The sequence below is a fragment of the Homalodisca vitripennis genome, chromosome X (genome assembly GCF_021130785.1).
Source record: "Homalodisca vitripennis isolate AUS2020 chromosome X, UT_GWSS_2.1, whole genome shotgun sequence".
Taxonomy (NCBI): Eukaryota; Metazoa; Arthropoda; class Insecta; order Hemiptera; family Cicadellidae; genus Homalodisca; species Homalodisca vitripennis.
Genome location: NC_060215.1, coordinates 130,018,984 through 130,163,162, shown reverse-complemented (window position 1 = coordinate 130,163,162; position 144,179 = coordinate 130,018,984).

Below are 144,179 nucleotides of genomic sequence, written 5' to 3'. Positions count from 1 at the left end.
TCTGAGATTCTATAGATATTTTAACAAGTTCCTAAATTTAACCTTCAAAGCCAAGCGGATAATTCTGGATAATTCAATAATTTGTAAATTGGAAATTTAGAGAAAATAAGTAGTTTGAAATTGATACAATTTTGAGTTTAACTGGTTGGACATTGTCTTTGTTCATATATTAAATATTAATATTATCTTAATTTGTTTGATTTTTATTTTGAGAAGAAGTATTATTTTATTATTTGTTTCATTTTATATTTGAAGAAGATTATTTTATTTTGAAGTTTAGTGAAGATTTTTATTTTGAGTTTGTGTTAAAAAAAATTAGCACTGAGAACTTGAAGGACACAATTATTGAATGATTGATTGATTGTTAATTTTAAGACTGGACTTGTGAACTTTTGGTGGGTTATAAATAAGATTTAATTGAGAATAAATTCAAAGTAAAAGAAAGATAGCTTGGCGTTGCTGTATTATTGATTTCACATTTTTATTAAAATTACAGTTAATTTTATACTGAGTTTAATTATTGAATTCCATTGGAACTTGTGCATTCTTAGAATAAAGGGTTTATTAGTTCAGAACTCAATTGATCGCTCTTATACTAAAACAAAAATAGTTGTAATTGGTTTATAGAAGATAACCCTACTATAGACACGTTACAATATATATACATATATATATATATATATATATATATATATATATATATATATATATATATATATAGTATATATACTGTGTTTCATATTATTATAGAGTATTAACAGTGTTAATACTAACTTCTTATACTGGCTTTTTGTTAAGAACAGCAAATTTTTGAAACTAACATCCTGCTTTAAAAATAAAGCTACCTGCTATAAAATCTGCATCTATAATTTAAAATATTTTTGATAAATATTATCAAGTTTTTTATGTACATACAAGTTACCCCTATATAATGTATACTGAATCATGATCACACTTAATATGTACATTTTATCGCGATGAATAGCAATGTACATATAATATATAACAGCTCAATGTTTAAATGTTGTTTTCAAGCCAAGATCAACAGTTTAGTTTCGTTAGTTTTGTAAAATCATTAAAATTTCAAAAAATTAATAAAATTAATAAAGTTTGGTTTTAATTTGTGGTTATCCCTACTTGAACTGATATATGGTCACACATATCGTCAATTAAAATGTTCGAACTGATTGTAAATATACTTTTCATTTATTTTATTTTAATTAATTACTATTCAGAGATTATATTTTATTTCCAATGCAAAACCGATCGTTTAAAATAACTTATTTAGTTTTTAATGAAGAGTTTAAAATATAATACAATTTTTAATCATTAAAAAAGATTACCTGTATATAATGTATATTATTTTTATGGCAAGGCTATATATGAATACTTTAAAATATTACTTAATTTACATGCTCCCATCTTCCCCAACGACATCTTCCAATCTGCTATACCTTAGCAAAGCACAAATAATAATAATAATCATAATAATAATAACAATTAGAAAAGAAAAATCTAAAAAAATGAATTTACAGAAATAATATCAAACAATTTATCAAAATACTCTTGAAAATTTCTTTATGTCTTTTCCCTCTACATGAAAATTATCACTTTTCATTAAAACCATTAAATAGTTCAACGTACATTACAATTTGTTTATATTAACAATTGATCGCTCTTATACTAAAGCAAAAATAGTTGTAATTGGTTTATAGAAGATAAGCCTACTATAGACACGTTACATAATTGCGCAACTCTGCTCTGTATAATTGAGCAGTTTGATGTGAAGTAGATTTGAACAGTGATTGGTATTAGTGTGAACTATTAAAGGAAGAGATTAAATTAATTGATAAATTATTTTTAATAAAAAAATGATTCTGTTAGGAATAAACTGTAATATAAAGTGACCTTTGTGAACAGTACTGAACTTTGATTAGTGAACGATGTCGCTGAAAGTGGACCTACTTAGTAAAGAAGAACTGTTGTTTGAAATTAAAGTTAGGGATGTTGATCCTAAACCGGGTTCTGTGGTAGTGGAATTAAGAAAAAGGTTAAGACAACTTATTAAATTAGAGGTAGTGCCCAATGTTGTACATCTTAAAGGAAAAATCAATTATAAGGACGAAATAGAAAACTTTAAGGAGCAATTAGATGTATTAAGTGAACGATTAGAAGAAAGCCTAGAATTAAAGAATACATTGGACATTTTAAGGTGTGAGTCTAAACTTAAACACTGGCAGATGAGATTAGACATTTTGAGTAGAGTTTTCAAACCCGAGGTCATACAGAGTAAGGTGATAGAGAAGTTACATGAAAAATTCCAGTTAGCCTTAGCTAAATTTGAAGAAGCACAAATTAATGAGGAAGATACTTCGAAAGCAATTCGAAAAATTTCTGAGAGTAATCTAGAATTAGAAGAGGAATTAGATAGTGTACCTTCTCTAGGTAGTCTAGAGGGTGAAAGGAAGCGAGTTGAAAATGAAGTTTTCATGCCTGATAGGGACTCTATTGTCTTTGGTAAATTAGCTAACCCTGTTGAGAGATATTTGAAAATTTTATAAATATATGATGGATTAAATGTAATACAATTGTTGGAATTTCTAAGGGTATTGTTGAAGATTAAAGGGGAGACACAATTGTCTGATAAGGCGACATTAGAAATTATCACGGGTAATTGCACAGGCCCCTTGTTGAACAAAATGGTAGAATATAAAAGGCTAGGATATACAGTGAGTCAAGTGCACCAAAACATAATAAGTACCTTTGTACCCTTCACTCATTTAGAGCGATTAAAATTTAAACTTGTACATAGACCTCAAAGACATAATGAAGCGTTGAGCAGTTACATTATTGACGTGAAAGAAAGTGTAAAGCTATTGCGTTTTAATATTGAAGAAAGGGACATTGTAGAAATTGTGAAAGTGGGAATCAATCCTGAGACTAGAAATAAGCTGGTATTTGTGGGAAACCCTACTAAATTTAGTGATCTAGATGAAATTTGTATAAAAATACAAAATGTCTCCTATGCAGACTATATGCGGAGGAATGACCGACCTTATCAACAATCTAGGCGTCCGGAAGTGCAGGTGCATCAAAACCAGCTTAGCGATAGGCGTGTAATTTGCTACGTGTGTAAGAGGGCAGGTCATATTGCCCGTAATTGCATAATGAATCAAACTAATTCAAGGCGTGAGGTTAATGTACAAGCTCCAAAAAACTTGTAAATAGGGAAAGTCTCTTAAAGGGCTCGGATAGATCAGAACTTTCCCAGAACAGGCACTTAAAACATCCTAAGGCAAAATTAAGCCCCCAATTAAAATCAGCCATTAACAACCATTTATTCCAACGTAAAAAAAGGAAGAGAATTTTGATTTACCTAGTGTAGATGTAGAATTTCACAAAATTTTAACAGTTAAAACACTCCTGGACAGTGGTAGCAACAGAAACATTATATGTGAGGGACTCTATAGAAGATTAGTGGAATTAAAGGTAGCTAAACCATTAGCTCCCAGTGAGCTTAAATGTGTTAGTGCACAAAATAAGAAAATGTTGATTTTAGGCAAGGTGAATGTGAAAATAAAAATTAATAAATTCAGTTGGAAGATAACATTTTTAGTTATAAAGGATTTGCTACAACAGACAATATTAGGTGCTACCTTTATGAAAGACACCGGAATGTTACTGGATTTAAAAAGAAATCAGTTTTATTTTGACCTTAAACCCAATTATTTAATTAAGTTAAATAATCATAATATAGTTAAAAATTTGAGTGCTAATATAAATTTTAACATAGGTGTGGACTCAGTGAAAGATCAAGTGAACAGTTTAGTGAAAAAATATCCGAGTGTGTTTACTGACAAAATAGGAAAAGCATTGAATTTTCAATACAAATTGAAGGTTAAAGACAGTACTCCAGTATATACACGCCCCTATCCTTTAAGCCCGATTAAATTATTAAAAATGAGAGAAATCATTAAGGATTTAGAACAACAGGGAATCATAGAGCCAAGCTTAAGCAACTATTCAAGTCCTGCATTTTTAGTTGGGAAAGAAGATGGAAAAAGTGAAAGGTTAGTCAATAATTATAAAAAATTAAACGATAAATTGGAGGGTGTAGCTTATCCACTCAGTGAATTAGATGAAATATATCCATTCCTAAAGGGGCATAAATATTTTTCTACAATCGATTTATCGTCAGCTTTCCATCAGATTGAATTACACGAAAGCAGTAGAGACGTGACTACCTTCAGTGTACCATTTGGATCTTATCGTTACAAGAGAATACCGTTTGGACTTCTAATTGGTTCGGGGGGTACTTACAGCTTATCTGAATCAAGTGCTGGGTGATTTAAAATATAACTGTACCTTGGCTTTCCTGGACGATATTATAATATATTCTAACACACTAGAAGACCATTTTAAACATATAAGGATGGTCTTAGATCGTTTACGTGATAACAACTTACGGTAAAAGCCGAAAAAGTAAAATTTCGCTTCCAAGAAATTAAATTTTTGGGACATTTAATTGGTGAAGACCAGCTGAAGATAGATCCAGATAGAACTATTGCTTTGCAGGAATGTCCGAGGCCTAAAGACAAAAAGGGTGTAGCCAGGTTTATAGGTATGGCTAGCTATTTTGCCAAATTTATACCGAAATATGCGGAGATTGCGGTCCCTTTAAATGATCTGAGGAAAAAGTCTGTCGCGTTCGTGTGGAATAGTAGGGCGGAAGAAGCGTTCCAGAAATTAAAAAAGGCTGTAAGCAATTCTCCTGTATTAGCTATTCCTGACTACAACAAGCCTTTTGTATTACATTGTGACGCCAGCGATAAAGCCTTGGGTAGTGTGTTGTTACAGAAAGACAGTGAAGGGAATTTAAAACCAGTGGCTTATTATTCCAGAAAATTCACGGAAACTGAGGAGAGGCTTAGCACGTATCAGAAAGAAACTTTAAGTGTTGTGTGCAGTTTAAATAAATTTAAGAAGTTTTTGGAAATACAAAAATTCGACTTAGCGACTGATAATTCGGCTTTAGCTTGGGTCCTATCCCACTTCAAGAAAATAAATAAACTGGGGCGATGGGCAGAAGTTATTTTATCTATGCCGTTTAATATCCAACGCATTAGAGGAGAGGACAATAAAGTAGCTGATTTTTTAAGTGGATTGTTCAATAATGGTGAGGAGGGTGATGGAGAGGTGCTACAGGAGTTAGAAAAATATGTAGAGGCTAAATCTAACAATGAACCGAGTGGTAAGAAAAACAGGGGTAAAATAAATCAACAGTTGAGTGATGTTAGTGTTATAGAAAATAATAAAATAAAATGTAACAATTTAATTAGTACTCCTTGTGCATTTAAAGACATACTGGAGCATCAAAAACAAGATGATTTTTGTAGGGAAGTGTGGAGAGACATAAAAGAAGGGCGTAACTCAGTATGTTATTTTGTTAAAAAGGGAGTTGTCATGTATAGAAATAACTTGAAGGGAGAGGAAAAAATTCTGTTACCTAAACAATTATTTGAAGCCGTATATCAATATCACCATACATTGCAGGAAGTGGGGTGTCATTCAGGAGTTAATAGGACCTTAAAAAAAATATGTGCTAATTTTTATCACCCTGAGCTACAGGAGTTCGTCAAGAAAGAAATTGGAAAGTGTGAAACCTGTCTTACTAGCAAGGCAATGTACCAACGACCCGGGATGCCACTCCACTCAAACACTTCAAGTCGAATATTTGAGAAGATCTACATCGATGGTTATGGACCACTTCCTAAGACGAAAGAGGGATATCAATATATACTGATAGCTGTAGAATATATGAGCAAATTCGCTTGGTTTCTTCCACTGCGGGAAATGACATCAGGTAATGTTTTAAGAGCCTTGGAAAATGGTATTTTTAAAAATTTCTCATTACCTGAATGCATAGAGAGTGACAACGCTACTTGTTTCACTAGTGAAGAATACAAGGGTTATTTTTATAAAAGGGGAGTGTCGCTCAAGACTATAATTCCATATTCACCTCAAGGGAATAAGAGTGAAAGATACTTAAGAAATTTAAATCAAGCTTTAGTTGGTTATTATTCTGAAAATAAAAGAGGATGGGCTAAAGATTTGGGAAAAATTCAGTTATCACTAAATTGTACATTTAATGAAAGTGTGAAATCAACCCCGTTTGAACTGTTGTTTAATTATAAACCAAATAATAGTTTAAGTTTGAGGTGGAATCTGAAGGACTTAATAGATAACGAATTACGGGGAAAGAATAAAAATAAATTAATTAATGCAGTCAGAAATTTGAAGCAGCAATGTTTGAAAAATCAGAAACTAAGTAAATATGGTAACAATGTTAGATTCAAGAAGGGTCATATTGTGTTTTATAAAGTTAATTTTCAGAGAAAGAAGTTGGATGCCATTTACGAAGGACCCTACAAAATTATTGCCGTAATATCAGATGTCAGATTTGTGGTGCAAGATCTGAGAGATGCAAATATATATAAGCGAGTTCACAGCATGAACATGAAGCTAGTAAAACAATGATGGTAAAAATGAATATAGGTGTAGAAGGTGTATGGTGTAAATTTCAGGGTAGGAGATGGACTGTGAGTGTTTAATACATGAAACTTGTACGATTAATGAGTATGTAATAATGTAAGATTTTATAAACAAACCAATTAGTTATAGATATTGCTAATGTTTTATGAAATCTACATACATGTTACCATATGAGTGAAAGTACAATGAGACATGTGTTTTACTTCACGCATACAGACACACTATATATATTTGATGAATGTGAATCCTACCCCTCCTGTTGTAATAACAAATTTGGATGGAAAAATAATCTGTATTTGTTGTGAAAATCCTAGGTTGTGGTCTATAACATGAAATGTTCCAACAACCCTGAGTAAATGTTTACACAGTGAAAGTGAGAAAATACAACATGATATTACCTCATTATAAGCACTAAACGAGGTTAAGTGGTAGAGAGGACTTTATAGTCCTAACTTCGCCTCTAATAAAGACATTTTTCATTTCATTTCATTTCATTTCACTAAATTAAGATTAAAATAATTAGTGAAAAAGGATACAGCTTATATATATAATTGTTACCTGGATTGGTTATCCATAATAACTAAACAAGTAACTAGCACTGAGTTAAATTAAAATAAAAGGAATTTAACTTGTATTAATTTGCACCACAATAATTACCAAAATTTTTAAAGAAAGAACATTATTTTGACAGCACTGCACTGCACAGTTAAAGATGAGAAGAGATGATCTTGTAGAAAGCTCCTTATGGTAAAAATTTGTGCTGTAGATTGATGAAGTTGTTGACTGACGAAATAAATGTATTTATGAAATAACTTAAACGTTTTGGGGGTATACAAAGAATTGTACTGAGTGAATAAAAAGGGACATTTGATAATTTAACCTTTACAGATATACTTTTAAAGGGCTCTAAATAAATGTTTCATATGGAACCATTGCTGAGAACGAGACAAATTCAATGCCAGGGAACGATGTCTTTGGGTGTGAGCGAGGTGAAGGAGATGGCCAAGCTGGAACCAGGAGCAGTCTGCAGAATAACCTGCTTCGGAAGCGACTGTCGATTATCAGTGGGCCTCGTAAACAAAGGACCAAGATAAGATTGTTAGCTGCTCTTGGATCAATAACCAGGACCGTTATCTACAGACTTTCCACTTCTGAATTCATCAAAACAGTTAGTCTTATAATACTTACTTTACATTTAAATAAATGAATTATGTAAAAATATGGATCTTTGTATTTGCTCTAATTAATTTCAAAATTAATCAATTGTTTATGTACTGACTAATATTTTATTGATTGTTAAACTAAAGTTGTAATAATTAAATAATTACTTCTAAAGATCTTTTAAAATTTTGATTTAATGATAATAATATAAAACATCATTGTATATTTGCATCATTTGTATATTGGATCATTGTATTTGCTTAAATTCATTTAAAATTAATCAATTGTTTATACACTGACTAATATTTTATTGATTGTTAAAGTAAATTTGTAATAATTAAATAATTAATTCTAAAGATCTTTTAAACTTTGATTTGATGATAATAAATACAAAACAGGTTATTATACTTTATGTACTTTTAATGTACAAAACAAACTTGGAGAATTAAAGTTTTAAAATTAAAAGATTTGTAACAACAAATAATAATTCAGTACTCTTATTGATGTTAAGAAGATTGTATAGATAGTTGAGATTCATTAATAATTCTTGTTTGTTTACATTTTAAACTTTGTTTGTAAACATATGTTCATCAGTTTTGGACTTAACCAAACATTAAATGTAAATATTTGATTTATATATAGCTGAATCTGTTAGGTATCAAGATTATAGTGATTCTAAAATATTGATTGTTTTGATGTAGTGTAATTAAATTAACAGAATAAATTATGGTTTTCAATTGAAGAATGTTTAGAGAAGTAACTTAATGTTTTAAACTAACTTAATTGATGATGTACTAATTTAAATATTCTGAGCTTAAATTGAATTTAACTTGATTTGATTGTAGGAAAATAGATAAACATATTGTAGCTAATTGTAGGTAAACATATTGTAGGAAGTAATTATTCTTTGATCTGCTTTGTTTAATGGATATTTAAGGTTGAACTTTGTAAGGTGAATATTGTATAAAAAAAATTTGATTTCTGGTACAAGGTAGGTGAGGTCTAAAGCCCCTTGCTAATTGATGTTAGTAGTTTGTCCTCATTATTACTAAAACCCCCTTGCTAATTTATGTTAGTAGTTTGTCCTTATTATTACTAGAAGCCTTACTTCTAGCATTGAAGGTAGGGAGGATATAGGATACTTCCTATATTATTTAACGATTTATAGGAATATTTATTTTTTTTTTTTTATTAAGAGAATTGTAAACTTATATAATAAGTGAATTGTAAGATTGTTATCCTTTGAGCAGTGCTGAATTTCTTGTCGATTCGGGTTCGAGGAATGCTAGAAGCTTCCTTTTGTATCTAGGTATTGAGCATAGGTTACAGGTCTGGGTTGGATAGGTACCATCCAGTTCAGACATTGTGTTTGCTCAAATTTGATTGGCCAATGTTAGGTTGATTAGATGGTGGGAGGGACTTCTAGATCCTTCCGGTGGCTTCAACCACATTTTTCAGGGGATTCTTTGCTGTGTGCTCAGAGAGAGAAGTACGTGTAGAAGTGATAGCCTACTCTTGCCGTATTGATTTTTCGGGAAGAAGGTTGAGTTTAAGATTAAAATTTCTTTTCAAAATTTAAAGTCTCAAGTTTAAATTAATTAATATATAATAGTCTTTTTGGTTACTTGGTGAAGTCTTCAGCAGATGTGTGAGGTACTGTGAAAGTTAGAATTTAATATGGAAATAGAAAATTACTTGATGATATTTTCCTGTTCAATTTGGTTTAATCAGGAATAGCCTACTATAAAAGAAAATTCATTTAACGTTCTGAGATTCTATAGATATTTTAACAAGTTCCTAAATTTAACATTCAAAGCCAAGCGGATAATTCTGGATAATTCAATAATTTGTAAATTGGAAATTTAGAGAAAATAAGTAGTTTGAAATTGATACAATTTTGAGTTTAACTGGTTGGACATTGTCTTTGTTCATATATTAAATATTAATATTATCTTAATTTGTTTGATTTTTATTTTGAGAAGAAGTATTATTTTATTATTTGTTTCATTTTATATTTGAAGAAGATTATTTTATTTTGAAGTTTAGTGAAGATTTTTATTTTGAGTTTGTGTTAAAAAAAATTAGCACTGAGAACTTGAAGGACACAATTATTGAATGATTGATTGATTGTTAATTTTAAGACTGGACTTGTGAACTTTTGGTGGGTTATAAATAAGATTTAATTGAGAATAAATTCAAAGTCAAAGAAAGATAGCTTGGCGTTGCTGTATTATTGATTTCACATTTTTATTAAAATTACAGTTAATTTTATACTGAGTTTAATTATTGAATTCCATTGGAACTTGTGCATTCTTAGAATAAAGGGTTTTATTAGTTCAGAACTCAATTGATCGCTCTTATACTAAAACAAAAATAGTTGTAATTGGTTTATAGAAGATTACCCTACTATAGACACGTTACAATATATATATACATATATATATATATATATATATATATATATATATATATATATATATATATATATATATATATATATATATATAGTATATAGTATATAATATACTGTGTTTCATATTATTATAGAGTATTAACAGTGTTAATACTAACTTGTTATACTGGCTTTTTGTTAAGAACAGCAAATTTTTTGAAACTAACATCCTGCTTTAAAAATAAAGCTACCTGCTATAAAATCTGCATCTATAATTTAAAATATTTTTGATAAATATTATGAAGTTTTTATGTACATACAAGTTACCCCTATATAATGTATACTGAATCATGATCACACTTAAAATGTACATTTTATCGCGATGAATAGCAATGTACATATAATATATAACAGCTCAATGTTTAAATGTTGTTTTCAAGCCAAGATCAACAGTTTAGTTTCGTTAGTTTTGTAAAATCATTAAAATTTCAAAAAATTAATAAAATTAATAAAGTTTGGTTTTAATTTATGGTTATCCCTACTTGAACTGATATATGGTCACACATATCGTCAATTAAAATAGTCGAACTGATTGTAAATATACTTTTCATTTATTTTATTTTAATTAATTACTATTCAGAGATTATATTTTATTTCCAATGCAAAACCGATCGTTTAAAATAACTTATTTAGTTTTTAATGAAGAGTTTAAAATATAATACAATTTTTAATCATTAAAAAAGATTACCTGTATATAATGTATATTATTTTTATGGCAAGGCTATATATGAATACTTTAAAATATTACTTAATTTACAAACTTCCATCTTCCCCAACGACATCTTCCAATCTGCTATACCTTAGCAAAGCACAAATAATAATAATAATCATAATAATAATAACAATTAGAAAAGAAAAATCTAAAAAAATGAATTTACAGAAATAATATCAAACAATTTATCAAAATACTCTTGAAAATTTCTTTATGTCTTTTTCCTCTACATGAAAATTATCACTTTTCATTAAAACCATTAAATAGTTCAACGTACATTACAATTTGTTTATATTAATATTAGCATTCAACATTATAATTTAAGATATACGTGAGATAAAAATGTATGGGCATAGCCATATTGAAAAAGTCAAATATAAAAAGTAACACTTCCGATACCAATTTCTCAATATATAAATAAGAAACATGCGTAAAATATTACGCTTGCTAAACTAGTTTCATATCTTCATCGCAAATATCTAGGTCTGATTGATGTCCAACAAGACACGCCAATCTTATGTGTTCATCCTCAAGTACATGCGGCTCTGTTTGGTCGATATGGTTTACTGCTATGGGCAGCATTAGTAACATTCAAGAACTTCCTCTATTCAGGATCAGACTGCCATTTGTGTTGATTACAATCCCTCCCCCTCGATTAAACCCAAGTCTCTGGTATTGAGATTAATAATATCTTGCGTCTCGGAATGATAAATTCTCCTTTATCGCTAATTTACATTTTACCTTCAATGAAAGTAGTGGTACAGCATGTAATGCAACAATCTTATATTTCGCTATCTGATACAAACCTACATTCGTTTCGTCTACCTGGTGTTCTGCTTAATATAAATATTTAATTTTATAAATGTGTAATATCCACTTTAATAGTATTTATTTTTTTATAATTTTACAATATTTTTTATAATATTTACAAAAGTTTAAACTATGTTAATGTGAGCGCAAGACGTGGAATATAGTATCAAGAGTCTCTTAACAAATTACACATACAGTAGGTCAGTAGTCATAAATAGTACATTAAACAGGAATGTCTTACAAGAACGTTAATCACACTTCTGAGTAAATATATAATCAGCTATGGAACTGAAAACAAACGATTTTAAAACTAAAACTTTAGTGATTTACATCATGATATATTACAGTTTTATTGCTATACGAAAAGTGTAATATAGAATTAACTATATGAATAGTATTTATTTAAACACATTAACCAAAATAATTTTCATATTAAGTTTCACAAACTTTTAGATAATAGCTAATGACATATTTAACGTTCGTTTTTAAATCACGGAGAAGAACAATGCAAGACTATGTGTTTGCTAAATCTGTTACGTTATCGGTAAAATATAAACTCTGTCCAATATTGGATTGTATATACGTATCATGGTAGTTATAGGAGAGCTGAAACCCTGTGAAGTATGTAAGAATGATATCGAGAACAGAGCCTCCATTTCATTTTAGTTTATCTGAATTTACAACTTTAAACATTTTTTTTTTTTTCATTACAGGCATACATTAGCATTAACTTGTTATTGTAGAATTGTATATAAATAAAGTTATTAAATTGTTGTATTATTTTGTGTTTGTGTGTTTCCTTTCCATTTAAAACATGTAAAGCAGCTACACCTGAAGCCTGTTTGTTTTAATATACAAATAGTATTGTTTATTTTCTCAGTTGATTACAAACATTACAGTGAATAGGGGTTCCTACAACGCATTTATACTCTAAAATATATGTAACGTGAGCAAAATCCAGAATCTTAAAGTTGACTCAGACTTAAAGCTATTTAAAATTGGACTTTTGAAGAAAGTCACTCTATGTCCAACTAGTCTTGGAATGTTCATGGGAAACAGCAATGGGTGATTTAAATTTTGTGGGAAAGTACTCGGAAATAATCTTTTTCTCAATGACCTTTCTATTAAGAGCCTAGTAATGAATAATGGTATGTTATTGAAACTTTTAATGCGAAAAACTCTTAACTGAAAATTCGTTAATATTGAATGAGATATGTATTTTATATTCCATTCCACAATACAACCTAATCAAATTCTTTATTTTGCCACAAAATAACAAAATCGTAAAAGTACTTTTCTAAATTCTAAAAGTTCCACACCACATCGAAACCCCAGAGAAACTTACAGTACTCTCACCCATACCACGATAATGTTTACCAATTTTACTACTTCTAGTGCCGGTTGTGAGTATACTGATTGAGCAGTCAATCGGTCGTATTCAATAAATTTTATAAAACGCACGATAATGGCACGATAAAACCCTTAGGACGCTGAAAAGCGTTTCAAGTGCGCTTTTTACGCCTTGGGCAGCGTCGAGACATTTTTAATTAGTTTTGGCAACTTTTATTCAAATCTAACTCATGCCTGTGAGGCTACATGTTCGTAAATCATAGTCCTTGTTAGTCAGTTTGTTAAAACACCTCTGTCTCTTGTTCCATACGCATGTATGTCTCGACCACTTATCATGTACATTTAGATTTGCAAAATAACGACGTATCTAAAGTGTATAGGATCGGTTGCAGTACAGTGTCAATAGTTGCAGTTTTTTAATTTTTTGCAAGATTATCTGAACTGAAATAAGCGTTTAAGCATATAGCTTGCTTTTGCTTTTCGAACTTACTATTTGCTCTAGATCCGCACAACACTACGGTGAGTTAGGGATATATGAAGCTATAATACACCACCATCAGAATCTGAGTAGGGCAGTATTTGGCTATGGATCTAAAAACCTGAATGCCTGAAGACAATTTAGGGTTAACATGATCTATGCTGACGTTCCAAGTCAATCCCCTATTCAGGGATATTGCAAGGAACTTCTAACAATCGACCTAATTTCAACAAGGAAACAAACATTAAGACGGCCGTCATTTACATCTCCCGATCGCAAAGCGAAAATCAGGATGTTTTATTTTGTCTTGGTTAGGCAAGGTGTACTTATTTGTGGCAAAAAAAGTGTTTTTTGTCCAGTAAAGTCGCTTAGCACAGAAACAATACGAGACTAAATCGATAAATATGTGTGATTCCGGCGCCGGGTGCCGGTGCGGGTAAAAGTAAAGAGACCTACTTACTGCCCGGCGCCGCGCCGCTCACCAGGGGTTCTGTTGTTCATTGTGACACCGTCTAAACTTAGATTATGTTCAACTTTATCATTGTTTAATAGTTTATTTAGTTATACATTATGGTATTAGTATTTTCATTGGAAAGATTTAATATTACTGTACTATATGAATAATACCAGGTATGAAATGTATGGAACTGAATTAACATACTTAAGTGTCAGTTTAATACTCACCTCTTCACCTAATAATTAAACTGGCTAACAGCACTTTGACACTGGATCCCCATACTAAGAACAGGCTAATAGTTAATGAATGCTATAGAGTCCATGCCTACATTTGTGACATTCTAAAAATAGTAATAAAACAAATCTACGTTTAAGGATATCCGCGAATCAAGCGCTTAAAGAAAAGGAAACTCACTAATAGATTTCTTATATATCATAAAACCATACAGCTTTTTTTCTCTCTCATAATATATTTTCAACACGCAGAACTCTTAACAACAAGTCTACCAAGGTACGGCGAAATTGGAGAGCAGGAAATTTTACCTCCTTTGTCCACGTTATGTCACTAGCTCAGAAATCTCCCAAGCCATCCATGAAGAGAATCTCTTCAGTAAAAGTTTTCATTGTTATGTATGAATTACATCACACACTTCTTCTGACTCAGTGACGCATTTATTCATATTCAGCAAACTGTGGTCACAGAAATCACCAAATCAAATGACCACTTTATCGAATACAGCTATCAATAACTTCTTAGAAACGACGTACACGTTTCTGCCTCTACACAAAACGCGGCCATCTCACACCACTTTTTACAGGAAGCCGTAATATCACACGATAACCGAGATCTAAAACCCGCAGATCTTCAGCTTTTGCTAAGAAATATCATGGATATTTTTGGATTCTTTCCTGCAGTTAGAATGCGTTCAATATGATTTTGTTTTTTAATTTCATTTACTTCTTACCCATTTTTAAGATCGTACTATAGAACCTGTATTGCTCGGGATATAATAGGATCAAAGGAAAAATTAAAATATTATAATTACTAATTAAATATATAAAATTAAAAAACGAGGAATTCAAAAGCAGTTTCATACATTTTTACAATAATTATCACAAAGACAGAAGAAATATATAAGTACGTGGCGTTGACAATAAACTAAGCCAACCCAATATAATATGATAAAAATTCTTAGAGCATTATTAAACCCAAAATAAAAAAAATATTTCAAGATGTCTATCTATGAAACTTTAAACTCATAATAAATTAATTGATGTTCATTCAAATTTGGAAGTTTACTTAATAATTTGTTTTTAAACCTCAGCTAAAACATGTTTATCGTAGTCAAACTATCCCCTGAGGAAAGTTATTAACAAGATCGTCCATATTACATTGTCCTCTCAGTCAGGCAGACGTGGAATGTGCTATGCATTAACGTTGATCATGCAACATCTCAAACCAAAACGTCTTGTAACTTTATCGGCATGTTTATATGGTTAATCAAAAGGTGTTTTAAATATATTTTGTCACCAGTCTCAAAATTGATCAAACGCTCCTTTACATTTGGTGCATTTCTGTCCGCACTTTAGATATTCATTATGATTCCAAATTTAATGCAGGACAATCCTTGCGACTTAAGCAACAATCGTTCCACTGTTATTCTTGTACTTCTTAGCAGAGTTTTTGAAAAAAAGCTTTCCCCAACCTACTTGAACAATTTCTTGGCCGCTTATCTGTCCTGAACAGTGCGGGTTTATGAAAAACAAAGCGACCATCACTGCCGTATCAGAATCTTTTCATAATGTTTTCAATAGTATGGAGTGGAATGACAAAGCGTAAGTGTTAACCTCTCAAAATCTTTACCCTGTGTGCATCGTGCGACTCTGATTCATCAGTTATGGACTAGTGGTATCAGAGGTTTGCCGTACCGTTAACACTCATCTTATCTTTAAGACGGAGACCAATACGTGGAGATTGCGAAAGTTTTGAATGTTCTTTACTCTGTTCAAGATACCCCATGGTGTCCCTCAGGAACAATACTAGGGCTAGTCCTTTTCTTATTTATTTTTACAGTGAGCATTCAATGATCCAGACTGGAAAGTTGCTACAATGATGATGGAACGACTTTCTGTATTATATTGAAACCTAAAAATTATTTGAAATGGAATCATTTAATAAAGACTTAAATTTGTGCATTTAATATTTCAAAAGTTAAGACTCAATTTCTAAATACACATACCAAAATTAACTGTAATAAATGTTTATCATCGACCTCAATAAGAGCACAGGACCCGTCCAACGGTAATGACCGATTATATTCTTTTGTTAAAAGCTAAATCCACTAATTTCTTTGGTATTTACTTTACTCGAGGATTGGTATAGAAGGTTCACATTGGCAGCGTTTGCTCAAAGGTTTTTCTATCATTTATGTAATATACTTATGTCTGATACATCCACATTTGAACCGTAAAGTAATATTTAGACATCAAAAGAAAGCTATCAAAATTATTTATAAATTGAAATCCATATAGTGTTATGCAATTGCATTGATACATTAATTTATATAGCGATGGCATTTACTGTAATGAATGTACCCGACGCACGCATGCAAATTGTTAATTGTTGGCGCAACTAAGATTGTTAGTTTAAATGTGTCAAATGCAAATAATGGTATCATACTCAAGATTGCTTTGGATAAAGGGTATAAAAAACATTACATACGAGTCGTTCTTATTAACGAATTTCATTATCCAAATAAAAAACTCCAGTTTTATATAACACTGCTTAAGTATTCACAGAATATCAAATTGTGACTTAAAAATCGCCAAAATACAGCATGATCCTTGTTAACACTTAAGCGAAGTGATTAAGATGGCTGAAAATCACTAAGAGTTTTTAAAATATACCCATATTGCAATGGGTATACCACTCATACACATAGTGAACCCTGAGTGACTTCTGCTGCAATATCGAAGTTATTGTTATTATAAGAGAATACAAGATATGAAATCAGGTATAATATTAAAGCTGGAATCATGAAACATAATAATCATCACATAAATACTAGTTAAATATATCAAACCAGGAGAATATCTTCGCCATGCTCGTAAATCTCAAAGCAGATGTAAGCCTGGCTTCAATGTAGTTTAGAAAATGTTAATCATTTGGAAATAAAAAAAATATACGAACATTGAAATGATGAAAATAGTGACTAGTAGCTATTAAATTAAATGTGCGTGTTGTATATATCACTTGTCTATACATCACAAACAGTTGTAGCCCACAAATATGTGTCTTGTGTGCCTTAACTTTGTATGGATTATCTGGATATTACGTTTTCTATTGCTCCCTCATGTGCTCTTAGCTCTTTATCAAAGTAATAAAGAAAATAACCTTTCAAATAAAAAATTTAAAATATATGAAAATTTATAGTGGCTGTTACGGTCCTTTGAAATCAGCTAAGAAATTTCATGATATTTTATATTATACTATAGCATGCCTTATATATTCAACAATATAAATAAAACTATATAGTCTAGGAACACTCTAAAGTGATACCTTCAGACCAAAGTTATGTTTACACTATCATTATTACAAACACAGTTGTACAATATTACTAATAAAAAAACTTGAATAAGTAAAGTAAAAAGACTAGTCACACAAAGCATAACTATAGTTATTAAAACTTTGGCGAGAAAATCGATAGTTTTATACTGTTTCATTTATCCATTGTTGAATTTACCTAGCTCATGAATGTATACATTTCAATCAGCTGAAAACTGAAAAGAGCTAATAAGAAAGAAGACTGTTTATGGCCTTGAATGAGGAATCATTTATATATGAATGTGTATACTGTTAATTTATTTTGTATACATTACCTTGTTGGATTTTTTTACATAAACCGAAAAAGGGAAAGTTTTAAAACAGCTCATAATATAATTCTTTAAATATATTCTTTTAATAATTTCTTTTAATCTTAGTTCACCTTTGGGAAAATTCGGAGGGAGAGTGAGTTTGCGTAGTCAAGGGGTTTAAGATGTAGGAGTTTTTGAGGACTTAATTTTTAATACAATCTTAATTATTTTATATTTTAAACAACAAAAAAGCCGATTCGCCCAGGAGAGATCTCAAGCTAGTTTGTATCTCCTAACTGAACCTAAACTGAGTACAGCATAAAACCAATGTATCACTCAAATCTGGGCAACCTTATGGATGTTCAGGAGTCTCACATTACTAACCACAGATGTCAAGATATTGGGGTAAAATGATAAATAGATAGGATTAGTTAGCTGCGGAGTATGACTGTTAGAGTTGGTGGACTTCACTTTGTGTTTAATACTGTTCCTAGACTTAGATTATATTAGATATATATTAGAATAAAAGTGTTTATAAGACTTTTACTTTACCTGCAACGATATCAAAGTTTCTGCTTAATGCAGTCTCCGAATTCAAAACCTGGCATTCATCATAGGTTCTTTTCTTTACCTCAGGCCTCTCACAGACCAAAATAATATGTTTAGCAGCCTCTTTTGGTTGATTATATAGTCTACACCCATATGTTCAGTAATAATAATAATAGCCTTCGTCTTAAGGCCTTACATCCATCAGCTCGCTCATGAACTGGATGTTAGTGCCTCTAATGAGTTTCTTGCCGCTCTTATTGCCTCTTCTTGCTTGCTCTTCCCGCTACTTTTTATTTTCTTCATATATAGATTTTTTAAATATTTAATAGAATTAAATTCAATTTTAGTATGAAAGATGCTTAAGTTTTATTGTCAGTACATTCCATTAGTAATTTTGGGTAGAAATCCAGATGTTTTGTAACATCATAGTGAATAAGAAATATCGTACAATTTCGAATCAATTTATTTAAATAAAAAAATTCTTGATGGTAGATGATTGGTCTAAATTCTATTAAAAATTGATCTGATTAATAGATTGACTTGTAAAAAGTACTTATCTTACAACAAATAAATATAATTGTTAAGGACTGATAATGGGATAGTACATTTTAAAATTCAGCTATCATTGACAAAATACAAATATATAAAACGCATTTACTTTTATCGGGGGTACTTTCTAATGAAACTAGTTTAAACAAACATCTGTATATTAGAAATTCCAAAATTTAATGTTTTATAGGTATCTGTTTTTTATAATAAATCACATGTATTGCAACTTAATAATATATTTCAAACAAACAGTTATGATTTTTGATTAAACGAGATACCTTTATCCGCCAGGTAACATTGACCGTATTTATCCGGGAAGATACAATGTCACTTTAAAGTTCTTTTATACGTGACATCGAGTTCATGACTACGAAAGTATTAGGGCCTCTAATCCCTAATACTGTCTCACACAACAGACCATACAGATGGTAGATGTGAGAATCATAATTTATAGGGAAGAAGTGAAGTAGGCTATTAAAAAGGGGTTAGCTATCCATTTAATTGACTTTCAGTAAATGGTAAAGTTAAGTTAAGTTTAAGTTAATGGTCCAGATAAGAAATATTGTTATTTTATCGTAAATATTTCAATTCTATCTAATGAAATATCCAATGTCTCAATATTTATTTATAATTAATTTACGTAATACATTCAATAATTCTCAGACATTATTTTATTACAATACAACTAGGTGCTGTCAGTCTCAAATTACCTAAAAGAATATCAAACAGTAAAACGTGAATTATGCTTAATAACTTGGGTAAAACCAACCGTACACATTCAAACTTGTAAGAAAACAATACAATCAACTTGCGCCACGAAGTGAGTAGATTGGGTTATACAAATTGTTATCAGTGGGAGGGGCAACAAACGGTATTTCGTGTAACTGCATCGTCGCAAGTAGCAGTTAAATTAATTCTAGTTTTTCTTTCCTGGAACACTGAATAAAACATTTAGCCTTTATTGACAGTATTGTACCGTAATTTGGTTGCATTTTAATGTGTGTGCCGAGCTTATGGAAACTTTCACTAAGAATGCCTACTCAGGATTTCTTAGGCTAAGAACTTTCTATGTAATTTATGAGGATATATTTATGTGACTTAACTTTCATTTTATTTTAAAAATACACCAAATAATAAAAAATTTGTATTAGAACTAGTATTAACAAATATTTAACAAAGAAATAGTTAGCACGTAATCCCTTATATATCATTAAATTAAACCTATAACTTAAAAATTTTATTAAGACATTATATTTATAACTTAATAAATTTTTATATTTTCAGAATATCCTGTAATTGTAGCAATTTAAAAAACACATATATTGAAACTGGACGGGTAAAAGTGTAACATACATCTTAGGCTATTTAGTTCTACTAATACAGTTTGCTAGGTTAATTGCGGTTTATATTTCCAAAAAAGTGTTAGACTGACATTGATTAGTTTTTTTTATAAATAAGAAATATTCAATAAATCAAAGAGTTGTCTATTGCTCAAAGATAAATGTAAAAAATCTTTGTAGAATATAGATTTACAATGGCATTTCGATATGAATATAACATAGTATACTTATTTTTGACGAAAGCTACTTGTTTACAAAATAATTAATTATTTTTTTATAAATAGCACGTATGTATATTTACTAATAGTTTCCGGAAGATGTAAAAATAGGATGATATCAACTGTTCACTAGGACACCTATCCCATGTTTCTACAAGATAATCTCATTTAATTATTAATTATTGTCATCCTTGGCTTAATGCCACGTAAGAACTTAACTATATATTTAAGTTTAAATTATAAAATTTGGCTAACCTGAATTCTAAACTATGCAGTTTCTGAAGATGAAACTATAGACGGACAGATCTAAACCCACCTGATCTACACCGTTGTTCAATATTTTATCCAGACCGCATTCGGTCCCCCTTATCAGTCAAATTGATCTGCCGGTATTGAACAGTCAGGTAGCCATATCAGCAATTGATGCTCACGGTACTAAACTGGTGGTCAGCCAACACACACAGTTCAGTGACTATAACTTCAGTTTCAACACAAATCCATTACCCATGTCAATGAATCTGATATTGTCAGTGTTTTCGTTCGACAGAGAACGTACGGATAGAATGCATGGTTTTTTATGTGCTCCATAAACTGAAAAGGAAAAAAAAGTATTGCAACAGTTTGTATTCTGACTACAACAGTAAATGAATAATATACATTTTTTAGATATGTAGCCTCGAAAAGTGTTTCATAAATATGTATATAATTATAAACATTTTAACACTTATTAGTGTAAGATAGTTAATGTACCTCTGTGAGAAACTCACACACCGGGAAGAATTCTCTCTTGCGTAGCACAAATCAGGACATGCAGCTTTAGTTGTCCTAGTGAGGAATTTAAACATTATCCAAAGGTTCTCATACTTGGATAGTTAATGTACCTCTGTGAGAAACTCACACATCGGTAAGAATATTCTCTCTTGCGTAGCACAAATCAGGACATGCAGCTTTAGTTGTCCTAGTGAGGAATTTAAACATTATCCAAGACTCTCATACTTGGATAGTTAATGTACCTCTGTGAGAAACTCACACATCGGTAAGAATATTCTCTCTTGCGTAGCGCAAATCAGGACATGCAGCTTTAGTTGTCCTAGTGAGGAATTTAAACATTATCCAAGACTCTCATACTTGGATAGTTAATGTACCTCTGTGAGAAACTCACACATAGGTAAGAATATTCTCTCTTGCGTAGCACAAATCAGGACATGCAGCTTTAGTTGTTCTAGTGAGGAATTTAAACATTATCCAAGACTCTCATATTAGGATAGTTAAGGTACCTCCGCAAGTGACTCACACACCTAGAAGAATTATCTCTTGCGTAGCACAAATCATGACATGCAGTTACCCAAAGTTACCCAAGTTACCCAAAGTAAGGCCAGAATTTGGCAAGAGGAATTTCTCTTACTTCCAGCCAAAATTGTTCAGCACTCCCGGTCAGCTGAAAGCATTTGCTGCGGTTGAAAACCAGAACAAGATCTTTAACACTAAAGCAGTTGTATAAAGGTTTGGACTATAATTATGTTATTATGTTTACTTTGTGTATTAAAGATTTTAGAAGTTATATTTCAGTTTCTGTTTGTTAAATTCAAGTTTCATAATTTTATTTATTTATTTTATAATTTCTCGGGATCGTTAATATTTAAGGATAAGTAAGATGTGATTTTTTTCTGACATTGATGTATTAAAAAGTTATTTTAATAATTAGAAGCTAAATCTATTATTCCTATAACTGAATCGCACGTCTTAATACAAAAGTTTTTTACACAAAATCAATGTATTTAGTCGCATTCCTGACACAATCTCAACCCCTGTAACCCGTATAATACACTGATCTATCTCATTTGTAAAAGCCACATATAAATAGCGCAGCAAAAATCTTGAGCAACGTGGGAAGCCAACCCAAGAGCTTAGCGCAAATCTGCTTTGTCTCTAGCATACTCCACTGATGGTTATTGCAATCTTTCCTGTCTAGTTAAATAGTGCTCACATCACGTAGTACAAGAGATTAATGTTGAACCGCATGAGAACCGCATGTGTTATGAGAACAATTAGTGGTTCTCTAAAGCTAACCCTACTACCGTGGCTTCCTAAACTGTATAATATAACTCCTCTTTAAACTAAGACTTTAATTGTTATAACTGCATGGGATTCCGCAGAGAGAGAGAGAGTAAAAGAATTAGGATGTCTGGATGCCATTATTCAAATAAACCCATGTACATTTAAATATAATTCCTCCTATATCTTATCACAGCCTTAACTTAATTCAGAAGCAGAACCTTTCAATTCAAATGAACCCGTTCCTTTAGCAGTAATAGTTACAGGTAGAAAAAATGTTAAATGTATACAATATTTTCTGGATCGATAATTGAAAAATATGTAAACGATGTTAATTTAAAAGTATAAGTTAGAAAAAATCCTGATGATGAATACTATCTTGGACAGGTTTTAAATATGAATATTAGATTTATTATTCCAACGACAAAGTTATAGTCTTTAATACTAAAGTTAAGCATATGACATAGCTAATTTTTATATATTGCATTTTAAACCTTTAGGTGAAACATGTAATCTTTTGCAGAAATTGTCTCTCCAAGTTCTTGGGTGGCTAGAAGGTAAGGTAAAACCTGAGTCCAATTACAAAGTGATAATCGCCGAAATCCCGACCCATATCTCCGTGAAATTGTGAAGACTACAATGAATGACGGTCCACGTAGATCCTCCAACTAGGACGTGCCCGTATCGGAATTTTGTTGGTTGAGGTCTGTTTGATTATTAAGACCTTTTTTATGTACAGGTTAGTTATTTTTGTGATATCGATACTAAAAATGGAAAACACTATCAGCCTCTGTATCGTAGGTAGCTCTATCAGATGGCGGATCAGTTTGTACTATCAATGGAAGCGATATCGATAATAGTTGGTTAGTTCCATGAAATCTCGTTCAACATCGCACAGTTTCTGCTCGTATTGCAATTCTGTTAAATCAATACAATACATTTGCAATAGAACGTGTTAGGTCAGGCAGCGTTCCTCGCAGAATAGTTAGACAATTTTAATTGTGTGATATAATAAAAATTATAAATTATTACATACAACTGAAGTTTTATACTTTTCTATAACAAAGTGATATATATTATATCATGGGAAATACTGTCAAATTATCAAATTCTTTCCTTCACTAGTTCAAGGAAATCACTGCTGTCAACCGACCAAAATTTAAAAAAGAAACAGAAAATAGTTTATGAGGTATTCAATCATCACACATCACATCACACAGTATAAGCACATGTGTCGGTACTCATGGAGAGCATTAAATATAATCGTAACTCCTGGTGGCACAAGCAAAACCTTCCTCATCAATATGTTGCTGCCTTTAGGCGGAATAGAAGCAAAAGGAACATAGCTATTGCCGTTATATTCTCAAGCAATGCGGAATCGATGAAGAATGCACTTTGATCGATAAACAAAATATAGCTCAATTTGCTTTCAATTTACATCTCAGTTTGAAAATGTCCGAGACACTCTATGTAACACAGCTAAGCAGACTAATTTGGCTTATGTACAGCTTTAAGAAACGAAGTAACATTGGGATGAATACACTATGACTCACAAGAGAAGAGAAGTTTTGAGGCTCTTGACGGATTATAAAGGGTGAAAACCGTCTTAAAAATGGAGTTACGTTGCTTTAGCCTGGTTATTTTAGATGCTGCCACTTGTACCACGAGGAATATGTTCCGAATAACTGTTCCTGGATGGAAAATTGTGCTATACTACTGGGCTGGGATAATTCTGCCACTGTTTCACGGGAGAAAATGTATTATTATTTTTCTAATTGTGACATTCAAACAAAATTGTTTCGTGTCATGTGTTAATTTTAAACTGTCTCAAACGTTTACCATAGCTTACATTCAACTCATAAGACCCCTTCAAGTCTTTATTAGTTGGTGAACTGTATACATCATTATTCATGGTATAGTTCACGTCATGTTCCATTGACAATTTCAGTATTCTCAGCAAATAATAGAAAAAAAGGGGAACGATTAATATCTTTTGATAGTAGATGTCACAAAAAATCACTCAGCTACCTGCGTTGAATATTTCCTGTTGGAGAAGCTTCCAACTGATCTCAAGATGTCGAATCAATGGGTAGTATAGGTAAGGCCGAGGATGCTGTTCTTAATCTTGAATAAGGACTCTGTGGTAATCTCGAATACACGTGATGTAATTTAAATTAAGCTGCAAAAGCTTAGTCATTAAATGATAAAAAACCATGTATAATAACGTTTCTGCAACAAGCTATACTTCAATGACAACATACAAGCTTTAAAAGAAACATGTTATTTGTTACAAACATCTTATATTTATGGATATCAGGTGTACCTAAAAGAAACGGGTTTTAAATTTCGCACCTTAAACGTAGACATTCGTGAAAGACAAATATATTTTTGGTTTCATCTTACTGAGAAATATTGAATTGCAAGAACGGCAAAGTATTTCAAAGTTATTCTTAAGAATATCACTTTTCTATCACATACATACATTACTCAAATAAGCAAACTTCGTAATCATTACATGTATAGGTTTGAAGAAATATGAACAGATAATGGGATATATTTCCGCAAAATCTTGACTTTAAGAGTGCTTAATATTAAAATCGAACTTGAAATTATGGGCATGGTTTTAAACTTGAGATTTGAGGTACAAAAAAATAGTAACATTTAATTGAACATCGCAGGTTTTATCAACGTTTAGACAGTTCTACACCGATGTAGATTTTCTTGCCAATCCTATGCAACAGGCGAAGCCGCAACTAATATACTTCGTAATATGAAACATTTATTGTGGGAGTATTATTTTATATATTTACGTAAGTTATAACTATACACTGTTCATGTTCACTGATCCAGTGGAATTCGTTCAGTACCGAAACAATACGATACTAAATCGATAAATATGTGTGATTCCGGTGCTGGGTTCCAGTGTGGGTAAATGTAAAGAGACCTACTTACTACCTGGCGCCGTGCCGCTCACCCGGGGTTGATTGGGAAACTGTCAAAACTTAGATTATGTTCAACCTTATTATTGTTTATTAATTAGATTTTTTATAAATTATGGTATTAGTCTTATCATTTCATAGATTTAACATTACTTTATTGCATGAGTAATACCAGCTATCGAATTTATGGGGCTGAATTAACATACTATAGTGCGTGTGTACCACTCACCCTTTCATCATTTCAATTCTCCTACTGGCAAATAGCACTTTCACACAGGATCCCCATACTAAGAGCCAATGTATGTCATAGAGTCCAGGGATAAACATCATTTTACACTTTACATAACTTTCCAAAATAGTAATAGAAAAATCTAAGGATGACTTTTAAGGATGTCCGCGAATCACCGATCAAATGCTTAAAAAAGAGGACCATGCTAGGAGATTTATCATACTAAAGGTATATTTATAAACATTTACACCTTTTTTTCTCTCTCATAATATATTTTCAACACACAGAACTATTAAGAAAAAAACACGTCTAACAAACTACGACGAAATTGAAACTCAGGAACTTTTTGCTCATTTGGCCCATCTTATCTCCCTAGCTCAGGAATCTCTTAAGCCATCAATGAAGAGAATCTCTTTAGTACAAGCATGCAAGTTTACCTAATAATTTTTTTCAACCTCAGCTAAACCATATTTTATCGTGGTCAGATTATTCCCTGATGTAGGATGTTAACAAGGTCGTCCATGTTCCATCGTCCTCTGAGTAAGACAGACGGTGCTATATATCAACGTTGATCATGCAACATCTCTTACCAAAATGCCTTATAAACATATCGGCATGACTATGTGGTTAATCAAAAGGTGTTTTAAACATATCTTGATTCTTGTCACAATATTGATATAACTCACGTTTGCACATAGTGTATTTCCGTCCGAACTGTAGATATCCATTGTGATTACAGATTAAAAAAAGGAAAATCCTTGGATCTTAAGCAACTATCGTCTAATTTTTAGTCCCTTTCTTATTTATTTGTACAGGTTGCTTTCATTTATCCAGGACTGGAAAGGTTCTGCAGTTATGATGAAACTACTTTCTGTATTATGTAGAAACCTAAAAATTATTTGAAATGGAATCATTTATCGACTTAAATTTGTGTCTTATAACATACCATAATTAACCTCAATAATTGTTTATCTTCGATCAGAACAAGAGCACAGGAACCGTCCAGCAGTAACGATACAATACTTTCATGAAAGTAGCCGAATCCGCTATTTTTTGGGGATTTACTTAGCTCGAGGACTGGCATGGAAAGTTAAAATTCACAGTGTATCGTCTGCTCAAAGGATCCTTCTAGCATTTATGTAATAAATAGCACACTTTAGTCTGATATATCAAAATTTTAAACGTAAAAGAATATTTAGACCTCAAAATAAAGCTGTCAAAATAATTGAGAAATAGAATTTTAGTGTTACGTGTAAGATGGCTTCTAGAATCTTGAATCTCATATTGTGTATGTCACTGATTTGGATCACCTGGCATATGAGTCAACTGCATAGACAATTTCCTTTACTAAACATAGAACGATAGCATTTAACTCTTGCCATCACAATTTGTTGAGAAACTGATAAACATAAGAATGGTTCTAGTAAATTTAAAACTCTATTAAAACACATCTTTAGTGTCACCGGACTTTAACTTCCTTGTATAATTGTTGATGGGTCGCTGGGATATAACTTTTTAAAGTTGTTGAAAATTATACATAACTTCCATGTAATGTTATACAGTTTTTTAGTTATATTACTTATATAGCAATGATAGTAATGAATGTACCCGACGCATTCATGCAATGTTTTTAATGGTTATTAACGCAACTAAGATTATTATTTTAAATTTGTCAATTGCAGTTAATGGTATCATAGTCAAGATGGCTTTTGATAAAGAGTCTGAAAACATCACATACGAATCGTTCTTATAATGAATTGTGTGATTTACTTCAGAAGACTATAGTTTTATACAACACTGCTTACGTGTTTACAGAAGATCAATATTGACTTGAAATATCACCAAAAATTTCCATAATCTTTATTTCTGCTGAAACCCTTTGGCTGCCAGCGGCCGATATTTTCGGCCGGGTAAGACTTTAACCGAAGTGATTAGGTTGGCTGGAAACCACTAAGAGTACTTCACACATTCCCATGTTCCCATGGGTATACCCCTCATACACATAGTAAACGCTGAGTGGCCTCTGCTCAGTATCGAGTATAGCACCTTATATTACTGTTATTTGAAAAGAATGAAAGAATTAAAATAAGGTAAAAGATGAAAGCTGGAATCATGAAACATAATAATCATCACATGGACAGTAGTACAATATATCAAGCCAAGAGAATATATCAGACATGGGTGTAGATATGAAGAGTAGTTTTACCATGGCTTCGATATAGATTATAAAATGTAAATAATTTGCAAATAAAAAATTATATGATCCTTGAAACGAAGAAAATAGTAACCAATAGTCATTAAATTAAATTTCCATACAACTTATATACATCACAAGCAGTTGTAGCCCACAAATATGTGTCTTGTGTGCCTTAACTTTGTATGGATTATCGGGATATTACATTTTGTATTGCTCCCTCGGGTGCACTTCAACTGACTTCTCCCACCAAAGTAATAAGGAAAATATCCTTTCAAATACGAAATTGAAAATATTTGAATATTTAAAGTGCCACATACGACGCTTTAAAATCAGCTAAGAAATGTTACGATATGTTATTTTATACTATAAATTGCCAGATGTATTTAACTATTTAAAATTTAATAATATGAGCCCAGGAACTACTCAAAAGTGAAGTCAGCCCACAGTTATATTTACATTATCATTATTACAAACACAGTTGTACACTTTTACTAATAAAGAAAATTAAATATGTAAGGTTAAAAAGACTAGCAATACAACGTAGGACTAGTCCTAGTGGTAGAGAGGACTTTTTAGTCCTAACTTCGCCTCCAATAAAGGACATTTTTCATTTCATTTCATTTAATACAACACAACTAAAATAATTAATTATAACCTTTTATGTATGCTTTGATGAATTTCCCTAGCTTGTGAATGTATATATTTCAATCAACTGAAAAGTGCTAATAAAAAGAAGACTGTTTTATAGCCTTGAATGAGGAATTCTTTTTATAAAAATGTATATAGTGATAATTTGTTTTGTTTTACAATACTTTGTTGGAAAATTATGTATATAAATAAAAAAATCTAAAATTTTTAATCAGCTTATAATATAATTCTTTCAATATGGTCCTATAATAACTTCCTTTAAAAATAGTTCACCTTTGGGAAAATTTGAAGTGAGAGTGAGTTTGTGTGTTCAAAGTGTTTAAGTTTAGGAGTTTTAGAGGACAAATATTTAATGCCATATTATTTTCTTTACAATTTGTAACAAGTAAGCCAATTCAACCAGGAGAGATCACTAGCTAGTTTATATCTCCTAACTGAACCTAAACTGAGTGTAGCAAAACCTATGTATCACTTATATATCGGCAACCCAGTGGATGTCCAGGGGTAGCACATTACTAACCACAGATAGATAAATAGATAGGATTATTTATCTGCGGAGTATGACTGTTATATTGGCTGGAGCTCGCATAGTGTTAAATACTGCTGCTAGCCTTAGATTAGATTAGTTTATACTAGAATACAAGATGGTTTGTAATACTCTTAATTTCCAAAGAACCAACCTAAGCTTATTATGTACATTTACATGCAACAAGATCCAAAGTTTCTGCCTTATGTAATTCAAAATTCAAAACCTGGCATTCATCATATGTTTTTTTCTTTACCTCAGGCCTCTCACAGACCAAAGCGATATGTTTAGCAGCCTCTTTTAGTTTATTATACAGTTTACACCTATGTGTTCAGTAATAATAGAAAATGGCCTTCGTGAGAAGGCCTTATATCCATCAGCTCGCTCATTTTTTTTAAAGGAGAAGCCGATTCTCCTTTTATGTCTTATTCTGCCCGTCCTCACGGGCCATCGGCCTGTGCGAGGATCTTATCAAACAGAATAAGGGGGAGAGTGGATACAGTACAAGATCGATGGTACTGATAAAAAGTGCAACGATCATAGACAGGATTCGAACCTGCGCTATCTCTAACTCAGACTCAATGGCCAACGTCTTAGACCACTCGGCCATCGGCACTCCTGAACTAGACGTTAGTGCCGCTAATGAGTTTCTTGCCAAATGAATTTCCACAGTAACTCTGCTAGCTCATGTCTGAACTATTTCCTGATAGCTTGGTACGCAGTGGCTTATACTACATGACGGTGCAGATCCAAGATAGTGCTTCTTTCAATATTTTCCTGAGCGTTCATCAGCGAGTTCACTACTCCTTAAACCGGCATGTTCCGTAATCCAGCTAATCTGTACTGAATTACGATAAGCTGAACGAATAAAGTTTTAAAAGATTCCCTTATCACCCTTCTAGTAATCACTGTAAAGTAAGTGCGGCCCTAAGAGCGACCTGTCTCTTAGATAGTATTACTATCCGTTTATCGACACAATTCTTTGTAAATTTCAATATATTCTTTAATCTTCATCTTTAAAACCTTCTGGCCTTCAATCACTTATATGTTAAGAAAACAAAGACTACCAGCCATATTAGTAAGATGTGGGGTAATTAAATATCAATATTATGTATCTTTATTTAAGAGCTTAATATCAACATACATAAAATATAGTAGGAAAATTATGGATTGTGGGTTTGAATCAATTGCTCTCATTAAATTGGAAACAATAACTACATTCATTGTTAAAGGAACAATTAATACGACATAAACGTACCTCAAAATATTTATCCAATCATTTATAGTCAATTGTCTTAAAAAGAAATTTGTGAAACTATTAACTGAAATTATCTTTATAACCTCGCACAGAACAATAAGTTCTAAACACAACTATTATCAATCTAACAACAATCAAGACGGCTAAATATATATTGTATTGCATTATCCGTTAACTCGTGTGTCGTTGACTTTCCTTTAATTTATTATTTATATTATTAGGTTCTAAAATATTTTAGCAACTCAAGCAAATGAATTATATCTTCTGAAAAGGGGCAAACTGTGCTGGACATGTAAATATGCTTGTGCAAGAAATGAATGCCTTTGGCAATTGTAAGTAAATATAACGTTTGACAAATATAATTTCCACCTGTAATTATAAATCCATGTCAATGATTTAGTTGCATATATATATATAACACGTACTTGTACAACGTGAAGGTCACAATAATATACGTTACGCACAGCTCCCTCTCCCGGTACAAAACGGTCTGTAACAGTTGCCACGCATCTCCTACAGCCAACCATAAGATGCTTATATTATACTTTTTTACATTATAATCAATTAGCTTAAAACTTACGGGTCTAACAGTTCAGAGAGCCAAAATATTTAAAGTGATTTCCTAAGAAGTAATATGAGTTTGTATAAAAATTGTAAGGTGTTTTGTTAAGTACCTTTTTATCATTTTGTACCGTTTTACTGGCACATGAGGTGTTAGCTTTGAAATTTAAAATAAACTTTTGTGAAGGTTTTAAAAAAATAAAAGTAAATCTTCTGAAATAAATAAAGTTCAAACTAAAATAAAACTTCTTCTTAAAAATAATAACTGGAATTAAAATTAAAATAAAAACTTCTTGATGACTTTTCAATTCAGACTTGTAATATATTTTTCACTTCCAAAATGTACAAAGTTCTTACAGCTTGTCTTTTATTGAATTTTCAAAATTCAAACATTCACGCTCTAATCTGATTTGGCAATTCTTCAATTTAATTTATCTTCAAAATTCAATTTTTAATTTGTTATTAATTTTCTTTGCCTTACTTTAAAAATTATTCTTCAGTGTTAGAGATTTTAAAATCAAACAATTCTTCAGTAGCATCTGTAACAACCACAAAACTCTTTTAGTATTTTTACATAAAATGTTATATTGTGACGTCGGGGCCCATGTTCCCGCCGTCTGGAAGTACTGGAGGGGGAGGTCAGCAAAGTGAGCGCCCGAGGCGGTGTGTACGTGAGAGGACTCCGGTGCGAGCGGACGTCCGAGCTCCTTGAGGGCCGACCTAGTGTAGGGCTTAGCCTAGTGATGGTCGTGACGCGTGGTGTCCGTGGGTTCGGGAGTGTTGTCGTTTAAATAAAGTTGCTGTAATCTGTGCTGCGTTTGATTCCTGAGGACACCCCCTTCGCCCCAGCTGAGCAGGAGGCGTGACAAATTGGTGGAGGCAGCCAGGTATCCTGAGGTGATCCAGAACCAAAGACGGATTAACGATCCCAAGTTAGTAATATAATATTTAATAGTAATAAAATATAATAGTGAATATTTCTTATTAAAATTCGGATTGTTTTTTTAAGTAAATTGATTAAGTTGAAAAAAAAATGTAGATTGAAAGAACAAGAGAGTAAGTTAGTTTTTGATCCAAATAATTGTAGTTACCTTTTGAAAGCAAAGTGTAATTTGGAGTAAATAATTTTATTTGTTTTCTCGTAGCTTGTAAGCCGAACATAATTTTGTAGTTGTAAGAGTAGCCTACTTAGCAGCCACAGTGCGTCGAACCAAGGTACCGGTGGGGGAGGCAACCTACCCGTGATGTAAACAAAGCTGTTTCTTTTTATTGGTGAATAGAATAATTTTGAGAAATAGTTTGTGTTGTTCTAAAGTGGTTAAAAAAAAAAAAAATAAAAAAAAATAAAGAGAGCTTGTCCATGGGTAGGCCAGGTCAAACCCAATTGGTACGACGACTGTCGCGGCATTGATATGTTGTGGTGTTTTGAATAACCCTTGTGTTCAGGGGAATATGTATATTTAAATTGTTGATTTTATTTGGATTGTGATTGTGATTTTGATTTTGTTTTGATTTAATTTTGTTCTGATTTGGTTTTTATTTAAATCTTAATTCGTGATAGGGTGGAGCAATCGTATGTCGTCCCCAAACATCAAGTTTAGTGTAAAAACAAGAAGTCAGTCAAGGCTGACATCAGTTATTGAGGTTCCCGAAGACCCAGGACAACCCCAAAGACATCTTGAGGAAGTAAGAACCGTAGCTGAAGTCGATTTAATTCCCCTACCTGGTAATGGTCCTGACGGTGAAGAGGAAGTAGAAGCTATGGCTGAAGCCAGGGGGCCTGTTATTACTCCAGGTAAGTTCAGGGGCGGAAATGGAGGACAACGTGGAGGAGTATCTAGCCCAATTTGGAAGAGTGGCAAAGGCCAATGGCTGGAACGAGGATAAGATGTTGGTTATTCTCCCCTGTTACCTGGAAGGGGCCGCTCTGAAATGGTACGAAAACCTAGAGCAATCTTTAGGAGCCAATATCACCTGGGAGCGGGTAAAGAATGGAATGAAGGATACGTTTTAAGCAATCGCTTGGGATGAACAGATGGAGTTCCGACTGCGGATGAGGATGCAAGGGGAGGAGGAGCCCGTAGAATCGTATGTACAAGATGTGTTAAATTTATGTTCAAAATTGGACCCCGGAATGAACGAGAGAACTAAGATCAAACATGTTTTAAGAGGATTAAGGCCATCTCTATTGGAGAAAGTGATGGTGATGACCAATGATACTCTAGAAAGCCTACTGGCTAACGTAAGGAAGATCCAGACCGCACGTTTCATGGCTGGACAGCGGGTAGTCTACTGGCGGAAGTCTCATCAAAGGCGACAACTACAGGGAACGCCAGTCAGCCATCCAAGACGGAAAGAACACAGGAGCTAGAAAGCAAACTAGAAAACTTAACATCTGAATTTGCCAAGTTAAGCATGCGTCTTCTAGAACAGCAGGAGAAGAATCGAGATACACGAGGCCGCATGACTGAGAACAATAAGCAACAGCCAAGGGTTCCGTTCGAAGTTCCGAGGGAAAGAAGAGCACAAGATGGTGAACAGTATGGAAGGTGGAACCGAGGGAGAGCAAGAGGAGCCTACTCCACCTCGAATCGTGGAAGAACTAGTGACGGTCGAGTGATATGCTACCAGTGCAATAGACCCGGTCATTATGCTGTTGCCTGTCGCTCAGGAAATCAGGGAAACAACAGAGGGAACCACTAAATCAGGGAGCGAGTGGTTCCGCTAGAATGAGCTCCCAACAACAGAGGATGGGCGTCTTGTGCCAAGAACATGAGCGCCGAGAATGGCATGACACATGGAGGAGATACAACCGTAATCCACGCCATGAGTATCGCCGTGGGAATTTTACCAACGCTATACCCAAGGAATTCCCTCGTCCCGAGGCCAGTACTGTTAGGACCGTGGGATTATTGGAAATAAAAGGAAAATTAAATCAGAAGACAATGCCAATAATATTAGATACTGGGGCCTGTGTGAGTTGTGTTGATGAGAATCTGGTAGCCAACGTGAGAGACAGGATTAAAGCAGTACAAGGAATGAATGTTAAGACAGCCACCGATGAGCCGGTACAGATTTTGGGTAGAATAGAAATTATCTTAGAAATCAGCCACTGTGTGATATTGTTCCCAGTGTTTGTGGCCAAAGGAGTGGGTGACTGTTGTATCCTGGGTAACGATTTCCACCTGAAGTTTGGTACAACAATAGATTTCTCGAGGAGAAGAGCCCAATTTATAATCGCCAACGGAAGAAAAATCTCAGTAGATTTCCTCAGCGCGGAAAAAGACGCCAAGTATTTGCGTCCACCTCCAGACCCCTCGTGGTTGAAGCACATACAGTTTGAAGAAAGACAAACAGATACAGGCGAGAGTAATATGTGATGATTCTACTGAACTCCCTCCAAGAAGTCAGAGACTCCTGAAAATTAAGTACGAAGGTTTGTTGCCCACTTTAGGAGTTACGGAACCAAAGGAAGGAATATTTAGAGAAAAATCTGTTCTAGTGCCCTACGGATTGACTCACGCCGAGCCACCTAACCAAGTATTGGTGATGAATCTGGCAGATGATAAAAGGTGCCTACAAAGAGGCGAAGTGTTAGCGGAGGTATATGAAATCTGTGAACTGCGAGAAAAACCGACCAGCGAAGTCGAGGGAGCAAGACAAGAAAAGAGCGAGCTTGAGGAGGCGAACATAGATATTAATCCGCAATTATCCCCAGAGAAAATAAAAGCCCTACTTAAACTGCTGACAGAGTTTAGAGACCGCTTTGCCTGGAAGAAATCTCAAATAGGACGAACAAACGTGTGTGAACTGGCAATTCCACTCACTGACGATACCCCAGTGCATCAACCTCCCTATAGGGTGTCGCATCGTGAGCGAGAGATTATCAGGGAGCAGGTGGATGAAATGCTAACGAAAGGAGTCATCCGGAAAAGTAACAGCGCTTACGCATCCCCAGTTGTACTCGTAAAGAAGAAGAACGACACATGGAGGTTCTGTGTAGATTACCTTAAATTGAACCTATGTACCCAAGATCTAGCGTATCCCTTACCATTAATTGGAGATATATTGACATACTTGAACGGATGTCAATGGTTCTGCAACCCTCGACATGAACTCTGGTTATTGGCAAATACCAATTAAGGAGGAGGATAAGCACAAAACTGCTTTTATAATGGCAGACGGCCTTTGGGAGTGGGAATGTACCCCCTTTGGACTCAAGACTAGCCCAGCGGTTGTTCCAGAGATGTATGGACCAGGTACTAGCAGGGTTGAAATGGGGGAGCTGTCTGGTTTACCTTGATGACGTATTGGTCATGGCACCAGCATATGATGACATGCTGAGCAGATTAAGGCAGGTCTGGGAAAGGCTTAGATCAGCCTCTATGACTCTTAATCCAACCAAATGTTCGTTCGGGTATAGCGAATTCAAGATCTTAGGACATACGGTAAACGCCCAAGGTATAAGTCCCAACCCTGACAAGATACAAGTAGTAAAAGACTTTGAGGCTCCAAGACGACTAAGAGCTCTGCGATCCTTTATTGGTATGTGTAATCATTACAGATCTTTTGTGCCGAATTTCTCTAAGGTAGTTGGTCCTTTAGTCCATCTTACCAGGAAGGATGTAAGATTCCATTGGGGTCCTGAACAGGAGGCAGCCTTTGTAGATCTGAAGGAGCGCCTGACATCAGCTCCAATTCTGAGACATTTTGACCCAAAGTTGCCCATTGAGTTGCACACTGATGCGAGTGACCAAGGAGTAGGCGCAGCCCTTATGCAAAAGGATGGAGAGACAGTGCTTCCAGTAGCGTATGGTTCACGAAGGTTATCGGACGCCGAGAAGAAATACACTACAACTGAGAAAGAGTGCATCGCTGTGGTCTGGGCGGCGCAACATTTTAGGAAGTTCTTGTGGGGCCGAAAGTTTACTATAGTGGTGGACCACCACGCGCTTTGTTGGTTAGACAAGAACAGAGACCTATCGGGCAGACTGGGCCGTTGGCCTCTCAAACTTATGGAATTTGGACTACAAGATTAAACACAAGCAAGGGAGATTGCACGTGGTACCAGACTGTCTACCAAGGAATCACGGAGGGGTAGACGATCCGGAGGATCAGGACAAGACCAATGATATCCCAATGTTAGCAATTAACCTGAAAGATCTCACCAGTCTACAGAGAGAAGATCCCGATTGCAAGAGGATAATAGAAGCAGTTCAAGACCCCGACGGAGCAGCTAGCGCAGATCGATGGTTGGCTAAGAGCTTTATGGTTGAAGACGGGTTACTATATAAGAAGAATGTCGCACATGTAGGTCACAAGAAGTTACTAGTGATCCCAAAAAGTATCAGAGATGAGGTGTTATTTGAATGTCATGACAGTCCGTTATCTGGCGGCCATCTGGGGTTCAGTAAAACATTCTTCAAGATAAAAAGCAGATACTACTGGCCAAATATGGTTAAGGAAGTTGAACGATACGTAAAAACGTGCCCGGACTGCCAGAGTCGCAAGACACCCAAACGAGCAGCCGCAGGGCTCTTACAACCTATTCCCGTGGGACAGCCATTAGATACCATAGGAGTGGACTTCTTGGGACCGTTTCCGAGGTCAGCGAAAGGGAATGTGTATATAATAGTAGCAGTACACTACGCCACAAAGTGGGCAGAGGCCGAGGCAACGAGAACCACGACTGCTGAAACAACAGCGAAGTTCCTAGTAAACAGGATAATCTGTAAGTTCGGATGCCCAAAGAAGATATTGTCAGATAGGGGGACGAATTTCACATCCTCCTTGGTGAAAGAATTGTTAAAAGGATTGGGAACAGTATTTACAACTGCCTACCACCCCATGTGTAATGGATTGACAGAACATTTTAACGGTACTTTGGCCCAAATGCTGTCGAATTATGTCAGCACTAACCAGAGAGACTGGGATTTGTATGTAAGCCTTACTTGCTTTAGCTATAACACATCTGTACAAGATACAACTCGACACAACACCCTTTTTCCTTATGTATGGTCGAGAAGCACGACTCCCCATAGACGTGTCCCTACGCCAACATGCGTCAGAGGACCCACAAGTCGAGGAAGTGCTGGAGAGAGTTCAGAAGTGCCGTGAAGACGTACAGAAGATAGTCAGCGGTACACAGAAGAAGCAGAAACAGAGGTTTGATAGGACCCATTGACATGTGGAATTTGAACCAGGGGAACAAGTAATGGTGTGGACTCCCATCCGCAAGAAGGGTAGATCGACTAAGCTGCTACACAGATGGTATGGACCATACCAGGTCGAGGCTAAGCTATCGGACGTGAACTACGTGATACTAGTCACCAAAGGAAAGAAGCCTCCGTTCCAGGACACAATTCACGTTAGTCGGCTGAAGCGGTACTACTCTAGGACACTGTGAGAGGGTTATGGTAAACAAAACAAAATGGACAAAAAGTAGTTGTAAATAATATTTAGTAAAAGGTAGATTAATAATTATTAATGTAGGACCATGTTCAATTCTTGGACTTTCCAATTTATTGTGAATTGTAGTGAGTGGTAGTAAAACCTTAACATTAGTACACGAAATGAGGAACTCATGAAGGTGTGCTTCACGACAATCAATAGCCGGTGAATGAACTATGAACGTGCCGTCAGCAAGATCAAAGTTCGAACGGAAGGGGGGAGTGTGAAGACCTTGCTGAGGACAATTCGTTCGGTTAGTGTCAGTGTCGCGTGGACATAAGTGAACTGAAGACAACCTGAGTCCCATAATCGTGGTTCATTATATATATTCATATACGTTTATTCTCAGAACTGATTTAATAATTTTCAAATAATTGCTATTTATCGTACAGTGTTTAACATTTTATTTCTTGTTTAATTGTGTTACTTGTGTGTGTACCTAAGTCCTGACAGAGACAGGAACGAGGTGAGCGGCTATGGAATACCAGATAGCGGTGATGTATCTAGTTACGTGTAAGTGTATTTTGTGTGCAGTCGCAGTTACCGGGATGCACAGCGACACCCGGGTGCCGATATCTGTAACTACAGGGGTGTACTGGAAAGAGATACCCGAGATGGTGATGTACGAGTCATCAGTTCCTCTAGTGTATCAATGTGTGTTGCCAGAGATCGATATGGCTCATTTGTCACTGCCACAGAATAATGGTTTTTTGTAACAGAGTATTAAATGATCCCCAATGTATGTTGTTCGCATGGATTCTTCAGGCCAATAAAAGAATAGGACAGCAAGTGAAATGGCTGAACTCGAGCCTCAGTGGGAAATCCGATGTATATGTAAAGTCTAATAGTATATCTGCTAGAGTCCAGAGGAGTTTAAGTGTGATAGGAGATTTCGCCCATTGGTGCTGTGGAGTAACGACTAAACGACAGTTAAAACCTTTATTCACTAATCAATATTTAATGTCAAAATTTGAAAATAGCTTAAGTGAGCAAGTAACTGAAGCCTTTTCAGAAATAGAGAATGTCAATTTAGGTATGAAGAATTACAGTGCAGAAGTAGAGAGGACCTTCGCACGTGTCGTGGATGTTGGCGTTAACATAACCAAGTTAATCGATCGATTTCAGAAGCAAGATTCACAAACGAACAGAGAAATGATCACAAGAGTTTTAGTTTGTTACAGGTTAGCGCGCACCATACAGTACGTCAGTTACAATTGTTACAACTTGTTACACGCCTAGAGATATTGAGTCAATGTCGAGAGGGGAAGATCCCGAATTCTATAATAACTGTAGATAAGCTAAGAGAGGATTTAACAAAATTGACAGTTGCATTAAAAGCGGACAGCTATGACCTAGCGATACCAGTGGAGGAAGTGTCTAAATACCTTAAGTTAGAAATAGCTGATTGTGTAATTTCTGGTAACTCAATCTTAATAAATTTTGCAGATTCCAATCAAGAAAATTACGTCCCAATGGAGATTGTATACCCCTTTAATAATACCTTTCGCGTGGAATAACCAGACTTGTACCATTAAGCAGGAAACATCATTTTTTGGTTAACACTGAATACAGTATGGTAGTGATACAGGGAGCAGCCTTGCAGCACTGTCAGCCGAATATTAATCCACTATGCTATGTCCCTAGATACGCCGGTGATGCTGTGGGTGCGACCATACAAGAGCTGAGCTCACTATGTGTATTTTCATGTGTGTCAGGTGACGTGCCACTTATCACCCAGATAGACGACTTCACCTATGTACTAACCCATATTGTTGAGCATTTAGAGTTTGTGTGCAGATACACTTCGAACACTACAGTTAAGAAAACAGAGCGTAAGAGCCTGGGTGCACTACACGTGAGAGTGCCGTGTGATTGTAGCTTAGTCGCTGACTCCCACATTTTGGTTTCAGAAAGCTATCCGTGTAGGCAGGAAGCGGATAAGTTAGCTGTGGCACACATACTTCCAGCTTCGTGGTCAAAATTAAAAACTTTGAAAATCACCTCTAAAATTAATCATGTTTCCAGCACTTTCGAGACACTAGACGAATGCTTAGACAACGAATGGCCTAGTCAGCTGCCGCACTGGAATTTATCTTTTTCAGAACATAGAAGGTTAGAGAGCCCGACGCTTAAGGTTTTGTCAGTGGAGAGGGACATGTATACATCACTGTCAGCCGTGCTGCACTCCATTTATTTTTGTTTACTAACCATAATTGTTGTGAGAAATCCCCATCTAGTAGGCTTAGGTATAGGAGCATTTGTGAGAGCAGAAAATAAAATATTCTCCCCGAATCAGGAACAATTTATTGTGGATTTATTTTGTGGCATTATAATAATATTGGTTCTGATTGGTTGTCGGTACGTCGTGGGATTATGGGTAAACTGGAGATCCAAGGTATCGAGACGAAAAGGCGACGACATAGCAATGACCGCCAAACGTGACGTCAGAGACGATGGCTTGCCAAAGAACTTACCTATTACGGAGGTCGATGGAAAGGAGCTGAGAATCACTCTTGAATGGTGGGACCAAGTTCGTGATCAGGTATAAAGGATACCAGGTAATCGTTGTAACCATAGGTAAAACTTCGAGGTAAACTGTATAACTGTGAACGTTATAGTGTATGATTAATAAAATGTATAAAATATATTATTTCAGGAGATTATTGTTATCATGAATTCGTAAACATGTAAGTTCAGTGTGTAAATGAAAATGTGGGGAGTGTGAAAGTTTGAATGAAAAAAAACCGAGTGGCCACTCAGAGTGAATGTGAGTGAACATGAGTATTAACTAATATAAGAGTTTATATTCCAAAACTGTTTATTATGATTGACTAGGTGAAATACATGTTCTGTTTTCAGCGGTACGTATACATACGCCAATATCAGCGTGGAATGGTTTAGAAGTTGATTTTGACTAATAATAATTAAATTGTAAACTCATAATTATTCTGTAAATACAGGGGACCCTTGAATTAGTTTTAGAATTCCTAGATTAGGTTAAGACTTTATGTTTAAGAGGATTGGTACGTCGCAATGACATAATAATTTGTTAGTAAAATATAATTGCGTATTGTATTATAACACTGATGTAAAACATTTAATAATAATTTATGTTGTTCTTCCAGTTGTCATTAACGTAATTATGAATTAAGCGTGGACAAGTTAGTTTCTAAGATTGTAACACCGTATACGAAACCAAATGTTGTATATGGTTAGGCTAACCAATGTTAAGAACTAAGTAATTACTTTTGTAATTTGTTTGTAATTTGGGGAATAAAAATAATCAAGTATTAACTTGTCAGTGCATACAAAGTAAGTTATAAGTTGTTCGGGTATAGTTAGCTATTAACATATTCTTGTGTGGTATTGAGGTAGTTATGTTAAAAGGTAGTTAGATGTATGTAAAGAATAAAATTTAAGAGATAAGAGCTTCGTTGAAAAAACGAAGTCATTTCATGCTAAGTCTTAGAGCACCGGTGGGAAGTCCAGTAGCTCAGAGCCAGGCCGGTGACCCGAGAGGTCAGGTGACCAGAGAGGCCGGACGGCTACTGCTGACCACAGCTACTTTTGTCACGTGGACACTGCCGCTGTGCACAACTTCAGTTACAAAACTTTGTACCACCTCTTGCACTGTAAAATATCTGTATCCTGTAGTACATGGTTACGCTTATAATGTCCTACTATAGTTTGTTTCACTTGTCTATGTTAATGAGTAGGAAGATGTCAAATATCTAGAATAGCCTTGTCGTGGACTTATAATTACAATTATTTAGTTTGGGTCCCTATAATAATATCCACTTTGTAAGGTTATTATCTATAACAAAAAAAGTGTTTTTGCAATAGTAAGTTATAGTATGGGTAGATAATAAAAATTAATGTACTAGTTAGTAATTTGGTAAATAGTTGTAATAATATTATCATGTTCTAATATTATCATGTTTGAATTGGAATATCGTCATTGTACTAGATCATAAGAAAGGGCAATATAGAGGATTAATATATTTTGTTTTGTATGACTCGCACAGAACAGCTGAATGGTTCCGGAATGTGTCATGAACTCATTTATTCATATACAATTATAATTTCTCGCTTCAAGTAATTATAAAGACATGTAAAGTTGATTAATGTATTTTTAATATAAAATGTCGAATATACCTACACGTAAGGATAGATGTATAATATAAGGGAATGGACACCACCGCAGGTATTTAAGAGTAAGTTTCTATGAACTAATGTTTCTGTCAAATAAATGCGATTACACCAATAGCAAACATTGCTAATTAGAGTAGGTAGATAGGCTCTCGTAGGACAACATGTTTTTGTAGAAGGCAAACCTTTGTGAGGAACGATTCATTGCCTGTTGCTGGAATAACATTAAAATTAATAAACTTTCCCTGGAAATGTATTTGTGAAGCGGTACCGATGGGAGCGAACGACTGAGGCTCGTGATCGGGCCGTCCCAACGCCAGAGACTTTATGTGTGATCGAGCCGTCCCAACTTCAGAGACTTTATGTGTGATCGGGCCGTCCCAACTTCAGAGACTTTATGTGTGATCGGGCCGTCCCAACGCCAGAGACTTTATGTGTGATCGAGCCGTCCCAACGCCAGAGACTTTATGTGCCAGTGTAAATGACTGTCCCTGAGAAGTGGCTGCCGCAGTGTCGTTGTTCCCCATGTGTTTCCTCCACATCTAAAGACAACTATTGACTGTTGGAGAACCCCGACCGCTAGCCACACTGTTAGCGATACGCGGCGAAACGTGAGGGTAGACGCCATGGTAACTTGTGCACGTGACCCAGCCGCCCAGCTGAACACAACCAAGGGACCAGCTGCCAGGGCCTGGAAGAATGAAGAAGACGAACTCATAGAGGGCATCCACCCCAACAACCACCCTTAATTTGGCTGGGGGTGTGTGACGTCGGGGCCCATGTTCCCGCCGTCTGGAAGTACTGGAGGGGGAGGACAGCAAGGTGAGCGCCCGAGGCGATGTGTACGTGAGAGGACTCCGGCGCGAGCGGACGTCCGAGCTCCCTGAGGGCCGACCTAGTGTAAGGCTTAGCCTAGTGATGGTCGTGACGCGTGGTGTCCATGGGTTCGGGAGTGTTGTCGTTTAAATAAACTTGCTGTAATCTGAGCTGCGTTTGATTCCTGAGGACACCCCCTTCGCCCCAGCTGAGCAGGAGGCGTGACAATATACATGTGCTCACTGCACCAACAAGTTTTATATTGCACAGATCAAAAGGACAAGTTCCTAAAACTCCCATTAAATTTAATTTTTACAACATTTCTTTCCCCAAAATTATTACAAAATAACTAAGAATGAATATTGAATGGACTTCAGTTAAAAAGTTCACTTACCCGCAGGTTCGATGACAATTAGCAAAAAGATTTACTCTAAGCACTTTTAACTCTACTCGTTACAATCAGTTCCGATGAACTGAGACGGGAAGTACGGTACGTCTACCTCACCCCACCTCTCGATTTCGTTATCAAACACTGCCATCTGCGATGCGCGCCTCGCCGATAGCAGCCTCTTTTGTACAGCCCAGTCCTTATCATTCATCTGGGCCTACTCCTTCCACCGGTAATCCAGTTACCCCAGAATTATTATTTAATACAATCGGTACAATATCTATTCAATGCTTCCATTATCTGTGAGTTCAAAAATCTGTAACAAAAGGTTGCTGTAGATTACTGCTCAATCTTAGAGATAAAAAACGACTTTTAAAACAACTTTAAAAGGTACTTTTTTGGATTAGCTACAAAACAGATTGCAGATAATGTAGCTTTCTGAGTGGCCTCATCCCTTTCACAGCCAGCTTTTATGACTATTCAATTTCTAAAATCACAGATTTAAATTATGATAATTTTGCTAGCACAATATGGATACAGTTATAGTATACGTTAAACCTTACATATTGTACTAGATATTATCTCTATTGCTAGTTACTATTGTACTGAATCAACCTGAATGACACAAGAATATACATTCTGTGAAATATTTGTTTTACAACAACAGAAGTCCTACAATTCGAGAACTACTGTCTGTCTTATGTGCCTACAATCGTTGTTAGTAACAACTTTTCTGATGTAAATGCCTCTCACTGTGGTGTAGTGCTCAAACGTTTGGTAAAGAATTTTACACTGAAGAAGATTGGGATTAATTTGGTCTAGCTATTGTAATATTACTGTATTTTATACGTCTAGTTCTTGTTAAAATAATCTTGTAAGGATGTGTCCACTTCTTATGATACGATGATGAAACACGTGAAATCATGTTCTTACATTGCAATAAAATAATTAATTATTAAGAACCAGGCAATCTTTCAACGGTTCTCCGGCTCATACTTAATTTAAGCTACCAATTGTCCTACTAATAAACTTGTACTAGCGATGTCCAATTTTAATACCAGTTTCACTTGTCGTAGTAGTTTGCAGCGAGGCAATTTCACGGGTACTTTGGCCAGCGTGAGCTCCGACGATAATTTACTTGTGGATTTAAACTGCAGCAGTTAGCTGTTACTGACAGTACAAAAAAGAAATGGATTAAAGATGAAGCTCCATACATCGTCGTTATTATAATATTTATAACAAAATTAGTGAAAACACTTTTTAACTAAAACAAAATCAAAAACTCTTTCCGTAAGAAAGTTTTGTTTGCTGGTCAGGTGAATTTTGTCAGGGGTAAAGATGCTAGAAAGTACCCAATTAACAATAATTGGTATCGTTCATACTTTTTTATATAACCTGTGTAGTTTGACTAAACATAAGAGGTAGGAAGAGAACCAACCATGTGTGTTGGCAGCTCTTGTCGTGACGTAAACGCGGCCTACACAGTATTGTGCGTCTATTAATCTGTTACCAAATTGGAATATTTAGTTTTTGTACTGACATGTAAATTAAAGGGAAGGTTAAATCTTCAAATACTTTATTTATAAATATAGCTAAATAGGTTGAACCTGTTGAATGTTAAATAATGTTACAGTGATAGTGTTCTATCCTTACGTGGTGATAATGGCTAGTTAGTAAACACAAAGAAGTGTGAATATTTTACAAATCATGATGAAACAGAAAAAAAATTAAAATATATTACAGTATTGTTAAACTATCTGTTAGTCGATGTTTCATAAATTACTCGAAATTTAACACGGCCTTATTATTATTTTTCAACTGATCTGGACTAAATAAACATTGTTTGCAGTATTAGAATATTTTACTAATCTACAATAGTGAAGTTAGACACTTGGTGGTGGAATGACTCGTGCATTTCTTCCCCCCTCCTTATTGGTCCAAACTGTTCTGACCTAGCTTCAGTTACCGCTCACCTACGCCCGGGCCGCTTATTTGTTTAGTCTATTATGTTGCTGTCTGAAAATTTCGACAAAATTAACTAAATAATTTAAAAAGCAATTATAAAATATTAATTATTATTATTATTTTATTTATATTATATACTTTGTTATTATAAAATAACAATTATTATTATTATAGAATTATAAAATAACATTTTACTAAAACCTTTCATTCTTTAATAATATTTGGTTAGTATTGATATTTAGTTTCTCCTCCTTACGTTTTAATTAGGCCACAGATAAATCCAATAGGATGCAGGCTTAACTTCATACTGAAAAAGCTCTTTATAAAGCACATTACATTTGATTCATACTCCTTTACCGTTTTATTAATAAATGTGTCATAATTAAATCAGTAAAATGGTCTCAAATGTTTCATATTTGAAAGAAGAAATCCAAATAGTATCGTCACCTCTAGTTATAATTATTTTACAGCGTATAATAATGGTAAATATATTATCATAAGTATTCTTTTCTGAGATTCCGACCTACAAATTAGAACGTACCACCAGATCTCTTGTCAAATCAAGAGTACAAAACAGCCGTGAGGACTTATTAAAGATTTTAAAAAGTTACCTTAAATGAAACACTCTCTATCTTTAATAATTTTAATAAGTTTTCATTGAATTTTTAGTGAATTTAATGACCAAATACATTATATCGGTTTCTTAGTGGATTGAGAATAAATTTCCAAACCTACGCATTAGCTGTTAATTAAACAAAATTATGTTAAAAGATTCTTACAGACCAAATATTTTTTTTTGTCTGTAAGGTGGTTGGAAACCTCGTGGTCGATACCAAATATGGATGTAAAGTAATATCTTTAGATCTACAATTTCTTGCAAAAAAATATGCACTTTGTTGATTTGAGGTATCTTCATTAAGGTAGACGTACATCTTCAAAAACATATTTCCCTATATTTTATTACAAAAAAACTCAAGAATAATGATTCTCAACATTGAGCCACAGGAAGGACTTGGCTGTGTTCCAGTTAAGCAAACAAACGACAGTAAATTTGCGAGGGAATTCACTGTTATGCTAACACGAACGTAAACAAATGGTTTACGCGAAAACACGTAGTGTGGTTTGCAGTTTTCATTTTAGTTATTTTATATAAGCATAAAAGTGATTTTATATGTTAGCAATGCATACTTTAAACATGGATACCTGAAGACTTGCACATATAAATAATTTTTACATTTATATTCGAAATAAATATTATATTCAATAGTTTACTCCCGTATATAAGAGAGGCGAGTTTATTGGAGTTATCGTAATTTAAATATAAAAACTTCCTTGACGCTCTCGTAATTTTAATATTGGAGTATATCAAGATTATTGACAAATATCAATGAACGGGAAACAATGCGGGAGGGTAATGGGCGCAGGTAATATGACAATGTTTGGACATTTACTGGAAATTATAACTTTCAGTCACTTTAGCGCTTTTGAGGTACTGGACTAGAGTTAATGACTTTCAATATGGTTTTAAATACATCCTCCTTGTAAATATGAGTGCTCAAAATTAGCTTAGATGTTCGTAATACATAAATATAAAATTTATTTGGAATACTTTGGTATAATACTGTACTTACGAATTAGCACAATCTAGATGCCAAACATTCGATTGGTTTTTAATGTAGTAAGTTAATCATTTACTAAGGAATGCATATATTTCTTCGTACCAAAATTGTATTTTTATGTTTTTACCAAACATTTTCATAAACTGCAAAGCGAACTACAAAAGGTTGCGTAGGACAACATAGACTGTAGCAAAGTTTAACTAAGAACTTCTTTGTGGAAATAGTTAAGTGCTGTAAATATTATTTATGCACGTTCGTGATATTGTAAATAATGACATGTATGTCTCTACTGAGTAACAGCAGTCAATGAAAGGCTACTGTAATCTTGTTTTTAATCATTTAATATATGGAATATTTTTATATTTGTGTAATGAAAAAGTTGGTAATAAATAGTAACAGCAACAATACTTAAATACAAATCACATCTCAAAGCTACTATACAACATGTTGACAGCAAGTTCATGAACACTTCCTCTCAATATTCGTATCAATGACACAATTTCTTTAGATAAAACCAACGTTGAAGTTTGTGAGAGTGTGGCTACAAATATCATAATTCTAATGGAACTGGACTTACAGGTGCGCTTTTAGAGAGTGAAACTCTAGATTTTACCGTGGTACAGTTTACGTGTGATATCCTTATAACCTACACACTTTGATTTTGTTTAACGAAATCACAAAGGTAGTTAAATATCGTAACATGTTTGGACTAATAAAATATATAGTTATGTACCGTATCCTCTTGTGAAGATACTACATTACAAATAATTATAACTACATTATTCTTCATTAATAAATAGGATAAATTAAATGGAGTTGGTGTTTTGGCTAATTATATTATAGTTTTGTCATGTTAACTATAATTTTTTTTTATTTATCTCTTTGGAATCTTAAATTAAAAATTTTAATTCTGTACTAACTGACTCCATGTACTAACTGTACTTCTGACCTGCAGAATGCTATAATCAATAGCTTCCACGAAAATTGCCCATTGCGACGGGGGAAGAGTCGAACCAATACTAAGTGGTGGACTGCGGACCTCGCTCGCAAAAGGGCTAATGTCAGGAAGCTGTACAATCAATGCAAAAGGAGCCGTATCTGGGAGTCCTATCATAGAGCTCTAACAGAATACAGCCTAGCAATTAAAAAAGCAAAACAAAGTTCCTGGAGGCAGTTTACACAGAAGGTAAATGAGGTAAGCGCGGCAGCTAGACTGCAACGCTTACTAGCCTCAAGTCCAACCGGTCACTTGGGATCTTTAAGGTCCCAGGGAGGTCAGCACACTTCCGGGTCTAGTGATAGCCTCAAACTTCTCCTTGAGACTCACTTCCCTGATTGTATCTTTGAGAATGACGACACTGGAACGTCTGGTAACCACGAGGCAGGCTCACGGCCAAGAGCTTGTCGTGGTAGCTGGGCAATTGCCAGAAGGATTGTCACTCTCTCTAAAGCCAAATGGGCAATTTCTAAATTTGCCCCTTTCATATCTGCAGGAGGGGATGGAATCTTTCCGGCCCTGCTTCAACAAGGGCCGGAGAATCTCCTTACCCTTCTATGTGAACTATTCAGGGCGAGCCTAGCCTATGGGTACATACCACAAGTCTGGCGTCTCAACAGGGTGGTCTTCATCCCTAAAAAAGGGAGAGCGGACTACTCTGTCCCTAAATCTTTTCGTCCCATCAGTTTATCTTCGTTTCTACTGAAAACATTAGAAAGACTGGTGGAGAGGCACCTGAGAAAGGGAGTTCTCTCAGACACTCCCCTTCATCGCAACCAACATGCATACCAGCAAGGCAAATCCTGTGAATCAGCACTGCACCAACTAGTCAGTAGGATTGAGGATAGCCTGTCCGCCAAGGAATTGGCATTGTGCACCTTCATAGACATTGAAGGAGCTTTCGACAATGCCAAATTCACTGCAATGGTTAAGTGGAGCACAGCGACGTGGCCTCGAGCCAGCTCTGTGCCGGTGGCTTAGGGCCATGCTGTGCTCCAGACGGATCAGGGCCGATTTCAATGAAGTATCGCTTGTGATCGCACCCACAAGGGGATGTCCTCAAGGAGGCATCCTGTCACCTCTACTGTGGAATCTAGTAGTAGATGGTCTACTTGAGGACCTTACTAACATCGGAATCTATGTCCAAGGATATGCAGACGACATAGTCCTTATGGTACAGGGAAAATATACAAATGTTGTTGTTGATATCATGAATACCAACCTTCAACATGTACACAACTGGTGTCAGGGAGAGGGACTGAAAGTAAATCCCTCTAAGACAGTAGTTGTACCATTCACTAGAAAAAAGAACCTAGAGTCTCTTTCTAGGCTGAAACTCGCATCCACTCAGCTGGAGTGGTCAAAAGACAGTCAAATATTTAGGACTGACTCTAGACCATAAGCTTACGTGGAATGATCATCTTAATAATATCCTGCACAAAGCAAAGTGGGCGCTCATGACGTCCAGGAGACTTGCAGGAATCTCATGGGGCGTAAAACCCCATATAGCACTATGGCTTTACAAAGCAGTTGTAAGGCCTCAAATCACTTATGGTTCATTAGTCTGGTGGACAAAGGTGAATCAGGTAACTGCCAAAGCCAAGCTTGAAAGCTTACAAAGGCTTGGCACAATCTTTGTAACCGGAGCATTCAGGAGCAGTCCCTCAGCGACCCTCGAGGTGGCTTTAGGACTTCTACCTCTTGATGTCCATAAAAGCTGAAGCGCGTAAGTCAGCTTATCGGCTGATGGTTGCTGGCTTGTGGAGGAATGGCGCGTCTAACGCAAGCCATGGCGCCATCACTGAAGCTGTAAACCCAAGCGCTATTCTCGAAATGGTCTCCGACACAATGAGAACGGAGGAGTTCGTATTCAATAAGCCATTCTCTGTTGACTTCTACTCCAGAGATGAGTGGAAATCGCAAGATAACATCCCAACAATAAGAAAGAGCTTTGTCTGGTACACGGATGGCTCGCTTATTAAGGGTAGAACTGGATATGGAGTGTTTAGTCAATCCCCTAGAACTGCCCTTAGCGGCAGTTTGGGTCGGAACTGCTCCATATTTCAAGCCGAAATCTATGGTATCCTAGCCTGTGCCAACCTAGGCCTCACCAGAAGGTACCAGGGAATGAGCATCTGTATAATGTCAGACAGTCAGGCAGCTCTTAAAGCTCTTGACTCCAACAGCATTTCATCCAAGCTTGTGTGGGAGTGCTTTAACACTCTCTGCAAGCTTGGATCACGCAACTGTGTGCGTCTTGGTTGGGTCCCGGGCCACACAGGCAGAGGTGGCAACGAAATGCGCCGACAGGCTTGCCAAAAGCGGAGCAAGCATGCCATACACCGGTCCAGAACCGAGTTGTGGTATAAGCAAGTCAGCCGCTTACCAAAGTATAAACAAAATGGTCCAGGAAGACACACACGCTTGCGGCGGTGGCAGAGTCACCAAGGACAAGCACTCGGCAAAAGACTGCTTGCCGATTCTAGCTCCGGATTCACCAGATGGCTGATGGGGCTGCTGGGCAGGGATCGGGTTAAGCAAGTGATTGCCTTGATCACTGGACACGGCCACTTCAGGAAAACACCTAAACCACTCTAGGTTTACGAAATGAGGACTCGGAGTGTAGACTCTGCAATAAGTCTGAAGAGACTGCAAAACACATAATACTGGACTGTGAGAGACTGGGAGCAAGGAGAAGGGCTCTTTTCGGTGATAAACAACCAGGCGACGAACCAGATGCTAGTATCGGGGAAAAGCTTCTTAGCCTAATTAAGGGCACGAAGATAGGCTTACCCCTCTAACATCAAAGGGGCACACAATAAGCTCAGGTTGACGTGTGAGGATCTATGAATCCACCCCAATATCCCAAAGGAAAAAAAAAAAAAAAAAAAAAAAAACTGACTCCATAATTAAATTATAATTGCTATATAATTTTGGAAAGAGCTCATTTCATGATAAATTTAGAACTCTTTCATCCTTTTATGATTCCAGAGTTTAGCTTAAATAGGTATACTTAAAAAAGTTTCATTTTAATATAATAAGCTAGAACAACATAAACCTTTCTATTTGGTTTCTTTTCCGGTTCAGACACCCTAATAAGAAATCGATTAAGAATTCTTATTAAATTTTTAATACAGTTTAAAATGTAAGTACTTTGTTAAAACGAATTTACTTTACAGTAGTAACATATTTTTAATGAAGGCTTATTTGTAACTAAAACTGTACACAGTGAAGACATATATGTACATACCCATAATCTAGAGTCCTCTTTCAATCCGAATCAAACTTTTTGCCTACAGTGCTAAACCATACTAGAAAGAAAGTAGATCTCTCCAGTAGTTTTGTTTTAGCATTACATCACATGTAAAAAACTAGGTAACCTATTGGTCAACAAGTTTCAGTCCTCTGCACAAATAAAAAAAAATGTTATTTAAAATGGAAATACCTTGTTTTAAATTTACGGAATTGAACTTGTCATATACAGAAACAATATGTAAACTAGCATGGGATTTAAATACTTATAAAACAATAGATTTAATTTCAATAGAGATGTTTCCACCGAAGATTAGAGAAACTTGTAGGTAATTTGCTTCTATATAATCTGTATCTGTTTTCTGAATACTGGTTTGTTAGAAAATGCCAGGTTCGTTTTAGTTAAAACCTAATAAATATGAATATATAAACAGTTTTCATTAAAACATAACCATCATTAACAAAAATGTAGACCAAATTGGCCAAATTCACAGTCGTATTTGCATTAATTTAACACGTGAATTTACGACAATCATTGGTCAAACAACATTACCGTCATTTCAAAATTGAATTTATTAGAGAAAAATAACTAATTGTGTCTTTATGGTTCTTTTACTTGAATAATGCGACGATTCCCATCACAGTAGGAACTGGAGAAAACACACCTATTTCACTTATACCACAAAGATTCATGAGATTTGTCTTCACAATTAGCAAATGACTGTATAAGTAGTTGACAATGACTTTTTAAACCCATAGTTTTTTTATGTTTATATACTGATATTTATAGATGTGATTTGAAACAATTATTTGAAAATATTTTTAAATAAGTATGACATGCCTTCTTTTAGATAAACCCTAAATACGAGTTTACCCCTTCAGAATGTTATAATAATACATTATACAGGCGAGTACAACAAAACTGTGAAAATCGAGCCAGAAACAAATTTTATCATTAATTATATTAAAAACTACTTTAAAAAATTTCACATAGCGCTCTGTAATACTGATTTAGCGTTATTTATTTATGTTTGGCTATAATTGTAATGTTTTACAGTAATAATAAGTGGTTAAAATTTATAAATAATTAAACATTTTTGAAAATAATAAAGAGATAATTCTCCTCAAGTGTATGTAGTCTTCGGTTCGAAAGAAACAGAATATATTATGCAGTCTGAAATTTATTAAAATATTAATTTTCAATTATTTAATAAACAATATATTCTTCTTAAAAATATGCAATGTGCCTAATTAAAAGATAATTCAATATACAATATTAAACCTTAAAAAACAATTCTTGACGTCAGCCTCGTTAATGATTCATGTTAATACAATGCAGCTAAAACTATGCCTTGTATGCAGGAAAACTAGTTATTGATCTTTTCTTATTCCTTGTCATTTATAAAAGATAAAGTTACTATGAACCTTATAATAACTTAAAAATTTCCTCAGGGATCGATATTAGAGTAAAATCTCTTTTAATTCTTAGGTTCCTTAATAACGGTCTTCCGCGTAATTAATAGAATGTTTTTTATCTGCGGTTTTTGTTCACAAATATTACCAATTACGTGACAGTTAATTGTAATTGCTCCTTATAATCCAAGATTATTCTGCTTAAAGGGGGTTTTCATGGGTTTATTGAACTTTAGTGCATACATAAGATCTTTGTTTCATCTTCTAATAATGCTTAACTATATAATGAGCTTTCTTTTATTTCGTAGCATGATTAAACACATATTAACTGAAAATGCAATAGAAAACACTAATATTTTGAATTTCATTTGTACATTTCAATCTAATTTAAATTTATGGTAGATAAAAAGGCAAAAACATAAATTTCGTTTTAATCATTCTGTAGAATTTACCTCAACTAAAAAAACTAACTGCTAAAGTAGTTTACTATTAGTTTGTTTTCTTCTCTTATAAGCCATGACGTTTTGTTAGGCTAATGCATAGTTTTGGCTTTTGCCGTATGCAGCTGTTCTGTATTCCTCTAAGAATCTGTGATACGAACCTCTAATTGATATAGTTAATTGATACTGAATATATATTACCTAATGAAACTACTCATACAGTTCGGCGGTTTTCCTCCATCGACCAATTAATTACCTATTTTACCACAGTGTGGTTATCAACTCGGCTTCCTGTATTGGAACAACATACACTTCCCTTTTTGTTTTTGCCAATAGTGATCACTTTGGCGTTTGCGTTTCGCTTTCAAAAACGCATCTACTCTGTACTCTGTGGTATTTAAATACCCCCCCCCCTCCATAAACCAAAAACGTAGGTCATCAAGATAGTGTAATTTCAATAAGACAGTGACATATTTAATTACATATGGATACGATATCCTAACCGATTTTCATTGCCTCAGGAATTAATTTAAGGCATTAATATTAAACACAAGAGACAAAACATTAGTCATCTGAATTGTCAGTGAATTTAGCTCTTGCTACAATAACATTGGTACAAGCTACAACGTTGATTATTGAATAACCTTACTCTGAGCTAAATCTCATTTGAAGTTTTACCCAGGTAAACAAAGGTGAAGAGTTATGTAATCGAAAAGAGATATAACAATTTACCAATCTGAAGAGTTAACCTAAAATGTAACTATTTATGCACTGGTATTTTCTCAAGCAATTAATCTACTTCTTTTACCATATGCAGGAATCATTTTTAACCTAGCTAAAATTACATTTAACCTGTAATTACATTTTTAAGAACCAAATCCTGAGATATGGCTTTTTAAAAGTAAATTTGCATTGACTTTTCTGCAACTGAATGTGCATTGCTATCATCATAGCTACAGATAATGTATCAGCTAATTGAACCAAATTGATTAAAGAAGTGAAAAGCCAGGTTTGTAACATTACAGTTTTAAATAATATATGTTATGAATCTAACCTTTACAGATCTTAAGGTCATTATACTATATTTATGTGACATCGATACATTGCAATAAACACAGAAATGGATAATTAGTTCATACTGGTTAATTGTATATATGTCTAGAAGAACACTCCCAAACTATTGAATTTATGCCTAATTTACCCTCCATATCTATAAAAAAATGTTTTACTTCGTATTGTTCACTGCTGGAGTTTTATGTATGAAAGCCAGGTAACATTAAGTGTTTTTGGCTCAGAAATACAAGGTTTCTCATTTAATTTGTACGAGAATGATTAGTCGTGCAGTAAAATAAAATAATACAGTATCAATTTACAAATATTTTATATTAATAGCATCTACATGCATTTTAAACAAGTAATAAGATTACTGACAAATTACTGATAAATTAACAATTAACATTAATTAACAAGATTAACAATTTAATATGCGTGCACCAACATTATATTGATATTTTCGTAAGAAAATTAAATAAAGAACAGTACTTTTTGTATTTTAATAAACGGGACCTTTCAAGGCATGTGACTGTTGGCATAAGAAAGAGAGAAGGACCGTAAATTAACCTTCACACCCAAGTTACAGATCATTTCCCCCACATCGGATAACGGATATACAGATTTATATTTAGCAGTTGCGATATTCGTGTTTCATTATCATCCCTAAAATAATTTATAATCTATGAATAAGTGACTGATAAATATGAAATCTGTAGTTCTTGGAAATAATATACCTGCTACGATTTCGCCAGTGAATAACAAACTTTCAAAGCAATTAATTCTTCTTTGGACTATGATTTATTGTAATTTCATTTCCTATTCAATATTTAAACGTCGTAATGAAAAATTAAACTGTTAATTAACCATGCGTTCGACTGATTATTATATTTGACTTTTCTCAATAACTGTGGGTGGTAAAATTCTCTACAAACCCTCATTAATATTGAAATGGACATTTAGAAGTACCAGTTAAAACTATTACTAATTTTCTTATTTGGTTTACTTACGTTAAGGTTAGTTTTTAATTATATTTCCTACATAATTTTTATAAATGTATATATTGAAAAATATTATAATTTTACAAATTATAATGTTTAAAAATCTTGTGTAATACTTTAATAATACAAAGCGCGTCATGCAGGTGAATTTATATCTATTTTTAAGGTTATAGCAATACAAATGTTCCCTTGCGGTCTTTTTTGTGCAATTTCAATAATCATATAGCAGTAAAAGAGACAGACACAGTTATTCTGGACTATAAAGCAAGTCTAGTTCTGTGTATCCTGAATGGTATATACTAGAGATATCCGCAACCATTATTTTATGATTTTTTGTTAGTTTAATATAAAAGTAGCTGGTTTATCGAATAGCAAGTTTTTTTACATATACCGTAGTCAATACTATGTAATATAACAGTACGTTTCGAGGCTTTGATTGTCTTCATCAAGTGTTAATAAACTATAAAGCTTAAGACTAAGCTTACACAAAAACGTGATTGAACTCACCACAAGTCACAGTTAACTACAGAAGACTCATTATTATCACCTCGGTCTACAAGGTGTGATGAGTCGTACGGTGCCCTTTATCTGTGCAGTAACACGGTTGTTACTTGTTCTAATCTCTCTTACCATCAGGTATACTGTGTATTCCATATTTAATTAAAGATCCCTTCATGTTGGAAACTAAAATAAATGGTCAAAGTTGTGCATAATGACAATAAATACAATTCAATGTGGGTTAGCTAGTTACGTAATTCACTCGTTACCATTGCAATTACAATAAAATGTCCCTTTAAACACACATACAACAATTTCATGAAACCCAAAAACAAAGTACAACATGTATTACTTTTGAAAACATTAAAAAGTCTTCTTTTTTCTAATTGCGTAAGAATAGTTGTACATTTTATAATGTTCCTTATACCCCATACCTCCTGTATGCTGGTCTTGTTCATTTTATTAAAAATCTGGAAAAATTGCATGCAGATTTCACGTGGAAATAATGTCCGAATTATAGGTAGTAATAAAAGAGCTGTGACAGTTAAAAATTTTTTTATAGCGCAAAGAGTGAAGGAAGCAGCAAATAATTAGGTTAATCACGTTGATTTGATTGGTCTTGTTATTACGTAGTCTCCAAATCCTTTCATTGTGAAGCAAATTTAGAAAAAATCGTATACTAAACATTTATATGCACACCTGTTTCTGTTTTTTGGGGGGGGGGGGGGTGGGGGGGGGGGGGGGTGGGGGGGGGGGGGGGTGGGGGGGGGGGGGGGTGGGGGGGGGGGGGGGTGGGGGGGGGGGGGGGTGGGGGGTGAGACACCTTGAATAAATATTTGATATATTTTCTCTTTATTATCTTATATATTTTATTATTAGTTTATTTCAAATTGAAATATAGTGTAGATTAGGATACTCTTTAATAATTTTGCCATGAATCGAAATGTGACATATTCTAGAACTTAACTTTCAGAATTTATTTCTTATCCTAGCATTAATCTGCGTTGTATTGAACTTATCTCATATAATGTTCTTGTACAATGCAGTTTTCTCTCTATAACAGCTGCCTTCAACTGATGTGTAGGTTAATTTATGTATTCTAACCCTGAATTTCTGGGCAGGATGGTGATGAGATTGGACGTTGAGATATTTAAGCATTTGTTGTTTATTTATGAACCGAGTGCCCAGTTACAACTCTAACCCACTGCAAACCTCCTGCACAACGAAGATATATATATATATATATATATATATATATATATATATATATTATATACTATTACTGGTTATTATATTGTTTGTGTTAATATTTCATTTGTTCAGTTGAAGCTTTCTCGACGACAAAAAATATCTTAAATAGCGTATTTAGCGTATCGTGTTTTGACACTTGAGCTCAACCAATCAAGAAAACCCGTAATATGGTATAATACCCACCACATTTCTATTGTAGGAAATGTAAGTGCGCTATGTATTATAAACAAACGGCAATTCTCTACAATTACTATACCAACTTCAATTGATGTGCATGTATAAATTGGAGATTGAATTTAGACACTACCTTGAATGGATGCCAGAAGTGCGGGTATGAGCTCAGATCACTCATCATTAACAAATACTTCTACAGCACAGGAAAAGAAAGAACGCTAATGCAATAAAGTGCACCATCATAACAGTAATGCACTGTCAGACCCTTGTCGCAGCATTGTACAGTAAGTGACGGCACAGTCCATTGACTTTGATGACACATTGGGCAAGTGTGGGTTCGCGATAGTAGAATTCATGATTTATCTACTACAGATTGCTGTACGCTACTCAAGTAAGCAGATCAACCATATTCTCACTACGCATTTACTGCCAGGGTTTCGTCAGTATAACATAAAAGTACTATAAAATGGCAGAGTGTATAAAGTAATTGTCGTTAATACAATATTAGTTATAAAAAATTTAAATTTATATAGAAAGAGTAAACCGATTAATCTCTACTTAGTGACGCTGACAGTCCTTCTTACTTTCTATACCAGCATCATGGATGTAATAGTTTATGCACACTAACCTAGAGTATCCTGTCATACAGGGTGGCGCAAAAGTCACTGGACAGTTGGTTAAAAGAAGAAAAAAATAACAGCATGACGTAGTAAAATAGTTTTCGTCCGTGATGTTGCTATTACTAAATTTTAGTAATTATGCCTTTTTAAGTTGGCAATACAATGCAATGAAATACACAACAATCGAACTACTGAGTTCATCTGTGATTTAAAGCTGTAGTCCCCGAATTATTATTTTTCTAATAGAATTTTTGTTAAACATTAGTCATAATGTTAACGAAAGAAGAAAGGATTTTCGCATTAAAAACATTTTACAAAAGTGGTGCTACTGCAGTTGTTAATTAATGGGGAATACACTTTAGATCAAAACCACCGTCTAGACAAACAGTGTACGACATACGAGATATATTTGAACAACATGGATCTGTTATGGATGCACCAAGGTCTAGCTGCCCAACAACAGTCTCAACTGATGACAATTTATTGCAGGTATGTTTAGCTGTAACCAAGCCCTCGAAAATCGACCAGACGATTAGCATCTGAGCTCGATTTATCACGCAGGTCAGTGCAAAGAATGTTACACAAACAGAATTATAAATCTTACATTCCACGTTAAATACATGGGTTACTTCAAAATGATCCAGATCGACGACTTTAGTTTTGTGGATTGATTCTTAACCAACAAAAACATGATCCTAACCTTTTTAATAAAATTATTTTTTCTGACGAGGCCAATTTTAAGTGAAATGGACAAGTTAACAGACATAACTGTACGTATTGGTATACTGACAATCAAAGTCTTTTGTTAGAGCAACAGCTGAATCAACCAGGTGTGAGTGTTTGGGGTGCATTATCATCATTTGGCGTACTTGGACCATATTTCTTTGAAGGAACAGTGACAGGAGATAAATATTTTGGATAAGCTTCAGGATTACGCGGTACCAGGACTCATGACGTTTGCAGAAATGTTTCAAGAACTTTACTTTCAACACGATGGTGCTCCACCACATTATGCCACTGCCGTTCGCGATTATTTAAAAGAACGTTTCCAAAGAAAAGTTATTGGTCGAAGGGCAGATATTGACATGCCCCTACGTTCACCGGATATCACACCAATGGATTTTTTCCTATGATGAGTAGTCAAGGACTCTGTTTATTCTCGAAAGCCTCATACTATTGACGAACTGAAAGACTACATACATGACGCATTTTATGATTTGGACAATGATCACACACTATGCCGTAGGTAGAGTATGTAACAGTATTACAGAAAGATTTCAAAGATGTATTAATGAAGACGGGAAACAATTTGAATATAAAAAGTAATTGTAAGTACTGTATTGTGTGTAATAAAAAAGAATTTCAAATAAATCTAGTCTTGTTTTAACCAACTGTCCAGTGACTTTAGCGCCACTCTGTATATTGAGATATATTGGGCAAATAGAATGGCTACTTATTTAACATACTGAATTATACACCGAAGTTATTTGTCACTATTCTAAATGAAGATCACATCAAACGGGTTTCATTTACGTGTAATCACAAGGGGATCATAACAACCCCTACTTGCAGAAGATTTACAAGGTCGTTCAAAGGAAGTCCAATACAGTGTTGAAATAATCTAATACTGAATTTTAAACTTGTATTAGAGTTTAAAATTCAGCTATCGTTTTATTATCAACTTTTTTTTTATTATTACAATAAACAGGATGAAAAAGAAGAATTTTTAATTAACTCCTTAACAACAGCTTAGAGGTTTTCGGATGTTGAAGATCAGGCTCTCAGAATGTGTGTTGTCGTCTTCGTCTGGATGATGAAGTTATGCTGAGTATGTTGAAATGCTCATCAGAATTAGTTATTGCCACGGTTGATTACGTTGCAGAATATGCAACGAGATTTTTTATTTCAAAAATTGTGTGTAAACGTTGCCTGAAGCTTCTTACAAGTTATGTTCACAAGTTCATATCTTTACTGCGAGTAAGAATAGAAGAATTTATTAAGCGATGTAGTAGTAAAGACGTTTCATAAAACAAGTAATCTCACTACTATAAACAATGTCCATGATGTGCTAATTGTAACTGTAATGAAACAATTTATTGGAAAAGATTTGCTTCCAGGAAACACTACTTTGAGCAGGAAATTGAACACGATTAAAGAAGTCTATGGAACAATTAACCAAAGAAATCCAAATTCCGATTTTCCGTACACTGAAGCGCATCTCATGTTCAAATTAACACTTTGGTTTTGCTTTTACTTTGTAATTGCTTTTGCTGAGATTAATTACCAACTTTTATATGATACTTCATATATTTTGTACTAGTTATTCGATTACATAATGTGTATTTCGTGAATTATTTCTAACGTATTATAACTAATAGTTTTTTTATTAGTTTGATTTCTGATAATTGTATAAATGAGTTGGCACAAAAAACAAATGACTGCTTTGGCAAAATCACTGCTATAAGAAGTGGTTTAATTTTACTGTAGGAAGAAAAAATAAAATCAACTGTGTACAAATATGTGTAAAGAATTTGAATAAACTAAATAATGTTGGGCATCGTAATAAACAATCTAAATAAAACTATTCTGAAACTTATTTAAATTAAATTAATAAGAAGTAGGGAAAGACTTGCGCTTCTTTGTTCTTAAGTGAATTTATCTTTCTTGATCGAAGAGGTGGCGGTTATTTGATAAAATACGATCAGATAATCTATCAATGGCGAACGTTAATTTGTTTTTGTGCCTACTCGTGCGTAAATACTCAAGTAATTTTCAACCAAACATGTTTCTTATTGAAAAGTAGAGACAATATTAAAGGAGCAAACTAATGAATAGTGTAAACCTACTTTTGGACATGAGTGCGGAGCTGGGTCTGAGAAGGAAGAAGAGATTAAAATAATTAGAGATGTGACGTATATCTGACACATGCCTCTGTTCTAAAAGTGTTCAACATAGTTTATTATTCACTTGGATTTTAAAGTTTTTTTTATTGTAACCTCTTTTCGAAACCTGTAATATTTTTCTGAGAAGCTGTAGCAAGGACTTGTGACAGTGTGCAGTCTAGGCTTGTTTAAGTCCTTATCTTGAAAACTCACACCTTTCTTTTATTCAGTTTATTGTATGCAACCAGTGCAAGTAAGGGGTATTAGTTAGATCTTAATGTTTTTGGGGCAATTCACTTCAAGAGGACTATAATAAACATTAGTCTATTCGTGAAAAAATGGTTTTGGAAGAGCATTATGCGTCTCCATGAAATTAATATTTATGATACAACTACGGACAGTGGCTTAGGGTTTAAAGAAATCATACATTTTAAAAATCTGATCATTGGGGTCCAAAAAACCTACAGAAAAATGTTGCTTAGAGAAATTGATAATCAAAAGTAGTTCAGTAAGCTTCAGATTCTGAATGATTTTAAAATTTTTTTGTATGGTCGTAATAGATCTTAACTTAAATGAAAGAATTGAAGCGAAGAGCTTTTGTTTTAGAGTAATTTTTATTTAGGGCATTTATATCAAAGTCCTCACAGACAATGATATCTTTCCAGGCTTGTATTAAACTGGTCAAGGAAATAATTATTGTAGTTTGATAATAGCGTATGACACAGAGTGATAATTAAAGTTGATGTTGAGTCACTAATTTCTGTCGCTGCGCACTTGATGATCCTCTCTACTGAGAAATGCTCAATATCTGCCCGCGTCTTGGAAAGTAATTTTGAGCGTAATGGACAAACAGTCGTCCTTCCGTTCATTATTATCGGCCGTGAGTCTAAGAAAATGGATTGAACATTTTAAAGCGATGTCAGATGAATGAGTGGTCTACTGAAAGAAAACAAATCTATCTATTTTATACAAATAAAAAAATTAAAAAAAATTTTAGTATAAAAATTTTACATTAATGCCCATACAAATACTTAGGATAAAGTTTCAATATTATTAACGTTTCCACATCTTCTTTATAAAGCCATGTATGTTTTTTCTTGTTTGAAATAACCATTGATAGAAAAGTTCAAGAGATTTGAAAATTGGTACATACTTTTCCCTTGGGCCAAGCAGTGCTAATAATTTGGTGTCAAAATGCCTTAGGCCAGCAGAGTTGCCCTTACAGTTAGTTCGCTAAATGTTCTGTCTGGACTTTAGATACTTGTGTTTATTAAGGATAAACCGATATTAAACAATATACATCATTACTGTCGTGTTATTCTCAAATAATTATTTCTGACTCTTACATTTACCAATCTTCCAGTCAAAATGTCGTTTACAGTTGCTTTTTTGTGTTACAATGAGCCAGATAACTGAAAGAAAAAACAGCTTGGTATTTAATTTATTTATTAGTTTAAAATTTATGACTGGAAATATCAAACTAAAAATAACGGGTTTGTCAAGTTAATTGAATTTAATTAATAATGAATGGTTAGAAAAAATAAATTATTATTAAAACGAGATGTTTGGGCAGAGATATTTAAGATTTTTATTTAAATATCACCAGGTAAGTTGATTTTAATAATCAAAATACTGTTAGACAAAAAGTCTGTAAATGAGTGGTAAGTTGTATTTATATAAAAGCTATTATTAAGTTGAAATTGCCTTTAAAATGTTAAAATACGCAACGAGTTGGAAGCAATAAAAACAACGTAGTAGGAAGTAAATACGTTTATACAGCTAATGCAATGTTTAATTGTTCAGACCACTGAACGGGTATTAAGAATAATATCCAGATCATAAGTGTAAATACTTTCCTTTGTGTCCATTCCGCTCTTTTAAGTGTGTTGACCCATTTTCATTGCCATAAATAATTCAAACGTTACATAAATAACCCTTCTGAAAGCGTTGGAGAGCAAATAACTGGAAATACACACCATAAATAACATTACGGTTAACAATAAGAACAGAGTTTTCAGCCATAATTACAATCGATTCTCTTTGCTGACTTCTTACCACAGGGTGCCGTTCTTTACTCTATGACTACTAATACAGCGAAGTGCTTTAGAATACATTACGGGAAGTCAGTTTAGCGTTATGAATTAACAATGTGGTGGGAAGGTTAAATAAAGATACTTTGTAGTAACGTGTCTCAGAAACTACTAGAAATAGAAGGTAATTATGTTCTTTTTCTGTAGCAAGCTTCATTTATCCACTGATGTTTTGTCAAAATACATTTTTTTCTATACAAAATCATTTTATAGACATAAAAATGTGTTTATTTTTTATATAAGTTTTGTTTTTTTTTTAAACGCCAAAACCTTGGCAAAGTTTTCTAAAACACAGCAGCCCAGTTCTTTTTTTATTAAAACATTGCAAGAACGTTCTAAAAACTTAATTATGTATTAAAAAAGGAAAATTTCTGAAAACGAAGTTCGTTTAAGACATTTATTCACCATTGCAGTGGATTTCAGAAAAAATCATATGTTTGAACTTACCGAATTTGTACATATTATATATAATTCTAATGAGAAAGATACGTAGATTCATCAATCAATTTAAAACAAATGTAACTTTTTTGACCTTTTGGTAAGCAAAATCCTTAAGCTAGTACGATTTTATTAATGTTTTAATATTAATTTAATAGATTTTTGAACGGGTGTTGGAATAGGTGCTACTATAGCAGAAATTTTCTTTAATGTTTGCACCAACTGAAATTGTACATATTATACATCATTTTAATCAGAAAGATAAGTAGAGATTTCAATCAATATAATACAAAAATATATTTTTTGACTTTTTGGTAAGTTTTACTATATTCCTATTCTAATATTAGTTGAATACAATTTTGAATGCGGATTAGATAAACAGGCGCTGCTCTAGCAGTAACTTTCATTCATACATCTCACTACAATAGAATGTCAAATCTCAATCCAGACGCAGCGTATCCAAGAAGAGATTGTTGTTAGCAGCTGTGATTTCTGACAACGTCATTCAGCTTGTATATTTGGCATTCCTGTCACTTTACCTAATCTAAGCCTATTCTCTACTCCTTTCATCTACGCTGACAATGTGGAATCTGTGTATCAACAACATGGCCAGTTAAATGTGCATCATGTGATCATTCAGCAAAAGATACTATGTTCACAACCCAAATTAATCTATTTTTATAAAAAAAAAGATTTTACAAGAACTCGATCTGCTCCTACGAGATAATTAGTTTTAAAGTAAACGCTAACTGTTGTACACTAATATAGGCCCAAAGTTGGGAACTAGAAAAGTCTGTTAGTCTTGTAACTGCATATGTAATAGCGTAAATATGTGCGCATAATTATATGGCCTTTGTTTCTACAATTTTCGACATGTGTGTAGTTTGTGTACATCGAGATTACCCTTAGAATAGAAGGGACATGGATAACGATATATGGTTTTGTAGTATATAAGATTATATTATTTTCTAATGAATCTTTTGATACTTATTGACTTCAAATAGATATAGAAATCATTACCTTCAAACCAATAAAAAGAATTGTCTTAAAATAATTATCACATATTATTATAGATGAAACACTATATGTTTACTATAAAAAATCTATATTTTACTTCAATTAAATACTGTGTCTGATATTCTGGGTGGAATATTTTAACACATTGGTAATGCTGGAACAGTGTATAAATAACTACACTAGATCTTTTAACGATAATATTGTTGGTTACGTATCGTTGATCGTTGATCCTATTGAGATATTTGGAGATATTTACAATAAAAAAGCCTGTATAATATGTTTTATAAATTATAAATAGCACAACCAAAATTTTACATTAAAGTTATACAATTCGTATATAGCCATCACACTGCCATATAGCCATTAATTTGCTGGTATGTTAATCGATTGTAATATTGGTATTACATCTGTAAACTCGTTTTGTATAAAACTATAATTAATCTTAAGTGCCGTAACATAAAGAAAATTGTAATTTACTATGCAAACAGCGATATTAACTTTGCAACAGTTTATAACTATGTGTTAAAAATTGTATTAATAATGTTATGATAAAATAACTGTAAATAACTATCGCAAATAAAAAACGTAGGTTTTCAAAAGCAAAGTATGGAAGTATCACATGTATAATAATTTTATACCAACTTTACAATTTTACAGCTAGCTAACTAGTTAGCAAATATAAAACAATAATTGGTATTACTGTCACAAACAACAGCTTAGTTGAATTGGGTATAAATTGGAACTCGTAAAACATGACTAATTTAAACTTAATAGGATGGTTATGCCTTGTTAGTAATATGCAAAATATTTTAGATCTTTATGATTGTAATCATGTTAAATATATTAAAAACAAAAGTTTGTTCTGTTATGATTGCTACTCTCAAAACAGACAATTGAACATGTATAGGGTCTGTTAGTTGAAATTGTCTATAAGAAGGTAATACTAATGTTACGCTACAAACTTAACCCAATGTTTACCGACACCAGGCACTATGAACACCGTATTGTACGTTTACTAACCAAACGAATTTTATATGTATACTTTTTAACTGTTACATAATATGCATATACAACAAATTTCTTTTTCGGCATAATTTCAACGTATATGTCCTATCATAACATGTTAATGCAACTAAAGATCATGAATGAGTAAAAACTACTCAGAATAAAAAATAAATATTGCTTAAAATAATAATTTTATTTTGTGTGGTTGGTTGTTTTATTCCAATAAAACATTGTATCTGAGGTTTTACCACTATACACAAACATACTATTACCTTAGATCCGGTTTATACACATTTATTTTGAATATAAGTGATTTGTTTCTTAGAAATCATCATTCAATGAATTTCAAGCATTATTACTAGTTTCTCATTTGATATTAGTTTAGTCTCACTAGCAGCAAAATGATTATCATTCAAAATTTTCATTAGAAATCTAGCAGTTCCTCTTCTGCAGCAGGACACAAGAATTCTACATTGTAATAAGAAAATTGAATGTTTTGAGCAGTTTTATTAGTTAAAACAAGATGTTAGTGAACGTCCAGGAGGGTCCTGGTTTTATTTTATAGTACTCGTTAGGTTTTCAAAGTATATAAGTTTATAAAATATTGTCAACATTACAGTTACTTTCTAATTAGTGAGGCTTAGTTAGTTCAAGTTTGAAATGGTCGCATTTGCATGTCGCGTAACGAATTTTAAATTACTCTAGTGAATGTAGTTAAAAATGCTTAGCCTTAGTAATTAAAACAATTAATTTTTAAATTAATTTACAGAAATTACTTGATGTTATACATACAGTTTGAAAGCTTATGAAATGTGCTAGCCTTTTTTATTTGTCCTTTAAAATATTGCCATGATAAATATAAATACTTTCACGTTCTATCAAATTTTAAGTTTAATAAAGCATTCATAATCTCCAACAACTAAACAATAAAATTGAATGTAAATTAAAATAAAAGAGACGCAATAGCAATTTTTAAAATTAGCCAAAGAAGACACCAAAATATATTTAACAAGTAAATATGTTTAAGGGAATGTCAGAAATAGTTTCTTTGCGTGAACTAACCTAGGCGATACAATTATTTGCCTCAGTTATATTAAGGATACGACAAAATATCAAACAAATGTTTCAATAAACATACTATTAATTATTAATTACTATTCTTAAACAAACTCACTTTCCGTACTAACACTCATATGAATGTCCAGTGGTCACTTAAATTGTTCTGCCTTACAAGAAAATAATTTATGTATTTAGTCTGTACACACTGTAATATTTTTGTTAGTACATGAATATTTATATGCAAATCAGGCTATTATAAAAGAGTTAATAAAAAAATCAGGAGTAGGTTACATAACTAACTATTGCTTATCTTTTCAATCTGTTTAAAAGAATTTCAGGTGTTAATTTTAACAAATTGAACAAAACACTATGTGCTTTAAGAACCTATATTTGGATCTACTTGTACAATGAGGAAGCTCCCAACGGTCTAAACTTTACAAGCTCATATGTTATAAGATACTTAATTTTGAGAAAATTTGAACTTTGAAACTTTTTGAAGATGACTTTATTAATTATCATTATACAATTCAAATAAATTAGAGTTTAGCAGTAACTCCCTCACCTTAGATGGAAGCCTTTCGTTACTAATATTTCATATCTCGCATATTGCTTGGTCTAACTCATATGTGTCCGATGTTCCAATATTGAGGCAGCAGAGAACACTAGGAAGTTGCCGGAGACTTGTAAAGTCATATAGGCCATGGGTTTATACGTGTTATAAATAAGACTACCGCACATCGTATGCAAAAGAGGGCGCACTCTATACGATTTAACATGTGACAGGTGTTACTAAGGTTGATTGTCAGATTTCAAGTATATAGTTCACTTTATCTTGAAAGGCAGATCTACATCAGACCGGGAGACAAAAATGAAATTTTGCCAAACTCTTGATTCATATGCTTCGATAACGCTCAGCCAAACCCGTGGATTGGCAAGTACCACCATCAAACTTGATGTCATCCATATAAAGATGAAGCCTCATGTAAATTTTAAAACATATAAATTAGCCATAAATGAAAATATTCTCCATGATTGGTAGACCTTTCTAACGCTGAGCCAATAAAACTATATATTTCTATGAAATGAGACTTGTAAGTTTTCTTCATAGAATCAATACTTCAGGAGAGTCGACCAAAATTGTTTTCTCTGGAAATATTCAATGATATCTATAACAGTAATCGTTCTCATTGTCTCATTTACATTGAATCAATCTTTCTTGCTACAGCTATGTTATCAATAAAAATATTCGATTGCTCCATCGTACTTTGGGTATCGTGATTAAAACATCGTAGTACATTAAGATTCATCTAGATTACATTTTATGACTGCTAGATAAACCAGACTAGTTTGTCTTATCTATCTACGTGTCTCTCGGATATTGAAACGATCGAAATTGATAAAAACTCAGAACTCATCGTGTTGATGAATTTCTCGTATATATATTATAAAAAATGAAGTACATCCATCTTACTGTTATATTACATTAAAATATAGCATCAATTCATTTGTTTCTTACACGTTGTTTGAAAAGGTCACATTCAGTATTTAAGGAAGGTGCAAATATTTAAAATGTAACATCTTTCACTTCAAGCTTTGTAAGGAATCCCTATATAAGATATTTGCTTTACATTAGCAATATTTTCTTTGGAAATCGTATAAAACAGTGACTTTTCACTGTGACATATTGCATTTGCAGGGATATCGGTTTCAGTACAAAAGATTTTCTTTTCAAGTTCTATAATATTTTTCAAGACCTATCCCACAGTTAGTCCACCATAATACTATAAATAGGATTCTATAACTTCTTTTATGAGGAAAATTTTGGTTCAGTGACTAAGACATCATCCCTTATAAAAAAAGGATTTAAACATTGTTTTATCTAACTACCATAAGCATTTTTCCATCTTCAATTTCAAACAGATTTAGCATTTCACAAAGCAATGTTTCACATCCAGCAATATATAATTTATCACTGGGCTATTTCCACAAGTGGTAGTAGAATTTCAGTTATGAGAAAACTTTTGGTTCATTGTACCTGAAATAAGAAAGGTGAAGATTTGTACATTTTTTGGATATAACCAGAGAATTTTAACATAATCTATTTCAGACCAATTTCAAAGTTTTACGAACTCTGCAACTGTTGTATAATTTTTTTTAACATTAAGCAATATCTAAATCAGAATTCCGTACTATCAATACTATGGATAATACCGGATAATTATTCTCTCTTGTTCTTAAAAGTTGTCTTAGAATTTTTGCTTAAACCTATCACCTTATAGGCATTATTGTCAACTACACCTCTAATGGCTACTTCCTACCTGACTTTAGACGGTAAGCCCAGCAGGTGCACCATTTGTATTCATTTTTTTTCGTCAAAAACCCTTTTTTTAAATATATTCACTGTTTAAAAGTAACTCATAAATATTCAAAAGCACACCTTGATATTTCAATCGCTACCTGTGCAGTAAGTGCAAATGAATTATTTCACATTTCCATGGACCTGAATACGTCCAATTTAACAAAAAGCAAACATAGTAATAAGAAATAAAACTCATATGGCACAATTTATTTAATAATCTCAGTAATTGCTTTCACAAGTAGTTTTTTAATATAATGTTTGTAACTGTTAGAAACATTGCGATAATGAATCAAACATTTTTAAATGGAAGAGGTACTTCATTATAAGAGTTTTGTAATTAGTCAAACAACCTTGACTTTATAATGAACTCTATTTCATTAACTCTTTAAAATTGGAAACAGAACTTTCTTGATATACTGAATTAAATCAAAGTAACTAATAATGTATATATCCGATCAATATAAATCTTTAAACAAACGTCATAACAAAACATTTTTAAACTTGTATACTCATTTCATGGTGATCATAATGACATGGTTTAGTTGGGTAAAACTTCCTTGTGCCAAAACCCAATTCAAGCTGATCTCTAGTGAAACCGATAAATGTTCATGGACCGTCCTTCTCTCGTTCTTACGCCAATCACGTGCTTTGAAAGTTGTAGTTTATTAACCAGCAAACAAGTAATTGAAACCTTTCCTTTCTTACAAAATTATTAGAATACTGTACCTACCTGGAGAGTAAACTTACCTGTATCTCTGTTGATATTATTTAAGTTTTATTCCTTGTATTAAATATATTTTTAAAGTTATATTTGTTAAAAACTCGATTGTGACTTTATTATTTTACTGCACGACCATGCTTTACTATTTTCTGGGTATTTTTCCTGTAAGTGTGCCCTGAAAAGTAAGTTTTTTCAGGTAATTTGGGTTGAGGCTTGTCCTTCTAATCTGTAGCAGACATGATGACTTCAACATGCCGGATAGTGAGTCTCAGGGGAGCATCTCAGACAAAAAAAATAGACTTCAAGTCTTTCTCGCCCCGTTTTATTAAAAGTGAGGTAACAAAATGTATCCAGTACACAATCAAAAATATAATCAGCTGATTACTAGGAACAACTGATTTAATTCGGAGAAATGGCAGTGAATAGGGTCAGTGAAAACTGTTTAAAAGCGTCTTATCTATTCCGCTAGACCGCATACGTATTCAGGCGAAAGAGTTTTCATCACGAAACATTATTTTGAAAACTTTTTATTGTAATAGCGCTTCCCTCACGACTATCGGGATTACTAAGGGCACACATTGTGCTCCCGAATCTGTTTATGGATTAGTGAACCTATCAGACTCATAAATGTGAATGATAACTTATTTCTGAGTAATTAACAATTAATCTTACCAGACACTAATATATTAAATGCTAGTAGTGAACACAACACAGCTACTGTAAGCTCAAGTTCGATAAACCTTCAAATAGCAAACAACTATTAAGGAATATAGCTAACGGAAAAATATACATACTTTTGTAACAGATTCGGAGGCGTTTTCTTGACATATACCAAGCGCCCAGTATCAAAAAACTATCAAATTTGAGATTATTCCAATTTTTATATAACAAATAAAAAAAAATTATGACTTTCAAATCTAGTAAAGTGAAGCCATAATAACATACAATATTAAATAATTAATTTAAAACCTGGCATTCACCTCTTTAATCAGTGCTGGTTAAATTAGCTCATATATTATCCGTAGTCTAAGCTTGTAATAATTCACCTAAAGCTTCAGCAAAAGACATGCAAATTCGGTTTTAAAAAGGCGTATCTCGGAATTTAGTCCATAAAGATTTAATTACGTCAAATTAAATTTCAGCAAGGTTAAAGATGATTTATATCCAAGCTAGAGGGTGTGCAATAATTTAGATTCTCCAGATTTGTAAATTGTTATATCTCTTTAGGCTTGCATAATTCTTCAACCTTTTTTTCGTGGAGAAAAACTCATATTACATGCAGATTAGTGTTATGTTATTCATTCATTATTTTTAGCGTGTGTCAATGCCTTTGTAGTAAGAGATAAAGTCGATGCCAATTCAGATTAGTAAAATTGTTACTGTTTGGTTTAATACCAATGCCTCAACTTAAGCCAAAAACATTGAAAAATGTGGTCGATTATATCGTACCTTATGTACTTAAATGTGTCAAACCTAGCCCATAAATATGAAATATGTGTCAAACCAGACCTAATTACATTAAGATGTAACTAGTTACAAGATATCTATTAAAATTAAATTACATCATTTTGATATAGTACGTTTCGGGGCGGGGGTTAAGTACCACATAGTGGATGTGTTTTAAAAGCGAACCGCAATAGCTAAAGAGATTTCAGTATTAGGACACACAAAAAGGGGAGTATATGTCGTTGCTGAACAGGACGCCGAGTGGTTAACCACACTGTGGTAAAATTGGTATTTCATTGGTTGGTGGAGGTAGACCCCGCCGAGCTGTATGTTTGGTTTCATCAGTTAATATAAATTCAGTATCACTTAGAATTCACTGCTAAGAGGAGTTCGATTCACAGAACCTTAGAACAAGCAACAAAAGCTAAAGTTAAGCCTGAGCTTAACTATCCTAATGGCTTATACCAGAGGAAAGAAACTAATAATAAACACTTTGGCAATTAGTTTAATAGTTGAAGTAAATTATAAAGAAGTTTTTAAAATGAAATTTATACTTTTGTCATAAAATTAATTTGTTTCAAAGGCGAAAAACTAACTTAAAATATTAGTATTTTTTATTGTGTTTTTAGTTTATATGTATTTGACCGTCTGATGAAAAACACAAACTACAGTATATGGTCAGGTGTTGACAAAAAGCTTAAACACAGAGTTTGATTATATAGTCGAATATAATAAAACCCTGCAAAGACTTCGAAGGTCGAGAGTATTGATTATGTTGAGTCCGTTATCATCTAATTGGAAATTCGTGTGAAAAAAATAGCATTCGAAGGTTTTTAATCCTACTAATGACATTCTTTACTAACTACGTGGGAGACCATTTATAATGAAGCTTATAATAAATAAAAACCGGCTTTAGTAGCAATCTCTGAAGAAATTTTTAATTTGTTACCATGTTCATCTTAACAATCCCTTTTCTGAAATGCAACGAAAAGAACATAAAACACATTCATAAGTTTCCTTCATAGATGTATATTTTTAGATCGATTTTCTAAACACTACTCAATGACAACGTCAAAATTTCTCGTCATATCTAAGTTTTACATTAGTTTCGTATTGTATTGTATCTTGCACTATCCTAGAATTAGGTAAAATTAGATATGTATATTCAAAACATGTAATAAAATTATTGCTTTACTCTCTCACTATCCAATATAATATACAGCCGCATGTAAAAACTGACTCACTCACTCACTGATATATAGATACAATTTCTAACATACTTCTAGAAGTGCTGGAAACTATAAATTTGGCACGCAGGTACCTTTTGCAATATAATCTACAGGAAATGTCTGAAAATCACACTTTTTACTTTAAACCACTCAAAAAAGTTAAAAACCGGTTGAAACTGGTTAAAAACTGGTGTAATTTTTGGCTTTTGAGCCGTCTAGCGACTAAACCGTTAGTCGTCGCTCAAATCTAATTTTTGAGGGGTATTAGCTAATTTAGTTATCTACAGAATGGGTCCACTCGAAAAACGCGTTTAAATGGAAACGTTTTTTAATTTTGTCGTAAAAATTTAGCTTCAGCGCTAGATAGCGGCTAAACCCTTGACTTTAGTTTAAGACAAAACAAAGTTGAATATAGGAAATGACGTGATCTACAAAAAATGTCCTGTAACTTTTGGCCCTATCTCGATCAGATAAGCTGCAAAACGCGATCATGTGCAACGTTTTTGTAATTATTACGTGAAAACTTTGGTTCCGGGCTCGACCACGGCCGTAGCGTTGGTCTTATCTCAAAAGACATTGTTTAATAAGATTTAGTAAATTACGTGATCTACAGAAAATGTCTGGTTACTTTTTGCCCTATCTCTATCGTTATAGCCTATATTGTGCAAAGATATTTAATTCACGAATTAAAATTGATAAATAATTCCAGTTCAAATATGTTTATACTTAAATTTAATATAGAGTTGTTTTATCAACATACTGTTCACCTTACCATTATCGAGCGATGAATGTAATCTTTTGATATAAAAAAGAAAACGGACTGGCCCTAATATTAATATCTGAGATACACCAATTTGGAGTCTTGCCTCTTTTTCACGGAGTTTCGCAATCCGCAAACATTGGTCTCTATTGTATCTAAAACAAGAAGAGAGTAAACCGTCTTTAATAGCTTAATACCATAATCCATAATTGGTACAACAGTGTTGGATGATGCTCACAGTTGAATGGTTTTGAATGATCAACAAATACGCTTGTCACATGTCATTTTTATACATGCCATTGACAACATTATCAAAAAGTTCAGTTACGGAAGCGGTGGTCGATTTGTTTTTCAAAAACCTATACTATTCTGGAGAGAGAACCTTGGAGGGGCAACGAAATTGTTCAAATTGGTTGAAGAAGACTTTTTACAAAACTCTCCTAACTGCGAGAATGGAAACTGAACTCTATAGTCCAACTATTAACAACTATTTGCTTGAGATGTAAGGGTTTCCTCTTTTGTAAATCGGAATCGCGATTGATATGTCCATTGCAGACATAAATACACTTTGTAACAACGAGAGTTTGATCAATTTTGTAACTAGTGTAAAATATGCTTAAACTACTTTTTGATTAATCACAAAGACATACCGTGCGTTTAATATCACAAGACTCTTGGTTTGATATATTTTATTATCCCCCATGAAGTATGAGGTGACCCAACTCTCCCTGACTCACAAGACGAAGGGACATGGACAAGGCAGATCTTGTCAATAACCTCCCTCAGGGATACTCTGATTAAAATAAATATGTTGTTAATTTTAGTTGGCAAAAAGCTAAATCAACTTGCCACTAAGTGAATCATCAATTAATTCACTATTAGCTTATAGTTTCAAAGTAGAACATTTTGAAATATTGTATTGTTTTGTGTTTATTAATGTTCTATGCGCAAGAAGTTCATATGTGTGAGCGATACGTTTTTGATTTTGAAAATAAACTGGATTTCTCGTTTTTAAATTTCGAATATTCAATTTGAATAAAATTAATAAAATAAAACTTCTAGTCCCTCGTTTGAGCCCTGTATATTTATAGCAATGCAGGTTTTACTCTTCTCATTAGTACGTACTTTAAAATTTCTGAATGGGTAAGTTTTAAATTGAGATTCTACGGTAGTCAATTTATTATATTCAATAAAAAGAATATTACAAATTTAATCCATATAGATTGAAATAATAGGTTATTATGTAAAGTTATTGCAGTTGGCACCTGGCGCCGGAACGACATGCATTTATCGATTCAGACTCGCATTATATTTGTGACAAACAGCTTGCACATGAAATATGCGGTTGTGCATAGATTTAAAAAAGGTCATTAAAAGATCCTAGCACTAAAGTAAAATATTTTGTCAACGATGGCTTTATAAAAATAGGCATGTTATTCTAACTTATCTCTAACTGAGGGCCAAAGTCCAACGACTTTAGGCCCCCCATCCACTTACACAGTTCGAACTGCAGTTCTTGACTGCAGTCAGAACTGTGAACGGTGGACTGTGGACTGTTGAAAAATGTTCACGTCAGTACGGACTGCAGTCGCGGACCGCAGTCCGTTGGTGGCCGTGGTTGTCGTGGTCAGTCTTCCGGTGTTTTGCCGTAGGTGTGTACTTTGTAGTTATTATTCGTTTATATTATTTATTATATTTTTAGTTATATTATTCGTTTTGTGGCTGTAGGAAAAGTGCATTCTAAGTTCTTATCGTATGTGAAGTTAAAGTGCAATGTCTACGTTTGAAGATTTGGCAGCATACGCTGTAATAGCGGTAGCTATTAAAAAACGCAAGAAACGAAGGCATCAAATGTGGAAAAAAGAATGGCTTCAGAGGAAGAGATTTAACCACGTTCACCTTCTTTAGGGAGCTTGAAGCATATCCTAGAGACTGGAAAAACTACTTAAGAATGGGACGAGAAAACGTACTTTGATTTATTACGTATAGTAAACACCATTGATTACCAAACAAGATACAAAAATGAGGGAAGCCATTACACCACATGAAAAACTGACTGCGACATTGCGGTATCTAAGCACTGGCAGAACAATGGAAGATTTAAAGTTTTCAACGAGAATTTCCCCCCCAAACATTAGGAAGAATAATTCCAGAGACCTGCTCAGCTATTGTCAAGGCCTTGAATGACTATTGCAAGGTTAGTAGCCTAATGTGTGTTTCAAGTAGTTTTGAAAAATCCAAAATATGAAACCAGATAAAAGTTAGAAAAAGAAATAAAGTAGGTCTTTGTTGTTTTCGAATGCCAACATACTGTTAAGAAATTACAATATTTTTAATCTGCTTATGGATTTGTTAAGGTAACATAGCCCTACACATTGTATTATGTCACTACTTTTTTGCTAATTTTAAATTACAACTCCAGTATCTCTAACGATTACGAGTTCATTTCTGTGTGCACACAACATTTAACCATTTTTATAAAGTAGTAAAAGGTAATGAAAACTCATACAAAATTATTGTAAAACATTATATTATCCATACTTTGTATTGTTGCGTTGTACAAACAACACATTTACTTTTTATAACTAAGGAAGAAAAAGTAAAAAATCAATTTAATTAATGTAAGTATAAAGATAAAAAGTAATACGTACCTATGGTGTATGTTTAACCACAAATGAGTAAAGTAATAATTATAAAAACTATGACACTGTCAAACATAACATTGCAATCTAGTATTTACAAACACATGGCAGCTCACAACAGTACCGCATATGAATAAAGATTAAAGTGTAATTTTAATTGAGTGCAAAATATTTTCACCACAAACAAAAAAAAAAATAATAAATGTAATTTGTTCAACATATAACTCTCAATGTACTCAACTACTGGAGTAGGCCTACTAAAAAACCGCACAGCTTGGGTTGTGAAAAGTTTACAGGTTTAAGCCTACTTGTTAATAATAGAACACTTAATTTAGATTTGTATAGTTGACACTGAAGCCAGACATTGCTGTATCATCATACATTGGTTCATAGGTTGATCTACCTCCTGAACTTGGGGTAACACTAGCTGCCGATGGTGTTGTGGAACTTGAGTAAAGAATACCTGGGTTAACTGTAGCAAATCGTGTTAGTCCACACCTAGTTCTGCTTCAAACAGGGCATCATTAATGATTTTCTGCGCATAAATCCTTTTGCTCATTGTTCAGCAATCTCAGCTTTTGAGCAACGTTCTTCCCAAGGCGTCGTAGTGATCTTCTTCTTTTGTTGTTTGCCAGTCGTTGTCCAATATTAACCAAGACTTGATCACACGGGGACAATTTTTTTTGCCGTTTAAAAGAATCTTTAGGTTCAGGTGTTGCAGAGGTAATATTGGAAGCGGTTCGAGCAACTTGAGGAGGATTCTGTAGAGATTGGGGCGCTGGTACATTTTCCTCAGCATCTAATGGTTCTTTTTGTGAATCGTCCAGCATCTCCTGTAAAAAAAAAATGTTTGAAAAAAATGTCAAAATCCGTGACTTTTCGCGGATTTCCTTTATTTCCGTGCCCGGTAGACACCCTGTCATTACTTAATAATGAACCACAATATCAATAATGATTCAGTTATCACCACAGTACATTCTTAACTACTTATTTATTACTTTCTCAAAATATTATATTGAAAAAATTACAGAGGGGGTGGCGAACGGAAAACGAGGGGTGATACGGTTCTCGATGGGTTTGATTTCATTAAAATTTGTTCCGTACAAAACGCTGGTCTGAAATATGACAGCTGACAGTTTTATGAATTGTTTTCAGGTACCGAATACAGCCGAGGAGTGGAAAACAAATTGCACAGGAGTACGGGGGAAAAATGGAATTTCCCCAACTGCCTAGGCAGCATGGATGGAAAGCATATAGCCATAACACCACCACCTGGAAGTGGTTCTTACTTCTATAACTATAAGGGTTTTCCATAGTCAGGTACTTTTCTGCATTGCTAGTGCAAACTATGAAATAATTTATTTTCATTTTGGTGTTAATGGCCGGGTATCTGATGGAGGAGTTCTGAAAGAGACAGACTTCAACAAGAAACTAACAGATAAAAGCCTCAATTTACCTGAAGAGGGCATTGTAGACGGCGAAGCTCTTCCATACGTATTCATTGCAGATGACGCCTTCCCCCTAACTGAGGTCATAATGAAACCCTTTTCCTATAGGGTTGCAAACAAACCTAGAAAGGTATATAACTACCGACTCTCAAGAGCACGCCGAATGGTCGAAAGTGTTTTTTTGGGATTCTCGCTGAGAGATTTCAGGTTCTACAAAAACCAATCACCTTCATTGACTTGAAGAAAGTGAATAGTGTTGTTGTTGCGTGCTGCTACCTGCACAACTATTTGCGTAGGACAATCCCTCAAAGGTACTCACCTAAAGACTGGTTGGATTTAGATGACGACGAAGTTGGTGTGTCTATCTAAGCCTGGACCAAGAACCAGCGATCACATGGCATTACAAGTAAGACAAACCGATCGCCCAATGGCTAGTGCAAAAGAAGTAAGAATAAATTTGTTCATTATTTTAGCAACAAAGGAAAAGTGGAATGGCAAGACAGATACATCTCTTAGTTTATAATGATTATTTGAAAACAAAATACCTCCGATGACAAACTGTAAGTTAGTTGTAGCATTGTGAATACATTATTTAACCGCAAAACTAGTAATTTAATTCTCTTACCTCGTCTTCACTGACTCTTTCCTTCTCCTAAGTTGGAAGTCCCTCCTAGACATTCTTCCTGGTCAATAAGAAACAAAAGTTCTCTGTAAGTACCACAGCTTTGGTACATATATATCGTCTGTACCACTGCCAGAACGTTTTGAGAGGCTGTTACCTTTCTTTGTTCCTTACGAAATGCACTTCTGATATTGTTTATCTTCTTCAACACATCGCTTTTTGTTGCAGTACTGTCAAACCCTTTCACTACTAATAGTAAACTACGGTGGGCTGCTTCCTTCTTTTCCCTATTGTGATAGTCTTTTGACTTAACCTTCCATACACATTCATGTTTCCTAAACTCCTCTATAAACTGTAAAAAGATTATCCTTCGACCAACTGGCCATGATTGCCGCGTCACAAACAAAACAATGCGCAACCACCAAACGCTCACCACTCAATGACGCATGAGGCCGACACGGAGCAGCTGAGCTAGCGCATGCGCATATCTCGCAGCTTGGACTGTCGACTGTGGCCTGTCACGGGAGCCTCCACTAACTAGCAGTTCCGCCTGCAGTCCGATCGTTGAACTGTCGCACCGTGCGACAGTTGACAGTCCAACGATTCGCCTGCCGGATTCCCCATCCACTTACAGTTCTAAACTGCAGTCCCGGACTGTCTCAGTCCAGGACTGCAGTTAGAACTGTAAGTGGATGGGGGGCCTTAGACCGTTCGGCCATCGGCACTCCCAATGACATAATATTTCTTTAAAATTATGTTTCAAATTTACTACTATACAGTAACACACCAATAAAAAAACTAATTGTGAGAATAGATATATAAGTAGTACTCACATATTGGTAGAGCTATAATTATCGTATATTGCTTTTAGCCATTAAACTAAAATAAAATAGTTAACAACAGAAAACTGCAGCAAAGGCTAATGATGGCAACAGTTAATACAGAAACTTACACGTATTGTGTGTTATATGCCAGTTGCAGTTCCAAATCCAATCACCAAAGTCATTGAAATAGCTTCGCTATTGGTGATGTGTAATTCAATGTAATCTCCTGGAAGTAACCGACTGCGACAAAAACGAAAAACACTTTCTATTTTCTGGGACTCTCCTCCACAATCATGGGCCTCCTCTTCAGCCTATCTCCCCTTGGCCTTCCAAGAGTCAAATGAATCCACTTCAATACCGAAACGTTTTATAGAAGACCAGAAAGGTCAAGGTAGATTTATTCCATCTAATGGTTAGAGTAGGAACAGTGACTGAGCTTTGTATTGTCCCTCAAACATATACAAACATATCTGGACGTTTAGTATGGATTAGACGAAAGGTTTTGTGCAGTTAAGAACTGATTTTAGAGGTGGTCTGTGCTTCTGTAGTGGCATGTATTACATGATAGATACTGTGTTACAGAGTTTATTTTCCTATATTCAGTTAATAGCGATTTCTTGTCTCGTAATTTAAGACGATTTATATGAGACAGTTAAGGAAGCCACGGTAGTAGGGTTAGGTTTAGAGAACCACTAATTGTTCTCATAACACTATGCGGTTCAACATCAATCTCTTGCACCATGTGACATAAGCACTATTTAACCAGACAGGAACGCTAACAATAACCATGAGTTGAGTATGCTAGAGACAAGGCAGATTTGCGCTAAGCTTTTGCGTTGGCTTCCCACGTTACCCCAGACTTTTGCTGCTCTTTTTGAATGTGGTTTTACAATTGAGATAGATGAGTGTATTTTATGGAATACTGTGGGTGTCATTGTTTGATGAAGGAACGTCATCTAAACATTTAGTTTGTATTAAGGGTATTTATATTAATGCATACGATTCAGTTTTAGTAATATTAGGTTTAGTTTATAAAAATTAAAATAATTTCGTAATGTAATAAAGGTCAGAAAAAAGTCACGTCTTATTTCTTTCTAGTTAATATTTAACCTGAAAGAATATTAAATAAATAATTAAAAGTATTAGAACTGATCTAGCAAGAAGGAACTGTAACGTAACCAATAAAAATTACACTAAACCAATTAAACTTCAACTACTATAGGTTCAAACATCTTTTTATTGTTTTAAAACACAATAAATGTTAAAGGTGCTTTAAGGTGACTGGAAGTGTTGTACCACTACAACTGGGCTGGTTAAAAATAGTAAAATAGTGATAAAATCAGTGACTGCAATAACTAAAGCCAGACAGTCTGCGGTAACAAGCCCTTATGTCTGTAAAGTCCGCTTAATCTCGGTAACGCACGCTTAATGACGTAAGTGACATGATCAGAGACAGGGAGATCGTTATTCAGCACAATCTTAGAGTCTTCACCTGTTGACACACAGTCAAACCGTCTCCGTCGAGCCTCACATTTTCCCCCTCGCCGCTGACGGCTTGTGCAAGATCTTGTGGTGCGAGATAAAGGACAGTGTACTTACTGGCAGTCAACTGAAGACCATTATGAGCAGACCTAGTGCTGACAGTCTTAAGACCAGGATTAATTAAACCAACGGCCCTCTTAATTGATGCAGGTCTATAAGCCAGGTGACACTGACGATCATTTGCATTAATGTGGACTGTGCAATTTTGCACACAAATGGGGAAGTCAGAAGTGTACAATTTAAACAGCAACTGTTCAAAATAGCTACACGGACGGTCATAATATTCGAAACTAAAACAAATATTTTTTTTAAATTTGCAATCTTTTACTATTTATTTTAGTTTAAGAAAACAATCTATAAACACATATAGACAGACATATTGTGGCCTGCACTTTAGGAACAAATCCAAAAATGTCTCCGGAGTTTTCATAACAATCTCTATATGAACTAATTTATACAATTTTATACACTATAAAAAAGGAACTGTATTAAAATAGAGCTATAATATTGTTTATTCAGTTATTTAGTAAACATACAAGACTTTTTTCTACATTTTTTCCTTTTCAATCCGTAGTACACGTAATCAACCCATGTATTTTATCCGTATGTCATCTTTAGAATGAACTCGCTGATAATATCAGATGAATTGACAAAGGTAATGGATTTGCGGTGAAACTGAAGCTATAGTCACTGAACTATGTGTGTTGGCTGACCAGTATGATCAATTTGACTGATAAGACAACGTAGGACTGAACACGGACTAGACAGAAAATTGGACATTGTGGTAGATCAGGATGGGTCCGATAGAACATAAAATAAATACATATATTGTAAAAAAAATACTATGCATGGAATATACTTACGAAATATGCTCTAGGCATTCAAATACAGTTTTATTTTAAAGTAAATTTAATTTGAAACTATGGTGAAAACCACGCAGAGGGATTGGTATTGCTTATTAAATCTGACATGTGTGGTAAATAAACATGGTCAGAGATTATATCAATCTAATAGCCACTTTAAAAAATTACCTACATTTTAATTTTTGTGAGGACATCAATCTCGGAAAAAATTTTTGTACTATGGAATTGAAATTTTTCAAAGGCTAAGGATCAATGATTTTAGGGACAGACAATTTTAATGTATAACTCAAACACACTGGACAAACAATTACAATATTATATAAAGTTTACAAGATTCATTATCTGATATCTCCATCGTGTGTTGCGTTTGTAAAGGGGTTGGTAACTGGTAATAATGTTCGTGAAGTTGATTGGATTCAGTTATATCCATAACAGTTAGTTCAACTATAATCTTCAAAAAATTAAAAAACGCTGTAACAAACCATGTTAAAAAAACGTACAAAACAATACCACTCCCGAGAACCATATACGATATACGATATCCATATGGTTCTCCATCGCTGTTTCCTCTCTGTCGGTGTGTGTGTTTTAATTAAAACGTTTATAACTTAAAACCTAATAAATTTAATCCCATCAAGTCATGGTTAAATGTTTAGGGCGCAAAGGCCAGCTGCAAAAATAAATTATGATAATATCTGTAATACATTCAAACTTTTAACTTATTAAAAATATGTAATTTTATTAAGGCATTGCAAGAATTACATTTTAAGAGAATTCTATTACAAATCTAATGATCAAACTCATGTGAAATGACATACACAGATTTACTGTGACAAAACACGGTCGACATTGGGGTTCTTAGCGAGTAGCTCATAATAAAAAAATAGACGGCAGCTCCAGAGTATCTTTTGTCCATTGCGCTCAGATCCGAGTTCCTTAATTTAAAGTATATGAAATACATTAATATGTGTTTCAAACTCAATTTTTTCTGTAGTAAATTAGAAAAGAATTATTAAACATCAAATATATATTTGTATGATATACGTAGGTAGGCCTGAAACATGTATCAATTTTGCATCAATTTCATGCTTCATTTAATAGATTCCACAAAAACAAATTTTTAAATTTAAAGATTAAACTAAACATGAAACATTTATTTTATTATAATTCAATACGCATTCAAATGCTAATTGAATCAAATAAGACCATAGGTTTAGTTGTAAATCAAATATTTGCTGATTAAAAAAATATTTCGCCCTAACATTTATTTGTTTAGGCAGAGGTGTGTACATTCGTAGGTCGTTTTGGGCCATCGTATTGCTAAGTCGAGTGAGATCAGGTGTGTGACATGTAGGCGCAATCAGCAGCATTTGAGGTCCATTCCATTTGTCGAACACCGTATCCGTATCCCCTGCAGAGCCCAGTGATCAGCCAAACATGATACCTTTAAGTTATCAGCACAGTTTCAATATTAAGGGGGGTTTACACGCTACGATAAATTGCTGCAATTTATTGTAGCGATCTAATTGCTGCAACTTATCAGTGCGTGTAAACGGTACATCGCAGCGATTTATCGGGATCGGTGTTGGATTGGGTGGTTGGTGCCAGCCGACATAAATTTCTGAGATCCGTAGCGACAAGTTGAGACGTGTAAACGGGTAGCACCAATTCATCGCTGCGATGTGACTCAGTTTGAGTCTGATTAATCACGGAGCTAGGTGTTTTGTTTTTTTTGTGGACAAATACTATAACAAATGGCAGTTCAAACCCCTCGACAGTTCCTTAGTGAATTTATCGAACTATATCGGAGTTTTCCCTGCTTGTGGCTCGTTAAGAGCAAAGAATACACTGACAGAAATAAAAAAGACCTTGCATACGTAGAACTCGTAAAAAAATACAAGGAATTTGATCCATTGGCAGACAGGAACATTATTGTGAAAACAATTGGTGCATTACGTACGGTGTATAAAAAAGAATTGACAAAAGTTAAAAGATCATCGAAATCCGGGGCAGGTGCAGATGATATATACAAACCTAGTTTGTGGTACTTTGACCTTCTGCAATTTTTGGACGACCAGGACTCTGCAAGACCCACCAGGAGTACAATGGACGATGATGAGGATGATGAGGAAGAAACACAACAAGAAGTAAGTTGACTTAATTTTTATTAACAGCAGATATACTAGCTATGTTACCAAATTATTGCATAAACATTCAAATTTCATAAATAAATTAATAGTTTATTAATAAATACAACAAGTATGAATGAATTATTCATATACATTATTCAAATTAACAGTATGTTGCCTAGTAAAGTAAATAATTGTTATAACTACTACATCAGTTAAAGACTCATCATAATGCGTTTTACTATTAACTGTTAATTTCAAACATTCAATGCACTTTTTTCGTGCCAAGGAACTGATCCCTCCCGTTAAAATACGTACAGAACTTTTCTCGGATTATCTTTGCTTCTTGTAAAACTCGACCTCCAGAACGTCGTTCGAGGTTGTGTAATATATCAGGATTACACCTGGCACCTATCTGAATAGTACCATCGATAATATTTTCGTTATCAAAATATTCAAAAGGAGTGTAAGTGACTGATTTTTTACGCAATAGGCTGTGCAAAGCACAGCACGCAAGAACTACTGATACAATTGTTTCAACCTTTAAATTAATTGCAGTGTTGAATATTCGAAAGCGTGATGTTAAAATTCCAAAAGTGTTCTCAATAACTTGCCGTGCCCTCGATATGCGATAGTTGCATACTCTTCTCTCATTATTAAGTGAATCCCGACTGTAATGCTTTCATATTTTTACTAGCTGTTACTCGCGCCTGGTTTTGGGACATCCGTAAAAATCAGCAAGGAGCAATCCTACACTCTAAGAGTAAAATCTTTTGTTTAAAATACGAGCCTAAATTGTTTGACAGAAAACATCGTGAAGTAAACAAAATTGTATTAGTTTTTTTTAATTTGAGATAGTTAAACTTAGAAAAATACATTCCATTTTAGTGAAGCTACAAAATAAAATGTAATATTTAATTATGGCTTTCTATATAACTAACGTAGTTTTAATTATGTCGAGAAACATGATCCATCAATTTTTCACGATATATGTCATAATTTTATGAGTATGTTTAAGTCTCTAAGTTTAAAATTGAATTTATTCCTAACATATGTGTAACTTATAGTTTTCTTCACACTTTCTTTTAGATGCCAAAACCAATTGAAGTTGCTCATGCCCATTTAAAGGCTGAAATTTTGAATGCAGAAGCCTTGATCGATACAAATTGAAAAATACCTGGACCTTCTAATTTTGTATGGACAATAAGTGGACAATTAGGGTTTTTAGTCAAACCGTCGTATGTATCTCAGAACGTCAAGGAAAACAGACATAATAGTTACACTGAATAGGAAAAGTACAACGGCATATCATTTCCTGAACCAAGAACGTTGATAAGCATAAGAACAGTTCTGAGTCTAATGGAAGTACAGATAAATCACCGATCTATTCTGATACTCCAGTGGAACAAATATTGGCTCAGAAATCGTTTAAGATAATTTCCCTCAAAGCGAATGGGAAAAGTTTAAGCCTATAGACAAACGGTATAATAGGAAAGACGAAGTAAATCAAGACACTACAAAATACTGCCTCAGTTGCGATGGATATAGACGCTATCAATATATATATATATATACATATATAAAACCTCTAATTTTCTTTCTTTCTTCACGAGTAGTGGCATTGCAGCCGTGTCTTTGAAGTTAGAATAGTTAGAATGTTGTGTCATTGTTCATGTTGAGATCCGATGGCCGAGCAGTCTAAGGCGTCGGAGTAAGGTATAGAGCATGTTTAAATCCTATATGTAATTTTTGCCCTTTTTATCGTGAACATATACCTTGTAATGTATCGAGTCTCCTCCTTATTCTGTTCCACAAAGTCTTTCCACAGACCAGCGGCGGTTGAAGGACGGGCAGTAAAAGAAGATCGGCCTCTTCTTCTAAGGAATAGGAATTTAGGTTCACTTTGTTAGTTTTATACTTAAAAACATAGTGGTTCTGTGCTATCCGTGATGTACATTATGATAACTCAATCTTGGTTGTTATTACTATAGCATAATTAGCAGAATGAAACATTACGGAATGTGGCATGTTTATGTTGAATCATATAATAAATTGTATTCGTATGGTTGTGCCTGTGATCTTTTCTACTTATTTAAAGTATTTCAACTATTTTAAACTTCTGCAACATTAATTTAAATGTAACTTGAATTTTTGCATATGTCGTAATACCACAGATAAGGCAGTGATCTTGACACTTATAATTCTGATAGGTTGAAACAGATCTTGCTATTAATTAGGAAATCTTAGCATATATAATATGACAGTAAAGAATACTATATGCAGCATTTCCAAAAGAGGTTTATTTATAACTGTTAAAAGGTATGTAAGTTATTGCAGTGTACGAAAAGAAGCTTGTATGAAAAAATACGAAAATTGTTTTTTTAAGATATCTTTTTAGGAACTATTTAACTAGTCGGAGGCAGCTGCAAGAAACAACCAATTTCGATTATAACATGTTTATTTGAATGAAAAATTTCATGCTGGAGGCGTAATATTAAAATAAAGAGCTTACCAACTCATTGAATATAACACGTGATTAGCTAGTTTAACAGTCTGAAAATAAATACTATTAAAGTGAATATTACAAAAGCAGAACTCTAAATGAAGGAAAGGAACGATGTATCAATTAACACAACCTGTAGCTTTAAAGCAGATTACAAAATATAATGCTGTTACACATACGTCGTACCACTACTTTCATTGAAGATGAAAATATAAATTAACTTTTTAATTGTTCAATGACTATTAACTCTGATAAACTTTGATAATGTTATGGTTTTATAGTGAAGTTAGTGAAATGGGAGTCATAATAAATAGCTGTATGGTTTGCTCGTAGATTAGTTAAAAATAATTTTAACTATAAAATAAGTTAATAGTAACTATTCCGACACGACAGAAAAGGAATCTCAATTCCAGAGACTTAGGTTGCATCGAGAGGGAAGCGCTATCTGATCCTAAATCTACTCAAAATCTGATCCTAAATAGAGGAAGTTCATCAGCTCAGAGGAGTCAACAATATATATGTTTTATGGATCAAACATTGCCGCATCTACTTGTGGAAGAAAATGTAAAATTGACTTGTCTTGTTGGACACGAAGCAGACCTACATATTTACGATCAAGATATGAAACCAGTAAAGCAAGTGTAATACTTAAGCTACATAATTTTTCAACATATTTATATTTTTATAAATTCGGTCTTTGGATTTTTACTTTTTATATTTGAAACTTTCATTATGGTCTAGGCCGTTTATTGTTATTTTAAGGATATCAGTGATGATAATGGTGAATTTAAACTAAGGTAGTTTTATTTTTGAAGTAGGATATTGTTTTTACAACTTGAATTAATTGATCACAAAGTCAATATGTAAATATGCATACTTTTAATACAAAGCGTATGAAGCAAAAAACGTATATGCGAATTAAAGGAAAGCTTAAATGATGATTCAAAAACATTGTTGTGCCAGAAGTGATTTGCCTAAGACCATTTTATCAACACAGAAGATAGGTAAATTTAGGAATATTATATATTATTAAAAGATTAAACAAATTAATTGCTACTTTGAAAATTATACTCATTCATATGGACTAACCAAATGTATATTATGTGATATTTATCGTGAGGGTCGTGAAAAACGTGCAGATAGTTACTCATTTAAGAGAGATTGCCTCTGCTGGGCCTTTATAAAAAATATTAGGTGTGCAAAATTTTTAAAAAGGAATAATATATTTTGGATATAATGGAGCATTATATAACGATGCTTCCGACGGAATATTATACAGATGCTACACTGAAGTCATACGAATCTCCATAAAATGTGTTATAGTGATTCATATAGTGTAGAGTCTATCGATTGTAAATATATGAAAACATGCTTTCCTTTCAGGGGGTGTGAATTATTCAAACCAATACTAACCAATTGGATTTACATACTCGTCGTTCATTCGAGGTTGCATTGCAATTCTTTTATTGCATTGAATTCCATTCTAATCGTGTGGAAAACTTTCAGTAAAATATTTACAGTTAATGTAATCTCCGTAGCCAAGAATAACTCAGCTGTATTTATTTATTGAAGTATTGCTGGAATTCCGGGTAATACCAGTGCTTTAAATATAAATAGTATATTACATTATTTAAAAACCTAATGTAATTGTAAGTAGTGTTTATGAATTGAACTACTTTTTTTTAACGATCAGGAAGTGGTAATTATTATAAACATAATCAATTAAATACTACTTATTTTAACAAGCAAAATCAATTATATTCCCGCTAATGACACTGAATTTACGAGACATCACTAACTCCATCTAGTGTTTTTCTTCAACACTGCATTTTCTTCTGAAAAGTTTCCCTGCTTTATTTTGAATTCCGGACCAACCGAGAGTTCCAAACGAGAATTGGATTTACAAAGTTGGAAATCGACAAAAGTTTCACACGTCCCACTTCATGGCTTAATACAAAAGCTACTTTTGTAGTTTTAGGCTCAGAAAAATGTTCCCCTTCAATTCCGAATTGTAATCTCAGATATTTGAGTTGGTAGAAATCTCAATAGTCACGTAGAAATGTCTTTTAAAATCTATAATAAAATTAATAAATATATTAAAATTAGCAATTACTTTAACAATCAAAAGTTCTTATTAACAAAATTTTATGAATGGCTGTTGAATAATCCAGTCTATTCAGTTCAAGAATTTTTGCTTTTGGAACAAATAGATATTTTTTAGATAACTATATGCCTATAACTGAAACTTGTGATACATTTAAATTTATGAGCTGGTGCAATATTGTTGTATATGTTATATTTAAACTTTTATGTGCAGTTTTATTTGTTATTTGACTTCAGTGTTTTTATGCTATTTTTGTCTTTCATAATAATTATTTTGTCTGTGATAATTTATTCTTATGTATGTTACTTTTATGTGCAATATCTATTTTTATGTGCAATATTTATTTATTTATTATAGCCTAGTAAAACTTAAAACCCATGTCTGTTAGCTAATGATATATTCAAATATTTATAATTTTTTATGTCATAAATTATTGAAGAATTGACTGTAGCTAATTCAAGCTGTAATATGACTTTGTCAATACATATGTATTATGTCAACGACAAAATAAAGATTCTTGATTCTTGGTCCATTTTAAATTATGCACTAATTTGTTACTTTTGATTCACTTGACTTTTCACAATAAAAATACTGTTGTGTGCTATCTTGGTTTTACAGCTTCATTAAAAGTTTCCAATTATTGAAACAGCTAAATAGCGAACATAGATTTGTTATCCAATTGAATTAAAACGCCATTTTTAGATTCAGTTTTTTTTTATAAAAAATAGGTTTATTTCCACTCAAACAAGTTAAATGAATAGAACATTATAAAAATATTAAAAATAAGTAATGTGGTGTTTTTATTATTTTGATAAGCTTTGATTAATTGTATATATTTAAAATCGTTATATGCGGATTTCACTATTTTGAAGTTTAAGTAATTCCCGTGGGATATATGACATTAACGGCTTAACACATGTGCGTAGTTACGAAGGCGTTTTTATTATTCATTTTATTAATAATTAAATTTATATCCTATTTTATCATTCATTATCATACTTCTGGACCAACTGAGAGTTCGAAACGAAAATTGGATTTAGAATGTTAGAAATCGGAAACAATAACACAAAAATAAAGGAGAAAAAATTAAAAAAGAGAAGAGACCATTGCAGATTAGGAGTGTTAATTAGGTTTCTTTGCATGTTGAAGGTGAGTAGAGTGGTTGGCCGGTTGGCCAAACAAGGGGGCTACTCTGCACCGGGTGGACACAAAAGGGTAAGTTGTTGGCAGGAACAGAAGAGACAAGGGAGGTGGATTATCTGTATACGAATGCAATAGCCAACTCGACGCCACACAGTGGCGGAAGTGCAGAAAAATGTCTATTTATAACAATAAACACTTTTATAAATTAATATAGATATTTTTATAAAGTAACTTTTGTCAATTCATGAAATAGTATTAATTTGTAATAAAAAGACTTCTTTTCTCCCGAGCTAGGACAGGAAAGCTAATAAAATGAGTAATATAAAATGAGAGATATGCGGTAAACAGGTTGTTACGAACACCGTTTATTAACGGGTAAGTTTTATCAATCTGAACAATGACAGTATTTAGAAACATGTAATATTTATAGAATAATAATGAGTTGCAGTCTATGTTAATTTTTACTTACTTTTGAGGTAATAATTCTTCTTAAATTGAAACAATAAAATAAGTTGTTATGCCTTTGTAAAGTGCTATTGTGTGGTGAAAAGATATCCCGAATTTCCACCAACAAAGATACTTTCCATAAAATACATTAAATCTCTTGTCCTTATACATAACGCATTTGACACGAGAATACAAGAAAACATCTTTCTGGAAGTTAAAACGCCTTGTCAATGTAGTCAAACTCTTTTCGCAAGAAATTTTTTCTCTTTGTTCAGTTTTAAAACCGTCACGATTATATATCGTTTTTTTTTTCGTTTTATATATACAACGATGAAATACCTGCTCTAAAATTACAAATATTCTGTACTTACGCGAACGGAATACAGAGTTATGTGGTATTTACCTATACAGAATAAATATGTAGCCTGAAATTTCAGTGATGAAAAAATGCTTTATGGACGTTTATTTATCTGCAAAAATGTGAAATTATAGAAGTTTGTGTATAATAACACAATAATAATAATTCTATTATTGTAACCATATACAATATTCAATTACATATTAACGGTTTTTTCTATTACGGTCTAAAAAATTCTGTTCAATAAACTAAGTATCTGCTAAGATTTTATGCCTTTAGTTTTCTTTATATTTTATTGAATTTTACATAATAAATTCTACACAATGGGTGTATATTTTTATTCGTGATGTGGATTACATTTCCCTTGCTGTAATTTGAGTTTAAGAATGTATGTCAGATAATAAATGTTATGCTTCAATATGTGGTGTCTTTTCCAAATTCGATAAGCCAAGTTACAACCTGCCTTTGAAACATATATATGATACGTAATGCCTCCTTAAAGTGCAGTAGGGTCATAGGAAAAATATGGAAAATGTATTGTGAGTTTGTATTTGATAGGATTTCTTTATTTGGGGCGCGTAATTTATACCCTAAATGAATCATCACGATTTTTTTGGATGAAAATCAATAATATTTTAATTGAAAGTTGCTTTAGATTAAAAACTTGTTGAAGAGACCGTTGGCGTGGAAACGTTGGTCCTCAGTTCGCGCTGTTTTAAGGACGGATTTCTAGATCACGACTAGAGATTCCAGTGTTGTCCTCAGCGCTTTAGGGCCAAAATTAAGGATTCGCCGATATAAAACTATATCAGTATTATATCATACAAATACTATTTAATACCATGAAACAAAAATGTTTTCCCTCATTAACAAAAAATAATTTAAGTAGGTCGACCACGGAAATTCGTCGTCGAACAATACACTCAAATATTTGTTTATACTTATGTACTACATCTATTTGTTCAACGTACTGAATCATAAAGTTAATTCCTAAAAGTATGTCAAATTATAGTTTTGTAATATGGGTTGGATCGGAGACCTAGTGAAATTAGTAAAATTAGTTTTTAGAAATAATGTGTGTTAATGAATTTTAGTAAAACAATTTATTTAATGTTGGGAGAACCTCTAACACCTTACAAATAACCCCACCCCAGTAACCATTCTTAAAAATAATCTTTCCATGTCTTCAGGAATGACATAAAAGTTGACTGATCCTTGTATATTAACAATGTTGTTATTATAAATGAGAATAAAAATTACTTACGTTTAACCTTGTCCCCGTTAAGATCCTCAACAATAGTGTCGCTGTTTCGTCAGGAATAAGATATCAATTGATTAATACTTTGAAATTAACGTGGTTGTTACTATAAAGAAGATAAAGCATGTACCCTGGTGTACTATACTGTATAAAAAAATTATGTAAACCACGAGAAAGTGGACCTGTTATAACCGATGCATCTATGAACAAAAACAGGGCAAATGTTTGTGAAATTTTAAATTATGTTGTATTTTTGTAAGAGGATGAATTTAGATTTTTTTTGCAGACCAAGAGCCGCTACAATAGTATCGCACCCAGTATTGTAGAAGAAGAATTATGTAAATATTTCTCGTTACCAAAATTTTAATGTCCTGAACCATAAATCATTCGCTGTAGCATTTGCAAAAAAGCATTAAATTCGTTAGCAACATTTTTATGTGTGTTTAAGAGATATATTTTTATATTTATGAAGATCATAGACTGGAATGGCGTTTTTGAACAGAATTGTTATTTCTTTCCCAAAATCGTTTTTTTTTTCATTATCAGAATTGTTTATATATACCAGTATTACGTCTGGTTTGTTATCTTTATGGTGAATTAAGTATGTTACAATAAATTAATAAAGTCTTAAATGTCTATTATAATTATTTTACTGAGCTATCGAGTTCTATAATTAATTGTTCTAGTTCTTTTGTAATCCACGATTCTCAGCTATCAACCGGTGCAGTGCGTTCATGAATGAATGAACGCTTTCATATATACCGGATTTTATTAGAATGGAACAAGTAGTCTACTGCTGTAGGCATTGCTTGAAATTCTACATTTAGACAAATGCAGTGGAAATAATTATAAAATGTACGCATGAGAAACAGAAATATAATTTTGATTAACTATTGCATTTATTTAAATCATGAAATGGCAGCTTTACTTACGAAATCTAAGGCCTATTATTGTTGTGGAGGGTTTATTAAATCTTTCATCAAATTCTCATGCTATGCTGAAACTCTGTATCCAAATATTGTACTGTATATTGCTAATGGAAGTTTGTATGGATTAGGTTTGTGACAAAAATGTAACATAATAGTACAAACCTTATATAATACTAGTAAAAAACCCATATTATTTAATTTAAAACTCAAATGTGATTGAAATAATTCATAAATTGCAAACAAAATCCAGTAATTATTTAAATAACTATAGTTAAATTGTAAAATTATACTTGGATCTGTTAACTATCGAGATTTGAAGCAGCACATGCCAGATTTTCAAATCTACAATTTCCAATTCTAAGCTTAGAATAATAGATAAGAATATTTTTTAGACTGTTTTAATTTAGATAAACACCTCTAACTGTCAAATCTGAAGTTTAACACAAGTTTACAGCAACAGAACACCTTCAGTTTATTCATCTTGTGGAGTAACTTTTTCTTTGGCATAAAATATTACTCTCAGGAGTTTTAAATACGTTTTCTAATTTCAATGATATTTTGCACAAAATATGCGTTATGTATTTATAAAAATAAACCAACCTTAGAGCTTCCGAATGATACAAGTATTTACTTGGCTTGTAAGTTAGGCATCAAGTTTAGCTGTTATAAACATTAGATCAAACATAACTTTAGTTACTCCAGTTTGCTTACTTCCAGTTTTGGAAATTATAAATGGTTAAGATTTAAATCTTATTAGAAAGACGAAGAAATTACCTTGGTAAGTAGTATTTATTTCAAGATATAGCCCTACTTAGATTAAACGATAAATATTTCATTACACGCATTTGAAGGGGTTCGACTAAAAGTTTAATTTGTGTTTTTAATAGAAGAACGATTTTTTACATGAGTTTTATTTAAAAAAATAAAAGGAACATGTATATATTTTTGGACAAATTATTTTTTTATTTCCTCAGCTATTCAAATAAAGCGAAAACCGATATCCACTTGCTGTAGTGTTTTCTCAGGATGCTCCCAGAGAAAGGGATTCATCTTCTGACCTTGTCGACGATGGTCAATTCGCTATATGAACCCAATAGCCATTCCCGTGATCAATGAAATAATGTAACAACCTCTAATCAATTAAGGTATGTAAAAACCCATAATCAATGTTTAATTTCTGTTTTTATACTTGAGCTATGACTACTTCTTCGTCACTCTCCAAATTTACAAAAGCTCTGCACGGTGAAATTAATTGCATCTGCTATTTTGATTAAATTTAGGGATAAAAGTTATAATTCCCAGTAGTTAAAAAACATCAATAAGTATAAAACAAATGCTTTAATTGTGCTGAATTTCACGTAATCAGACTATCCCTTTGCATAAAAGTAGGTATGTCAGTATGATAAGCTTCAAAGAATTTTAGACTTTTCATCGAATTTGAGAGCTTCATTTCCTGACTAAGTTTTATGTAATCCAAATATATAGATTGTCTATTAAGAGGCAAATCAGAGAAAACTAATATACTTAGAACTAAAAAGAATGACTTAAACGTAGCTATGACATAAATTTAAAATTAACATACCGACTACATAAATTCTCCATGGGGTTAGGTGGCTAATGGCTTAATTTGACTAGCAGTACAGTTATCCAGGGCATTAGTTAATTGGAGGACAGGGGGTAGATTAACAAGGGATTTGGTTACAGAGAATTCAATATACTAAAGGGCTAGTTGAATAGGGATTTAGTTTACGAAGTTGTGGCTTAACCAAAAAGAGTAATTCATTACCATGGTAATTACACTGTTACATTGAGTTTCCCGCAGTATAGAGAGTTTGATATGGAAAGATGTAATATATCTGTGATTTATACGTAAAACGATATTAAGTTTATAAGTCCGTTTCTACTGTTGTTGAATAAATAAATCATAATCTTTCTTTCAACTTCATATTATAAATGATGAACCTCAAACACTTTTGTGCCCTTATTGCTATCGAGGAATTATATTATATGTCTCATTTGAAAGATATAATTATGCATTCAGTAGTTTTTGGACTTTCTGATATTTTTTTGGCCTATACAAATATTTCAAACGTTATGTAAGTTACTTTAATGGTTAAATGTTCAAAAAGCATTGATTTAAAAAAAAAAACTAAAAATGCTTTTGGATGCATAATATTTATATATTTAAAATGAGATTTTTCCTATAACTGTACGACAAAAGATAATGGTGTAAAAGTGATAGAGATAACATTCGTCCTATAGGGTGGTACTCAAGGTCGTTTCACTAGAGCCGGCCTTAATCTCGGGGGGGGGGGGTAATTTTATCAAGGGGTATTATTGACAGAGTCGTTGAAGGCAGACGAAAACCGAGGGTCCACGAAGAAATTTTAATCCACCATTCTGTATGAAACTGGCTTTTTGGTGCACATAGTAAAAACTCACTCCGTTGTGATCAAATATGTAGTATAAATTAGATATCTACCAGTGGGTTAAGTCAATAAAGAGGTGAGAAAAGCGATTTGAATACCAAAGAAGACGTTAACTTATGGCTTAAGTTACTCGACCCGAACCACCAACTAAAAAAATCAGTATTACCGTATATACTTTTGAAGAAATTATTTTTATGGGGAGATATTATTTATCAGAAATTTTGATCCACCGTATTAAAACTAACCCTGTCACAATCAACTATTGTTCTATAAATCACAACTTCACGATACATTGAGTTTAAACACAAACCATTGACTACCAGGTTAGCTCCATTGTGTAGCCTTATTTGCTAATGTATTGATCTTCAGAATTTGATACAGTGTTACACTTAATAACATTCCGTCAAATATATTGTTTGTCCCACCGGAATAAAAACCAATCTCTTTCTATCAAAAAATATGATGGATAACACAAAGTAACAAAGTAGCTACAAATAGATTAATCTGCCAACGTGTTTCCTCAACGGGATCATTAAAACGTGTTCCTATCTACTAATATGATAGACTTCAGTAATGTACGAAGTAGTCAACGATTCTGAATAGATTAATCTGCCAAAGTGTTTCCTCAACGGGATCATTATCGATGTGTTCCTATCTACTAATATGATGGACTTCAAAAATTTACCAAGTAGTCAACGTTTCTGAATAGATTAATCTGCCAAAGTGTTTCCTCAACGGGATCATTATCGATGTTCCTATCTACTAATATGATGGACTTCAAAAATTTACCAAGTAGTCAACGTTTCTGAATAGATTAATCTGCCAAAGTGTTTCCTCAACGGGATCATTATCGATGTGTTCCTATCTACTAATATGATGGACTTCAAAAATTTACCAAGTAGTCAACGTTTCTGAATAGATTAATCTGCCAAAGTGTTTCCTCAACGGGATCATTATCGATGTGTTCCTATCTACTAATATGATGGACTTCAAAAATTTACCAAGTAGTCAACGTTTCTGAATAGATTAATCTGCCAAAGTGTTTCCTCAACGGGATCATTATCGATGTGTCCTATCTACTAATATGATGGACTTCAAAAATTTACCAAGTAGTCAACGTTTCTGAATAGATTAATCTGCCAAAGTGTTTCCTCAACGGGATCATTATCGATGTGTTCCTATCTACTAATATGATGGACTTCAAAAATTTACCAAGTAGTCAACGTTTCTGAATAGATTAATCTGCCAAAGTGTTTCCTCAACGGGATCATTATCGATGTGTTCCTATCTACTAATATGATGGACTTCAAAAATTTACCAAGTAGTCAACGTTTCTGAATAGATTAATCTGCTATCATGTTTCCTCAGTGGGTTCAATATCACTCTGTTTGTATCCACTACTTATGCGCCATAGTTGGGACTAGAGGTTTAAATTAATGAAAAGCTTACATTAACTGATTTAAGCATATTATATTAACTTTGCCAGAAACCCAGAAAAGTTATTATTTTCGCTGAGGGGTTAGGTCACCTGTCAATCAATTAATTCGATAATTGAATTCTATCTTTATATCCTGGAGCATGAATTTGTGCAATTCTATACATCATAATAACGAATACTAATGAAAATCAATTGCACAGAATTATTTTCAGTAGAGCATACCATATAAATGTAAAACAGAGTACACTCTTGTAATAATCATTAATTTATCTCTATTACTAACCACGATTACAATTCTTCTTACAGGGGCAGGTGTATTCTAGCCGCACGAGACCAAGCAATAACAGGTCTGTAATCCTCCTAGATGTCCTGGGCCGCGATGTATCGGACTTATCAAAGCATGGGAGTCGTAAGAGCCCTAATGAATTAGTAACAGGCATAGCTATTTATATTCATTAGCTATTTGGGCACACTCATACTACGTTTATCTATTATCATTTAGCCCCTAATTTAGCTCCTATTCTGACTACTAATACTTTAAATTTATTTAACAAAATCTTAAGATTCTAATTATAACTTCATGTCTGTAAATTGTTTATCAAAAGCCGAAGACTTGGAGCTGTGAGTGCGATGATGGCAATATCGCCAGCATAGAGGACCATGTCTACTCGTTTCCCATAAAAAATGCAGGTTCCGCCCATAAAGTCTGGCTGGTATAATAAATAACTTGCTACTGAAATATCGAGCTCAATATACAACCTTGCCTAAGGCCCAACGTGGTTTCTAGATTTTTCCTTATCTCCGCCTTACACCTTATATTAATAATTGTACACTGGCACAGATCCTTGCTGATATTCCTTAGCATAATAATCCATACATAAATGCCTTTCTGTCAATCAAATCAAAGGCAGACGAGAAATCTAAAAAGACCAATATAAATGAAACTTTTCATTCCCAATCTCAGATCAACTATGCATGACAGGTTAAACAGACTATCAGTCATTGAGTAGACCTCCTTGTAAACCCTGCCTGAAGCTCTGTTACGATATGGGGAGCGTTAACCCATCCACACATCATGTTATATTACATACTTGTAAATATTTTACTTATACAGTCTATTATAGACGACTGTGCTTTATATTTTTAAACCGAATAATATAACTTTTGTGCAATATGAAGAAACAATTTCCGGCAGGTTTTGTTATATAAACTGTTCAGATTTATGTGTATCTGGAGCATTTTTGAAAAGATAGAACTGGCTGTGCTGTAGCGTTTTAATTCCATTAACACAGTGTAAATTTTCGCGCGTGTAAATTCCAAATCTAAGCTTTGGTCGTAGATAAATGGTCCCGCATTACATACCATATACACAATGAAGGAGAGTTTAATAGAGAATAAATATTTTTATTATTATTGTCCTTTTAAGACAATTAGTCTCTTTTCATGGTTATTTAGCGTCATTTACCAAACTTTAACGTTTAAACCCAATAATAAGATTTTTTTGTTTTTTTCCTTATTTAAAATTGTTTTAGTTCCTGATTTGATTTAATCACCATATGATTGGGTTTTCTTAATGTAGTAATTTAAAACAACATATTTTCCTCCTTTTTTAAATATGTGTTCATGGGTGTTAAAAACTTTCAGATTCACTGTTATGTGATGTTATTTTGTAATTACATGATTTTATAATATTTAGTACCATTGAGCAATGTCATGTTGATTGTCTTCTATTTTATAAAAACTAGTAACTTGTTGTGTTATTTTAGGGAGCAGTGCAAGTGTACTCCCCCTCCACCCTTGGTGACAGGATTATCTTCCTCTATTAACACTTCAATAGGAAGGTGATCAGAGCCCGGGTGTGGCGACACTTTGAAGTCATAAACGAAGTCCAAACAACTGACGGACACTGCTGCCACATCTGTTATAGACCATCCTGCGTTCATTATAAACGTTTAGTTACTTAAATATTTGATAGTTGATCTACCGTTTGAAATTATTTGTCCATTAAATATAACATTTTACGAACACTAGCCTTTCTTATGTGATCTTTGAACTTCCTACTTTTTATTGATATATTCTTCGATATTATTAGATGGATTCTGTTCCTTTCCTAATTGTCTTATATTCGAGTTGTATATTTAAAGTTATTGGCATCTAGATAATCAAATAAATTCCTTCGCCGGTGTGAAGATAGTCATTGAAGTCGTGGCGAAGTAGGGATCCCACCTTGTCCACACCATCATCCTGCCCTGCAATCAGTCTAACATCCTAACATGTAAGCTTGAAGCTTTCCACGATCAGAAAGCGATCGTCTTTTGGCTAGTCTTTCCATTTGAATTCTTTGCACTATCGGACATCCCAGTTTTTCGTAACTTCCAGCGCAAAATCCCTGTGGATTACATTGTATAGATCCCTCTGAACCGTACATTTGAAGTCATTTGTTTTCGCAATAATACAGGTTGCATTTGAATTGTCTGGGACACGTGTTTTATAGCTGATTTGTTTCTACGCTCGGTTATACATGATGCGTGCATTTACAAGCAAATCTTTTATACTACTTTTTAAATACATTTTCTAACCAATTCAGTGTGGTCGTGAGTTTCTATTAACTTCATACATTGAAAATTACATTATTTCGCCTAATATATTGACTCTAAATCTACCAATTTTTATAGCATAATCTTTTCTCAGGGTTTAAATTTGTAATGTCCTGTCTTAAAACTAAAATTTTGTTAACCTCTACTTACACCTGACTAGATAGAACTACCATATCACCATAGTTTGCAAGTTATGTCAGTTTTTTTCCAGAGAATAAGCCTAGTGGTGGAGACGCTCTAATTTAAAATCCTCAGTCACTCAGTCCGACGACATGGTCTTAAAGTTCCAACTCGCTACCTGGAGATGAGTATGGACGGAACATTTTAATACCTTACATATCCACTGGTTGTACAAAAACTGGTCGATGTTGGTTTTATTCACACATAATATACACAGGTCACAGCCACGGACACGGTAACAGCACACAACACACAGCGGGCCTGTTCTGACTGTAATGTTAGACTACGCAACTGTCTGCTGTAGAGAGAAGAACCAGAATGGGGTGTCGTGGCCAGATGATATTTTAATAGCAGTCAGTATATCTGAAGAATGTTAATACAAAGTTCAGTGTTAAAATTACCATCTATATACAATATTTGCTAGACCACATGCTACTTTTTTGGTATACTCAGTGTGAGATTCCATGATTCAATGAGGGTCTTCACTTGTCCAATGTCTAAAATTGTTCAAGTTTCATATCGATGAAGAGTAAAAGAGACCTCTGTAAAACTATAAGACTGAAATCTCCATAACGTTTATTCATTACGATTTCACAAAAATAAATTCAAAGATCATATTACTTTTGTAGGCCTTGGCATAACTTGATTTCTTAGTGCTCAGGACAAGTGATTCTACAAAGTATTTGAGTTGAACTATTATGTAAATCACATATAATGTATTATCCTTATTTAATTTTGTGGAATATCATTAAAACACTACAACGTATCTAAAGAATGTTCGTCGGTGGTTTAATGCACTGCAATTGACCTAACTGTGATTGATCAAAGTCATTTCAGATTTGAACAACAATTTATCTATTGTAGATTTCAAAACGAAAGAACAACACATATACTCTAGATTTCAGACTTCAAAACAATACATATATTCTAGATTTCAGATTTGAACAACAATACATGTATTATAGATTTCAAACTAGACCAGTAATACATGTATTTCAGATGACAGACTGGAACAATTGTCTTACTTAAGACCAGAACAGTATTACATGGACTATAGACTTCAGACTGGAAGAACAACACATATACCCTAGATTCAAGGCTGGTACAACATTACACACATTCTATATTTCAGACTGGATTAACATTACACGAGTTAGATATTTAAGACAGAAACAACCCATTGCTCGAGCTTTCAGACTGAATCAACAATAAGCATACTGTAGATTTAAACTCACTATCTATGTACTAAAATAATAACATTGCTATTGGGTTTTTATAAATAGGAATGGTGACAATATACGTTAAGTCGTGTTAATATAAACTTTCTGAGAGTAGCATGCTTTTTAGGTTAAATAGAAGTATTTAGTCTACTTATTACTATATGTTTTATGCTATGTTAAGGCTGTAAACCATTTTTAATAAGTATGAACATTTCGGAGTTTATCTCAAACAGGAATAATTTTGTATATTTATCAGAAATGTTCCCCAATAAACATTTAGAATAAAAACCAACAGTAGTAATGCGTTATCGTAGTGATAACATATAATATAATATCATATATTACTGATTAAACAATTTTACTAAGCACCATTTTAAATAAAAATTGGCTCCCTACTCAGAAAAAAACAGCTTCAAAATAAAATGCCAATCATCATAGAATTCCAACAAAACATTGTAATGCATAATAAACATAATAATAAACATTAAAACTTAAATTACTATGAACTTTGTACAACTATATAGTAAATTTTAAGCGCTTATATGTGTCTATCAAACGATACAAAATGTAGTTTTGTAAATGTTCAACACCATATATCGAGATAGAATTCTTTATTAGTTTATAATCTTCAAACAACAGTGTTTTTTTCACAATACTTACGAATTAGTTTTAAGGGTCGATACATTGCTTTATAGTAATATGTAAAAAATAAATTTTATAAATTCAGTAAAATATAGATACGATTACAAAGAAAACAGATTTACCATAAACCATTTTGTAAACATTTCGTATACATACATATGCTCCAAACCCAAATATTATTTTTTTTATTTACGGGATAAAACTGTTCCATTTCCCATTCTTTTTTTCAAGGTAGAGGGTTTTTAGACAGATAAAAAAAACGAAAATTAAATTGTCCTAGGCAAGTTTTTATACGCAAAACCGTAAGTATTAATATTTTAAGACGTAAAAATCACAAAGTTGTCTTTAATTTATATCATACGTGAATGAGATCACTGAATGAAATAATTGACTGAAATAATTTGACAGTTTGAAGATATTAAAGATTAATTTTCTCAAATCAGTAAGTAATCTGACTGTGCCTCATTTCTCGAGAATAATTTATTTTCAGTATCATGTCTCCTTTACTTACAGGTCTAAAATTACATTTGCAAGATTAATTCTCCATTTAGCTAATATTTTGCATTGCTTATGATGGACCGTAAGAATAAAACTATGTGGAATAAAATTAATATTCAATATATCTTTGTTCAAATACTTACAATGAGGTCATAAGTTCTATTTGGTGTTCTCTAAGTAATTGGTTAATTTTTAAAGAAGTTTCCTGCACATCAAATTTCTGCAACCATACGTAGATTACTATATAGTTCAGGGCAAGTATAACTTCTTTTTTATTAATGTGGCATTGACCTAACAACAATGAACACATAAAAACAAAGGCGTATTCTCTGTGAAAATCGCTCTCCATTCCACAAGTAATTAAGAGGCTACTTTAAATTTGTAATACAATACAATTTCTGAAATATTTCTACCTAGTTGTAGAAAGCCACACTTATCTGAAACGTTTTATACAGGAATTGACGTTCAAGTGAATTGAGAGTTTAAAAAGGCGCAGCTTTATCGTTATTGGTTGGAGCTTATTTATCATAAGGTGCAAACTTTGTTGATAATATAATGCTTTGAGGTGTAAATGAGTGGACAGAAACCTGGTACTGTTGAATTTTGTTTTATTTCTTACTTACTTATGTAACCAAAAATATTAAAATTAATTTTTTGAAAGTAATTTTTTTCTCAAAATATAATGAATATTTGATGTCGTAACTGTATCTTGTTATGGTAATTTTCTCGTATCCTGACGTTTTCGATGCCCAATATATTTTATACCTCGTCTACCTTGAGTTTACCTAATGTAGAGTAAGTCAAAACTAAACGAGTTTTTTTAGAATCCAGGTTTATACGTAGTCCTTCTCTTATCTCATACAGTTCTCGAATTTACAAGCCGACTTGAATACAGTTTGCCCCTAAATATCTTACCATTTTCATTAGTAGTTTCTATTACACAGAAATATGAGGTAGTTCAGGACGTTCTTAATTGTGACATGAATCTAAATGTGACATATTCTGACACAATTTTCAGAATTTTGTTATGCTTTCCATGTTTATAGCAGCTATTCTCATTCTCATGTCTTGTCTAATGTAACTTTCTCTGTATTCCAGCTACCTTCAACTGATAATGTAAATTAATTGATGTATCTGAACTTCTTGTAAGGATGGTGTTGAGATTAAACGCTGAGACATTTAAGCGTTTGTTGGTTATTAATAAACGGAGTGCCAGTTACAGCTACACCCACTTTAAATCTGCTACACAAATGGATGTATGTATATCGTCAATGATATTCATCGACTACAGACTGATCTACTCTACTCAAGTAACCAGATCAATTACATTTTCTCAAGACGTTTTCTGTCAGGGTGTCGTCGGTATATCATCAAAGTACCGTTAAAGCAAGCTAAATATTATAAGTTAAATGTCATTACTACACAATTCCAATTTAAAAATTTAAGTAAAAATGGAACGATTTACTGATTAATCTCTACTTAGTGATCTTAATAGTCCTTACTTTCTTCTAAACCAGCAACAAGGACGTAATAGTTTATGCACACTGCCCTAGAGTCTCATGTCAACCGTTGAGATATGTTTGACAAATAGAGTGGCCACTTATTTAATATACTGAATTATCCACCGAAATATGAAGATAAATCAAGATCACATCAAACGGCTTTTTAACGTAAAATGTCAAAGGGGACCATACAACAACCCTACAAATTTACAACAAATTTTACACGATCGTTTAAAGAAAGTCTAATACAAAGAGAATTGAAATAATATAATACAGAATGTTCACATTTTCAACATTTATTATATTGTCACAATAAACAGTCAGAAAAAAGAAAGGAAGAATGAATGAAAAAAAGAGTTCGCAGGATGTAGATCAGGCTTTTAGAATGCGTGTGGTCGTCCAGATGACAAATTTCTGCTGAGTATTTTTAAATACATATAAGATTTAGTTATTGATACAGGTGATTATGTTGCAGAATATACAGTGATGTTTGTAAATTAAAGATTTTTGAGTAAACGCTGTCTGAAGCTTCTTATGAGTAATGTTCACAAGTTCATATTTTTACAACGAGTAATAATAGGAGTCTACTGAGCGACGCAGTAGTAAATAAGTTTAATAAAACAGGTAATCTCACTACTGTAAAGAAACTCCATGATGTACTAATAATTGTAAATGTAATGAAACAGTTTATTAGAACACATTTGCTTCCAGGAAACGCTAATTTGAGCAGGAAATTGAACGACGTTAACTTGAACATGGTTAAAGAAGTTTATGGAACCAATCAATCAAAGAAATTGCAGAGTTACATTTTAAGTCACACTAGGCGAATCACCTTTTGAAATTATCATTTTGAGTGGTTATCAGAATAAACTTCGTTCGGCTATAGTGATTCAATCAATTACCAATTGTTGTTTGTTACAATAAATATGATGCATTATTTGTTCATTTACATAGTGTATATTTCATATATCACATCTAAACTACTATTCATTTATCGTTATTTTTATTTTTCGATTTTTGATAATGTTATTAATGAGTACAATAGTTCAAAAATCAAAATCATTGCCATAAGCAATGGCTTAATTTTACTGGCAAACTATAAGAAGAAATAGTCAAATATCCTTTCTACGAACATTGGTATAGTAAAATTTATGTAAACTAAATGATGTTGACCATTTTATTCTACAATCTAAATAAAACAATTCTGAAACGTATTTAAAGTATTCGCTATGAAGTAGGAAAACATTTGCGTTTTTTGGTTCTTAAGTAAATTTCTCTTACTTAATTTAAGAAGCGACGGTTAGTGAATAGTGTAAACCTACTTCCGGACATAAATGTGAAACTGGGTCTGAGGATTTACGAAGAAACAATGGATTAAATTTATGAACATTTTGTTGTTCATATGACATTATTCAGCCTTCTTCTAGAATGTTTACCATTTTTTATTTATTGTATTATCCTTTTCGAAAAGTGTTCCACATAGTTTATGCTACTTACTTTTAGGTTCTAAGGTTCCTAATTACGAAGTTTTTTCAATAACTGTATTAATTTTAGAAGAAACCTTAGCCTTGACTTGTATAACATAGAATCCAGGTTTTTTTAAATCTTTATTATGGAGCTCACAAGTTTCTTTTGTTCAGTTTTGTTTTTGCGTGCAATACCAGTGATCGTGAATCAGTTTGCTCTTGATAATTTTGGCGGCAATTCTCTGAAAGAGGACTAAAAACTCATTGGTCTATTCGTAATAAATGGTTTTTGAAAAACCAATATGCGTCTCCTCAAGGATAATTTATATGGTACAGCTACGGGACAGTGGATTTAAGTTTTAATGCATCATACATATTAAGTATCAAGCGTTGGGAACCGACAATCCAAAAGAAGAATTTCATTCAGGCAAGGTGATTGTCTGAAATGCAGAATGTCATTTGCAGATTCTGAGTTATTTTAAAACCGGTTTGTCTGATCATTAGAGATGAAGGAAATAAAGCAATATATTTTTTAAGAAGTTGGTTTTAGAGCGTTTATACCAAAAAAATCAAAGACAATATCTTTAAGAGTTAATTACCAGAGTTGTATTAACTGGTCAAGGAAACCAGTATAGTAATGGCTTATGATAAGGTATGATGACTAAAGTTGGTCTTCAGTCATCAATGTCTCCCACTGCGCACAAGATGATCCTCTCTACTGAGAAATGCTCAATATCTGTCCGCGTCTTGGAACATAATTGTTAGCGTAATGAACAAACAATCATCCTTCATTCTGACCGGCCGTGAGTCTGAGAGGATGGATTGAACACTTTAAATCAGATGAATTAGTGGTCTACTGAAATCAAACACTCAGTCAGAAAAAAACAAATATTTTTATTTTATAAAATATCTAAAGAACAAACTAAAATATCATTATCAAAATTATCCCTCATAAAAGTATTTAGGAAAATGTATTTTTTGCTCTTAAGGAGGAAAAAGTGCCACTATTATTAACGATTGGACAGATCCTTCATAAAGTCAGTTAGTTCTCTGTCTCTTCGTCTTTGAGATAACTCTTGACAGAGAAGTCGTAGAGACTTGAAACTTGGTACATAGTTCGCTCTTAGTCTAAGAAGAGCTATTAGCTGTGGTGCTAGAATGGCAAAGGCCAGCAGAGTTGCTCTTATAGTTATTTCGGTAAATGCTCTGTCTAGTCTTTAGACACTTAGTTACATCGGTTTATTACGTATCAACTGGTATTAAACAAGAGATACTATTAAAGTCATGGTATTATCAAATAATCCTTTCTGACTGTTCTGAGTCGTCTAGTCAAATATCTTTTTCAGTTGCTGTGTCGTGTTAAAGTAAGCAAGATAAAAAATAAAGATAAAGATTAAAAATCACATCATGGAATTCAATTGACTTATTAGTTTAAAATTTGTGACTAGCAATACCAAATTAAAAATAGCGAATTGGTCAAGTTAGTTAAATTTAATTAATAAATAGTTATACAAATTAATTTATTACTAGAATGAGATGGTTAGGCCGAAGTTCTAAACTATTTTGTATTAATATCAGTGGAAAATCTTAATTTACGAATCAAAATACAGTTTGAGGAATAGTCGTTAAATAGGTGGAACAATAATTTTTATAAGTTTTCTTTAGGAACAAGTTAGCTTTTAAATGTTCAATTACGCAACGAATTTATAGTAATTAAAGTAACGGAGCAGAAATTAATTAAATATATAGAAATAATAAAGTGTGTAACTGTTCAAAAACTTTTAAAAATGAACCTAGTAAATAGACCCCAAAAACCTGCTAAAAGACTTATCCAATATATAGGCCTAATAAGTATAAAGGTGAATGCTAAATTGTTACTTTGTAATTATACTGAAGGGGAAGTGGTAGAAATAACAAAAGTAGGTATTTCACCAATTGTTAGGAATAGACTGGTATTTTTGAAAGTCCATGAAACATTCGATGACCTGGACAAAATTTGCATTCAGGAACAGAATGTGTTTTATCAGGAGAGGGAAGCACTGATGGAAGACAAAGGTATAAATAAACAGTTTAGCCCACAGCGCAGGACACAATATACAGGACCACAGGGGACTAGAGAGGCTAGAAAATGCTACGTGTGCGGTAAGTTAGGCCACCTAGCTAAATATTGTTATAAAAATTAGAGAGAAATAGCACCAAGGTTCCAGGATGCAGCCACCGCACCGGTTCAAAAAACATGTAAGTTGGGGGAAATTTGTACAGCGACAGGCTGAGACTCACGCAAATTTTTCCCGTTCTAAAGTAAATAAATTAAATAATATTGCACGTAGACGATACAGTAAGGGTAATAACAAGTTAAATAACTAATTAAAAAATTATGTCGGTTCTAAGGTAGTGAACGATTACAGTGTATTGCCTATAATGAAAGTTGTGTTGGGATGACATATAATGAAAAGGTATTAATAGACTCTGGCAGTAGCTTGACTTTGATGAGTGAAATGTTTAAGACAGTGACCCAAACAAAGTGTTTAAGTGCTGATAACTCGAACATTGAATTAGTGGGTGAATGTAAGATAAATATTAAAATTCAGGACTTTTCATGGAAAGTAAAATTTTTTTTGCTAAGGACCTAGCTTGGAAAGTTATTTTAGGAACTGACTTTATTAAGAATCCTGGACTTGTGTTAGACTTAATAAATGACAGTTGTTCCTTTTATTTTAAGTCTAGTGAGAAAATATACTTATTTATGATCACTACTATAATTACTAATAACATGAACGAAAGTATTAAAATAGGCTGTAATAAAAGCGACTCAGGGTGCAAATAAAATTTTAAAACAATTCCCTGATGTGTTTACTTACAAAATTGGAAGGGCTGTCGATTATGAAGTGTACTTAGAAGTGATTGACTCAGAACCAGTAAGACAAAGACCATATCAGCTGTCACTACCGAAGTTAGCGGGACTGAGAAGGATTATTGACCAGTTGTTAGAAGAGGACGTAATAAAACCGAGCGAGTCCAATTATGCGAGCCCTACCTTTTTAGTCAATAAACCAGAAACCAACAAGTCAAGAATGGTGGTAAATTATTCAAAATTAAATAGTAAGTTAAAAATAGTTGAATATCCCATGGGAGATGAATCTGTGTTGTTCCTTATAACCTCTTGCCCATTGTCTAAAACCATCCCAGCCATATGCAGGCTACTTGAAAGTATCAGCTTTGATTCTCAAATACATATCACTGGTAACAAGACTGCAATCTCATTTTCCTTGCAAATCTGTTTTGTCTGTAAATAACAATGTAAGACAAGATCATCATTGTTTCAGATTTCCAAAGACACCACAATCTACCACGACCTTTTTCCCTCTTGGAAAAGTATGCTACTCCTGTTTTTCATAAAATCGAGAATCCTCTTTTCTTCCCTTGGAGATTGGATAACGTCGGAGTATGTCTTTAATTAATTAATTTACTTATTTTATTTACATGTAACAATACAGGTTACACACCCAATTATATTGTGCATGTTTAAATCAAGAAGACATGCAATAATATTCACACATTCCAATATAATTCAGTCCAGTCCTGTGTTCTACCACAATAGTTCCCATTAAATAGATAATTAAGCCTAAACATAAATAACAGATACATATATATAGATATAACAACATAACTATAATAAAATTATTAAAAAAATAAAAACAATAATAAATAATTCTAAATATTAACAAAAAAAAAAAACAAGTCAAGATAAGCGATAACAAAAAGAACATATATATAATTAAAATTATAAACATCCTAATAAAAATATTGGTCGTGTAGTATATTGTATTGTAAAATGTGTACATGTAAGGTATTAGTTATAGTCTAGCTCAGTTTATATCCCTCTGGCAAAGTGTTTTGTATTGATTAATATTATGGAAAACTATAACACCCTCCCCAGGCAAAGAATTATGCAATCTCATTATTGTATTCAAAGGTGATGAAAAATGTGCTATTGTGCGAAAAAAATTAATGTTAAACAAATTTTGGGATCTATTATAAAATGATGAAGTGTAAACATTAATTTTTGACAAGCAAAATGAATCCATTACTTCACCTATCAACAATTTTAAAAGAAAAAGTAAATTCGCTAATTTTCTACTTTTCTGAAGACTTTCCATTTCAAAAATGCTTAAAAGTTGATTATATGAAATATCGAAGGTAATGTGACCAGTTTCTTTAAAATATAAATATCGTAAAAACCTTTTTTCTATCTTTTCAATTAAATTAATGCGATTAGCAAAATAAGGATTACAAACTATGTTGGCAAATTCTAAATTTGATCGGACAAGTGATATATACAAAGTTTTTAAGGTTGAAATTGAATGAAAATTTGAAGACTGTCTAATAATAAATCCCAAATTTTTGTAAGCCTTATTTACAATAGATGAGATATGAGGATTAAAAGTTAAAGTAGGATCCAAAATTACGCCTAAATCCTTAAATTCAAATACCCTTTCAAGATTACTACCATTTATGTCATAGTTATTGGAAATTGATAACTTTTTCCTTGTCAATGACATTACTTTGCACTTACTAATATTAAAAAAGATCTTATTTATACTAGTCCAATCTACAATTGCATCCAAATCCCCCTGTAATACGTTGGAATCCTGAGGGCTATTTACTACTTTATAATGTTTAAGGTCACCTGCATACAGTAAAATTTGTGAATTTTTGTGCAGTTAACAATATCATTAATAAACAAATTAAAAAGTACTGGGCCCAAGTTTGACCCCTGAGGATACCCTGAAGTTACTACATATTGACTAGAATTGAGCCCCATATAAGAAACATTTTGTAACCTATTAGAAAAGTAAGAAGAAAAAAATTTACCAAATTTGACGAGAAACCTAAATTATGCATTTTACTTAAAATTAAACTGTGATCTACTGTATCAAACGCCTTAGTTAAATCTGTAAATATTACATCTACCTGAGAGTTATTATCAATTTGAAATAAGACATATTCCGTAAAATTTAACAAATTTGTGGCAATTGGTTTCTTAGCTTGAAACCCATGCTGTATATCAGACATCAATGGTGTCATAAAATTTACAATGTTTTTACAAATAATAATCTCAAATATTTCTGCAGGAGTTGATAAAATTGCAACTGGGCGATAACTCTGTACAAGCTTAAAATTTCCACTTTTAAAAATAGGTGTTACTCGAGTCAATTTAAACAAATCATGAAAATAACAATTACTTAAACAAATGTTAAAAATTACACAAAGTGGTTTCACAAATATTTCACTGCAACCCTTATAAATATATGATGGGATTTTATCTGGGCCAGCAGATCGTTTACAACTAAGGTATTTAATAGCAACACTTACATCACCCTCAAATATTTTATCAATAACTAAGGCTAGGGAGGATAGACAAGTTCCAGGGTCAGTGAACTTTCCAGTTAAAGAGGATGGAGTGAAAGTAGATTTAAAGTATGTAGCAAATGCTTCTGCTATGTTACTATCCCCTTTAATAATCTGATATCTTCATTGAAATTTCTCACATCTTTATTATGCTACTTTCAACTCTATTCAAATAAATATAATAATCCAATTTTATTCTACATTTAATATCTTTCCTTAATCTTTTGAACTCTCTTAAATCAATCTCATTAAAGTTTCGTGTTAACTTCCTTCTAATTCTTATTTTTAATTTAATAATATTTATTACTTCTTTACTATACCATACTGGATAACTACATTTAATTTTGTTTCTCTTTGGACAACAGTTATCAAAAACTTGATAAATTACTTTGTAAAATAAGTCTACAGCCAAATTAGGATCATTTATATTATACAAAAAGGACCAATCAATGTTCCTAAGGCCATGATATAACTCTAAAAAATTAGCTTTCTTAAAATTATAACTACTAATGCTGCTGTTATTACTATTTCCTTACTTATTCAAACCATAATGCACCATTCTAGCTTCCAAACACAAAGCAGGGTGGTAATTGTCCTCATTAACAATGGGGCTGTCACAATGATAGGCCAAACCCAGTTCCATCCAATTTTAAATAACAAGATCCAATGTTATGCCCTGGTGATTAGGTATAAAGTTATGAATAGACAAGTTGCCCAAATACATAAAATTACTTAACTCATTAAAAATACAGTCACCTTTTTCCAAACCTTCGTGAGTAAGTATCCTTAAATTAAAATCCCCAAGAATGCAAATTCTACATTTATGGGTACTGCATAACTATACCAATTACATGGTATACTTTAGATAAAAATAAAAAAAATAATAAATAAAAATTTTATTTTAGAATTGTAAATGGATAGGGAATAAAAAATAGTAAATTTATATCTTAATCCAGCGGCAGGCACGACGCGCTTGGAATCTGGTCTAGACCTGACTTGATGGCAGTGATTGCCAAACAATAGTCTACAGTGGACTCAATCTTTGTTAGGCGGCGAACCTGCGTTGAGAGAGATTCAAACAGGCCTGCAGGAACAGGAGCGTAGTCGGTGCAGGCCGAGAAAAACACGCTCTGCTTCCATTCCGAGTTGAGAAGCGATAGAGTAAAGTCTTTAGTGCGAGTTTAAAAGTAGTGTCGGGCGTAGGATCCGTTGGTATAGATTATTTTAATACCAAACTCCAAGACCTTCACGACCAAAGAGCTAAGTACTTTTGACTGAATTATTAAATTTTTCTAAATTTGAAAATTTAAGAAGTGAATTAATTTGAAATTGGAATTGAAATTTGAAATTAACGATCAAATTCTGTTGAGTGTGGACTAAACATATATCTAAATTGTAAAGGAGTTATTTATTTAAAGTCAAACGTAAAAATTTAATTGAAATTATAGGGATTCTAGTTAAAATTAAGAGCTGCAGGTGCTGCACCATATCCTGTAGGAACTTGTGAAAAATTCCTGTTGAGAATTGTTTAGATTTGTTTGAGAATTTTATTTTAAAGAAGTTTATAAATTTTTATTTTATTAGTTTTGAGAAGAAGCCTATTTATTTTTATTTTATACAAATTTATTCAAGATTATTATCTTATTTTATATTTTATACACACGTATTTGGAGGACAGTGAGTCCATGTTAAATCGAAAGTGCCTTGCCTAAGGAAGTAGTAATTTTAAACTATTGTGCAAAACATTTCATTGGTGGAATACAAGGTTAATAATTGAAATTTGGATTGATTTAATAAACCTGAATATTTCTAAAAAGGTGCAGTTTTAATTTCCACCAGTATCTACTTAAATCTTATGAGTTCGAGAATATTTAAGGTCATCATAATAAAAACAAAAAATTTTGTATATTAACATTTAGTATAATAAACCTTTCTACAAATTCAAAAAACCTCTTATAAATATCTAAATTAGAATTACACCTAAAGTATACTACTCCAATCAGTAAATTAACCCCCTTACCATCACTAACTTTAACCAATATCATCTCTTCTGACCTATCAACTAACACATGCTCAGACTGTAAACAATTATTACTAACAGTTAATAAGACCCCTCCCCCCTTGCTCATTCCACTCACTAGCCTATCTCTATCTCTACGAAAAATACTAAACTCATCATTAAACATTTCTCCATTATTCATTTCAGGAAGTAACCAGGTTTCTGTCAATGCAATTATGTGATAATCACAAGCTAAAATATTAGTTCTGAAAGTAGTAGTTTTTGACCTAAGCCCTCTTACATTCTGGTAGTATATATTAAGTACTTTATTACACTTATTCATGTTAGACATAGAGCACATTTGGAGAAAATAAATAGAAAATATAATTTAACAGTATGAGGCTCACTCAATAATACCCACATAATACTACCAGATAACAGGCCTACTAGGCCTATATCAACCAGGCAACTAACTTCAGGATAAATATTGTACATTAATATAATACTGTTCATGATAGGAATACATAAATAATAATAAACATTACAACTAGCATTGTTTAAGCTTTTAAATATATGTTCCAAGCTTAAGCTTAGAGTGCATAACCTAATAGCTTTGTAAACAAACTTAGTATAAATATAACTAGCACCATGCAGTGAATAAAACAAATAAGCAGGCCTACCTTTTTGGTAATAGAATATTTCACTCTCGATATACAAATGCACAATAAAAACCAAACCAAAATGACATGACACCAACACTAGGGTCCTCCACTCAAAGCCCATCTAGGCTGGCTTCAGTAAGAATCTCCACAGCTTTATCGTTCGTAGCTTTTCTCACGTAGATGGAGCAATTAAAGGTTCATACATATTGGTAGCCTTTCTTCTTAGCAGCTTCTCCAGCTTTCTGCAGTAGCTTCCTATTTGGATGTGAGCGATTCATTAACATAGATACTAGATTCACTGGCATAACCCAAATCAGCCGCACGTAGGTGCTTCTTAGCCTTTCTCTTCTGTAAAAATTCATCTTTGTCCATTCGGCTGATAAATTTAATTATATTCACCATTTTCGCCTACTGTACCCATCCGATGAGCAGCATCCACAAGATTTGTGGACCAGTCCTTGAAGTTTATTGCCATCGCCAATCGTTTAATCACATTTAATACCACTTCGTTTTTATCTTCTGGTATACCGTACACTACTAAATTATTCCGGTGTGGGTATTGTTCAAGATCATTTAATTTCCGTTCTAAATCACGAACCTTAGACTTTAATTTATTGATCTCGTTTTTAACACCATTAACCTCACTAACACACATATAAACTCTCGCGTCTTGATTCTTAATAGACTCCGATAGATCCTTAATGTTGTTATGACAGAGCTCAACTGACGTGGCCAAATCAACTTGTTCCTGCTGAATAACCTTGATAACAGTACAGTTTGCCTCAATAGCACTAATTATCGTATTGAGTTTCTTATCAAGTGATTGTAAAGTTGGCTCGTTATCTTCACTGGACTTGGACATATTTCTGGTTTTCACGTTTGATGTCTTCTCAGTGTTATCAAGCATGATAGCGCAATATGGAGAAATGGCGTTTCACAGCGTACAAATTAAAATTAATTATTTCTAGGCAGAAACAGTGCTGGCCCACAATAAACCTTTATAAACTAAGAATTTTATGTTTACCACAGTACAATAATAAACACTTTAAAAAAATATTGTAAGAAATACCCGTAAAAATATTAATACTGTAAGGAGCCAATACACCCAATTACACCATGGTAGCCATCTTAATGACATTTATCTAACTCTTTAACGACTGCCCATGGTATGACCACAACAGTTGGTATTCCTAGATAATGTCCTCTGGAAACGAGGTTGTAAAAAACTTGCAATCATCTAAAACAGGACAAGCATCACAAACTAGGTACATTCTTGAATACAGTAGAACTGACAGAGGTGAAGTACTCAATGGCAACTTATTCCTCTGACTTACCATACTGACAGTACCATCTGAAGATTTTTCCTTGACCTGGTATTGTGTCTCTTTCCATTCCATCTCTGACGTGGAGCTTCCTGTGCAAGTTTGAGTTGGACACATTTTTAGACGAGTTCGAAAGTGTCGATGACATGTATCAGGCATTCAGCAATGGCTTTAACTATTATTTGGACATTGCTTGTCCCTTCCAAAAAATCAAAATTAACCTCAAACAAAAACGAAACTCCTGGTTGACCAAAGGAATACTTGTATCTCGAGAAAAGCTTAAATTCTTTTATAAAATATTCACTCAAACTCAAAATGAAAATTTCAAAACCTTTTCTGAACATACCGGAGAATTTACAGAAAGGTCTTACGGGCTGCCAAGGCCTATGATGTTAATAGAACCCTGGATACCTTTGAAAACTTTTCAAAAACTTCCTGGAAAATTATAAACGATTCGTCTCGAGATACAAGTTTGAAAAAACATACTAAATCAATTGCTATATAGATTGGAGACACAATTGTTCAAAATAAATTACAAGTTACCAATGAATTTAATAAATACTTCTCTTCTGTCGGTTTGGTTGATCCGTCGCTCAGAGAACACCAACCTTGTGAAAATGTTAGAATTCCAGTTGTATCCATGGCCTTGGCTCCTGTGTGTGTGGAGGAGGTGGCGCGTGTTGTGCAGAGGCTGAACCCAAAAAAATCATGTGATGTCAATGGAGTATCGGTGTGGCTTATCAAACGATGCTTTAGGCATATTTTTAGACCACTAAAAAACTGATAAATCTCTCTTTTGACACTGGAAATTGTATAAGATTCCAATTCTTTTTATTCCTATCTTCAAAAATGATGAACCCTGCTTAAAAAGCAACTGCCGTCCTATTTCGATCCTTACAGTGTTCAGCAAAATCTTTGAAAAAGTTTTCCATGAAAGAATCGTAAGCTTTCTAGAAGAGAACGAAATTCTAAGCCCTGAACAATTTGGATTTAGAAAAAAGAAATCCGCAGTAAACAATCTTGTAAAAAATGTTGTCGATGGTTTGGAGAGACGAGAGTACGTGCTTAGCGTATTTATCTACCTTTCCAAAGCTTTTGACTGCGTACACCGTGAGACACTGTTGTACCAGTTAGATAAATGTGGCGTCCGGGGCCTCCCGCACTTATACAGTAGATCACTTCTTACCTCAAGGATCGAGACCATTGCGTAGAAATATCAAATGTTGTTTCTGAAAAAATGAAAATGGCTCATGGTGTCCCTCAGGGTTCAATCCTCGGCCCCCTCTACTTCTGATATATGTCAGCAGATTGAATTCAGTAATCCACCATGGGAAACTGATTCAGTATGCTGACGACACGACTTTCTGCTTCAAAAATAAATCTCTTAAAGATTTGGAGATCAGATAATTCACAGTACAAAATTCAGTTATACAGTTCTTTTCAGAAATAAACTTGAAAACAAACCAGTCGAAATCAATGTTGTTCATTTCTCTCTCCGACAGTCAGATGCAGAGCAGCCTGCTGTTTTTGTGGATGAGGACCTTTTGGAGGAAAATAATTCCATGACATTTTTGGAAAAAAAACTTGCAATCATCTAAAAGCGCACAAGTATCACAAACTAAGTACATTCTTGAATACAGTGGAACTGACAGAGGTGATTTACTCAATGGCGACTTATTCCTCTGACTGACCATACTGACAGTACCATCTGAGGATTGTTCCTTGGCCTGGTATTGTGTCTCTTTCCATTCAATCTCTGATGGGGAGCTTCCCGTGCAAGTTTGAGTTGTACACTGCTTTTGTCTCTTTTTCATAAGTTTACTTCTCAGGTCAAACATTTTATTAGGAACATGCTTATTTTTCGAACTAATATGCAACGTAGTAGTTTCACTGGTTGAATTTTATATCCTGGATATACCTGGATTTCCATTCGGGGAAATCAAATTTTGTTCTTGGTCATATTGTATACATGCTCTTTTCATACGGTATTGTGGATTTGGATTTATATTCGGAGAAATCAATTTTGTTTTTGATGATAATTTATGCATTGTCTTTTCATGTGATCTTGTGGATCTGCGCTAGAAGATAACTTTCGTTTTCGGTGAAAGTTCACATTTTTTCCTTCAAGGTGATCTTGAGTTCGGTTATCTCTTGAGCAACAGGGTTCAACTTCATCAGTGACAGCTTTTTTATGAACTTGAGAATTTAGTTTACTTTCTTCGTCTTTCTGCTGCGTTGCTAGTTTTTCGAACTTGTTTGTTAAATTATATGCAGCTAGTACATTTTATTTGATTCCAGTGCCCAAGACTCGTTACTCAGGAATTTATTCAACAAGCATATATTCTGATGTTTGATTGACCTCATGATTTTAAATGTCGGACTTATATCCAGTTTGCACCCACGAACCAAGGCCTCCAGCGCGAAATATTCAGAGATTGCCGTGTCCACAACCGAAACTTTTGTGCCCGGAATGTTACTAATCACATTGTCGATGGAAGTGCTCGTCGTAGCGGTCACTCGTGTAGGTGAATACACGGACCAATTTAGATTAAAGGAAATAAGAACATCGCGAGGCCGCTGGGTAAGAGGGTCAGTGTGGTAAAATACATTGATGTTAAAATCACCAATAATTAAAAATTTTGTAGAATTTCGAAAAAAAAGAATTTAGAAGGTTTTCAAATTTTTCAAAGAAATAATTGCTATTGCCATTTGGCGATCTGTATAGCCCAATAAAAATTATTTTTTCAAGTGATTTTGTAGTGATTTTGACAGACTCAAAAACCAGGTCGATATTATTGTTGGTTTTGAATGTCTCGAATGTTGAGGACTGTTTAAAAAAATTGCCACGCCACCCCCCTTGACAGAGTTTCGGCAGAAATGTTTTGCTAAATCTAAATTTGGAATTTTGAAAAGGCGTATTGATTCAGGCCTGAATCCGTGTTCCGAGCCTACAAACACGTCGGGATTCAATTCTTTACACAATAGCGCTAGTTCATCAGTCTTCGAATATTGGAATGTTGAATTTTGGTGTTTTGAAAGCTGAAACAATTTAGATCTAGGTTGGTGATATGTTGGAGCTGGATCTAAAGTCACTTCTAAGTCAGATTTGTGGAATTCGGTAGCAGCAAGTTTTTTTATATCAGAACACAGTCTTTTGTCACTGCTTGGAGTCGGAGTAGGTCCCGTTACGGACTCAGCATAAGTGATATGTTGATACGTCGGAGATCGTCAGCACGAGATGGCTGATTTCTCGGGGACAGCAGTTGTAGTCTTGGAGACTGGCTTGTCGACTGATGTAGGACATTCGTGGGCTCTCAAGGATGTTAATTCCAGGGCAACGAGACTCTGTACTATTGCCCCTGCTAGCTGCCGTTTGCCCCGCATACACAAGTGCTGACCGTGCCTCGTGAAGTACCTTCGACTTATGGTATCAAAATTGAGCACCTGGATTCTGTAACGTGTAGCCAATTCCTCGATTACGGCGTTCACGAGCGCGGTATCTCCGTGGATGGGGTGGTTCGGATCCAGGTCGTGGCGGTGCGACAGGGTAACAAGGAACAGTTTCCGGCTGGGCGGTTTGGCTGCGATCTAAGTCTCCAAATGGCGATAAATGTTAAGCTGTTCACCGACAGCCATGTCCTTGGTGCCAGCAATCAATACCTCGCAGCTAGGTCCGGACTCACACGATGCTCGGCCAGAGCCGATGACGTCGAGCAGTCGAGCGCCAGGCATGCAGACTCCTCTAACTGAAATTGCAGAGCTGATCCGTTCCCCCACTAGTCCCGCGATGTATCTAGTGTGGCTATCACCTCTGATGGTTACGTTTTTGAAGATAGTGTGGCGTGGCTCAGGAGGTTTCCGGCATGACTTAAGAGTATGAGTTGCTTGTGGTGCTTTAATTTTTGATTTAATATTTACATGTGGCTTAGGATCAGACCGTTTTTTATTTTCAGAAGTTAATATGTGAAATTTATTTAGTGTGGTAATGGGGTGTGTGTGTTTTTTATTTTGCACTTTAGTCCAAGTCTGTGAGCATTGGTAATCCGCGAACTCACAGGTTCTCAGCTGCTGTTTTAAACATTGGTTCTCAGTTTCTAACACTTCAATTGAAATTTTTTGCCTGCTCAGAAGTTCGGCGTTTTCGGTGCATTCTTTGCCCGAGCATTCTGTAGACTGCCCCAAAAAATATGTTCCAACTTCGAGTTGCTACAACTGGGTGCTGAAAACTCCTGGTGGTCAAGAAGCGGTTCACAATGTACACCACAGTCTACTGTCGTGGAGACGCACGCGGTCTGGTCGATACGTGACGAGGTGTTTACTGTGAAAATTTGATCCGTAAACTGAAGCAGCCGGGTATCTGAATCAATGGTATGGTCCAGGAGCATCTTGTACTTATGTTTCAAACACTCGATCTCATTTTTAAAACGAGAGATCTCATCAGCTTAGTCTCTAGGCACTGTTGGTTAGCGTATAGCAGATGGAGTAGCAGCAAGAGCAGAGTCGGTACAGGGAGTGGAGCACACAGGTGGTGCGGCAGGCGGAACAGCAGCCGGGGTAGCTGCAGCAGGAGAGGTGGCGGGTGCAGGCGACGCGGCGGGAGTAGGCAGCGCGGTGGACCAAGGAGCCGCAGAAGACGAGTTCGCTGAACGGGAATTCAATAGTGGCGATGAGAGAAGGCGCATGGCAACTGGATGATGTCCGCGGACATATTCACTCTCGTCGTATTTGCATCAGTTCTTATCGATGCACCACAATTGTTACCTAGACAGCGCCAGGACACCTCACTGGATTTTAGAGTTCTGCTTTGTCTATATTTATGATTATTGAAATCTATACATGGTTTACCAGTCTTCGTTTGTTATATCGTAAAAGACATATTTGACATAAGAGTGGTGAATAGTTTCAACTTCTGTTCACCAGGTAAAGCGACTCAGGGTGTAAATAAAACTCCGACGATTGCCAATCTGCAATGGAAGTACAGAGGATTCTCGATTGTATGAAAAACAAGAGTAGCATACATTTCCAAGAGGCTTAAACGTCCTAGGATATTGTGGAGTCTTAGGAAATCTGAAACAATGATGATCTTGTCTTAAATTGTTATTTGCAGACAAAACAGATTTGCATGGAAAATGAGATTGCAGTCCTGATTACCAGTGATATAAATTTGAAAATCAAAGCTGATACTTTCAAGCAGCCTGCGTATGGCTGGGATGATGTTAGACAATGGGCAAGAGGTTATAAAAAAACAACACAGATTCATCTCCTATGGGATATTAAACTCTTGATTACCAGTGATATAAATTTGAAAATCAAGGCAGATATTTTCAACTAGCCTGCTCCGACGTTTGCCAATCTTCAATTCAGGACTTTTCATGGAAAGTAAAATTTTTTATTACTAACAACCTAGGTTGGAAAAATATTTTACAAAACTGACTTTATTAGGAATCCTGGACTTGTGTTAGAGTTAATTAATGACAGTTGTTACTTTCATTTTAAGTCTGGTGAGAAAATATATTTATTTATGAACACTACTATAATATATAATAACATAAACGAAAGTATTAATATAGGCTGTAATAAAGCGAATTAGGGTGTAAATAAGTGCACTTAAAAGTAATTGACCCAAAACCAGTAAGACAAAGACCATATCCGATGTCACTACTGAAGTTAGCGAAACCGAGACGGATTGTTGACCAGTTGTTAGAAAAGTACGTAACAAAACCGAGCGAGTCCAATTATGCGAGCCCTTCTTTTTTAGTCAATACGCCAGGAACCAACAAATCCAGAATGGTGGTAAATTATTATAAATTAAATAGTAAGTTAAAAAGAGTTTAATATCCCACAGGAGATGAAGATGTGTAGTTCTTTATAACCTCTTGCCCATTGTCTAAAACCATCCCAGCCATACGCAGGCTGCTTGAAAGTATCAGCTTTGATTCTTAAATTTATATCACTGGTAATCAAGACTGCAATCTCATTTCCCATGCAAATCTGTGTTTGTCTGCAAATAACATTTTAAGTCAAGATCATCATTGTTTCAGATTTCAAAGGACTCCACAATCTCCCAGGACCTCTTAGCCTCTTGGAAATGTATGCTACTCTTCTACTTCATACAATCGAGAATCCTCTGTACTTCCCTTGTAGATTGGCAATCGTCGAAGGTTGTCTTTAATTTATCTAACTCTTTAACGACTACCCATGGTATGACCACAACAGTTGGTATTCCTAGATAATGTCCTCTGTAAACGAGGTTGTAAAAAACTTGCAATCATCTAAAACAGGACAAGTATCAAAAACTAGGTACATTCTTGAATACAGTAGAACTGACAGAGGTGAGGTACTCAATGGCGACTTATTCCTCTGCCTGACCATACTGACAGCACCATCTGAAGATTGTACTTTGGCCTGGTATTGTGTCTCTTTCCATTCCATCTCTGACGTGGAGCTTCCTGTGCAAGTTTGAGTTGTACACTGCTTTTGTCTCTTTTTCATAAGTTTACTTCTCAGGTCAAACGTTTTATTAGAAACATATTTAGTTTTGGAACTCATATGCGAGGTAGTAGTTTCACTGCGTGTAATCTGTATTCTGGATGTAATTGGAATATCATTCGGAGAAATCAACCTCCATTTCAGGAGGAAATTATCTAGGAATACCAACTATTGTGGTCATACCATGGGCAGTCGTTAAAGAGTTAGGTAAATTAAAGACAAACTCCGACGTTTGTCATTCTGCAAGGGAAGTACAGAGGATTCTCGATTGTATAAAAAACAAGAGTAGCATGTTTTTCCAAGAGGTTAAGAGGTCATGGGAGATTGTGGAGTCTTTGGAAATCTGAAACAATGATGATCTTGTCTTAAATTGTTATTGGCAGACAAAACAGATTTGCATGGGAAATGAGATTGCAGTCTTGATTACCAGTGATATAAATTTGAAAATTAAAGCTGATATTTTCTAGCAGCCTGTGTATGGCTGGGATGGTTTTAGACAATGGGCAAGAGGTTATAAAGATCAAACCAAATTCATTCCTATGGGATATTAAACTCTTTATTACTAGTGATATAAATTTGAAAATCAAAGCTGATACTTTCAAACCGGCCTGCTCCGAATTTTGCCAATCTTCAATTCAGGACTTTTCATGGAAAGTAAAATTTGTTATTACTAAGAACCAAGGTTGGTAAAATATTTTATAAACTGACTTTATTAAGAATCCTGGACTTGTGTTAGAGTTAATTAATGACAGTTGTTACTTTCATTTTAAGTCTGGTGAGAAAATATATTTATTTATGAACACTACTATAATATATAATAACATAAACGAAAGTATTAAAATAGGCTGTAATAAAGCGAATCAGGGTGAAAATAAGTGCACTTAAAAGTAATTGACCCAAAACCAGTAAGACAAAGACCATATCCGATGTCACCACTGAAGTTAGCGAAACCGAGACGGATTGTTGACCAGTTGTTAGAAAAGTACGTAATAAAACTGAGCGAGTCCAATTATGCGAGCCCTTCTTTTTTAGTCAATAAACCAGGAACCATCAAATCAAGAATGGTGGTAAATTGTTAAAAATTAAATAGTAAGTTAAAAAGAGTTTAATATCCAATAGGAGATGAATCTGTGTTGTTCTATATAACCTCTTGCCCATTGTCTAAAACCATCCCAGCCATACGCAGGCTGCTTGAAAGTATCAGCTTTGATTTTCAAATTTATATCACTGGTAATCAAGACTGTAATCTCATTTCCCATGCAAATCTCTTGTGTCTGCAAATAACAATTTAAGACAAGATCATCATTCAGATTTCCAAGGAATCCACAATCTCCCAGGACCTCTTAGCCTCTTGGAAATGTATGCTACTCTTGTTTTTCATACAATCGAGAATCCTCTGTACTTCCCTTGCAGATTGACAATCGTCGGAGTTTGTCTTTAATTTATCTAACTCTTTAACGACTGCCCATAGTATGACCACAACAGTTGGTATTCCTAGATAATGTCCTCTAGAAACGAGGTTGTAAAAAACTTGCAATCATCTAAAACAAGACAAGTATCAAAAACTAGGTACATTCTTGAATACAGTAGAACTGACAGAGGTGAAGTACTCAATGTCGACTTATTCCTCTGACTGACCATACTGACAGTACCATATGAGGATTGTTCCTTGGCCTGGTATTGTGTCTCTTTCCATTCCATCTCTGACGTGGAGCTTCCTGTGCAAGTTTGAGTTGTACACTGCTTTTTTCTCTTTTTCATAAGGTTACTTCTCAGGTCAAACTTTTTATTACGAACATATTTACTTTTGGAACTAATATGCGAGGTAGTAGTTTCACTGGATGTAGTTTGTATTCTGGATGTAATTGGAATATCATTCGGAGAGATCAACCTACGAGGTACGAGGTTGTAAAAATCTTGCAATCATCTAAAACAGGACCAGTATCACAAAGTAAGTACATTCTTGAATACAGTAGAACTGACAGAGGTGAAGTACTCTATGACGACTTATTTCTCTGACTGACCATACTAACTACTATAATATGAGGATTGTTCCTTGGCCTGGTATTGTATCATTTTCCATTCCATCTCTGACGTGGAGCTTCCTGTGCAAGTTTGAGTTGTACACTGCTTTTGTCTCTTTTTCATAAGGTTACTTCTCAGGTCAAACTTTTTATTACGAACATATTTACTTTTGGAACCAATATGCGAGGTAGTAGTTTCACTGGATGTATTTTGTATTCTGGATGTAATTGGAATATCATTCGGAGAGATCAACCTCGTTTCCAGAGGACATTATCTAGGAATACCAACTGTTGTGGTCGTACCATGGGCAGACGTTAAAGAGTTAGATAAATTAAAGACAAACTCCGACGTTTGTCAATCTGCAAGGGAAGTACAGAGGATTCTCGATTGTATGAATCACAAGAAGAGCATACTTTTCCAAGAGGCTAAGAGGTCATAGGAGATTGTGGAGTCTTCGGAAATCTGAAACAATGATGATCTTGTCTTAAATTGTTATTGGCATACAAAACAGATTTGCAAGGAAAATGAGATTGCAGTCTTGATTATCAGTGATATAAATTTGAAAATCAAAGCTGATACTTTCAAGCAGCCTGCGTATGGCTGGGATGGTTTTAGACAATGGGCAAGAGGTTATAAAGAACAACACAGATTCATCTCCTATGGGATATTACACTCTTGATTACCAGTGATATAAATTCGAGAATCAAAGCTGATACTTTTAACCGGCCTGCTCCGACGTTTGCCAATCTTCAATTCAGGACTTTTCATGGAAAGTAAAATTTGTTATTACTAACAACCTAGGTTGGAGAAATATTTTAGAAACTGACTTTATTAAGAATCCTGGACTTGTGTTAGACTTAATTAATGACAGTTGTGACTTAATGAACAACTACATCGAAGAATTGTGTGAAAGGCATCGTGGGGCAGAGGTGCTACAATTCAATAACATCGGGAGAGGTGCTTTTACACAACATGGGATGCATCTAAAGAGGAACACGAAGTATCTGCTGGCCCAGGAATTAATAGAGTGCCTGCGGAAAAATGGACTCTACCGCTTCTCGAGAGACGTCCCAACCACCCGTCACAGCCAGAGGACTTCATAATAATGGGCGGAAGTCAGATCAAGCCCTTGAGTCTCCAACTGCACTACTATCGACTACCTTGCAGCCACCAGCCGCATCTGAACCCCGCACACTCCAGTATGAATCCTTTGCGGAAGCAGTGAAATGCCGCTCACCGGTGCGACAAGTCGCCCCATCAAGCACCATCACAGACACAACGGAGCAAAAAAAACTGCTTTCCTCTAAAGTGTCAAAAAACAAAATAAAAATAACAGAATTGGGGTACAATAAGTTCAGAAAACCAGACAAAAAACGACAAGCAAAACAAAATCAAATTCACAAAATTCCAAATTTAACTCGTGCAGTTTCCGTCGTGCATCAAAATGCGCAGTCTGCCACCAATAAAGTTGATGAGCTAATGCTAATGGCAGAAGAGCTGCACCACGACTTATTTGTTGTTTCTGAGCATGGGTTCACGGCTGAGACTGTCGCTATGTTCAGAATTGACAATTATGAATTGGCTACAATTTTTCACCGAACAAATTTTAAAGGAGGTGGTGTGGCAATTTTTGTCAAATCACGATTGAAATTTCAACCCTTCACGATAGATTAGTGCTGTGATCTAGACTTTGAGGTGGGGGGAATTAAAATTGATACAAATTCCGCGGACAAAATTATAGTGATTGGCTTATACAAATCCCCAAATAGATGTAACGAAAACTTTTATGAAAAGTTTGAAACTTTACTAAATTGTCTCAATTCAAGATCATTGAAATTCAACATTACCGGTGACTTCAACATCGATGTTTTAGACCACACCAACCCTCTGACCCAGCGAATACGGGATATTCTCATTTCTTTCGACTTAATTTGGTCCGTGAACTCGCCAACTCGAGTGACCGTTTCGTCGAGTACAGCCATCGACAACGTCATTACTAACGTAATAGACTGTTCTGATTCTGTCATAGATGCGGCCATCTCAGACCACTACGCACAGGAAGCCGTAATATTACACCATAACCCAAAATTTGAAACTCAAAATAAAAAGAAAACGGGATCTAAAGCCGGCAAACATAGAGCTTTTTAAGAAGTTTCTAATGAAAACATCATGGGAATTTCTGGATTGCTTTGAGCAGGTGGAGGATGCCTTTAACGCGTTTTTCGATTGTTTAACTCACTGCCTAAATTTGACTTGTCCATTCAAAAATGTTAACCCTTTATAGGGCAAAAAACTGGCAAACTAAAAATTTCAGTTTTTTTTAATTTAAACCTTTAAAATAGGGTCTAATTGTAATTAAAATAAATATTTTTAAATAAATTTTAATGTCTTTATATGGAATTTTGGGTGGGAAATTATTATCCCACTGACCTATAACGATATTGAGTAATTTGTAAAACTGTATCTGTACCAGTGGGATAAATATTTCCCACTTTATAGAGAAAAGACGGAAAAATCAATACAATCACAACAATATATACAATAAGTTTATTCAATTGATTAAAAACCTGAATCATGACATTTAAGACTTATGAAAAGGTAAAAAACATGGTTTGCAAAGCGCAACATTGCAGGTTTTACAAATCATGTTGCTTCTTCTTTCTCTCTTCTTTGTTGAACAAAGAGCACATCTTCTGTATTTTTCTATCTTCTCCGGCATATGGGCTCCCACATTTGATAGTCGGATGGTGTTTTCGATTGTAGGTCGACCAGAAGGCGAATTTCTCTTCCGAGCTTTTCCGCTGGCTGGCATGTACCCTTTTCTTTTTTTCGAGGAAAATGAACCGATTAGTCCACTTACTAAGGCTGATCTGAACTTCAGGTGTGATATGGGCTTCTGGTTCTTTGAGTTACAGTTTTGAGTGTCGAGAATAAAACTGTTTACCACTGCTGAGTCTAGAAAATAGTAAAATAATTTCATCCACCATTTTTTAGATTTTTGCACAATGCTGTAAACCGCCATGTGTTGGTCAAACCTATCCACACCCCCCATGAATTTATTGTACTGTGCTACAGCAACTGGACATGGAACAGTCTCACGAACACCTTTGTGGTTTGTTCTCAGCACTGTGGTTTCAACTGATGGATTGTGCATGCTGGAAATGACAGAAACAGTTTTCTTTCCTCTGTCTGCCCATTTCACTACACTTACATCATTGACCTGTGCAAAGTCATACCTGTGTGTTGGGATTTCCTTATCAGTTTTCATTTCATCATGGGGGTATTCAACCCGTGTGGTCAATATTGTTCCACAGCAAAATGTGTTGTCTTCCAAAAGTTTATGAACTAACCCAACAGAAGAAAAAAAGTTGTCAAAATAAATGCAGTGTCCTAGACCTAAAAACGGTGCAGTTGTTTTTAGAACCACCTTTTCACCTAACCCCAGTACTGGACCTCCCTCTGCTTGTTTTCCAGTGTACACGTCAAAGGAAAGCACAAAACCTGTTTGCGAGCAAGCACAAACCCAAATTTTAAACCCGCGTTTTATGGGTTTTTTGGGCATGTATTGCTTGAGGGAGCTTCGGCCCTTGAAACCAACCATACTCTCATCAACAGCAAGGTGCCTAGACGGTGAAAACAATACCATATATTTGGTTTTGAGGTGATCCAAGAAAGGTTTTATCTTGAAAAGTTTATCGAATCCAACTTCCCCCTCTTGGGCAATTTTTGTGTTATCATTTATGTGAAGAAATCTTAAGATTTTTAAAAATCTTTTCACAGACATCACTCTTGCGATTCTTTCAACGTGAAAATTTTCATCCTCACTCCAGTAGTGTCTCATTGAGGGCAGGACATGAAATCCCATAAAAATCAAAATTCCAATGAAAGCGTGCAATTCCTCTAGAGTCAAATCAAGAATGGTTTTATGTTGTAAAGCAAACCTGTTAGATTCTTCCACAATAGTTGTGCAAATATCATCATCTAAAATTAGTTTTAGAATGGCTAACGGGTCTCGTGCCTTAGCGTTTCTTATGGCTTTGCGGTAATCCTTTTTGAAATTTCGAAAAAAGCGTTTGAAATCCTCATTTTCAGATTTAACATATACTGAATGATAAAATTTTAGTATTTCTCTTGAATCGAGTATAAACTGAGTAATACCTGGATTACTCAGTTTATACTCGATTCAAGAGAAATACTAAAATTTTATCATTCAGTATATGTTAAATCTGAAAATGAGGATTTCAAACGCTTTTTTCGAAATTTCAAAAAGGATTACCGCAAAGCCATAAGAAACGCCAAGGCACGAGACGTTGAAAACCAACTAAAACAATCCGATAATATTTCAAAAAGCGCATGGAATATAATTAACCTAAACACAAAACAACAAAATACTTCAAAATTTTCAATTCCGAAACTTAAAATTAATAATAAAATTATTGATGATCCATTAAAAGTGGCAATTGCGTTTAATGATTTATTTTCAACTGTTGCTGGAACAGACAGTTCTTTGAATCAGAATATACCCTGCGGAGGGTTATTGACTAGATCGGCCTCGTCCATGTTCCTTCGTCCTGTGAGTGAGGTGGAGGTGGCCCGTATCATGCAGGATCTCAAACCTAAGAGGTCTTGTGACATGAATGGAATGTCTGCGTGGTTAATCAAAAAGTGCTTTAAGTATATTTTGACACCACTCACAAAATTAATCAATCTCTCGTTTGCAAAGGGTGTCTTTCCGTCCGTACTGAAGATATCCACTGTGATTCCAGTTTACAAAAAAGATGATCCTTGCACCTCTAGCAACTATCGTCCAATTTCTATCCTCCCAGTTTTTAGCAAAGTTTTTGAAAAAGCTTTCCTCAATCAGCTTGAAAAATTCCATAACCGCTTCGAAATTCTCTGTCCTGAACAGTTCTGGTTTAGGAAAGACAAATCGACCATCGATGCCGTAACTGAACTTATTCATAATGTTGTCGATGGCCTGGAGAGAAGAAGACGTGTTATGAGCATATTTCTCGACCTCTCCAAAGCCTTTGACTGTGTGCATCATGCGACACTGCTGCACCAGTTATGGACTAGTGGTATTAGGGGTTTGCCGTACGATTGGCTCTCGTCGTATTTTAAAGATAGAGAACAATGCGTACGGATTGCGAATGCTCTGTCTAAAAGGGTCAAAATGCCCTATGGTGTCCCTCAGGGATCAATATTAGGGCCAATTCTCTTCCTTATTTATGTCAACAAGTTGAATACATCAATCCAGAATGGAAAGGTGATTCAATATGCTGATGACACGACTCTCTGTATTAAATTGAAATATAAAACTGATCTTGAAGTGAAATCATTTATCGATTTAAATTCATGCATCGAACACTTCTCAAGACTCAATCTGAAAACAAACAGCTCAAAATCAAACTCAATAAATTTTTGCCTTCGGCATCGACAAGAACAGGAGTATCGTCTCGCGGTAATGATGGACGATGTTCTCTTGGAAGAGGCCGAATCCGTTAAGTTGCTTGGAATGTACCTTGATCGAGGACTGAAATGGGACTTTCACATTGACAGCATCTGCTCCAAGGTTGCTTCTGGCATTTATGTTTTGGGTAACCTTGCAAAATTCTGTTCTATTGATGTATTAAAAACTGCCTACTTTGGCCTGATACATCCATATTTGTCTTACGGTTTGAGACTGTGGGGCAGCTGTTCTAAATACAAATTAAAAAGAGTATTTAGAGCTCAAAAGAAAGCTATCAGAATTATTTACAAATTGAATTTCAGAGAGTTGTGCAAAGATGCCTTCAGAGAGCTTGGATTGTTAACTTTACCCTGTCTCTATATTCTCGACGTCGTTCTATACTGTCGACTTAAATGCGAGTTGATCCAAGGAAGTGACGTCCACCAATACGAGACAAGAGGCAGGGACAACTTTCGGATTGTTCAACATAGAACGAGTGCATTTGAACACTTGCCGTCCCAAGTTGGTGTGAAACTGATAAACAAGCTGCCTGAGGGAATAAAACATCTCATTGATTCTAAACTATTCAAATCTCGATTAAAACACCTCCTGGTGTCAAAGGCGTTTTACTCAGTTAAAGAGTTCATGTTGAGTTGCTGGGATGAAAATTATTGAAAACTATTATAAAAAAAAATAAAATTAAACCCCCAGTTCTGTTATACAATTAAATAGCAATAACTGCAATGGAACTGTATTATTATGAATGTACTTGACGCATGAATGCAATGTAATAATTGTTGACGCAATAAAGATTATTATTATTATTATTATTCATTTTAAGTCTAGAGAGAAAATATATTTATTTATGAACACTACTATAATAAGTAATAACATAAACGAAATTATTAATATAGGCTGTAATAAAGCAACTCAGGGTGTAAATAAGTGCAATTAAAAGTGAGTGACCCAGATCCAGTAAGACAAAGACCATACTCGCTGTCACCAATAAAGTTAGCGAAACCGAGACGGATTGTTGACCAGTTGTTAGAAAAGAACGTAATAAAAACGAGCGAGTCCAATTATGCAACCCCTTCTTTTTTAGTCAATAAACCAAGAACCAACAAATCAAGAATTGTGGTAAATTATTAAAAATTAAATAGTAAGTTAAAAAGAGTTTAATATCCCATAGGAGATGAATCTGTGTTGTTCTTTATAACCTCTTGACCATTGTCTAAAACCATCCCAGCCATACGCAGGCTACTTGAAAGTATCAGCTTTGATTCTTAAATTTATGTCACTAGTAATCAAGGCTGCAATCTCATTTCCCATGCAAATCTGTTTTGTCTGCAAATAACAATTTTAGCCAAGATCAACATTGTTTGAGATTTCCAGGGATTCCACAATCTCCCAGGACCTCTTAGCCTCCTGGAAATGTATGCCACTCTTGTTTTTCATACAATCGAGAATCCTCTGTACTTCCCCTGAAGATTGACAATCGTCGGATTTTGTCTTTATTTTATCTAACTCTTTAACGACTGCCCATGGTATGACCACAACAGTTGGTATTCCTAGATAATGTCCTCTACGAGTTGGATACACTATTAGTTGGTATTATCAGATAATGGCCTCTGGAAACCTCTTGCCCATTGTCTAAAACCATCCCAGCCATACGCAGGCTGCTTGAAAGTATCAGCTTTGATTTTCAAATTTATGTTACTGGTAATCAAGACTGCAATCTCATTTTCCATGCAAATCTGTTTAGTCTGCAAATAACAATTTTAGCCAAGATCAACATTGTTTGAGATTTCCAAGGAATCCACAATCTCCCAGGACCTCTTAGCCTCCTGGAAATGTATGCCACTCTTGTTTTTCATTCGGAGGGATCAACTTCGTTTCCAAAGGACATTATCTAGGAATACAAACTGTTGTGGTCATACCTTAAGCAGTCGTTAAAGAGTTAGATCAATTACAGACAAACTCCGACGTTTGTCAATCTGCAAGGGAAGTACAGAGGATTCTCGATTGTATGAAAAACAAGAGTAGCATACTTTTCCAAGAGGCTAAGAGGTCATGGGAGATTGTGGAGTCTTTGGAATTCTGAAACAATGATGATCTTGTCTTAAATTGTTATTTGCAGACTAAACAGATTTGCATGGAAAATGAGATTGCAGTCTTGATTACCAGTAACATAAATTTGAAAATCAAAGCTGATACTTTCAAGCAGCCTGCGTATGGCTGGGATGGTTTTAGACAATGGGCAAGAGGTTATAAAAAACAACACAGATTCATCTCCTATGGGATATTAAACTCTTGATTACCAGTGATATAAATTTAAAAATCAAACCTGATACTTTCAACCGGCCTGCTCCGACGTTTGCCAATCTTCAATTCAAGAATTTTCATAGAAAGTAAAATTTGTTATTACTAAGAACCTAGGTTGTAAAAATATTTTACAGAACTGACTTTCTTAAGGTTCCTGGACTTGTGTTAGAGCTTATCAATGCCAGTTGTTACTTACATTTTAAGTCAAGTGAGAAAATATATTTATTAATGAACACTACTATAATAAGTAATAACATAAACGAAATTATTAATATAGGCTGTAATAAAGCAAATCAGGGTGTAAAAAAGTGCAATTAGACGTGAGTGACCCAGAACCAGTAAGACAAAGACCATATCCGCTGTCACCACTGAAGTTAGCGAAACCGAGACGGATTGTTGACCAGTTGTTAGAAAAGAACGTAATAAAAGCGAGCGAGTCCAATTATGCGAGCCCTTCTTTTTTAGTCCATAAACAGGAACCAAAAAATCAAGAATGTTGGTAAATTATTATAAATTAAATAGTAAGTTAAAAAGAGTTTAATATCCCATAGGAGATGAATCTGTGTTGTTCTTTATAACCTCTTGCCCATTGTCTAAAACCATCCCAGCCATACGCAGGCTGCTTGAAAGTATCAGCTTTGATTCTTAAATTTATATCACTGGTAATCAAGACTGCAATCTCATTTCCCATGCAAATCTGTTTTGTCTGCAAATAACAATTTAAGACAAGATCATCTTTGTTTTAGATTTTCAAGGACTCCACTATCTCCCAGGACCACTTATCCTCTTGGAAATGTATGCTACTATTGTTTTTCATACAATCGAGAATCCTCTGTACTTCCCTTGCAGATTGACAATCGTCGGAGTTTGTCTTTAATTGATCTAACTCTTTAACGACTGCCCATGGTATGACCACAACAGTTGGTATTATCAGATAATGGCCTCTGGAAACGAGGTTGTAAAAAACTTGCAATCATCTAAAACAGGACAAGTATCACAAACTAGGTACATTCTTGAATACAGTAGAACTGATAGAGGTAAAGTCCTCAATGGCGACTTATTCCTCGACTGACCATACTGACAGCACCATCTGAGGATTGTTCTTTGGCCTGCTATTTTGTCTCTTTCCATTCCATCTCTGACGTGGAGCTTCCTGTGCAAGTTTAAGTTTGTACACTGCTTTTGTCTCTTTTTCATAAGTTTACTTCTCAGGTCAAACGTTTTATTAGGAGTATATTTAGTTTTGGAACTAATATGCGAGGTAGTAGTTTCACTGGGTGTAATTTGTATTCTGGATGTAATTGAAATATCATTCGGAGAAATCAACCTCGTTTCCAAAGGACATTATCTAGGAATACCAACTGTTGTGGTCATACAATGGGCAGTCGTTAAAGAGTTAGATCAATTAAAGACAAACTCCGACGTTTGTCAATATGCAAGGGAAGTACAGAGGATTCTCGATTGTATGAAAAAACAAGAGTAGCATACTTTTCCAAGAGGCTAAGAGGTCATGGGAGATTGTGGAGTCTTTGGAAATCTGAAACAATGATGATCTTGTCTTAAATTGTTATTTGCAGACTAAACAAATTTGCATGGAAAATGAAATTGCAGTCTTGATTACCAGTGATATAAATTTGAAAATCAAAGCTGATACTTTCAAGCAGCCTGCGTATGGCTGGGATGGTTTTAGACAATGGGCAAGAGGTTATAAAAAACAATACAGAATCGTCTCCTATGGAATATTAAACTCTTGATTACCAATGATATAAATTTTAAAATCTAAGCTGATACTTTCAACCGGCCTGCTGCGACGTTTGCTAATCTTCAATTCAGGACTTCTCATGGAAAGTAAAATTTGTTATTATTAAGAACCTAGGTTGGAAAAATATTTTACAAAACTGACTTTATTAAGAATCCTGGACTTGTGTTAGACGGGGACAGTGTCCAAAAAAATATCAAAAAAATCGGTTTTTTTAATAATATTATTTTATTAATCTTCAGTTAATTCTGATTTCAAAAATATATACATGTTATATGATACCTCTATTAGTTTATTTATGACAATTTTTTTAAAAATTCTCGACAAGCAACTTTTAGTATATTTTCCTTTGACTCGCAGGCTACTGCTTGAAGTTTGTTATTGTAAACTTATTGTCTTTGTTATAGTACACCTATTGTGATCTGAAGCTTATTATTGTAATGGTTGTGGCAGCTTTTACAGATGCTGCATTCTGCTAAATGCATTTTATTGTGACTTGTGTTTTGTTTATGTTACTGTTTAGTGTTGTTGGTTATGTTTGCTTGAGTTTTGTGAAGTGAAATTGTGATTAGTAAATTGTGTTTGTATTGAAAATGCCGAGGTTTTCTAATAAAGTATTTAAAAAGAGAGGGCCTGTTGGTAAACGAAAGGCAGTTGATTCAGCTAGTGACAGTAATGATGTTCAGAATGGTAAAAAGCAAAAAGTAAGTGAAACCCCAAGTTGTAGTTCTAGGCCTAGTCCTAAGATTATTGCATCAAAAAAGAAACTGTCAGACTCTGATTTTACTATATTTGAAGACAGTTCTGATTATGGAAATGAAGTAGTAGTAGATCTATCATTGCTATCTTCAGCATTATTGGAAAATACATTGTGTAAACATTGTACTCAAGGATCTATGAGTATACGGAAAGTTGGTAGACAATTTGGCCTCGCTTCTAAAATGTCACTTATGTGTAACAGATGTGAGTACGAAGCTTTTTTTATAATTCAAATAAGTGTACTGTTGATTTTGCTGGGGAACAAGAGCAGGCATTTGAAATAAACTTGAGGTTAGCCTATGGCCTACGCTCTATTGGTAAAGGGCCTGCATCTGCGCGTATGCTATGTGGGGTCATGAACTTACCCAATCCTTCAGTAAAAAATAGTAAAACTATAAAAATACTAAAAACTGCAGTGAAAGAAATAGCTGAAAAAAGCATGAAGTTAGCCGTAGCAGAAGCTGTAGAGGAAAACAGTGCAGAATTGGAAAATGAAAATCGCGATTTGACCGCAGCATTTGATGGAACGTGGCAGAAGAGAGGTCATCAGTCACTCAATGGCGTTGTCACTTGCACTTCTGTTGACACGGGTAAGGTGTTAGACGTTGCGATTTTGTCAAAACATTGCTTGTGCTTAGATAAAAACAGCCACAACGTCAACTGTAAGGCTAACTACAGTGGAAGCAGTGGGGGAATGGAAGTCGCAGGAGTACAAACTCTTTTTGGCCGCTCCAAAGAAAAATACAATATACAATACACTACATTTCTTGGCGATGGAGATAGTGCAGCTTTTGGTTCAGTGGTTAGATTAGACCCATACAATGGTATAGAGATTACCAAACTTGAATGTGAAGGCCACATTCAAAAGCGGATAGGGTCCAGACTGCGAAAACTGAAAAGTAAACAGGGCAAACAAAAATTATCAGACGGAAAACCAATTGGTGGTAAAAATAGACTAACAGACTCAGTTATTGGTGTGTTACAATCCTATTATGGCCAGGCCATTAGAAAGAATGTATCATCTGTCACAGAGATGAAGAAAGCCATATGGGCAATTTTTTTCCATAAACTATCAACTAATGAGACGCCTCAGCATGGGCTATGTCCAAAAGAAGAGACAACCTGGTGCAAATATAATAGATCCCTCATTACAAATGAAAAATATGATCATACAAATAGCTTACCATCTGCAATTATGACAGAAATTAAACCAATTTTTAGAGATCTCTCAGATGAGAATTTGTTAAAAAAAGTGTACTCACGGAAATACGCAGAACGTAAACGAGAGCCTAAACAACGTGATCTGGAGCCGTATTCCAAAAAGAAGTTTTGTAGGTATTGACACATTGGAAACATGGGGTTTATGATGCCATAGCCTCATTCAACCTAGGACTAGTAACAAAGTGTCAAGTTTTGGACTGTATGAAGATAAGACCTGGTTGTCATATGATCTCAACGATGAAGGCCTTGGATGCGGCGAGAGTTTATGCGGCTGATAAAGCTATAACCGACTATGAAAGGAAAGCTAGGAGGATGAAGAGGTTGCAGACTAAGAAATTAGAAGACCAGTATGAAGATAAGCAGCAATATGAAGCTGGAATGTTTTAGAAGTAAGTCTTAACATCACAAATGTAAGTTTATTATAGTTTTTTCCGATTTACCGAAACTTGCATTTTTTTACATATAAGGAACATTTTCTCAGGATCTACTTGAGATATCCTTATGAAACTTTCAGAACTTGTTTATTAGGTCCCGATACACATTTAGACACAGGGAATTTTCAATATGACCAATATATCTTTAGTTGTTATAGCTTAAATGTAAAAAAAATGGAATTTTATTTGAAAATATACAAAAAAATTCCACTTCAAATTCAAATTAATAAAAAAGCCCATGTTAAAAGGTGTGTAAGTAAGCATAGAAACTATGGTAAAAATTATAACAATGTAACTTTAAAGATGACTGGGAAAATGTTCCTTATGTTACTATTGAGTTATATGGAGAAAACCGTTCGGCCGGGTCCCCTTAATCAATGACAGTTGTTACTTTCATTTTAATTCTAGTGAGAAAATATATTTATTAATGAAAACTACTATAATAAGTAATAACATAAACGAAATTATTAATATAGGCTGTAATAAAGCAACTCAAGGTGTAAATAAGTGCAATTAAATGTGAGTGACCCAGAACCAGTAAGACAAAGACCATATCCGCTGTCACCACTGAAGTTAGCGAAACCGAGACGGATTGTTGACCAGTTGTTAGAAAAGAACGTAAAAAAAGCGAGCGAGTCCAATTATGCGAGCCCTTCTTTTTTAGTCCATAAAAAGGAACAACAATTCAAGAATGGTGGTAAATTATTATAAATTAAATAGTAAGTTAAAAAGAGTTTAATATCCCATACGAGATGAATCTGTGTTGTTCTTTATAACCTCTTGCCCATTGTCTAAAACCATCCCAGCCATACGCAGGCTGCTTGAAAGTATCAGCTTTGATTCTTAAATTTATATCACTGGTAATCAAGACTGCAATCTCATTTCCCATGCAAATCTGTTTTGTCTGCAAATAACAATTTAAGACAAGATCATCATTGTTTTAGATTTCCAAAGACTCCACAATCTCCCAGGACCTCTTAGCCTCTTGGAAAAGTATGCTACTCTTGTTTTTCATACAATCGAGAATTCTCTGTACTTCAATTGCAGATTGACAATCGTCGGAGTTTGTCTTTAATTTATCTAACTCTTTAACGACTGCCCATGGTATGACCACAACAGTTGGTATTATAAGATAATGGCCTCTGGAAACGAGGTTGTAAAAAACTTGCAATCATCTAAAACAGGACAAGTATCACAAACTAGGTAAATTCTTGAATACAGTAGAACTGACAGAGGTGAAGTACTCAATGGCGACTTATTCCTCTGAATGACCATACTGACAGCACCATATGAGGATTGTTCTTTGGCCTGCTATTTTGTCTCTTTCCATTCCATCTCTGACGTGGAGCTTCCTGTGCAAGTTTAAGGTTGTACACTGCTTTTGTCTCTTTTTCATAAGTTTACTTCTCAGGTCAAACGTTTTATTAGGAACATATTTAGTTTTGGAACTAATATGCGAGGTAGTAGTTTCACTGGGTGTAATTTGTATTCTGGATGTAATTGGAATATCATTAGGAGAGATCAACTTCGTTTCCAAAGGACATTATCTAGAAATACAAACTGTTGTGGTCATACCATGGGCAGTCGTTAAAGAGTTAGATCAATTACAGACAAACTCCGACGTTTGTCAATCTGCAAGGGAAGTACAGAGGATTCTCGATTGTATGAAAAACAAGAGTAGCATACTTTTCCAAGAGGCTAAGAGGTCATGGGAGATTGTGGAGTCTTTGGAAATCTGAAACAATGATGATCTTGTCTTAAATTGTTATTTGCAGACTAAACAGATTTGCATGGAAAATGAGATTGCAGTCTTGATTACCAGTGACATAAATTTGAAAATCAAATCTGATACTTTCAAGCAGCCTGCGTATGGCTGGGATGGTTTTAGACAATGGGCAAGAGGTTATAAAAAACAACACAGATTCATCTTCTATGGGATATTAAACTCTTGATTACCAGTTATATAAATTTTAAAATCAAAGCTGATACTTTCAACCGGCCTGCTCCGACGTTTGCCAATCTTCAATTCAGGACTTTTCATGGAAAGTAAAATTTGTTATTACTAAGAACCTAGGTTGGAAAAATATTTTACAAAACTGACTTTATTAAGAATCCTGGACTTGTGTTAGACTTAATCAATTACAGTTGTTACTTTCATTTTAAGTCTAGTGAGAAAATATATTTATTAATGAACACTACTATAATAAGTAATAACATAAACGAAATTATTAATATAGGCTGTAATAAAGCAACTCAGGGTGTAAATAATTGCAATTAAATGTGAGTGACCCAGAACCAGTAAGACATAGACCATATCCGCTGTCACCACTGAAGTTAGCGAAACCGAGACGGATTGTTGACCAGTTGTTAGAAAAGAACGTAATAAAAGCGAGCGAGTCCAATTATGCGAGCCCTTCTTTTTTAGTCCATAAAAAGGAACAACAATTCAAGAATGGTGGTAAATTATTATAAATTAAATAGTAAGTTAAAAGAAGTTTAATATCCCATACGAGATGAATCTGTGTTGTTCTTTATAACCTCTTGCCCATTGTCTAAAACCATCCCAGCCATACGCAGGCTGCTTGAAAGTATCAGCTTTGATTCTTAAATTTATATCACTGGTAATCAAGACTGCAATCTCATTTCCCATGCAAATCTGTTTTGTCTGCAAATAACAATTTAAGACAAGATCATCATTGTTTTAGATTTCCAAGGACTCCACAATCTCCCAGGACCACTTAGCCTCTTGGAAATGTATGCTACTATTGTTTTTCATACAATCGAGAATCCTCTGTACTTCCCTTGCAGATTGACAATCGTCGGAGTTTGTCTTTAATTTATCTAACTCTTTAACGACTGCCCATGGTATGACCACAACAGTCGGTATTATCAGATAATGGCCTCTGGAAACGAGGTTGTAAAAAACTTGCAATCATCTAAAACAGGACAAGTATCACAAACTAGGTACATTCTTTAATACAGTAGAACTGACAGAGGTGAAGTACTCAATGGCGACTTATTCCTCTGACTGACCATACTGACAGCACCATCTGAGGATTGTTCTTTGGCCTGCTATTTTGTCTCTTTCCATTCCATCTCTGACGTGGAGCTTCCTGTGCAAGTTTAAGGTTGTACAATGCTTTTGTCTCTTTTTCATAAGTTTACTTCTCAGGTCAAACGTTTTATTAGGGACATATTTAGTTTTGGAACTAATATGCGAGGTAGTAGTTTTACTGGGTGTAATTTGTATTCTGGATGTAATTGGAATATCATTCGGAGAGATCAACTTCGTTTCCAAAGGACATTATCTAGGAATACCAACTCAACAGTTGTGGTCATACCATGGGCAGTCGTTAAAGAGTTAGATCAATTAAAGACAATCTCCGACGTTTGTCAATCTGCAAGGGAATTACAGAGGATTCTCGATTATATGAAAAACAAGAGTAGCATACTTTTCCAAGAGGCTAAGAGGTCATGGGAGATTGTGGAGTCTTTGGAAATCTGAAACAATGATGATCTTGTCTTAAATTGTTATTTGCAGACAAAACAGATTTGCATGGAAAATGAGATTGCAGTCTTGATTACCAGTGACATAAATTTGAAAATCAAAGCTGATACTTTTAAGCAGCCTGCGTATGGCTGGGATGGTTTTAGACAATGGGCAAGAGGTTATAAAAAACAACACAGATTCATCTCCTATGGGATATTAAACTCTTGATTACCAGTTATATAAATTTTAAATCAAAGCTGATACTTTCAACCGGCCTGCTCCGACGTTTGCCAATCTTCAATTCAGGACTTTTCATGGAAAGTAAAATTTGTTATTACTAAGAACCTAGGTTGGAAAAATATTTTACAAAACTGACTTTATTAAGAATCCTGGACTTGTGTTAGACTTAATCAATTACAGTTGTTACTTTCATTTTAAGTCTAGTGAGAAAATATATTTATTAATGAACACTACTATAATAAGTAATAACATAAACGAAATTATTAATATAGGCTGTAATAAAGCAACTCAGAGTGTAAATAATTGCAATTAAATGTGAGTGACCCAGAACCAGTAAGACATAGACCATATCCGCTGTCACCACTGAAGTTAGCGAAACCGAGACGGATTGTTGACCAGTTGTTAGAAAAGAACGTAATAAAAGCGAGCGAGTCCAATTATGCGAGCCCTTCTTTTTTAGTCCATAAAAAGGAACAACAATTCAAGAATGGTGGTAAATTATTATAAATTAAATAGTAAGTTAAAAAGAGTTTAATATCCCATACGAGATGAATCTGTGTTGTTCTTTATAACCTCTTGCCCATTGTCTAAAACCATCCCAGCCATACGCAGGCTGCTTGAAAGTATCAGCTTTGATTCTTAAATTTATATCACTGGTAATCAAGACTGCAATCTCATTTCCCATGCAAATCTGTTTTGTCTGCAAATAACAATTTAAGACAAGATCATCATTGTTTTAGATTTCCAAGGACTCCACAATCTCCCAGGACCACTTAGCCTCTTGGAAATGTATGCTACTATTGTTTTTCATACAATCGAGAATCCTCTGTACTTCCCTTGCAGATTGACAATCGTCGGAGTTTGTCTTTAATTTATCTAACTCTTTAACGACTGCCCATGGTATGACCACAACAGTCGGTATTATCAGATAATGGCCTCTGGAAACGAGGTTGTAAAAAACTTGCAATCATCTAAAACAGGACAAGTATCACAAACTAGGTACATTCTTGAATACAGTAGAACTGACAGAGGTGAAGTACTCAATGGCGACTTATTCCTCTGACTGACCATACTGACAGCACCATCTGAGGATTGTTCTTTGGCCTGCTATTTTGTCTCTTTCCATTCCATCTCTGACGTTGAGCTTCCTGTTCAAGTTTAAGGTTGTACAATGCTTTTGTCTTTTTTTCATAAATTTACTTGTCAGGTCAAACGTTTTATTAGGGACATATTTAGTTTTGGAACTAATATGGGAGCAGTAGTTTCACTGGTGTAATTTGTATTCTGGATGTAATTGGAATATCATTCGGAGAGATCAACTTCGTTTCCAAAGAACATTATCTAGGAATACCAACAGTTGTGGTCATACCATGGGCAGTCGTTAAAGAGTTAGATCAATTAAAGACAATCTCCGACGTTTGTCAATCTGCAAGGGAATTACAGAGGATTCTCGATTATATGAAAAACAAGAGTAGCATACTTTTCCAAGAGGCTAAGAGGTCATGGGAGATTGTGGAGTCTTTGGAAATCTGAAACAATGATGATCTTGTCTTAAATTGTTATTTGCAGACAAAACAGATTTGCATGGAAAATGAGATTGCAGTCTTGATTACCAGTGACATAAATTTGAAAATCAAAGCTGATACTTTTAAGCAGCCTGCGTATGGCTGGGATGGTTTTAGACAATGGGCAAGAGGTTATAAAGAACAACACAGATTCATCTCGTATGGGATATTAAACTTCTTTTAACTTACTATTTAATTTATAATCGTAACGACTGCCCATGTTATGACCACAACAGTTGGTATTATCAGATAATGGCCTCTGGAAACGAGGTTGTAAAAAACTTGCAATCATCTAAAACAGGACAAGTATCACAAACTAGGTACATTTTTGAATACAGTAGAACTGACAGAGGTGAAGTACTCAATGGCGACTTATTCCTCTGACTGACCATACTGACAGAACCATCTGAGGATTGTTCTTTGGCCTGGTATTTTGTCTCTTTCTATTCCATCTCTGACGTGGAGCTTCCTGTGCAAGTTTAAGGTTGTACACTGCTTTTGTCTCTTTTTCATAAGTTTTTTTCTCAGGTCAAAACGTTTTATTAGGAAACTATTAAGTTTTGGAACTAATATGCGAGGTAGTAGTTTCACTGGGTGTAATTTGTATTCTGGATGTAATTGGAATATCATTCGGAGAGATCAACTTCGTTTCCAATGGACATTATCTAGGAATACCAACAGTTGTGGTCATACCATGTGCAGTCGTTAAAGAGTTAGATCAATTGAAGACAAAATTCCGACGTTTGTCAATCTGCAAGGGAAGTACAGAGGATTCTCGATTGTATGAAAAACAAGAGTAGCATACTTTTCCAAAAGGCTAAGAGGTCATGGGATATTGTGGAGTCTTTGGAAATTTGAAACAATGATGATCTTGTCTTAAATTGTTATTTGCAAACAAAACAGATTTGCATGGAAAATAAGATTGCAGTCTTGATTACCAGTGACATAAATTTGAAAATCAAAGCTGATACTTTCAAGCAGCCTGCGTATGGCTGGAATGGTCTTAGGCAATGGGCAAGAGGTTATAAAAAACAACACAGATTCATCTCCTATGGGATATTAAACTCTTGATTACCAGTGATATAAATTTGAAAATCAAAGCTGATACTTTCAACCGGCCTGCTCCGACGTTTGCCAATCTTCAATTCAGGACTTTTCATGGAAAGTAAAATTTGTTATTACTAAGAACCTAGGTTGGAAAAATATTTTACAAAACTGACTTTATTAAGATTCCTGGACTTGTGTTAGACTTAATCAATTACAGTTGTTACTTTCATTTTAAGTCTAGTGAGAAAATATATTTATTAATGAACACTACTATAATAAGTAATAACATAAACGAAATTATTAATATAGGCTGTAATAAAGCAACTCAGGGTGTAAATAATTGCAATTAAATGTGAGTGACCCAGAACCAGTAAGACAAAGACCATATCCGCTGTCACCACTGAAGTTAGCGAAACCGAGACGGATTGTTGACCAGTTGTTAGAAAAGAACGTAATAAAAGCGAGCGAGTCCAATTATGCGAGCCCTTCTTTTTTAGTCCATAAAAAGGAACCAACAAATCAAGAATGGTGGTAAATTATTATAAATTAAATAGTAAGTTAAAAAGAGTTTAATATCCCATAGGAGATGAATCTGTGTTGTTCTTTATAACCTCTTGCCCATTGTCTAAAACCATCCCAGCCATACGCAGGCTGCTTGAAAGTATCAGCTTTGATTCTTAAATTTATATCACTGGTAATCAAGACTGCAATCTCATTTCCCATGCAAATCTGTTTTGTCTGCAAATAACAATTTAAGACAAGATCATCATTGTTTTAGATTTCCAAGGACTCCACAATCTCCCAGGACCACTTAGCCTCTTGGAAATGTATGCTACTATTGTTTTTCATACAATCAAGAATCTTTTGTACTTCCCTTGCAGATTGACAATCGTCGGAGTTTGTCTTTAATTTATCTAACTCTTTAACGACTGCCCATGGTATGACCACAACAGTCGGTATTATCAGATAATGGCCTCTGGAAAACGAGGTTGTAAAAAACTTGCAATCATCTAAAACAGGACAAGTATCACAAACTAGGTACATTCTTTAATACAGTAGAACTGACAGAGGTGAAGTACTCAATGGCGACTTATTCCTCTGACTGACCATACTGACAGCACCATCTGAGGATTGTTCTTTGGCCTGCTATTTTGTCTCTTTCCATTCCATCTCTGACGTTGAGCTTCCTGTGCAAGTTTAAGGTTGTACAATGCTTTTGTCTCTTTTTCATAAGTTTACTTCTCAGGTCAAACGTTTTATTAGGGACATATTTAGTTTTGGAACTAATATGCGAGGTAGTAGTTTCACTGGGTGTAATTTGTATTCTGGATGTAATTGGAATATCATTCGGAGAGATCAACTTCGTTTCCAAAGAACATTATCTAGGAATACCAACTCAACAGTTGTGGTCATACCATGGGCAGTCGTTAAAGAGTTAGATCAATTAAAGACAATCTCCGACGTTTGTCAATCTGCAAGGGAATTACAGAGGATTCTCGATTATATGAAAAACAAGAGTAGCATACTTTTCCAAGAGGCTAAGAGGTCATGGGAGATTGTGGAGTCTTTGGAAATCTGAAACAATGATGATCTTGTCTTAAATTGTTATTTGCAGACAAAACAGATTTGCATGGAAAATGAGATTGCAGTCTTGATTACCAGTGACATAAATTTGAAAATCAAAGCTGATACTTTTAAGCAGCCTGCGTATGGCTGGGATGGTTTTAGACAATGGGCAAGAGGTTATAAAAAACAACACAGATTCATCTCCTATGGGATATTAAACTCTTGATTACCAGTTATATAAATTTTAAATCAAAGCTGATACTTTCAACCGGCCTGCTCCGACGTTTGCCAATCTTCAATTCAGGACTTTTCATGGAAAGTAAAATTTTTTATTACTAAGAACCTAGGTTGGAAAAATATTTTACAAAACTGACTTTATTAAGAATCCTGGACTTGTGTTAGACTTAATCAATTACAGTTGTTACTTTCATTTTAAGTCTAGTGAGAAAATATATTTATTAATGAACACTACTATAATAAGTAATAACATAAACGAAATTATTAATATAGGCTGTAATAAAGCAACTCAGGGTGTAAATAATTGCAATTAAATGTGAGTGACCCAGAACCAGTAAGACATAGACCATATCCGCTGTCACCACTGAAGTTAGCGAAACCGAGACGGATTGTTGACCAGTTGTTAGAAAAGAACGTAATAAAAGCGAGCGAGTCCAATTATGCGAGCCCTTCTTTTTTAGTCCATAAAAAGGAACCAACAATTCAAGAATGGTGGTAAATTATTATAAATTAAATAGTAAGTTAAAAAGAGTTTAATATCCCATACGAGATGAATCTGTGTTGTTCTTTATAACCTCTTGCCCATTGTCTAAAACCATCCCAGCCATACGCAGGCTGCTTGAAAGTATCAGCTTTGATTCTTAAATTTATATCACTGGTAATCAAGACTGCAATCTCATTTCCCATGCAAATCTGTTTTGTCTGCAAATAACAATTTAAGACAAGATCATCATTGTTTTAGATTTCCAAGGACTCCACAATCTCCCAGGACCACTTAGCCTCTTGGAAATGTATGCTACTATTGTTTTTCATACAATCGAGAATCCTCTGTACTTCCCTTGCAGATTGACAATCGTCGGAGTTTGTCTTTAATTTATCTAACTCTTTAACGACTGCCCATGGTATGACCACAACAGTCGGTATTATCAGATAATGGCCTCTGGAAACGAGGTTGTAAAAAACTTGCAATCATCTAAAACAGGACAAGTATCACAAACTAGGTACATTCTTTAATACAGTAGAACTGACAGAGGTGAAGTACTCAATGGCGACTTATTCCTCTGACTGACCATACTGACAGCACCATCTGAGGATTGTTCTTTGGCCTGCTATTTTGTCTCTTTCCATTCCATCTCTGACGTTGAGCTTCCTGTGCAAGTTTAAGGTTGTACAATGCTTTTGTCTCTTTTTCATAAGTTTACTTCTCAGGTCAAACGTTTTATTAGGGACATATTTAGTTTTGGAACTAATATGCGAGGTAGTAGTTTTACTGGGTGTAATTTGTATTCTGGATGTAATTGGAATATCATTCGGAGAGATCAACTTCGTTTCCAAAGAACATTATCTAGGAATACCAACAGTTGTGGTCATACCATGGGCAGTCGTTAAAGAGTTAGATCAATTAAAGACAATCTCCGACGTTTGTCAATCTGCAAGGGAATTACAGAGGATTCTCGATTATATGAAAAACAAGAGTAGCATACTTTTCCAAGAGGCTAAGAGGTCATGGGAGATTGTGGAGTCTTTGGAAATCTGAAACAATGATGATCTTGTCTTAAATTGTTATTTGCAGACAAAACAGATTTGCATGGAAAATGAGATTGCAGTCTTGATTACCAGTGACATAAATTTGAAAATCAAAGCTGATACTTTTAAGCAGCCTGCGTATGGCTGGGATGGTTTTAGACAATGGGCAAGAGGTTATAAAAAAACAACACAGATTCATCTCCTATGGGATATTAAACTCTTGATTACCAGTTATATAAATTTTAAATCAAAGCTGATACTTTCAACCGGCCTGCTCCGACGTTTGCCAATCTTCAATTCAGGACTTTTCATGGAAAGTAAAATTTGTTATTACTAAGAACCTAGGTTGGAAAAATATTTTACAAAACTGACTTTATTAAGAATCCTGGACTTGTGTTAGACTTAATCAATTACAGTTGTTACTTTCATTTTAAGTCTAGTGAGAAAATATATTTATTAATGAACACTACTATAATAAGTAATAACATAAACGAAATTATTAATATAGGCTGTAATAAAGCAACTCAGGGTGTAAATAATTGCAATTAAATGTGAGTGACCCAGAACCAGTAAGACATAGACCATATCCGCTGTCACCACTGAAGTTAGCGAAACCGAGACGGATTGTTGACCAGTTGTTAGAAAAGAACGTAATAAAAGCGAGCGAGTCCAATTATGCGAGCCCTTCTTTTTTAGTCCATAAAAAGGAACAACAATTCAAGAATGGTGGTAAATTATTATAAATTAAATAGTAAGTTAAAAGAAGTTTAATATCCCATACGAGATGAATCTGTGTTGTTCTTTATAACCTCTTGCCCATTGTCTAAAACCATCCCAGCCATACGCAGGCTGCTTGAAAGTATCAGCTTTGATTCTTAAATTTATATCACTGGTAATCAAGACTGCAATCTCATTTCCCATGCAAATCTGTTTTGTCTGCAAATAACAATTTAAGACAAGATCATCATTGTTTTAGATTTCCAAGGACTCCACAATCTCCCAGGACCACTTAGCCTCTTGGAAATGTATGCTACTATTGTTTTTCATACAATCGAGAATCCTCTGTACTTCCCTTGCAGATTGACAATCGTCGGAGTTTGTCTTTAATTTATCTAACTCTTTAACGACTGCCCATGGTATGACCACAACAGTCGGTATTATCAGATAATGGCCTCTGGAAACGAGGTTGTAAAAAACTTGCAATCATCTAAAACAGGACAAGTATCACAAACTAGGTACATTCTTTAATACAGTAGAACTGACAGAGGTGAAGTACTCAATGGCGACTTATTCCTCTGACTGACCATACTGACAGCACCATCTGAGGATTGTTCTTTGGCCTGCTATTTTGTCTCTTTCCATTCCATCTCTGACGTTGAGCTTCCTGTGCAAGTTTAAGGTTGTACAATGCTTTTGTCTCTTTTTCATAAGTTTACTTCTCAGGTCAAACGTTTTATTAGGGACATATTTAGTTTTGGAACTAATATGCGAGGTAGTAGTTTCACTGGGTGTAATTTGTATTCTGGATGTAATTGGAATATCATTCGGAGAGATCAACTTCGTTTCCAAAGAACATTATCTAGGAATACCAACAGTTGTGGTCATACCATGGGCAGTCGTTAAAGAGTTAGATCAATTAAAGACAATCTCCGACGTTTGTCAATCTGCAAGGGAATTACAGAGGATTCTCGATTATATGAAAAACAAGAGTAGCATACTTTTCCAAGAGGCTAAGAGGTCATGGGAGATTGTGGAGTCTTTGGAAATCTGAAACAATGATGATCTTGTCTTAAATTGTTATTTGCAGACAAAACAGATTTGCATGGAAAATGAGATTGCAGTCTTGATTACCAGTGACATAAATTTGAAAATCAAAGCTGATACTT